Here is a 103563-nt window from a genome sequence, read left to right on the forward strand (position 1 = left end):
GAATAAGGTTCGGTCGCTCAGTGAGTAGCTTGAAAAGCCCAGAAAACTGGTCTCAGTGCCCAGTGCAGTGACACCGCTGAGCAGCCCAGGTGGGGACGTTCCTTCCTGGGGAACGAAGACCTACCAACCCGAGAGCCTGGGGTCCAGGCAGGGGCTCTTGGTCCTGCAGCATAATGGTGACAAGAGCCACTGCCACACCTACTCATGTCCCCAGACTGTGCTGGCCACGGACAGACCCCACCATATGGCGCTTGCTGATTCAAATCAGAAACGCCACCTGTGAGACAGAAGTCGCACCTGCCCAAGAGCCCCCTGCTGGCCATCCGGCAGCTGGACCACGCAGCTGCTTCTGGGTCAATGGGACACGGAGTGAGTGAACTCAGGGCCTGAGCCGCTTGCTGGAAAAATGAAACTTTTCATCCAAAGGCACACGTGTGGCACTCATAATGGGGGACAAGGTGTCCCGTAAGTCCACGAGCAGCACAGGCAGAGAAGACAAATCAGAGTCCAGAATACGTGCTTTCCAGTGAAGGAAGCTGGCTTCCTCCATGATGGAAGAGGGTCATCAAGGGTCCGGCTGGCCATCCCCAGGAACGAGCCACAGGGGAGTCTCGACACCCGCCTCTGCCATCACAGGTCACTCGGGCACAGCAGTGGAGCACTCCAGGCTGGCCTTGGTGACAGGAAATCCATGTGGCTGTGTTCACCTACAGTCCCCATCCCCGCAACCGGGGGCCCAGCAAGCAAGCATGACGGTAGCTGGTGAAACGGTGCAGACAGGGCACAACAGGCCATCCTGTCCACCTGAGCCTGGTAGCTCCTCCTGCACGGGCACCGGTAAGGAGCACACACATGCAACAAAGAGCTCCACGCTCTGTGCACATTTGTGGGGACACATCTTCCCTTGGTCACCATACCTCCTTGTCACCAGTCTTTGAATCCTGTCTTTCCAAAGTCTGGGCCATCTCCTCAAACTATTTGTCCCAGCCATATACCCGTGCCACTCACAATTTGTCAACAGTGGCACTAATGACATCTGGGGCCAGATAATTCTTTTGTAGGGGACCATCCTGGTGCATGGTGAGACTGAGCAGCTTCCCTGACCAACCTCTACCCACCAGGTGCCAGCAGTGTTCTCCACGGAGATGTGACAGCCAAAAATGTCTCCAGACATTGCCAAATGTCCCCAAGTAGGGAGGAGGTTTGTACCTATGAAGAATCACCAGTGTAGGTTCATTCTTCTGGCTGCCTTTTCATCCAGAAAAGGGAACTTTCGTTCTGCGAAGGCTGGGGTGACACCATCTTCCAAGGACACTCCAGAGCGTGGATGAAATGCTCTCAGCTGGAACCAGCACATCCCAAGGAGCCAGGGAGCCATCTGAAAGCAGGCCTCCTCAGCCATCTGGTCACAGGAACGTCCCCTGAGGTGTAGATTGAGGGAGAGGAGACCACGAGCAGGAGGACGGGTGACAGCATGGGAGCCACCTGCTGACACCCAGACTGTCATGCACCGCCCCCTCTAGATGACAGATTGCAGCTGTCTGTGCGCGATTTCACAGGTGGGCGGGTCATGATGGGTGGCTCAGGATCAGTCAGCTGCTGTCCCCTGGGCAGCTGTTCGGCCCCTGCAAGACCAGCAGTATGCCAGAAGCTCTTTCTTAGAAAGGAGACTAGTCACACGCAGAGGCGGCCATGGCGTGGCTTTCTCCCAGAGCCTACAGCTCTGAACTCTGGTTCTCCCACTGGGACTGTCTTCAGCCCGGCCGTTGGCTACCACACCTGAGCACCACTGGCTCTGTTAGGGCATGAGACTCAGGGGGTCCCGCTCACAACTGGAGGCCTTCCCGGTTCCCTGGGGAGCGCACCGGGGTAATGCACCCCAATAGCGAGCGAATAGGTTGCCTTCCAAATGCGAAAAGTCTCAGTGAGCACCATGCCTCTTTGAGGTACCAGGATGTACCTTTCCCTTTGTTGGGATGTCCTGGGAGGCTCCATAGACTCCCCAGCGACTTCACCAACCTGGTTGGACCCTGGATACCTGTGGGTTTTGCACCCACATCTGTGTCATCCTGAGGCCAGCACAATCAGCATGATTGGGTGGATGCTGTGGCCCAGTGAGGTGTTCTCTGCTGGGGGGGTCTCTGCCAGTGCTGTCACGGCAGAGAGCAGGAACATGGCAGACCCTGAGGCAGGGGAGGCAGCTGCTGGCACTCCAAGACACGAGCAAACCATCTCCGGTGGCCCGTGCACGCTGGCACAGATGCAAAGCCACCTGTCAGCACCCAGTAAAGATGCTTCATCTAGAAGGGCCACCGTTTATTAAGTTTACTATGACCCGCGGCTTCTCTCCAGCATGCATCTGTCCTCTGTGCAGGGCAAACAGGCCAGGGACACTGGATGTGTCAGGAACCTTGGACCTCTCCAGCTGTTGACAGCCCCACTAATCTCTGCTGTTCCCCAGGATTTAGTTAATTACCTCTGACTTGCTATCCTGGTGGGAGGGGACATTCCAAGGCTTTTCACTTTCATTCTCCATCCTACCAAAATAGCCTTCAGACCAAGGCAGGAGAACGGACTGGGGACTCTGCCCATGGCCGAGTGGAACTCTTCCAATGATGCGTCAGAAATGAAGAAGTGACCACAAGATGAGGCCACAGGCCCAGCTGCCCCATGGACACCCACACTTCAGACAAAACGCTTTTATCATTTGACCGCCACAAACCCCCACTTTGAGGGATCACAGTGGTATTTTTAAGTCCCAGAAATTAGTGACAACTCAGAGCCAGTGCCAAGTACCCTGAATTATCGAAGTATTCCTATCCCCGACGGGTTATGTGGGAATAGACATTTGTCAGGTAAGTTTTCTGATCCCAGGCTCCATCACCTGCGGGAACCGGGGTCAGAGGCAGGGTCGTTCTCAGGGGGACCTGGGTCACACTGAGCCAAGGAGGCTCCGTACCTGTGAACTGGCTGAGGTCTGCCAATTCCATGAATGGCTGGGACTCTATAGCGTGGCTACTTAAGGGAGCAATTTTGCCTTCAAACCTGAAGGTTTTGGGTTTTTTTTTTAAATAGAATTAATTTCATGTTTCCCCGAAAGTAAGACCTTGCCAGACCATCAGCTCTAATGTGTCTTTTGGAGCAAAAATTAATATAAGACCCAGTATTATATTATATTATATTATATTATATTATATTATATTATATTATATTATATTATATTGTATTATATCATATCCGGTCTTATATTACATTAAAATAAGGCCGGGTCTTATATTAATTTTTGCTCCAAAAGATGCATTAAAGCTGATGGTCCGGCTAGGTCTTATTTTCAGGGAAACCCAGTTGTATGGAGGTGTCTTTTATGTGCAGCAAAAGCACAGATAAAAAACATACAGTTGGGTGAGTCCGGACAAACATACTCCCCAGTCAGCCACCACAGGCTCCAGAGGGTTTTGCATTCATGAGAAAGGAGACATCTTGGTGTTGGACCAAGAAGGAGGGTGGGAGGCTGGTGCCCGAGGGGAAGCAGCTTGCTGTGGCCCCTCTGTCACTCATGCCTGATGGCTGTGCCTCGAGGCCTGCTGTGCTCCCTTCCCCATCTGGGACCTTCTCTAATCTGTGATGAAACTGACCCCGGTTTAGTCACTGTGTCCCCTCCCGGCCTCTGGTGACACAGGCCAACAGCCCTGTGACCACAGGTGTCAGGTCTAGAGGAGGCCCTGCATTCCCCACGTAAAGAATACTAATGCCCTCGAGACTGTGTCTGGAGATGTGCTTGTATGTGTGGCTCAACTGCTTATAAAAAAGGCTTTGCTGCTTTCGCAGGATTTGAGTCTTGTTCTTAATTAGGGTCTGTAAGCTGCATTTAAGTTGTAAGTAAAAAACCCTTATGATGATAAGAAAATTCGGGGAGCAATTTTCCCCCCTTAGATTCAGTCTTGGAGGGCTTTTAACCACTTTTTGTTTTCGATATTTTAAGCCAGTCAAGAAAGACTGCTAAGGGTCCTGGCAGTGTGAATTACACTGATTGAATTGGGGTGCTGATGTTTCCTTTGGTACTAATTCTATATCTATTGATGAATATTTTTTAAAATTCTGCAATAGTAAATGTATTCATTCTACACTTAATCCAGTTGGAGACCGTGTGTGATTTCTGTGTTTGCCTTCTGGAATGGATCAAAGCTAAACCGCCTGCTCCCGATGGATGGCAGGGCGGGGCGGCGTCGGAGCCAAGGTCAGCCAACTGCTGCCCCCTGGTGGCCAGGGCCGCCACGCCGGGTCTGAGGGCGGCTGGGAGGGCACTCTCCCTTTAGGCGCTCCTCTTCTTAGATGTCAGAAGTCCCAGAAAATCCAGGGTTTTCACGTTTTGTTCCTTTAATACAGACAGGAAAAAACTCTCAGTAAAATGGACTTGAGCAAACCAACGACGTACTTGTTTCAAATCTAACGTTTTGGCAGGTTGCTTCTGCAGCTCTAGATTTTCCTGCAGTTAGTGATTGTGATCTGAAATCTGGAGGCCAACAGTAATTAAGTCAGAAGGTTGGGCTTTACCCTGTGTTCATTATAAAAGAAAGCCCAGCTACTTTGCCACCAACAAGCAGTTTGGGGAAACACCCAATGCACACAATCCCCGCTGAAAAATAGAAATGAGTAATGATACCAAACACATGAACTTCCAAAACAAGTTTTTCTTTAGAAATAATCAATTCCATTAGTTAGATTTTTTCTTTTTTTTTTTTTTTTTTGGTACTATGTTTTTAAAAATTCTTTTGTGGGTGCCTCAGCATTGCCCCCATCAGAGTATTTCTACCCAAGAGAAGCGAAATAGGTGTAAATGAGAAGCTCTGGAGGGTGCTTTAAAAGCGTTTTTAATGGCCCCAGGGTTAGGGCCCATTTGAATAGTTTTTTGAAGACACCTCTGCACACACACACACACACACCAAAAAAATCCAGTGTCCTTTCCCACTTGGTTAACGCTCATGGTTATTTCCTGCCATGGATGTCGTGACTCTGAGGACCTTGTGTCAGGTGCTTTGTGGGGCACCCCCTGCTGTCAGTGTGCTGCGGCCATCAGCCCTCCAGAGGAATGGACCTGAAGGGTGGATAATGAATGACAGCTAGTGAGGATAGGGTTGGTGGGCCCCATCAGAAAGCTTCAGCGTAATAGTTACAGGGCTCCTTTGTCTTTCATTTCTGTTAGGGACTGGATGTGTGTGTAGCCCCAAATTCATATGTTGAGATCCTACCCCCAAATGTGATGGTCTTAGGAGGAGGGGCCTAAGGCAGGTGAGTAGGTCAGGAGGGCGGAGCCTCATGATGGGATGAGTAACCTTATGAGGCCAGACAGCCCCCTCTCTCTTCCTCCCTCTCCCCCCACCCTTCTCTCTTTCTCTCTCTCTCTCTCTCTCTCTCTCTCTCTCTCTCTCTCTCTCTTCCCCCCTCCCCCTCCCCTTAGCTATCTGTCTCTCTTTCTCTCTCTCACCCCGTAGACTGGGTTTGAAATTCTGGGGTTGAGAGTAAGGGCTGGAGCTAAGAAATAAAGTTTTCTTTTGATAAATTTCTGGGCCCTGGGGTGACAGCTAGAGGTCATCTAACCATTGAGGAGAAAGTCTTGGAGGCCAGACTGGGGCTCAAAGGGAGCTCTGCTTGGTCCAGGTGACAAGGTGTGGCTTCGAGCTGGGCATGTGCCCATCAGTCCTTCCACTCCTGTGGGGAGGCGGGCCATATTCTGTGGCGGTCGGTGCCCTTGCCAATGGGGAGGCGCGTGCGGGATCATTGTGCCTTCATAGTTTGGGTGTAATTTGGGTATAAGAAGCATGAGCATATTACTTTGTGGTCATAGGCTAGTGACCTGTGAGCCATATCCACATCAAATTTTATATAAAAACAGATTGCTTTCCTTCCCAGCACCCAATAAATATTTACAAACATTGATTACATATTGGGCTGCACAGAAAACCTCAACAAACACCAAAAAGCAGAAAGTGCATTGAGGGCCTAAAACCTCAGTGCAATAAATGTACAAGTGAATAACTAGAGTTTAATTTTTAAAACGCTCCATGTGTAAACCAAACCTCAATTAAAAAAAAAAAAAAAAGCTAACCTCTTGAAACTTCAAAACACTCTCCTAAATAAATTTTGAGTCACAGAGGAAACCAAAACTGCAGTGACACAGACAGGAATGATGAGAAAACCACGCAGCAAAATGTTGGGGACATAGGCACAGCCCGCTTTCATTAGTAAGCAGGAAGGAATGACTATATACAAGATGAGTCGTCAGCATGAGAAGTTAGAAACAGAAAAATAAGACGTGAGGACTGCATTTTAAAAGACACACATAGACACATAAGGATAAAAGCAAAAGTAAATAAAATAGAAGAGAAAAAAATAGGGCGGCCGGATGGCTCAGTTGGTTAGAGCGTGAGCTCTTAATAACAAGGTTGCCTGTGTGATTCCCACATGATCCAGTGAGAAGCAACGGCGTGAGCTTGGAGCTGAGCCACAGGTGGGCGGCCGGTTGGCTCAGTGGTTAGAGCACGGTGCTCCTAACTCCAAGGTTGCCGATCTGCGTTCCAAGTCCCACGTGGGCCAGTGAGCTTCACCCTCCACACCTAGATTGAAAACAACGACTTGACATGGAGCTGAGCTGCACCCCCCCCCCCCCCCCGCCCCATGACTAGATTGAAAAACAATGACTTGACATCCTGGAAAAACACACTATTCCCCAATATTGCCCAATAATCATAAAAAATTTTAAAAAGAGAGAAAATATCAAGCCTTGATAAATAACTATAGGCGACTCATCATCCTGCAGACATTGGGTCCCCCTCCCAGATGTTGACATCCCAGCTGGCCTCTCTGAGCCTGGGCTCTCCCTCCATCTGCTGTGGACCAGCTGGGGTTGTAAGAGTTTGCGTGTAAATTAGACCCTGTGGATTGGGCCACACAGCTGAGTTGCCAAGGGCACTGGTGCTGGAGGAGTCCACCATGCGCCATGCTGTGTGCAAGTCCCTGGTACCAATCTGGCCTTCCATCTAACTTACCTGCTGAGTCATTTTGGATGACCGGGATTGGGTCATTGTCTCATTATGGATCTTGGTCTCCTAATCCCAGCCCTTTCCAGTGTGAGGGCACAGAATGGTCCAACACACGGTGGTTCTGTGGGCCCTTGCAGCCAGCACCACCTGGGAGAGCCAGGCCCAGACGGCCTGGACAGAGAAAGGTTTCTGGGTCTTTAAAAACAGCGCCCCCTACCGAGCCCGTGGGGGAATGCAGATGCATGAGCAAAACAAATGGCACTGTGAAGCCACCGAGTTTTGGGGTGGTTTGTACACAGCCACAGTGTGCGTTAAGGTGCATTAAGGATGAAACCAAAGTCCAGCAAGTCTTATTTGCTGGACGGGGATGTGACTGCCCTAGGGTGATATGTTCCGCCTCAAGTAAAAGGGTTGTTCAGATAATGATTGCATACCTCTGGGTGTTGTCAGGATACAGATAGTGTGTGTAAGGTAGCTGGGAAAGTGCCCTGCACAGGCAGTAAACTGCCGCAAAACTGTCATCGCCACCAACGCCTCTCAGAACAGGTATTCAGCTCCGATCCAGGCTTTCTGTGGCCAACGACCAGTCCCTACGCTGATGTCCCTTGCTTAGTCTTTCATTCATGCACCTTTTTTACTTTTTTTTTTTTTTTTTTTTTTTTAAATTAAAGGTCCTTCTCTGCAAACTGGTCTCCAGCCAGCTTCCAAGTTTGAAAACAGGCTCCGGGTATATTTGGGGTGGTGGTGGGGCACTGCAGAGGCGCGTGCTGGGACAGTTTAGCAGAGCGGTGGTGGGGGTGACACCGCTGTGGGCCCTGGGCGCGGGGCGCGGCGTCTCCGAGTCGGCCCGCAGGCTCCGCCCTCCCTGGCAGGTCACCACGACCTTGAGCCACTGCTCTCTCTGACTTGCACTTTCCGCTGTCTCCGCGGGGGCGGTTCCCGGTTCCCGGGACAGTGAAGGGGCAGCAGGGTCAGTGCCGGCCACCCCTTCCTGCTGCCTGCATCTGCCACTGGAGGGCGACCGCGTGCGTGCGTGTGTGCGCCGCGGGGTTCAGGGCCCCACCCCCTGTACCCCACTTCTGGGTTCCTCCACAAAGATGGGGGAGAGGGGGCGAGGTGTCTTGGTCCTACGTGCTTCTCCCATTGGTGAAAAACATCGAAGTTCTGCTAAAAGTGGAATTGTGTGCAGATGAAATTCCCCAGGCATGGGGGCCAGGCTGGACCCCGGACCTGCCCTCCAGGAGCCCGCAGTGCATCGGGAGGCAGGGCGGCACAGAAAGGATTCCGAGGGGAAGCCACACGTGCAGGGAGGGTCCAGGCTGGGGCCCCCACGATGAGAAAGGCCCCTCCACCTGGTCATCGTGACAGGGTGAGAGAGGGGCTAGAGAATCAGGCTGGACTTGACAGAGGACCCCTTTGCTCACAGAGCACTGCCAGAACCACTAACTGTGAGGACCCAGAAGTGTCATTTCCCCGGTCTGGATAGGAGGAGAACCAGATGTGGTGGGTTCTAGAAGTCTCTATCACGAAAGGGCCTGAGCCCCCAGGTCGGGCTGTGCCTACAGTCTGCTTTGGCAGGAGGCTGGCCTGTTGGCCAAGGCCATGCCCCAGGCATGGTCAGCTACACAAGGGCATAGCCCTTGAGTGGCTTGTTAGAAGTCCCGTTAGGCGGTTTTGTGTAAAGGACCTAGGAGTAGCTCAATCCACCCTCAGACAAACCTCCCCCCCTCCCGCTGGGGAGGTTAGAAATTCCTGCACTCAGGAGGCAAGCGGAGAATTTAGCGTGGGAGTAGACTACAGGGGCTTGCAGCCATCTCCCCAACTTCTCCTTCACTCCTACCTTCACAGAGTGGGCACGTGACCCACGGTTGGCCACATCTGTGCTTCCCAGGGCATGCATCAGTCCAGAGCTGGGCACATAACCCAAGGGGGGTGGGGGCAGTCTGAGGGGACTCAAGAACTTCGTCGAGCTCTCTGCTCCAGAACCTCTAAACTTGGAGCTGTTGGTGGTCAGCTTGCCACCATGTGGGGGAGCTGGCCTGAGAAAGAAGTCAAAAGGGTTTGGCGAGAACAGAATTATGGGGCGGCGTGGGGGGAGAGGGAGAGCGATTTACTATGGATGCAGCTTTGAGACCCTGATCCAACTCTGCCTGAAGCCAGCCACCCAGTCTCAGAGCCAACACATTTTTTCCTCTTTCTCTTTCAGCTAAGTCTGAACTGTATCTTCGAGCAATTACAAATGAAAAACTCCTGAGTGATGCAATTACTAAATGGCTTTTGACTGCAAACCCCAACCCAGAATTCTTTGAAGCTGGGTCTTAGCACCAGGATCCCTCCTTCTGCTGAGGCTACGATTTGAAGGGCCCCTTCTCCCTGAGGCCAACCTGTTGGTGGCAAAAGTAAGGCCTTGGTGTGGGAGCGGGAAAGATGGGCTGTGTCTGCCCCTGGCTGTCCCTCCTGTGCCCATCTTCCCCTTCCCCTTGAATCTTACGTCCTGAGGTTCCAAAGGTCAGGAGGGGACAGAAATGAAGTGGCCCCAGGACTGCTAGAGAGCCCCATCCCCTGTAAGGTGGGCACAGGGGGCAGCTGAGTGAGCCTCCTCTGTCCCTCACAGACAGCCCCTGGTGACCACTGCACAGTCAGGGTGCTGGCGGGGCATGGTGTGGGAACAGAGACCTTCTCGTGTGAGCTTCACTGGAGGGGATTTCCTAGAAGGTCATGTGAGATCACAGCCCACCCACGCGAGGGTTTGCGGGGCCCCGGGAGCTCTCACAGCTTTTCTGTCTAGGGTCCCTTCAGGCCCCACAGGACCTCTGGCTTTCCTGTCCCCTGTCTGTTCTCTGCTGCTTGGTGGACTGTCCTGGCTGCCTCCCGGCCTGCAGCCTCAGCCCCCAACCCCTGCAGATGTCAGGGTGAAAGGCCCAGGGTGCAGGATGTAGGGTTCCTGGATAAAATTCAGGACGCCCATGAAACATTTGGACCATGCTTACAGGAAAAACTTCATCGTTTCTTTTAAATTCAAAGGTAATGGGGCGTCCTGTATTTTCATTTGCTAAACCTGGCATCGCTAGTGGTAGGAAGCCCTGGCAGGGAGGAGGGCAAAGGTGAAAAGGGGGGGTCCCAGGGCTTGCCTCTTGCCAACTGTGGGGACAGAGTCCCAGAGAGCAGTTTCCAGGCTCTCGTCCTCACGTGGAAAGGTGCTGGCTCGGTTATTAGATGGCCATCAGCTGTAATGAGATGGCCGTCTGCTGTGGCTAGTTGGCCATCAGCTGTTACCAGTTAGCCATTACCCACTAATATAACTGCCATGGCTATGCTGGCAAGGGGCTTGGTTGGTTGGCAGAGAAGTGAGGATGGCAGATTGCAGATCGTGTGGATCCTACTTCCTGTGTCTCGCCTGGCCTCCAGGGAGACTGGGGTGCAGGAAGACCCCTCATTGGTGGATGTTTGCTTTTGTGCCTCAACCAGCTGCCAGCGAGAATATAGTGGTATGACTCCCCTACCTATGGCTCCGTGGGTGTTCCTTTTTGGCATCGCCATGTCCTGCGTTCTTGTGCGGGGAGCGGGAGCTGAGACCCTACATGATACCAACTCTTTCCTGGGGTGCACCCCAGCCTGTCCCCTGCCCCACGTATACTCAGGCTCTCAGCATAACTTAGCCATCCCTCCCTTCTCACTGGGGAACTGGAGGTGGTTGCAAGGGCACTCAGAGGTGGAGAAGAGGTACACAGCTGCCTCACAACATTCCCCGTGCCCGGCCCCTCTGACCAGGACCCCAAGGTGCTGTCCCATGCCAGGCAGTGCTGCAGGCAATGATCTGTGAAACTGCTGGGCTGTATCTCTGACCTGGTCCAGTGACTCTTTCCACAGAAGAATGAGTCACTTCCACCCCTCTCACCCTTGCCCACTCTCCATATGAGGGCCTAGGGGAAAACCAGTCCCGCACAGATGGCCCTGGGAACCAGGGCTGGTGACCCCCTCATCTGGCTAAGCTGGGCGGGGCAGCCTGCACTTTGCACCCCCCCCAGGCTCCTCCCCCCCCCGCCCCCCCCCCCCCCCCCGTGGTTGTGTAACCCACCCAGAGGCCGATGGCAGGGGCTTGGAGCTACAGTAGCTGCAGCCTGGGCTGGCAGGGCGGCTGCTGGATATTTAGTTCCATCACTGCTCTAAGTACCCTGCAGGATAGTAACTATGAGAAAGAGCACCTCATCCTTTCCCATGTGGGTAACATTGTCACCTGGCGTGACACACAGGGGCCCCATGCGCCAAGCCTCTGGGGTCCCACACCCCCTGCCCAGGGCTGGGGATGAGCTAACACTGCCCCACCGTCAGCTCCTCCCACACACGTGTGCCTCGGGAGGGGGTGGAGCCAGCGTGCCTGGTGAGTTAGATGGAAGCACCTCTGCCCTGCATGCCTCCTTCCACACCAGGTGTCGAGATAAACCCCATCCTTCGAGCAGTACTGGAGCTGGGGGTGCACCCATTATTATCACCATCACCCACAGGTAGAGGAAGTGCGCTCGCACACGGGCTGGGGCGTGTGTCGCCACCTGGACGGCATGGCCTGGAGTTCCTCCTCCCTGAATCCCCCACAAAACACTTCCCCCCCTAAGAAATCGCATAGCTCAGGGGTAATTCTCATGGGACGCTTCCTCCCTCCAGGGCCAACTCCCTGTCCTTGGCTGGGGGGGCGGGAGGGAGCGGTGCAGTGACCCCTCCCCCAACTCTCCTGGGATTTCTAGGCTCCCACAAACATGAAGGCTTCCTGTTCAGGGTTTGCCAAACCTCAGACTGTGACTCATTCGTGCGGACATGCTCAGTGGGCAGCGATCAGTAGAACATGGGAGTATCACATGCAGACTGTGTCACAGATATACATACATGTAGGTATGCATGTCTAATGCATGCACACATACATACAGAAATCTGAGTGTATTACATTGTGGGTGGGGTGAGCGCCTCACACAGGATGAATATTTTCGGTGAAAATTGTGTCTGTGATAGATACATGTAGGTACCTGTGAATACACATGTATGTATATACCCACATGCGTGCCTATATACATGTATGTGTGTGTGCAGCTGCCATGTAAATCGTTCATCTCCTGTGAGTCACAGCCACAGAAGTTTGAGCAAGTCTCTTATATTCTGTTTACCCAAAGAGAAAGAAAACTAAGAAGCCAAAGGTCCCTTGGCTTCTCGGGAAACAGGCTCCCAAAGTGCAGCTGGAGACTGTCCCTCGCCTGCTGCAGGCACTGGAGGGCGTGTGGACATGGCCTGTGGACGTCCAGGAAGGAGCCTGGACTTGGGGGGCGGAGAACCTGGCAAGGTCCCCAGCTTCTCTGACCCTTCACGTCCTCGACCTGTCTTACATGTCCCCTGATGCTGTTTTGAGATTAAGCCTGACATCACATGTGAAGGGTCCCTAGTGTGGCCCTAAAGAGACCTTCTGCCTTCTCATGGTCTCAATCAGAGGTTTTTAACCTGCAGAGAAAACCCAAGTCGCCCCCAGTCACAAAGGCCCCTTAGAAGCAGCCCCACCCGCTAGACTCCAACTCACAAAGGAACAAAACATAGACAAAGACTTAAAAGAAACAACAACACACACACTGAGCGGCCCCGTCCCTCGGTGGCGTGCGTAAGATATACACAGGAAGGAAGTGGCCGGTGATTCGAAGAGGCAGCACTGCGAGGTCTCCAGGAAAGGACTGTTTTCCAGCTAGTCCGCCCTGACTGTGGTTTTGAACAAGATTTCAGATGGAGCGTTGGCCAGACTCCCCCACCCGACCCCCGCCAGCGCTGGTAGTGTCTGCTGTCTAGACACAACAGGGAGGGTGGCCCCTCGCAGGAAAGCACCCAGCAGGCCACTGCTCCTTGGTGCCATTCTGGCTGGATCTAGCAAATGCTGCTACCGCTGGTCCTGGTTGTGAGCTGTGGCCGAGCTGTGGTCCAGGGCAGGGGGCGGGGGCAGCCGCCCAGTCTGTAGGCTGAGGGAAGAAGCAGACCTCAGAGGCCTGGCTGGCTCTCTGGGTTCCAGCTACTGACTCACCAGCAAACCTGTTTCTGATTTCTGCTCAGGAGCAGCTGCAGCCCCTGTGGGTCCTGGGTAGCTCTGCGCGTGTCACTCCCCAACTCAGAAGTCCCTTCTGCACTCCTGCCACCCCTGGGGGCTTACCCACAGGACCCAGCCCCTGCCAGCAGCCTCCCTGCTTTCCATCTCTTTCTGCCCCCGAGTCCAGGTTCCACGGTGACAAGGCCCCCGCCCATTTGAATGTCCTGCTAATGCTGACAGCATGGTGCTGAGGTGGCTGAGATTTCCAGGCAAGGCGGCTCATGCTCCTTGATCAAAACAAACACATTGCTCTTGAGAATGTCACGACAGCCATGCGTTGAGGGGCAGACCAGCAAGGCTGGCCTTGGACAATTGGCCCAGCGCTGGGGCCAGGTGGGTCCCAGTGGGCTGACCCCAGGGGATCGTGCTTCCATGACAATCAGAAGGGCAGGACCTGGGCTGTGCAGCTGTCTGAGGCCCTCTGGACGTCGCCCTTTGGTGTCACACAGATCCCTGGTCCACTAGCTCTCCACTGCCCAGCACTTTGCCACCATCTCCTCTCACCTCAGGCCAAGAGAGGCAGCAGAGAGAAATCCTGAGATCCCCGCCTCCCACCTCTGCGCCCACAGCCTTCTTTCCTGTCTCCAGAGTGGGCAGTCCTACCCAGCGTGCAGCCCACCCTCCACTGGGGCACGCCCACACCATCCTCTCCAGGGCACCGCCCCCGGTGCCCCCTGCACCATCAAATTTTCATGCCTACCCGATCACTGCCATTAGCGGACCATGCTGGCATTACTCCCACATTGAAACCAACCCTGTCTGCCTCCCCTTCCACCCAGGATGGAGTAGCAGGGGCCACACACCCCACCCCAACCACTGAAGCTAGGTGAACAGCAGGACACCAGGCAAGGACAGACTGTGGCTCCTGGGAGGTAAGACATGGGTGGGGTAAGCCGCCAACAGCCCCTCACTGCCTGAGGGGACTAGGAAAGACTCCCCAAGTTCAGCACAACCCTGGGAGTCCAGGGTTTTCAGGACAGAGGACCAAATAGGAGACGACTGCCAAGGGCGAGCCCTGGCCGTCTGTACCCCGAGGGAATACAGAATGGTGCCTGGTGCTCACTGGAGCTCCCACCGGCCACCCCGGAATGTCTGCATTCCCTGGCTGTCGGGTAGAGGGCTCAGTGGTCAGCCCAGACTCTGAGGCCTGCCTGAGCACAGCTCCAAACCTCCCTGACAAGTCATAAAAGCAAGACCCCCAAAGATCAAAGGACTTCGACGTCACTTAATTGCCTCTTAGAAACCAGCTCAAGAATATTTATAAGAACACACAAAAAAATCAAGCATCAGCGTGGTAACATTCACAATACCTGGCAGCCAGTTAAAACGGCCTTGAGGACAAAGCAGCCTGGAAGCAAACCCCCCGGTGAGGAGAACTGGGTCTGGTCCAGCCGACTAGACCAGCACAGCGGCCTGGTGTGGGTCAGAGGCCGCGTCTGCCCGGGAAGCAGTGATGAGACAGCTTCCGGAGGGGCTTCTTCTGCCAGCGCCCGCCCGAGGTCCCCATAGGCCCAGGAAAACCAGGGGCCGGGGGTGGGGAAGAGGTCATTAAGTACACAAAAGAAGTAGGGGGAAAAAAAGTCTCAACTTTACATCCTTCTCCAGGAACCATACTTTCTCCGCAAAACAGACGGGTTTCCATACCTGCTCTCGCTTCTTTCCTCCTGTGTCTCTATTTTTTTATTGGGGAATATACATCCAGGAAAATGTTTACAATATAAATATCCAGCTTAGCAAGCTATTGTAAAGCTGACCCCTGGGTGGCCACCACTCAGATGCATCCCACTCACACGCCCCCCCACACCCTTGGCCCCTCCTAGGACATTCCCAGAGGGCACTTCGTGACACTGCCTTATAGTTTGTAACGTAGTTTGTCACCGCCTTAAATGGTAAGGGTGGGATCTGTACGTCTGTGTAACGAATACCAATGGAATCTTAATTTTTCCTCCTTCAGCGTGTGAATGTGGACCATTTTAACAGCTGATTTTGTAATATGGAGTCATCTGAGCGTTCCTGGGATAGGACGTGTTTTCACTGTAGTACAAACTTAGCTCTACAGTTTGGGGACACCTTATTTTTCTTTTCCTTGATGTTATTTTCTCGTGACCAGAGTACATCTCAAGTTATGCGTCCTCAGATGAAGTCCATGGGAGGTTAACTTTCAGAATCCTTTTTCTTCTATTAAAAAAAAAATATATATATATATATATATATATATATTTTTTTTTTTTTTTTTTTTTTTTTTTTTTTCTGCATTGTAGAGTCAAGGTCGTTTACCCTCCAGACTGAAGGAAGTCTCCTATTTCCCCCTAGCTTACCATCGCCAGGCCAGGGGTCTTCTTCCTCTGCCAGGGACCTGGGCCCTTCCGTCTCCAGGCAGCCTCCAGGGTTTTCTCCTGCTCTATCTAAATCCTCATGGCAGAGTGCCCAGGGGTTGATCCTTTCTCTATCGCCTTATTAAGTAACTCAGAGGCTTTTCTAATTTTAAAGCTTTCCCTCCATTTTCAGCTCTGGGATGTGTGCCCCCATCCCTACTTTATTTCCCACTGTAGTTGACAGAATAACAGCGCCCCCTGCAACCTCCCTCCAACCAAAGATGTCGATATGCTAATCTCTGGAACCTATGAATATGTTCTATTGCGTGGAAAAGGGGACTTTGCTGGTATGATTAGGTTACGGATTTTAAGATGGGGAGATTTTCCTGGATTATCCGTGTGGCCCAGTGTCATCACAACGGTCCTCATAGGAGGGAGACAACAGGGTCAAAACCAGTGGAGAGGAAGAGAGTGCAATGCCATGATGGGAACAGGGATCGTGGTCAGACGGAGAGACTTGAAGATGCCACACGCTGGCCTTGAAGGTGGAGGAAGGAGCCACGAGCTAAGGAATGTGGGCACCTCCAGACGCTGGAAAAGGCCAGGACACAGATTCTGCCCTGGTGCCTGCAGAAGGAAGCAGCCTGGCCGACAACTTGGTTAGGATTTCTGACCTCCAGACCGTCAGATAACACATGGGGGTTGGAAGTTGCTAAGGTTGTTACAACAGCAATAGGGAACAATACACTTACCCTCCATGTTTTCTCCTGTTCATTCTTGTTGGACACCCTGGACTGATGCTACTATACATCTCTTAACTTTCCTCTCATGTTTTTTTGTCATTTTGCCCGACAGTCTGGGAAGTTTCTTTGACTATATTTTCCAACCCTTCTCTCTCTCTTTTTTTTTTTGACAGTCATATTTTAATCTCCATGAATGTTTTCTGGTTCCCTGACTTTTCCTGTCTCTAGCTTCCCGGTCTTGTTTTGTGAACAGAGAACGTCCCTGCACGTCTCTGAGACATGAATCAGGATTCTTTGGTTCTCCTCGTGGCCTTTGTTGTGACTTCCCAGGACAGCTGTTGCTTTTGTTTATCTGGGTCCTGCTGTCTTGTGCCGACTGTTTCCCTTGGTTGCCTGTTTACACGTACAAATGAAAGAGAAGACCGACTCCTGCAGACAGCTGGCAAGGGCTCCCTCTGTGGTTCCCGGTCTGTTTACTCAGCAGGCCTTGCCCTTTCCTGGGAAGCCTGGCTTCAGCTCTCTCTCCATAAGGGTGACTCACAGTAACTGGCAGTCTTCATGAGCGGGTGCCCGGCCTCCCCACCCCACAGAAAGACCCAAGCAATGAGGGCTTTACTCGGGTGGGTACCAAGCCTCTCCCCAAGGTCACTTCCAAGTGCAAACGCAGCACTGCTAGAGTCATGGTGGGGCCTGGGGCGGGGGAGAGGTAAGCAGAGCCCTCACTCTGCTGTTCTGTGGACAACCCCACCCCCACCCCCAGCCCAATAACGGCCCTGACCTTCTCCTGTTCTCAGCTTCAGACTCAGGTGCTCAGGAGGCTGGCACCTCCACCCAAGCTGCCTCCCGCACATGTACTGGGCTGCAGTCTCCTCTGCCGTGGTCCATAAATCAATGTGATCACGCCTGTTTTTTATTTTCTGGAAGCCCACGAAAGTCACTGCTCCACTGATACCTGCCTATGCCCCATCCTCTTCTCAGGTCTGCCTGGGGTTGTGCCATTTTGCCATTTCCAGGGGGTTTGGAGAGAGATGGAAATAAAAGGGGTGCCCAAAAGCAGTTCACTCAGCGTGGGAGGTAAGAAGTCCAGGGTCACTGCAGAGACTGGAGCACATGGGGTGCAAACGCCACCTGTCCTGTGTTTGCTGTGTGTGGCTTTTATTCCCAAGATCATCTCTTGGCCCAGCATGGCAGCTCCAGCTCCGGTCATCACGTCTACATTCTGGCCAACAGAAGAGAAAGGGAGAAAGGGCTTCCTGCTCTTTTTAAAACTATCTTCCTGGAATGGAAGTCATTCCTGATGCTGCCACTCAAACCCTGAGCTGGTCCAGACAGCCACAAATCAAGCTCAAAACCAAGGGTTTCATTATCGTTACGGGGGAGCGTGTATGGTGGGTCCCGCTGAGGGAGCCCAGGCCATGACCCCTTCCTGATTTCACTCCCGGCAGTGGCCCACATGTCACAGGCCCTCGGGAAGAGAGCCAGCTGACTGTCTGCGGCTCAGGGCACTCTGCTCACCTTTCATCACCCCTCTCGCTATGGTCTGAGTGCCTGTGTCCCAATCCTGACATCCAACGTAATGGTGTAGGCGGTGACGCCTTCGGGAGCCACTCAGGTCCTCATGGGGGATCCACGCTCCCACCATGTGAGGACACCAGGCCAGGTCTGCCACCCAGAAGACGGCGCTCACCAGGACCCACCCTGGCTGGCACCCTACACTCAGACTTCCAGCCTCCAGAAGGGTGAGCAATAAATGTGTGCTGTTCACAGCGCACCCAGTCTGTGGAGACACCCCTCCCGAGCCCTCCAGGCCAGTGCCACGTTTTCTCTGCCTGGAGACAGGAATCACAGGGCCAGAATTAATGTTCCATTACTTGCTAGACACCCAGTTTCATCGTAGCCTTTGGTTTTAAATGCGTTGCCCAGGCCAAAGCGAAAAGGCACAGAAGGCACCAAGGGACCCCATACGTCTGTCCTCACACTTCATGCGCTGGGAAGACCATCGGGTTGAACTGCGGAGCTTGGCAGCGAAAGTCAGTGGAAAAGAAGTTGTTTGCTTCTTTTGGCACAGGGCTTCCCTGGTGTAGCATGGGCCTGCTGTTGTCCACAGTCCCTGCTGTGTCCCGAGGGACCTGTGCCCTGCACTTGGGTCCTGCTGGGACAAGTACAGTGGCCCGGCCACGTTGAAAGATGAAACAATTCATGAGGACCCTCGCCCGCCCCAGGGCAAACACTGCCCACACTTTCGCATCTTGTGTTAGGATAAGGCTCTATTTACTGCCGTAAAGCCAACGGTCTCCACATCCCGGTGGGGGTGGGGGGTAGGGTGGGAGGGGAGGCGTGCTGCTGCCGCCATAGAGAGACTTCCAGACTAATGAGCTGGAGAAACTGGTATTTGTTTGGGCATGGGGACATTGTGCCTGCCTTCCCGCACCAGCCTGGCCCTCTCTGCAGGGAGACAGTACGGTGGCCGTCGGGAAAATGGCACTGCCCGTGTCTGGTGCCTCCTGACTCAGACAGAAGGTGAACACTAGCGCCTGCTGCAGACAGAGACGTTTGGGCTCAGTCCCCGTCACTTCCACATGAAGCACGCATCCCTGCCTCGTGGGAACTGCCGTCCAGGGCCTTTGGTGTCTGGGGCCACCTGGGGGCCTGGGCCTGAAGTCCCAGCACAACGTCAGTCCACGTGAATAAGGGGCCCAGGCGCTGCTTTTGCCCTCCTCCCCTATAAGCAGTGCTCCTGTGGGGGGCTCCCCACTAGACGGCCCTCCTCACCTACACCTGCAGGTTCCAGACCTGGCAAAGGCTGTCTCCCCATCGGGGGGCTCCTACAGGGAGGCCAAGCGCCTGCCCCCCAGAGCAGTGGCAGATGCAGGAGTGAGATGCGCGTCTCCGGCTCGGAGGTCAGAGGTTGCGTCCTGGACACACTGTGTACCCCAGGTGGCAGACATTAGTCCCATCACCCACATTCCAGTGCACTTCCCAAAGTCAGCGGCAGCCATCCCCAGGTCTGACGGGCCTCCTGCAGAGAAGTGAGGCGAAGGTCCTTCTCCCGGGCCCAGGCAGGATGCCACTCTGGCCAGGGGTGTTATCTGACTTCTCTCTGAGGCTAGGTCACAAACGATGAGACCGTGTCTGCCTGGATTTCTGGAGACAGTCACCGTTGAAACACCGCCACCATGCTGTCAGGGAAACCAAAGCAGCGAGACAGCCTGGAAGATTCCCAAAACAGTCCCAGCCAGCAGGTGAAGAGGTGACCCTTCAGATAACCCAAGCCTCGGGTCCTCTCAGGTTTAAGGAGCTCTATGCCAGGGAGGAGGGACAAAGACCAAACGCATTTCTTACTGCACCAGAGGGCCAGTTGCTCCTCTGCCAGAAGCCCCAGGCCACGCTCTGCACACCTCCACCTCCTCCAGCACCCCCACCCCACCCCTCCCTCGGGCTGTTCTGCCCACACACCAGCCCTCCCTCTCAGGACCCTGCATTTGCCCCTCTCTCTGCCTGGAAACTCGCCCAGGTAGGTAGCTGCAAGGCTCGTTAACTCACTTTTTTTCAGGTCCTTATTGAAATGTCACCTACTCAAGGCGTCCTTCTGACCAACCCATTTATAACCCTGGACCACCCCCTCACCCAGAGTTCCTTGCCCCTCATTCTTGTTTTCCACTTATCATGATCACCACGGATACCCAACACAGGCGCTCACTGCCCCTCCCCTGTGAAAACGCGGCCTGAAAGGGAAGGCAGGGCTTTGTCTGCATCTGTTCCCCTGCACCACCCCCACGGTTTCGGGGGTACCTGACTGTGGGGATGCCCCTTTCCATCGAGGCATGCTGGCAGAGTGGGAGGAGAGTGAGGAAGGCATGAGAGGGCAGAACCCAGCACCTGGCAGGCCATAGGGAACCACTTGCTCGTCCTCTGTGGGCGCGTGAGGCACTGAAGGAACTGAGTCACCCTCCCCCCGGGCAGTGACTGAGGAGCCCCAGCTTGAACGGCAGATGCAGACTTCGAAAGGGGCCCCCACAGCTGTGAAGGGTGATCCAGCAAAGGGGCCTGGGAGAGGATGAGACAGTAAGGTGCAGGCCCAGTGTGGCAGGAGACTGGAGCCCAGGGACAGGCTCTGAGTTCTCCCTGCCTGGCAGACCCTGCAGGACATGAGTGAGACAGGACAGGCTTGGGGTCCAAATGTGCACAGAGCTCCTGGGCTGCAGGCCCCTGCCTCGCCGTGGCTGCTGTCCCTCGGCCCTGCAGCGACCTCATGCTGGCTCACCCACCAGCTCTCAGCCCACGCTCAGCCCGAGGATGGTGGTCAGCGAGGTTTTCAGCAACCTGGTACCCTATCTGGGAATGGAGGGGGCAGGCCTGGGCCTGGACCTGGAGCAGTGGGCGCCAAAGCACCTGTGTGGGTTGGATGGCTCCAGGAGCCAACGGCATTATCTGTTGGTTTGGCACTGCCGACCCTGGAAAACGCGGGGAAGCAGATACCCTGCCAGGTAAGCTGGGGCCCCTTCTCTTTCCAGAGGGAACTCAACACTCTTCCAAGAGGGGTTTGGGTAAGGCGGCATATCACGCTTGGCTCCACCTCTCCGAGGGTGGCCTGTGCCATCCTCTCCCTGAGAGCAGTTTGAGGGGGTGGAGCTTGGGCTCTGCCAGGGACACAGGACACAAGGGCAGTGGTGAGGCTGAGCCTCCCCCGGCACAGACTCCAGAGAAAACCTAGCTGAGGACCAGCCCTGCCCATCTGGGTGGATCAAAGAGAGCCTGGGGGGCGAGGGGTTGGTTGGTAGGTTGATTGGCAGCAGGGCGGGGCCCGAGCAGCCCCACACCACCGCCTGCCCCCCACCCTGGGTGCCTGGGCAGGCCCACCCATCCTGCTTCTTGAGTCAAAGGTCTCGGCCTCCTGCCTCATCTCTCCAAGGCCTAGGGCCCTACCCCTAAGTCAGCCCCCGCTGATAAGGGGCACCACATGTGGCACTGTGGCCCAGGGCAAAGGTGACTCTGAGGGGCCTGGTGCTCACCCCTGGGGGTGGGGGAGGCTCCCTCCTGAAGGGGGGGCCCAGGAGCCAGAAGGACCACGCTCCAGGGGGCATTCAGGCAGCACCTTTGGGGAAAGGGGGACATCAGCCTTGAGCATGTCCCCAGGAGAGACACTGGACAGGAGCCTGGCTGGCTGCAGGTGCTGGGGTTGGTGGTGTCCATCAGACCACCTGGAGCCATGGCACACAAATGCCAGCAGCTGGCTTTGCTCTGGGATTTTCTCCCCCATCCCCTGGTAGCATCTGTCAGTGCAGCCCATGTCTGGTCTGCTCCGTCCCTGTGCAGCCTGTCCCCTGATACTTGTTCACTTGGGGAGATGGCCCTGCCTTTGAGGACTGGGCTCCCTGAGGACAAAAATGGGAGTATGTGCAAGTTCAGTGACCGGAAGTGACCTCACAGGGTGGTCCGGGCAGCTCTCGGTGGGTGGTCACGCGCCAGGCCTCTAACTTCCTCCGTGAGAGGTTTCAAGCCGGCCCTGCCCATGGTTCTCCTGCCTCCAGGGCAACACACCTTTGAAACGTTGAAACGCAGAGTGATCCCCCTTTCCAGGCCCCTCAAAGGTGTAACCACCCTTCAGGAGCACACTCTCCCCACCTGGCTTTCTCCCGCCTTCAGGTAACCTTCCTTACCTTCCCTCCTTAATTCCAAATGGATAAAATAAGCTGCAAACTGTCATTCCCTAGAGCATTTGACATCTTGCTTCCTGGCATGTCGTCCGTTTGGCTCAAACAAATTCTTATAAAAATTCTCTACAGGTTTGGAAGTTCTGACGTGGCCACCCCACAGCTGGGAGCAGCGGGGGAGGAGGGAGTGAGGAGAGTATCACCAGCTCCTGCCCCGCCCCAGCCGGTGTGCTTTGTAGGAAGCCTGTCCAGGCAAAGACCTTATCCCAGAGATCTAGCAAATTACTAGGCAGCCGTCTGAGTGGGGCCCAAGCACAGACGTGAGCAGAAGGCACCTTATTAGGCTAATTACGGGCTCCTGGGCCATGATACCGTGTGCCACGTAAGATAAACTCCGGGCTGGCGCGAGAGCAGCTCCAAGGACTGTTTACCCTGGGAGGGGTGCCTGCCACTGAGGCACTGGGGGGCAGGGCGGGGGGATGGAAGAGTGAGGGGGAAGGGGACCCCAGAAATAGTAGAGGAGTCTGCACACCCTTCCTCGTCTGTAAAGTTCACCCCTCCACACACCTGATTCGCCAGGAATGGCTGGCCACTGTTTGGCCGACAATGATGCTTCTAGCAAAACTGGCTTCGCCCTGCACACAGATTAGCTCCTTTTGTTCTCCCAACAAACCCATCTTTTTTTCACAAGTAGGAAAACTGAGGCCCAGGGATGGTAAGGGGACTTGCTAGCAGCCGTCAGAGCTGGAAACCAAGAAGCAGCCCTAGCCCTAAAGGGAAACCAGACTCAGGAAATTCCCAGAACAACAAGCTCATGGCAAGCGGTGCCCGGGAGGGCTGGTCCCCCCACAGGATCCTTGGTGGCTGGGCCTCCCAGCTGGCAGCCATTGCAACCTGTCCCGTCACAGGAAAGGGAAGGGCGCCCTGCCCCAGGGCAGGTGGGTGGGCGAGGCTGGCTGCTCCCCAGCTCAGGGCTGTGATGATGCCCTGTGGCTGGCTGCCCAGACCCCACCAGGCACACCCCTGCCCCACCTGACAGAGTCTCCGCCTCTCTCTCCGCCCCGGGGGGGCCGCCCTCACCACCCTGCCCCACACCCATCAGTGTATCAATCTCAAGCTATAGGGAAATGACCCTTGGGGCTGTCCACACCGGCAATGTCAAAGGAAACACAAGGACTAGAGGAAGGATGGTGCCCACTGAGCTTGTGGGGACAGGGAGGGACGACCTGTCATCCCCTGTCACCTGGTCCCCCTCTTCTATGAGCAGCCAGTCACCTCACAGCCCTGGCTGGCTCTGTCTCTGGAGCCTGGCCCCTCCTTAACTGTCTGTGTGTCCCCATGGGCTGGAGAGCTTGGGGGACAGGGACGGGGATGGGTGGGGACTCTGCCACACCTCCAGGGAGGCCCTGCCCGCTGAGACGCTGAGATAAGGAACAACGCAGGACAAGAAAAAGAGCCTTCCTTCAGGGGCCACCAGGAGTCGCTCAGAAACTCCGCGTCCCTCCCCAAGGCCCTGTGTCTCGGGCACCACCACCCAAGGCCTTGGGTTCTTTAAGGAAAGGAGGAGGCACGTCCAGGCCTAAGTTGGACCTACCGGCTTCACGGCCTTGACGTTCTCCTTTGGGTCTTTCCCTCTTCGTTAAATGAACAGAATAAAGGGGCACAGCCTTGCCTGACAGCACACGTCCTCGGAGTGGTGCCAGGGTGGCTGCAGAGCACTTGGGAACTGGTGCAAATACCAGGCCGTCCGGGACTTCCTGGGTCAGAGACTGCTGGTGGGGCCAGCACTGTTTTTAACCAGCCCTCCAGGGGTCAGGGCAGCCATCGTGTGAGACCTCCCGGCTCAGAGCTTCCCTGTCCCACCCGGGACATGACTGTCCCCACGGAGTCCCTCCAGCAGCTCCAAGGCTTCTCCAACGGAAGAAGCCGGCTCCAGGGCTCCTCTCACCTCCTTTTGTCTAAAACCACACCCGGGCTGATGCCTGGGACCCCTGACCTGTCTGAATGTCCTCTCACCAACAGTGGGAGAGAGCATGTGGGACACTTGGAGGTCAGATCCCCTCCTCGCCTCACAGCTGGAAACCCCTGTCCCATGGATGTCACCTTCCAGCTGGGTCACAGAGCTGTTTCAGTGTCTTGTCTCCTTTCCTCAAAGGCAGCACCAAGCACCTGAGCAGAGACAAATTAGGGCATTCTGTCACCTCGGCCTGCCTAAGAGAGAAGGAACTGAAAGGTCATGCAGAGATGGGGTGGCTTTCACAGCGGAGTGCCCAGAACTATACTCCAGGAAGCCAGCATACTTTGCCTGGGTTCCCTGACTGTGCCCCAACAGCCCCAGTTCACAGGGTCAGGGCCAAGGGGATGTGTTTTCATGGCTCTCTCCGGTCCTTTGCCCAATGGGGGTCAGTGTGCTCACCCAGAACTAGTCTGTGAATTGGAGCTGAGTTACATGGGGTGCAAAAGCCTGCAGCGGCTGCCTTACCCTGCTTCCCACAAACCAGAGCTCTCCAAGTCTGTCCAAGACAAGAGCTGCGTCTGTCACTCACTCACCCTCTCTGTCTCCCCCGGCGCCAAACCCGCGTCAGAAAGACCTGCGGTCAGATAGCATCAGATGGATGATATACGAATTATAGCTCAACCAAGCTGTTACAGGAAAAGAAAGTGTATGCAGAGAAATCTCACTTCCACCCCTTTTTGCAAAAATAAGCAATGTATATAATTTTTTAAAAATTTTTATTGGGGAATATTGGGGAACAGTGTGTTTCTCCAGGGCCCATCAGCTCCAAGTCGTTGTCCTTCAGTCTAGTTATGGAGGGTGCAGCTCAGCTCCAAGTCCAGTCGCCATTTTCAATCTTGAACCGGCAATCTTGTTGTTAAGAGCTTGCACTCTAACCAACAGAGCCATCCGGCTGCTCCTCCGGAAGCTCAGCGGCAGCTTGTTGTCTTCAATCTAGCTCACTGGCCCATGTGGGAATCAAACCGGCAACCTTGTTGTTCAGAGCTTGCGCTCTAACCAACTGAGCCATTTGGCCACCCTACATATAATTATTTTAAATGTCCCCTACTTTCTTACACATCCAGTGGCATCTTATCTGTACTATGTGGCACCCTAACAGTGCGCCCTATGGCTAACAGTTTCCATCTGTCTCCTTTTTCATGAGTGCACAGTACTTCCTGGTGGGAACCTGCCCGTTGCTTCATCTCCGTTCAGGTGATTCGCTGGGGGCATTCCTGGATCCGAGGGCACAGAGCAGGTTTGGCCAATGTGCACACTGCCCTCCGTGGCAGGCAGCCGTTGTGCTCTCTCTCCAGCCAGGGGGCTGGTCCTTGATTGTTTGCAGGCGCCTCCGTCTTCTCATCTATAAACCGGCTGCTGTGGGAACCCAGCGAGTCCACACAGGTCAAGGGCGCAGAACAGTGTCTGGGACATAATGAACACGACTTAAGTGGGAGCTCATTATCATCACCCTCACCTTCACGGCTGAGCAAGCCAAGGTCTGGCTGGCAAGCTCTGCCCACTGCCTGGCACAGGCGTGGCTGTGGCTTCACCCAGAGCACAACAGTGTTCAGCCCAGTGAAGGGGGCAGACGAGCAAGAGCAGAAGTGGGTGGGGCCTCAGGTGGAGGAACAGAGTGTGCAGGGTGGGGGTGCTGTCGAGACAGCCGAGGAGGTCAGTGCATCCTACATCAGAGGTGATTTGGGGAGGTGCCGAGGGTCGTGGGGTGGCGTGCTCTTTAGACAGGTTTCAGGGAGGGCCTGTCTCCTGAGGAGCCTTTGCGCAGAGGCCAGCACAGAGCAGGGAGCAGACCTGGACCTCTGGGTCAGAAAGGGTGAAGGCCCCAGGCAGGCACCCCGCTATGTGCCAGATGCGCAGGGAGATGCGTGCGTTCCAGCAGGGTGGGCGCTGGCAGGAAGGGAGGGGTGAGGCAGAGTTCTGGGAGAGCAGCAGGTGCCAGGTCAGGTAGGGTCTAGTGCCATGGGGAACAGGAAGGGAGGCCACCTATGAGTTCTCATCGGAAAAGGACCCAACCATCTACCTCTGGATTTGAAATGCTCCTGAGGGGCTGGGCTGGGAATAGGTTGTATGTAGCCTGTCAGGGGGGGCTGCTGTGTTAGTCCAGGCAAGACAGGGTGGGGCCAGACCCAGATGGCAGCAGTGGAGACGCTGCCAAGCCTGCAGAGAATGGTCTGCTTTGATGGTGGGGCCACTGGAATTTTTAATCTATTCATCTCCATGTGGCTGGGTGTACATCCTTGTCAGTGACAGGCCTACACCTGCTGCAGAGACCTTCCGGAAACTTCTAGGGTGTCTGGGGTGGGGGAGGTAGTGAGAGGAGCAATCGAGGAAATGAGTGCGGGTCCCCAGATGGGGCTCCTGGTCCACTCCCCACCTGACGTATGTTTAGGACCTGTGCAAAGCCTATACTTAAAATAGCATGAGCAGACTCTTCACTGAATTTCCAAAACGTCACCTGGCCCAGCCACTCTGCTTTGTGGCCCTTCTATGGGTCCTCCCCGATATCCCCAGGGCTTCTCTGGACACTGTGGTTCCAAGGGCTCCCGGACATTCAGGAAGGAGCCCGTGGGATAAAGCGGAGCAGAGGGGCCCTGAGGACAGGTATGAGGGCACGGAAGTGGCAGTGCTGCTGGGACACCCCCAGGCCTCTGCAGGGAGCTGGACGCCCACCTGAGCAGGTGGGGGACAGAGAACACGTGGTCATGGACCAGAGAAACCTGGGGGGTTGTGGTTACAAGGATACTGGTGGGGGAGCTGGGGCCACTGTCCTGCTGGACGGAGCGTGCAGGGCCTCGCGCACGGCTCTGGGCTCAGCCCTCGCTCAGTCACATGACCTGCTGCACCTCAGCGCCCCTTCCATCAATGAGGATGGCGTCTCCCTCCCTCTCTCTGGGGCTCATCATCAGTAGTAACTGAGCTCATGTGAATCAAAGCACCTTAAAGTTACAAAATGCAAAGAAGAATGCAACAGTGACCACCATAATTACCCGAGACCATGGAAACCCCGTCTCTATCAGGTAAGGGGTGTGTGTTCGCATGCGCGCGCGTCCCAGGGGGGAGCGAATATATTCTCAGCACCAGAGGGCTGAAAGGCATTTGGTGGTGAGAAATGCAAACCAGCAGCAGCCAGGAGTCCCTGGGCCCCAGCTGAGCACGGAGGCCCACTGGGCATCCTGCCAGGCCAAGGGCAACGCCAGAGGTCGGTCCGCTCTGGTCTGGGAAGTGGGTGAGGGAGGGGCCCTCCCAGGGACAAGGGAGGCAGGGGGAGGGGACGTCTGGTGTGGGACGGCCCAGGTGCGTGGTGGCAAGTTGAGACAGAACGCGGTGGAGCGATGATGGAAGCAGAGCTAGGTGGGAGTTACACAGTGACAGTGAGGTCTGGTTTAGAGGAAGGGGCTGGAAGGCCCCATGCCTCCCCCGGCCCTATTGTCACTCGTGCTGTTTCACCAGTCAGCCCTTACAGGAATCCTGAGCCTTCCAGGTCTCCACAGAAAACCCCTCACTGGGAGCAGTTCATGAATTCCAGGAATTTACTGGAGCCCTGGGGAGCGCGGGAGGGGCCTCCCGGCCCAGCCTGGCTGCTCTTCCTTCCCTCCCATGCCTTCTCTCAGCCCCTCCCCGTGCCTGTCCTTAGAAGCCCCTGACAGCCTGGACAGTGCACTACCCCAGAGCCCCACCGCACAACCCCACCCATAGGCCCACCATTTGCAGCCCAACCACACACAGCCTTTCACAGCCCCACCCACAGCCCTGCCCACAGCCTCCTACAACCCCACCTCATTTTCCCACCTCCCCTCTCCCACGGCCCCGCCCACAGTCCCACCCACCACGGCCCAGCCCACAGCTCCACCCTGCAGTCCCCCACAGCCTGACCCCACAGCCCTCTCTACCTGGTAGAGAAAGCTGATGAGGTTGAGAATAGTGCATCTTTTCCAGTTTCAGCAGCCTAGAAAGGGTCAGGGCAGGGCGCTTCCAGATGAGGGAGCCGTGGGCACCACCTTGGTAGGGATGCCAGGAAAGGCACGAAGAGGACACCAGGTGTGGTCTGGTTAAAGAAGCCCGTTCTGGTCAGAGAGAAGACGGGAAGACGAGAGGACAGGTAAACATGAGGATAATCTAGGACAGAAAATGGGAAAGAAAAGCTGAGAGATACACAAGATACAATAAGTCTACCTTCAACTAATATGAAACAAAAAAGGAGAGAACATGGAGGGAAGAAAATCAGCAACAAAATATTAGAGGAGAACATTTCCAGTCCTAAAGAGACACGGGGTCTTCAGATGAGATACAACAGGGAGTTGGAATAACAGGGAGTAAGAAAAGGGTGGAAGCTTTCAAGAGGGTAAAAGGAAACTGTTGGCTGGGAGGAGTGAGAATGGCAGTGGCGTCAGACTTCCCATGGGTAGCAATGGGTGTAAGAAGACACATGGGAAGCAGTTTTGAACCTAGTTTTCTATACTTGGCCAAATTATCTGTCAAGTATGGGACAGAATAAAGATATTTTCACACCTTCAAAGACTCAGAATTATATGCCTCCCACGCATCCTTTCTTGGACAGTTATTTGAGGATGTATTCCAACAAAGTGAGAGAGAAAACTAAGAGAAAGACATGGCATTTGGACTATAGAGTGACCCTCTTGGGTGCAGTAAAGGGTGTGACAGGGAGCTAGATGGGGTAGGGAGCCGGGAGAGGGTTGGGAGGAGGTCTTGGGAACAAAATGGAGGTAAAATCGAGGTTATGGCAAAGGCACCTTATTAGTTTGTCAGCAAGAAAGAAGAAAGGCAATTAAAAACTACAGAGAAAAAAATGTAATAAAATTAAGTTTCAAATATACAGCAAACTCCAATGAGATATGATTTTAAGCTACAGATGGAGTGTAAAATGTGTTCACCCAATTTGCCCTTGATACTAAGACTATCTTCTTGGAGTTGCCCTGTCAGGGGTGGGGGGTTGGGGGGGTGACTGTCTCCTCACGGAGAAGGAAATGTCCTCTAGCCCAGGGCCCCGCAGTGCAGTCAGTGACATGTAACGCCAGACAATCTCAGAGCCCAGGTGGTGCAGAGGCCATGAGAACCCACCTTTACTACAGATAGAGTTTGCAGATGTAAAGCTTCAGAGGGAATCCACAGGAGAGTCCGGACATTCCCTGTAAGGTAAACGCAGGTTGGAGAGCTGGGCTGAATTACCCATATTTCATATCAGGAAGCCAGTAGAGGTCTAACAGTTAAGTGCGCGAACTCATCCTAGAAAAAGTGCTCCACACCTCATGGCTGAATATCACTACAGTCACTTTCAAAGTACACCCCTTGGGAAGCTATGCACCGACGCCAGCGCCTAGCCCACCCTTCAAAGCAATTTTGGAACTCTTTTTCTGGAATGGCCATCAGAGCTGTCATCGTATTACCCTTGATGTCCTGAATGTCATCAAAATGTCTTCCTCTCAATATTTCCTTTATCTTCGGGTAAAGGAAGAAGTCATTGGGGGCCAGATCAGGTGAGTAGGGAGGGTGTTCCAATACAGTTATTTGTTTCCTGGCTAAAAACTCCCTCACAGACAGTGCCGTGTGAGCTGGTGCATTGTCGTGATGCAAGAGCCATGAAATGTTGGCAAAAAGTTCAGGTCGTCTAACTTTTTCACGCAGCCTTTTCAGCACTTCCAAATAGTCAACTTGGTTAACTGTTTGTCCAGTTGGTACAAATTCATAATGAACAATCCTTCTGATATCAAAAAAGGTTAGCAACATCTTTGCAACAAGTTTGTGAATTTAATTGTCAGACCTTTTTGTATATTTTGCCTAACGCTCATAAATCACAAAACAGGAGGATGGACAAGCATTTAATTGAAGCTTCAGGGAATAACCAACAAGATATTTAAAAACAGAAACAATGCAAAAGGGCTAGCCCCAGGCGGTGGTGGTGGTAGTGGTGGTGGTAGGGGGGACAGAGACATTTTACCACTAGGTTTTTGGGTATTATTTAGTTTTTTAACCTTGTTTGTATATATTACTTAGACTTTCAAATTCGTGAATGTTAGAAATGAAACCAACGACTGAATTAATTCCGAAGTCCTTGGACACTCTGAGTCTACATAAAAGCAGAGTGAGCCTGCCTCCAGGTACCACCTTCCGTCTGTCTGTGGGGTCACAGCTGTGAAGGCTTCTCCCTTTCAGAGGCTGGACCCACACCCTCCTCCCTCTGGCCAGAGCAGCTCTATTTTTATGTCTTGTCCTTGCATGGCTTATGTCCCAGCCAGCGCTGGGCTCCAGGTGCCAGGCTTCCTGGCAGTGTCCCTATTTCGGGGGCAGGGTTCTGCCTAGTGCAGCCAACTCAGCACGCTTCAGGAAGCCCATCATCACAGGGACAGCCTGCAGGCCTACCCAGATGGGTCCGGTGACACGCAGGAACCACATCTGTGGAGTATAAAATTGTCGGACATTTCTCACGTGATGTAACAACAAGAAAGAGAAAACAAACACCACAGCTCCCACCACCTAGCGAAGCCCCAGGGCCCTTCTGAGCCACCTTGCCCTGACGACCCCATGTGGTGGGTACTCTTGATCTGTGGGTATGTCACAACTCTGCAGTTTTCCAGCATGTTCTACGGCAGCGCTTCCATTTGGCAGCTCCCTTTCTTTGTGCAGCTCCCCTTCTCTGTTTCTAAATGATGCACGCAATTTGTGCTTCGTGCCTTTGCACTAATGTGCAGGCAGCCACGGGGCGTGTCCCTCCTGGTGTGGGGGCAGGGTGGGGGCCTTTGGAGGTTTGCTCTCCCCGAGGGCACAGCCTTGGGTGCCGTGGGCATCTCCTGGGGCAGCGTGGGTGCTCCCCATCTTACCTTTGGCTACCTCTTAGCCTCACGAAAGTGCCATCCTGGTTTTTAACTACAAAACTTACACCTGGGTCGTTTTGGGAATTTAGGATAGAAACAGATATTGTAAATAAAAAGCATCCGTGCTTTCCACTACTTAAAAGATAACTGCCTTGCCTTGTGTCTTTTGTCAGGATTTGTTCTATGCATGTAAATATATAGCACAATTGTATAGCTATTGAGAGAACTGGCTTAATGAAATGATTACACTCCGCATGCTGTTTTACCACCTGGAGAAGCTGGATGTTACGTAGATCGTTTAACTCATCCCCTACTCCTATTTATGCTACTTTAAATATTTTGGTACTTTAACAGATAACTTTCTTGTAATTTGTTTATTATTTAAGATTTGCTGCATTCACAAGCATGTATGTAATGGAAGTGCGAGTTTTGACCCCCCCACCCCAGCACGAGCCAGTCCCCACACACTGTACATGCCTCTCTAGCCCCTGTGCCCCCCACAGTAGAGGCGCCCCCTCCTTGGGGGCGGAGGTGTCCTTCCATTGCAGTCAAATTCATGCATTTGTAGCTGGTCTTCCCAGAGTGAGAGGTTCCTATAAGGAATGACCTTGACCATGGTGGGGAGAGGCTCCCTCTGTGCTCTGGGTGTCCAGCCATGGCTCTCACTTAACCCTCCAGAGGTGTTTACAGAAAGAGCCGGACACGAACAAGAGATGAGACGCGGGGAGCAGCTTACGTCCTCGGAGCAGGCAGCCACTCACTGTTTTTCAAAAGCAAGAATGGATCAATAAGCAGCCCTCGGGTGGCTGGTGGCAGCAGGGGCCAGGGGAAGCCTGTTGGTTATGCAAACATACTGATATTTATAGTTGCTACTCACCCAGCTCTCCTGGGGATGAGGTTGGGAATGGAAGATAGCGTGTGGGGGGCGGGGGAGCCAGGCAGGCGGGCCCCCAGCACAGCTTCCCCACGAAAGCCTACTCACTGCCTATTTTCTTCCTCCTGAGCTACTGGGTGGCCTCTCGAGGTTTCAGAAGACCCCTGGTTTCTGAGATGGCTCTCTGATGCCAGACCAGCTTCCTCAGCAGGAACCCACAACTTCTTTGAAACCCTGGGGTTTCAGTGACGTCACAGGTGATGACTATTTTAAATTCTTGCTTCTCCTGTCAATATTTTGAAAGCATCTGGGCTCCTCCTCACACATAACTATTTATGGAAGTGGTTCCAGCTTGCTGGGCTGCTGTCTGGGGAGTTCCAACGGTAAGGAACCAAGTCCCAGAAGGTGAACAGTGGCTGTCCCCGGGAACTACTCCAGCCAAGCCTGGGCTCCCAACGTCTGGGCACCAAAGCGACTTGTGTGCGAACATGTGCCTGTTTCTGTGATGATTGAGTACAGGCTGCACAGCCCTCCTCATCTATGGCACAGAAAACACGCTTTGATCTGCAAACGCCTGCCCGTGTACATGTAGCTTCCTAAGAGTCACCTCTGATCAGTGCCATGCCTATTGTCGTGGTCATTATTTTACATTTCTTCGTGGTTCTCATACACCCTCAAACAAGGGGTGACAATGTAAGCATCACGTGAGTGCTGGACACAGCCCTGGGTCTGGGGGCACCTTCCTTCTGTGCTGCAGCGGGCATCACCCACTCCGTCCCACTAGCCACAGGCTTTCCACTGCTTGCGGCAGACAAGCCCGGCTTTGGGGAGCAGCCAGGAGACTTAAATGGGCTCTGGTGTCAAGACATGCCATCCTGCTCCCCAGATCCCTGGGACCCCAGGCCTGTCCCCAGTGCTGGGCTGACCCTTGCAGCAGAGCAGTTTGGGGACTTCAGGGGCTGCTAACAGGGCATGTTCTGGATTGGGGGGGCAGGTATCTGGCTGAGAGACAGGATGGTCTGGCTGATTCAGAACCTCCACACTCCACTGGGGCTGAGGGGTGCTGCCTGGGAATGAAAGTTCAGGTGTTTACAGGGAATTTTAGGGACAAGCGCTGTGCCCTGCTGGGGACCCACAGCCTCACCAAAGGTCTCCTCAGTGCTCCGGAAGATGGACTTGTGAGGCTGAGCTTTTTTAGGGGAATAGGGCTGAGGTGAGAGGTGGGAATAGGCTGACAGGCCAGGGGTGTGAGACTACTCACTCTCTGCAAAGTTCCAGGCAGGGTTCTGCCCCTGGGCCAATTACACACAACTACGCGATGGGCCATTTCTGCCTGTCCTCTCCCAGAGCCTGTCCAAGGCGTGCCCTGCAAAGGAATCAGCTCTGGCAAATACAATAATGAATCATAAATTTTATTTCAAAATGTAAACGTCACTAAACATGCATGCACGTTAAAACAATAAAATTTACAATTTAGTTAATTTTTTTTTCTTTTTGCATAGGACATCATTACAATATAGAATCTATGCCATACAAAATACATACAAAGTTTTACCCGAGCAAGCCAAGGCCAGAGGGGACTGTACAACTGTGATACTGCACTGTAGTGATCCAGGGAAGATGAAATGTGCCCTTTGGAAGCATGACACGGTGCTGGTTTAAAAAAAAATAATGAAATAAAATAAAAACCCAGTTCCTACAGAAAAGGAAAACGTGTGCTCGATGGAAATGGTCTTGGACCCTTGGATTCTGCCTTGGGAGTTTGGCTAAAGATTCCAGAGACGCTCCATCAATGGCTTTGGATGGGGAAGGGTTCATTTGTGTGGGACTGGGGGCGGCTTCAACCCCAATGCATGCACCCCACACAGCAATTCCCTGGCACGCGGGAGCCACAGCAAGCCCCACGCCCTACAATGCATAGCTGCTCAGGACGGCACTTGGCACAGGGGGACTCCAGGGCGAGGCCAGGTAAGTCTCCCACCCACACCCAGAGACAGGCACCCTGACCCAGGAATGGATGCCACACCCCCCAGGTGTCCGAGATGCGCTGGGAGGTGGCCCCCTCCCTCCATATGGGGGCAGGCTGGGGACAGATCCGGCCAGCCAAGCAGTGCCAAGTGTGAGGGCCAGCCTTCACCCAGACCTGTGGTTGCCCTGCAGGCATTCGGCTTGCATCCTTGGCTTGCAAATGAGCATGTGCTGTCCACATGTCAGTAGAACACCCCCAAGCCCTGGGACCAAGCTGCTGCGTGGCGGCCCACTCCTGCTCCCCAGGCTTTCTGTCCCCCCCCCCCCCCCAGGTGTGATGTGTGGGCAGGGACACCACTTCTGTCCCATCCTGTTCTTTACATGAAAGTAGTTAAGGGCTTAAAGCTGCATGAGAAGGGCAGAGGCTGGGCAGGGCCAGGGGGCCACAATGCAAGTCTGCAGAGAGTCAACAGGAGCTGAGTATGGCCCCTCCTCTCAGGGGTCCAGGGCTCACAACTGCTGCAAAGCCTACTCTTCTCAAGGAGCAGTGGCTGGGGGAAGGGCCTCTCCCTAAACCATGTTCAGGCATTTATCAGTGGTAAGCTGGATTGAGGATCCAAATTCTAGTACAGAATTCTCTGGAATGTGTCCCGGACAAACGTTGGAGAGCTAGCCTCCGAATCAGGAAGCCAGTCACAGGACGTAGCTCTTCCCAAGGAGACCCTGAATTCAGCAAGCGTCAGCCCACAACCTTGGCACTCGCTTTGGAACCCGTGGTCACCGGAGTCGTACATGGACCCTTTGGACAGCAAAAGATGTGGGTGACCTACAAAGCATTTCAAGCTGGCTGTGATGTACAGACACCTCTGCCCCTTTAAACCTTCAAGCACTGTCTTTGAGTGACTTTTTAAGTGGGTCTAAAAAAAAAATCAGTAATACCTGTCAGAAGTCACAATCAGGTAGCCGTGTAAACACAGCCAAACCAGGAGTTGCGAAACAAGGGGATGTATTGCTCAGATCACGTCTTCCTGTGAGGTGGCACTCCTGCTTGCTGAGCTCCAGACTGGAGTGCCTGGGGGGTGCTATGGCCCTGGGCAGTCGACCTTAGCACCTGCTTCTGGCAAGAAAGAAGGCCCGGTCTTCTGGAGACACTGGGCTGGGCAGCAAAAGGCTTGAGCAGAGACCCCCGCTCTGCCACACCTCACTTGGGACCACAGGAAGCCACCAGGCCTCTGCATGTCCCAACAAGCAGGCTGGGGGCCACCTGTGGCCCGAGGTCTGTCCCCACCTCTGAGTTACCTTTCCTTGGTCTGAGCTGTGTCCCAGAGCCTGGTGAGGTCTGCAGACCCCTGATGATTGCCTCTGGCGGTTGCACCATAGCAAATCCTGCACCCGCCCAGACATATGGCCTCAGAGTAAAGGACGGGCCTGCACCTCAGGTGCAGTGGATGGGGGTGTGGCAGGAGGTAGGGCGGGTACCCCCAGAACACGTTCCCCCATGGCACCCCACCGGACAGGACCCTGGGCCTTGTGGAAGGGCTTGTCCCTCTGTCCTTCCAGACAGCTATAGAATTCGGTAGGCATACAGGGAGCCAACAGCTGTTCCCCTAACACGGCTAACACAAAGGGGGGTTCCCACGTGGGACATGAGCTGCACACCAGCCCCCACAAATGGTCGAGCCCAGGGTGACTTTGAGGCCTTTTTGGATGGGACTCTCCCTCTACTCGGGCAACCTTTGTTTTGAGGTCTCTGCTCCCTTAAGAGTGAAGGTTTGAATTTTCACTCTTATTTCTAGGAGTCCTATGGGTTCCTCAATCACACTGAAACCAGCAAGCGTGGCCATAAGCCAGAAAAAGGAAAGACCCTGAAATGAACCCAGGCTGGGAAGACATTTTACATCTTAGAGGACAACACAGGCTGTTTCAGGGGGGTCCTCCCCGCGGGGGCCTCAGTGAGGGCGGCTTTCCGGGCCCACCCCCCTCTTTCACGCACACTGCACGTTCCGTGATGAGATCCGAGTAACGGCCCATGTGAACCTGGTCAGAGAGTCACGGATGTTCCCACCCTTCGAGAGAGACCGATTTTAGTCCCAGATGGTCAGGGCAGTCCAATGGACGGACCCCAGGCCCAGTGCTCAGGGGTGCTGGGCGGGAACTCCCTCCAAGTGCCGAAGTCACAAGAGCAGGTCCCCAAGACTCAGAAGGACCCACCCTGCCAGTAGACCAGACTGCGTCGGGAATGAAGACACTCCTTTGCCAAAAATAGCCAACGCCTGCATATTTCTGTTTTAAGGCAATGTTAGCCTTCCATCTATCAGACGGAACAGCCCTGGGTCATTGAGAGGAAAAATTAAATTAAGTGCTCTCTTTGGAAACAGCAAAAGCCCGGTTTCCCCCACCCCCACCCCCACCCGCCTCAAAAACAAACCAGCTCTTCTCTCATTCCAAGACAACTGGGTTTAGAATCCTTTCCCCTTCTATGTGCAGACAGACTGGCTTAGCAACCCTCCGTCCCAACGCAGCCACCGCAGGCGCGCCACAAGGAGACACGGGGCTCCTCCAGGGGACGGTGCTGTGTGACCGTCCCTGCCTTCCGGGACCCCCGGTTGGTAAGCGCACCAAAGGACTTTGGAATAAAATTCCTGAACCTGGAATGTGAGTTCCTGAGACATGACGTATTCATAGTGTGGCTTTCTCCGCCTCACGCAGAAACAACTTTGGGAGGGCCTCACACTGGCACTGGGCACCCCAGCAGTGGGGTGCTCTTCTGTCCAGGCCCCCAGGGCACAGTCCACTCTCTCCGGATCCAACGCATGCAGGGCCATCACACAGCCCAAGCGGAGCCCAGCGGCTGGGGTGGCCAGCTCTGCACCCTTACCAGAGCGAGGACCACCCACAGCAAGACCACCACTGCGGCACAACTTGTTACCTATCCTGCTACTGAGAAGCCACCACCAAGCAGGGGCCAATCCCAGCAGACACAGTAGTTAGATACGGGCACCCAGGTGTTGCACACGGCAGGGTGCCACCCTCGTAGCCACTACGAAGAGAGGGCGCCCGTCCACTCAGGAGCTGGCCTGAAGCAGTGACCAGAGGCTGTGATGTAAGCACCAGCCAGGTCTGGGTCACTGGGGGTGAGGGCTGCACCCCACGCTGTGAGAGGGTGGGGTGGGAGCAGGGTGGCCACACCAAGGCACTCTGGGCCCAGGAAGCCCATGGACGGCCCTCTTGAGTCCCATGAGCCATTCCTCCTCATCAAAATGGGCAGGTCTCTGTAGATACCCAAGTCCGCCCCAACACACGCACATGTATGTACACACACACACACACACACACACACACACACACAGAGTCCTGGGGGCTTATATTTACAGGCACCAACTCTCTGGGGAAGGGAAGGGAAAGGAAGGGACGGGAAGGGCGGTGCCTGGGCAGCAGTGCCAGGAGACACCCCTGTTGTCTGCAGAGGAGGAGCGGGCCGGAGCCGCCTGACTGACCCGCCAGGGCTTGGACCCCATGCCCGCTCTCGGCTCCTCCTCTCCAGCAGAAGCTTCGGGCAGGGTGTGGGCTGGGGAAGGGACGCAGAGCTGGAGGTGCGCTCGCTCTCAGCTGGGGGCACAGTGGCTCTGAGAAAAGCATTCCTCACAACTTTCCATCTGGTGCTTGCTCTGGGGAGACAGACCGCGCGTTCTCCTGACAGCATGTCCCATAACACCCGCGTCACCACTCCTGGAAAGTTCCACGTCACAATGTTCCAGTCTCCTGCTACGGATCAGTCTTTGCGAGGGACAGCCACATGCCCCGCCACATATACACAGCCTCTGGCAAGGTGGCCCAACAATTTCACCCACCGGTTCAAACAAAGGAGTCCCGACAGCAGGTAGCAGGGCCGGTGGGAGAGAACAGGGAACTGGACGCACCGACACTTTGGGACATCTCTGCAGAAGACCAGAGCTCCCACGCTCTGCTCCAGACGGAGAACGCGGTGTATTAGTGGCAGGTCCCCGGTGCCTTCTGCAGAGACACAGTAGCAGGCGACCCTGTAGGGCATGTACCTGGGGGTATGGGGATGAGGGCCAGGGAGTGTGACCCGGGCACTGCTTCATCGATGGTGCAATGGTCTCCCAACCCGGCTGCACCGCTGCTTCCGGTGCCCCAGACAGAGGCCAGACAGGCTCCTGGTGGCAGGGACAGCGAGATGGTCCTCCGGAGGGCTTGCTCCTTTGCCCGGCGCGACTTAAGGCATCCCCTCTGACCCGTCTGTGTCCTGACCCCAGCCGGCCACTGGAGCAGGGGCCGGAGGCTGGGCGGGTGGCAGCAAAGACGTGCAGGCCCCCAGAAGACAAGTGTCAGTGACCATGTCCACTGCCAACTGACCAACGGACTGGCCTGCAAGCCGGAAGCGGAAGTCTACCTGCACTGCTTCCCCTGCTTGTCCCCAGCGTGTTCCCAAACCCAACAGAAAGCTCCAGAGTGCAAATCTATATACAGAGTAAGGCGGCAGGAAGCGTGTCCTCACTGACCTCCTGGACCATGTCCATCCCTGAGAAAGGGGGTGACACCGCTGAACCTCACCGTCCTGGGTGTGTCTATTGTGCAATTTGTGGATGGTGTTTTTTGAATTTTTTTGTTATTTTTTTACAAATTGAGTTTGACACCTGAGGTGAAGAAATTGGGGGTTTTTGTTGTGGACATCACAAAGTTCTCTCTCTTCTTTCCTGTTAGGAAAGGAACAGATGCGGGGTCAGAAAAGGTGAGAGCATCTGCTCATGGCTGTAGTGGGACGATGGGGTGCCCGCGCCTGGGGCGCACAGGACAGGGAGGGGCGCGGAGGGCGGGGCTGTGCTGCTGCGCAGGCGCATGGCCGGCGGGCGCTCAGGGCGAGCTGGCGGGGCTGATGGTGGGGCTGCTGGCGTCGGAGCGGCTGTAGTCGCTGAGCGAGCCGGTTCGCGAGCCCCCGCCACGCCGCTGCAGCATGCCGGGGTGGAAGTTGGCATGGCGCCGGGCATGCTTGGTCAGGTGGTCGCTGCGCATGAAGCGCTTGTCGCAGATGGGACAGCTGAACTTCTTCTCGCCGGTGTGCGTGCGGTAGTGTCGCGCCAGCTCGTCCGAGCGCGCGAACTTCTTGCTGCAGTCCTGCCAGCTGCAGGCGAAGGGCCTCTCACCTGTGGGCGACACGGGCACAGGGTCAGTCGCGGTGCAGCCCACCGCCTCCCCACCCCCGTGGGCCGGCTGGCCACCCACGCGACCCCAGGACAGGCCCCAAGACCCAGGCCTGCTCCCCCGAAGCCCGGCCCCCCACAACCCTCGTGGCGCTCTCTCCATCCCAGCCCCATCACCGCCGGTGTGTGACACATCTGTGAGCACAGTGTGCAAGCCAGTGCCCTCCAGCCACACCCAGGACGGACGCAGGCATCCCCCGATAAAACAGCAGCATCTCAGGTGCTGCAGCGGCAGGGCCTGAGCCTCCCCCGCCCATGGACACCTAAGTACAGGGCAGAGCATGCCATCCAACAACCGTGCAGGGCCAGCTGTCCGCAGCCTGTGGGGAGCACAGACAAGCCGTATGGCTCTAAGACTGGGAGCCAGGGGAAAAGGGTGGGGGCCCAAGGACAGCTCCCACGCCTGGCAGAAGCCAGCTGCCCCACGCTGGCCCCGTGGGAGCTGCACTCCAGAAACCATCACCCCTGCAGGGCCTGGAGACAAAGCCGACGCACCCTGCTGTCATTCTGACCCTTTGCAGTCCCCTGATCAGTAACATAAGGGGGTCAGATCCAGCAATTTCCAGGGCCTGAGAGTCTGTGAACAAGAGGTCTGGTTCACCTCCACAGGCTCCAGCTAGAGTCTGCAGCTCCTTCCCACAGAGAAATCCCAACGTGGCCAAGTGGTGACTGCCAGCAGAGCAGGCTCCTGCAGACCCAAGCATGGTGACAGACAAGGGCAGGTGACCGCCCAGAACACCCAGTGAGAGGGAGGTGACAAAGGGCAGCTCTGGTCAGGACCCCGCCCCCTCCCTCCCATCCTTGGTCAGAGCAAGGGACAGGCCTGCATTTACCCCGGCTAACTCTGAACCACACGAAACCACACCAAGTGCTCAGGGAGAACCAGGAGGGGCTCTGACACCCCAGAACACTGCCGTCCTGGCACTGGGGATGGCCACGCAACCACCCTTCCTGCCCTGCCTCCTCCCTCCCACCCCGGTCCAGACAGCCAGTCCTTGAAGCTGGCCCACCTGTCCCAGAGGAAATCCACACCACCCACCTCAAATGAGCCCATCAACCTTAAATATAAACAGACACCCAAGGATAGCCAGATGGCGAAGGAAAACCAGCGGCATGAAAGGGAAGGGCCAAGAGCCACAAAACCACCGACTCCAGAGGAAAAAGAAGGAAGCCAGGAAACAGAAGAGAATGTTAACCGAAAAATTCTAATTAGCATTCTCAGAGAAATTTCAGACAAAATTTTATGCATAAAGCAAACAGGATACCATAAAAAGGAAGTTCATAGAACAAAAAATAGTGTTCGGAAATGGAGAATATCATTGCTCTAACAAAAATTCCATAGAAAAGCTGGAAATACACTCAAGGAAATATCCCAGAAAAACAGAACAGAAAAACAGCTCTAGAAAATATGTGAATGTCACAGTGTTGTCTTCTGATGGTGCTGAAGTGGAGGGCTGTGTGTATTTGCTGTTCTTACTGATTTTATGTTTTGGGGGGAAGGGAGCGTGGGGACTCAAAATCAAATAGGTGAGCAAACCCTTGTTTCCCAAACCTATCTGACAGTTAGAAACAGCAGGAGCTACAAGTTCAGAGTCATTGGGAATCAATCAATCCTGGGGGTGCAACTAACAGAAGGCACCAAGTAATGGAGCAGGAAAAATGGAGGAGAGGAAATTACCAAAGAAACAACAAAACAGTATCTGGCAGAGTGAAAACAGAAGAAGGAGACAGCAGACTAACAGAGGTGGGCAGGGTAATGAGTCAAGGCTCCTGCTTTGAGAATTTCTGCAATGTCAGATCACTCACTGGGTAAAAAGAGATCATAAAACTTCACAGAGACGGGAAAAACCATGGGGGAACAAGGCTGGGACAGATCCCAAACTTCTCCTAAGTCACACTGGATGCTAGATGACAAAGGAACAGCACCTTCTCAGTTCACGTCACACTCCAGCAAAAATGAGAAAAAACTGAGAAGGCAGGGAAGTAAGTGAACAATGAAGAGGCGTCTCAGGGCAAGAAGGAGGCAGAGATGGGGGTGGGGGAGGGGTGGGGATAAGGGCGAGGTGGGGGGCACTGGAGCAGAGGGCAGGGCTCCAAGAAGAAAGTGAGTCCCATGGACAAGAAAGTATGATCAGGAGGTGAATAAATGTCAGGACACAGGGAAGATACATAGCGTTCTTTGGGGAAAAGGAAAAAAAAAAAGGCAATGAGAAACTCCAGGAAAAACAGAAGACATGCAAGCAAACTGTGGTCTCTATTGAAGCAAACTACAGTGCCATGATTTCCAGAATCAGAGGAGAGCTCTGAGCCCAGCTCTGTTCTAGGGGCTTTTCGTATGTTATTTGTTCCTCACAAGGACCCCATAAGGAGGGAGCAGGGCATGGAATGTCAGCAGAGGCCCTGGCACTGGGAAGGAATCGTAACACAGCCCTGGTCACGTGAGCCCTACCACTCGGCAGCGTTTAGAATCGATCTTACAGACAAAGCTCATGGGCCCAGAAGACAACATGGATCTAAGCGGAAGGTAGGAACACACATGTGCAGTCAGAAGAAATCTCTAAAGAGGTTCAAGAATAATCAACAAAAGAATTCAAATAATAATATATCCATCAATTCAGGAGGAGGTCGAGGAAAGAGGTAGGAATGAGGTAAATCCTTGAATTTCACGGCAGGAAGGTGATAGATAAAAATCTAAATTTGATAAATCAAGAAACAGCAGTAAAATCATATCGTCTGTTCATGGCAGTAACCATGGAGATGACCAACATCAGGAGTGCTGACCTCTGGGGGGTGAAGCTGGATGGAGAAGAGGATTTTGTTGTTGTTGTTATAAGCTCTTTTGTCTTATGTCTTTTAAAAAATCATATGCATCTACTTCTTTGCTAACAATACAAAGAGATGTTTAAATGTAATTCTTGAAATATCTAGCCTGCCATTCCCAAGCCAGAGTTGACTAAGTAGTTAATTGGTCTGGGGGGGAATCCCGTCCACAAAAACGAGTGAGAAATGCGGCAGGCCAGCCTAAGGGGATTCACAGCGCGCTCGGCCATTAGATGAAAGGCCCAGCATTAAAAAGAACAGTTTCATTTTGTGCTAGGTGCTGAGTTCAAATGTTTGGGGTGCCAGGTCTGACAGACGAGGCTCAGACTGTGTCCCCACGTGGGTAACAGTGGCCTCAGACAAGCACCTCAGTGCCCGCAGTGGGGTAAAACAGTGCCCCCCCCAAACCTCTGAACGTGTCCTTATTTGGCAAACGGGTCTTCACAGATATAATTAAGGTAAGGCACTTGAGAGGAGACCACAAGTGTCCTCAGAGAGAAGGGGAAAGGACAGGGAAGACAGAAGCATGTGACGACAGAGTGATGTATGTACAAGCCCAGGAACCCTAAGGATCGCAGGTGACCAAAAACCAGGAAAGACACGGAAGGGATTCCCTCTCAGAACCTTCTAAAGGACCTAACTGCCGGCACCGATTGCAAACTTCTGCTCTCCCAATAGTGAGAGGCCATTTCTGTTGTTTGAAGCCACCCAGTTTGTGGTCATTTGTTATGACAGCCACAGGAAACGAATACCCTGCCCAGCGTCACAGTGGGGTCCAGACGGGGTTGCACACACTGCCTGGCACACGCCACATGCTTCTCAAGAAACGTTAGCTAGTGATGCTCCTGTCTGTTATTCTGGTCAACTAGGTCTCCTGATTCGGGGCTGCGGCGGGGAGAGTGGCAACAACCCAGATTCAGACTCCCCCTTGCTTCCTAATAAGCCTAGGCCCTCACTGGGGGCTCCTGCTTGCACCTCTGGGAGGCACGGGAGGTGGGTGCTGGGTGATGACGGGCTGCAGAGAAGCACAAAACCCACAGGGTGGGGTGTGGCGCCAGGCAGCCTGGAGTGGGAAGTGGGAAAGCCCGGTGTCACCCGTGGTCAGCACAGAGCTCTCGGCCACGCATGCAGCCATCAGCAGCTCACACTTGTTGAACACAAACCTGATGCCTGGCCCTGGGGACACAGCTATGACACAGACAGACAGGGCCATCCCTGCTCCATTCCCTCCACCTCTGTCAGCCCGTCCCAGGAGGGGAGGGCCAATACACTGGCCCCCAGACGGACGGAGAAAACATGTACAAGTTATGATTCATCTGGCCTCTGAGTGGTGACGCTCATGTGGCGCCAGGAGAATGGAGAACAGGTGGGGAAGGTGGCCTGGGCAGGGGGACAGCACTCGCCAGCCTGTAGTGAGGACCCCAAGGAGCTTGTTTGTGGGGCTCATGTGCACTGATGTTCAAACTGAAAAAAACGGAAAGGCAAGCACACTACTCCCGTAGCTGTTGGAGGATGAGCTCAGACACAGCACGCAGCCTGGGGGACTTCCCAGTGCATTCTTCTGAGAGAAGGACAAACGACTCCTGCCCGGGGAAGGGCCTCAGGTACCTGCAGCCGTCCTGGCCTCACTCTGAAAACCATGCCCCCAGGACTGACGCGAGGGCGGTGTGGCTGGGCTGCGAGGGGAGCACGGGGTGTGTACCCGGCGTGGGCTGGGGGCCAGCTGCACTGAACTGAACTGCTTCCAATTCGCACCTGCCGCCACCTGGGCATGTGACAAGGAGACAGCAGCAGTGTCACATGGCTGCCACAGGAGAGAGCTCGGTCTCACTCAGAAGTGACACTGGCCCTCTGGGAAGGGAAACCTGACCCCCAATTCCAGAACCCTGATGGGAGCTCAGTAGCCTAGGCCTGGGATACCCCAACTTTTGTAAGAAGGGCAGACAGAGGCTGCGTTTGGGGGGAAGGGTGCTGTGACAGGGAGGCAGGGTGAGCAGAAGGGGGCTGGGGGCACAGGGAGGGGGTGAGGGAACCTAGGGGAGGCCCAGGGTCACTGTGGCTGGCTTGGGGACCCAGGGGCAGGGGGAAGGGAGAGCCCCGCAGGGGTGAGGTGGGGGTGTGGCAGGTGCCTGGCAGCAGAAGTGAGGGCTGAGTGGCAGGGCAAGGCGGGCACATGCTGGGGGGTGGGGTGGGGCACAGTGCCAGGGTGGTTGGGGGAGAAGGGGCGTGCAGTGCATGGGGGAGGGGGGAGGGGGAGGAGGTCAGAGCCTGCAGTGTGGGGGTAGCTAGGGCCCTGGTAGCGGTGGGTGAGGGCACAGGGCGGGGTTACATAAATGTCCCTGGCGCCACTGCCTGGCGGCCGAGAGAGATTGCCTCATCTTATCAGGGAACAGTGAGTCCCACAGCTCTCTTGCCCAAGCCGCAGGCAGGGCCGGACACGGCGTTCCCTCCAGGACGGGGCTGCGAGCTCAGGGGCTCTCCGCCACCCAGCGCCCACCGGGCCCTGCACCTGTCCCCCACCCACAGCCACACGTGCAGGTGTAGTGGGTGGACCGCGTGCGCAGGTTCCAGCTCAATCCTGAGCGTGGGGGCCCCTCCCGCCCTCAGTCCAAAGGGCGGGCTGCCGGTTATCTCAGTCGCTCCATCCAGCCCCACCAGGCCGGCTGCCCCCACTTGAGTGGGTCCCTCCTGGCTGCCACGGTGCACAACAACCACCTTCGTGGCTCCTGCATGTTAGCTGCTTGTGGGCAGTCTCGGGGGTCGTTTCTGCTGTCTCCCCAGCAGCTGCCCCTGAGCCCAGGCCAGAACTGTCTGCAGGCTGGGTGCTTCCCCACCTCCTGCTGGGGTTTCTCAGCCCAGCTGGCTGCAGTGGCCAGGGCTCTGGGCAACCTGGCTGAGCTCCCCTCTGTGGAAGGGAGAAGGGGGGTGCATCTCTGCCCAGGGGGCCTCAAGAGAAAAGAGCAGATGGGTCCATCAACTTAATAGGGCTGGGTGCCCAGGATCCCATGACCAGACTCAGCGAGTACAAAGAACCCACAAGGGTGTGTGGCTGGTGCTGGTGAGTGACAGGGCTAACCAGAGGCAGAGGGCAGCACAGGGAAAGGCCTGCACAGCTTCTCCCAGGCTGCCCGGCCCCCGCGCCCACGCCCTGGGCACTCACCACCAGCCATGGCCACCGATCCCTGCCCCAACCCCAGGACTGCCCGTGCTCCACTCTAGGGGGTCCCGCTCACCCCTCCCTCTGGGGCAGCTCCCCTGCAGCCTGCAGTAGAAAGGCCTGTCCTCTGGCGGGGAGGGGACTTCCCTACTTTCTCTAAGAGGCCATGTGACTGCTCTACCAGTGGTTTAGAGACCCCCAGGGGGCTGCATGCAGCTGCCCTGAGGCCCGGGGGGGGGGGGGGGGGGGGAGATGCCAGGTAGCGGGGCCCCCTCTTGCCGCAGGACTTGGCTTTCTGCAAGGAAACAGCACCTGCCGACCCCCTGCCTCCCCACTCAGGCCGATGCCTCAGAGGTGGTCCTCTCCTCTCTCCCAGTTACTGTGACGGTTAATAGGAGAACACATGTGCTCACGTGAGATGCTGTTACCACCACTGGGGCCCCTGGGCAGTGCGTGCGCAGGGACCCTGGCCGGTGGCAGACCATCACGCTGGGCACCACAGGGCGCGTCCAAGCCCCACACCAGGCGGTGCTCACCTGGGCCCAGGCCCGGCCCCATCACGCCGCTGCGGTGGGGGCACGAGCGGCGCTGATCACACGCTCCTTGACACTCTTGCACAAGCCAGAGCTGGCAGGACATGAAGGGAGGCGGCGCCCGGCTGGAGGCTGCTACACACGGCCTGGGGGCACCGCGTAAACAAGAAAATCCACCTTCCTCCCACGTTTGTGCCTCTGGCTTTCTACTATGGGCGGAAGCCTATTTTCAAAGGAGGCATTTTTGTTGTTGCTTTGCTTTGTTTTGGAATAAGACAACTTGATCCTAAAATTCATCCAGAAAAATACATAGAAACAGCCAGGAAAACTCTGAAAAAGAAGAATGATGTGGGGGGGACTGGACCACCAAATACTCAGTACGTTGTCTCCGAAGCTGACGACTGCCCTTGGGGGCAGAGCAGAGATGTCAGAACCAGACCCACAGACAGTGGGAACCGCGGCAAATGTGAAAATGAAACCACAGAGTCCTGGAAGAAAACATGAGACATCGTCAAGTTCTTCCTGTGAATCAAAGTCGGAAGCCATAAACAAACAGACGGATGCATTTGCTGACAAAAGTATAAAATACTTCTCCATGGACGGAGTCACCAGAAGCCACAGCAAAAGATAAATGAGGAAAAATATTTGCAGCTCATGTTACAAAGGGTTGATCGCCAATGTAGAAAGCGCTCACAGAAATTAAAAGGAAAAACGAACACCTAACAGAAAAATAGACCAAGGCTGTAATGGACAGATCCCAAAAGGAAATCAAAGGACTCTCCAACATCTGAAAAGATGTCTAGCAGAAGACAAATGCAAACCCAACCCCAGGACATCCTCCTTTTTCCCTGTCAGGGTGGTTAGGCTCCTGCAACAGGCACTTTGGAGGCTGCTGGTGGTGGTGGGGGGTGTCGGGAGAACTTTCACTGGAAAAATACTTAAACTGCTTGGATTTTGAAACACACGTTACTTACCTATTCAAACACGAAATAAAAACAAACAGCTACAGCAAACTAGGAAATACTAGTCACCAAAAATGCAAAGTCAAAAGCAGGCAGTAAAGGGAACGAAGCTGAGTTCCTGGCCAGGCACATCAGGCCAGAGCGCCCTGCGATCCTGCCCCACAGCTCCCCTTAAATGACTCTCCTTAATGGAGGCAGGGCCAGTGGGCTTCCCAGCTGTAGGAGAAACTCAAAAATAGCAATCGAGACCAATCTACCTTTCTAGGAGGTGTTCCCAGGGCAGGAAGCCTGGGCTCAGAAGCCCCCAATCGGTTTGCTGGAGGGCACTTCCTGACAAACAGGTTGACAGACCCTGCCCAATTTAAGACAATGGTAAAAATGTGAGCAGCAGATGACCCAGGGGTGTAGTTTTGTGTCCAAGGCCCCTTCAGGCTCCTGAATATCACGCTCCTGTCCTAAAAGATGGAACAGGACGGGCCCTGGCTGCAGGCCCTTCCTCCCCTCCCCTGGCAACTTGGCAAGTTCGTCCAGCCCTCAGCTGGGGTGGCACCAGTCACCAGCTCCTCGACAAGGACGAGCCCTCAGCCAACGTGGGCCGCCCACACCATCCCCTCCCCAAAGAAACAAGTCCTCAAGGTCGGCCAGGGGCCCCGGGAGCAGAGCAAAGGGACTCCCTTCCTGCTGCCACCTGCCAGGTGTACAGCCAGCCCTCTGCACCCCAGGCCCTCCTCCCCCGCACACGGGGCTCTGTGGGCAACCAAGGGAGAGGCCCCTCTCTGCCGAGCCTTTGGCAGCCACTCTGTCCCACTTCCCTTTCCTGTGTCCCCCGCCCCCCCTTCACTTCCTCACTTCTGTCCCCTCCCTTCTGCCTTCTTGGTGGGCCCTGCCAGCAGGGAGGGGACCCAGCCCTGGGGACGAGCCCCAGCACACATCCAAGCCTCACAGGTATACAGCTTTGAATCTGCCATGCGCCCGCTCACGTGACTCCACCAACCCTGAGAGACAGAGACGGGATTGAAGTCAAAGTGACCTCACCAAGGTCACACGCCCAGAATGCCTAGGCTGGAGTCTAGATGCCACCTGGAAGGAAGACATTGTCACAGCCCCTCCCCACTGTGGAGTAAGAACTGCTGTTAATGACTCGGCCATTAACGTGCCAGATGGTGGGAGCAGAAGAGGAACCATCCAGGCTGAGGGCCCATCTCACAGACCAGGGCACTGAGGCCCAGCACATTCCCCCCTTCTTGACACACATACCATAAGGTCCCCCACCTTGGTACCCTGGGGCCTCCAGCTCCCCAGGAAGAGCCAGTAGCTCTCAACCCGGTCAGGCTGCATTAGTCCCATCTGCTCCAGGGGCCTCTGCAGGCAGTCACCAGTGCCAGTGGCCACACCTGATTCAGTGGAAGGCACTTTTCCGAGGCCCTGCCTTTGAGAAGGGCTGAGCGCCCTGAGGCAGCGCTCGGACAGTGGAGCTAAGAGGTGGTCCCCAGGACCAGCACCCAGCCAGGCCGGCTCCAGGGGCACCTAGCAGGCTGGAGAACCTAGCAGCCCATCTCTCTCAGGACAGAACGTCATGAGGTTGCAAACGGAACACAGCAAAACAATCTCCTTTTCGCAGTTGGCCTCATAAATAAATAAATCAGAATTAAAATGTGTAAGTCATTTTATTATAGTCCTAAGAAGCCTTTGGCTTTGAAGGGAGATGATGCAAATAAAAAAAAAGTCAGTCACTGACCAGGCTTCTCTAGACAGTGGAAGCGCTCAGATGAGCGGCTCCAGACACCTGGCTTTTGCCTTGGCCACGGAGCCATTTGTGCCCGGTGCATTCTGGGAAAACTGTTCTGTCTCAAAGCACTGCCTGTAGAGAACAGGCTGCTGCGGCCGTGAGCTGGAGGCTCGCCCCTCAGTGAACCTGACTTCTGTCCGGGTGCATCCCAGCTACACACCAGCTCGGCACCCTGCCCTTCGCCAGTGAAGAAAGCCACACTGCTGTGGGGAGCGATGGCGCTACAGGGGCCTCGGGGCTCAGGGGACAGGCCAGCCCCTGGCTTCACCCAGCCCCTCCCTCCCCCTCCACCTGCCCGTTGCCCTTCTCCGGCCTCTAAGGTAGCTGACCCTGGGGGCACCAGCCAGGAAGAAAAAGCAGGTGCCATTCTGCATGCCCCCCAACCCCCATCAGAAGCCCCAGGGTTGAATGTCATCTTCCCTGACAACTCTGTCGCCCTGTACCCTGCCTCCTTCCCGCAGGACCCCAAGTGGGGTGTGGGAGACTCGCAGCTCTATGGTGTTGCCCCCCACCCCCACCCCAAGGTCACTAGAACCAGGCTCATGTGATGGGGGGAGCGGGTGGCCAAGCGGAGGGTGTGCGTGGAGGCGGCCCAGCTGTCTCTCTCTAACGTCCTCTAAAGCGCAGACGGGGACCCACTTCTCAGCAGCCCATTCACAGGAGCCCACCAAGAAAACACTGCTGGGGGCTGAGCCCCACTGTCCCCATGGGAAAGGCACGTGTTGTGCAACCAGGGCCGCAGGACGGAAACACAGCCATGACCTTGGGAGACGGGATCATGAGAGTATCCTCTCAGCATTCCTACACTTTTTAACCAAACAGCTTTTTATGGTGCAAAAGAATGCAGTGCACTATCTCACAGAGTTGTGTGTGCACATATATATATCCAGACTTCACAAAATTCTATTACAATATAATAATAGTCTCACCCAAACTCCAGCTTCCTCACTGGGCCTGCTTCCACAGAACCCAGTACTTCTGGCCTCTGATGAGAAAATAGCGCTCATTTACACGCGTGGGTGCACGTGCCTGCAAAGGTCAACAGGCCCACATGCCAGGAATTTCATGAAGCTGTTTTCCCTACTTTTGCTAAGGGTTACAAAACACATTTGAAAATTTCCGTTCCCAAGGTCCCTTTTGAAACAGCAATAATAAAATACCAGTGGTTTCTGCCAGCTCCCCCAGACAAGGGCTCTGGAGTCCCCATACATCCCTCCTTTCTCCTGAAGGGACCCACAGTGAGAGTCTATGGGCTCCCACTGCCAAAGCTTCCAGGTCCTGGACTTCTACATACCGTGTTTCCCCGAAAATAAGACTGGGTCTTATATTAAGTTTTGCTCCAAAAAATGCATTAGGGCTTATGTTCAGGGGATGTCATCCTGAAAAACATGCTAGGGCTTATTTTCCTGTTAGGTCTTACTTTCGGGGAAACACGGTGCTAGGGGCCTGCTACCTCCAGGCGGTCAATGCTCTGAGTGGCCTCACGAGAGCTGAGCCCACAGAACAGACGTTTCTGTTTCTTTCCCCTCTATTCTGATGGTCACATTACCAACTGCCTCCAACGGGACGCCAGGAGCATTTTCCCTGAGTCGAGTGGCATGACCACCTCAAGCCCCTGTCCTTCTTACCTTTGCAGTCAAGAAGGGACCAGTCCTCTGCTCCAGGAGCCAGCAAGCCGTCAACAGTCCCATTCGGGAACCTGTGCTCTTCTGCACACGCGGCCATGAGGGCTGCTGGCAGCCCGGGAGCACATTTCCGTCAGCATTTTCAGAGATGGCCTCAAACACCAAGGCAAGGCAAGGCATGAGTTCACCATCCACAAAGATCCTGGTTGATTTTGGTTAAAATGTTCTTTTGAGGTTGATCAAAAGTGAAGACAACTCACATCCAAAATATATAAAGAACTCTGAAAGCTCAGCAATAAACACCCAATTTTATAATGAATGAAGGATCTAAATGCCACCAAAGATGGACAGATGTCAGAACACCATGTGAAAGACGCCCAGTATCGTTTGCTGGTAAGGAAATGCAAAGTGAAGCGATGAGACGGTACTAGAGACTTACGAGAATGGCTAAAATCCGAAAAACCTGACAATACTAAGTGTCGATGGAGCCCTTGGAACTCTCGTTCACCGCTGGTGAGAGCGCAACCCGGTACAGTCATTTTACGACAGTTTGGGATTTCCTTAGAAAGTGAAACACAGACTCACATACGGCCCAGCAATCCCAGCCCTACACATTCACCAAATGAACCAGAAGGCCGGCCACAAATGTTTATAGCAGCCTCACTCGTAATCAGCAGAAACCAGAAGCAAGCACTTTCTACAGGTGAACGGAGAAACAAACTGCGGCGTGCACATCCACAACAGAACACAATTTGATAACAAAATGGAAGGCACTATTGCTTCACACACACACACACACACACACACACACACACACACACACACACATCGATGAATCTTAAATGCACTTTGCTAAGTCAAAGAAGCTAGACCCAAAAGTCTGTGTACTGTATGACTGTTCGTGTGACATTCTGCCAAAGGCGAAACTGTAAAGGACAGAAAATGCATCCGGGGTGGCAGGAACTGGGGCATCGGGGAGTCACACAGGGATTTTTGGGGTGACGGAGCCACTGTGCCTGGTACTGGGGTTATAGATACTAAATCGTCTGCGTTGGTCAAAACCTATACAACTGCACGTCGGGAGTGCACGCTGATGTGTGCACATTTTTAACGTGTAAAGGAGCTTGGGGGATCCCAGGCTGGAATGCAGACTGTGACAAATGTACGACACGGCATCTGGCAGGGGGCGGGAAACGGAGCTGACCTAAGTAACTTGGGAAAACGGTGTTTTAACTGGCAACTATAAGACTACAGACCAAAGCAACTGTTCAGTTTCCCAGGAGAGTGTGGGTAAACAATTCCCAAACTGTTCCACATGTGTGCTGAGGAAGAACAAACCAGTGAAAGCATGGAGGGTGGTGGGAGCCATTGTGACAGTAAGCAGGGGTGAGGGGGGGGTTACAGATCTGAATGAGTCCTTCCTGCGGGGCTGCCCCGTGTCTGAGACGTCGTGTGAACTCACGCTTAGTTCAGTGTGCACACACAGGGAAAGGTATGGGCTGGGACACAGGTACGCTCCCTGGCTGTGTCCCTGGGAGGCGCCAGAAGCTGCAACAACCCAGCAGCACACTCAGCAACCGGATCTTGGTTTCTAAATACCATTTTCCAATAAAAGGAATAGGCATGCTTGGAAGACTGGCTCATTATAAGATGAACCTGAAGCATCTTGTAATGCAAGAAAATAAGGAAGTGCACAAAAAAACAAAATGACGGGGGGGTGTCAAAGGGACACAGGAGTAAACCTGACAGAGTTCCAGGCCAAGTCTGGAACAGTTGAGCAACAAATAAGTATCAGTGGTAAGTCACGGGGATATCATTCTCCCACTGATATGATGTGATGAGAAGGGCTCCTCACCTCTGGTATTTTTCCCAAAAAGTCACATACCCAGTCTAATTACAAAAAAAACACCAGACAAATGCAAATTTAGGGACATTCTACAAAATACCTGGCCACGACCCTTCAAAACTACCCATCAAGGTCATGCAAAGCAAAAAGTATCTTAGAAACTGTCACAGCCAAAGAGAGCCTAAGGAGACATGACGACTATAGTTCAGATAATAAATTATGGAAAACCCATTTCATTTACATTTTGTGACCACTACAGCAGTAACCATGTAGCTTACTGCTGAGTAATAAGTCAATACTTCTTGTAAGGGCAAACAGCTAACACACCCTCTCTTGCTGGGAAAACAGTAAATGCTGGAGAAAGTTAAGTGATTTCTGACCCTCCTCAGATGCTTTGGGAGCACCTGCTCATGCAGTGGTCACCTTTGCCAACTAGACATTTCCCTGATCAATGACTGCCCTCCTGGAGGACAAGTGCACGGGAGCCCCCTGGCGACGACGGCAGTGACAGCTAAGTGCCCATTATCCACACCTTCTTTTCCCAGAGAACACGTCTGCAGTTTGCAGCAGCAACGCACCAGGTAACAAGGCTCTCTTCCCGACTCCCTTGCAGCTAGGATTGGCTTTGGGACCTGATTCTGGCCAATGAGCTCTGGATAAGCCACTGGATGCATTTTCGCAATGAAGAGGGGCCATGGGCCATATTCTGCCCTTAGCCCTTGCCCTTCCTCCTGCCTGGAGTATGTTCCAATTCCAAAGCTGTAGGAGCAGCAGGAGTCATGTGATCATGGGGTGGAAAGCATGGCTACATTCAGATGCCAACGAAGACTAAACAGAAGGAGAATGCACCTTGGTCTCTGGTGGCACCCTGGAGCTGCTACACCAGCCCTGGACTATCCACGTTGGGACCTGAAACCGGAAAAGAAACCTATACCCGCCAGCCTTAGATTTCGACCCTCTCCTTTCTCTGCACCTGTCTTTTCACAAGCTGCCTCCGGTTGCTTCGAGAACATGGCTCCACGTAACTTTGGCTGGAATTCCTGGATCACATCACTGGACCAGAACAAAAGGGCACTGGCAGACTGGGGGCTGGACAATGCAGCCCATGACAGCGGCGGAAGCCTGCGATGGGACGGGATGCTCCTGCTGACAAGGGGATGTCCTCATCTTATCCTCTCATTGCTCCCAGACCTCCCTGTGCTGGACCTAAAGCCAAGAGGGACTCTGGACACACATGGCGACTCATCACCTTACCGTCCTCAGATCCCTCTAAAATTAAAGGGAATTTTAAAGGACAAAGGAAAAGGGATAATAATAGTAATTTGGAAGCTGGGAATTAGAAAGACGGCAGAGAGAGCCAAGAAGCGCTCACCGGTGCCTGCACAGCATGCCCCCGATGGCAGTAGGCGTGCAGGGGCTGACGGAAGGGCACCTGAGTTAGTTACAACAGCAGCAGACACGCCCGTCTCCTCCCCACCTCACAGAGACGGCCTGCCTTTCTCATACCTGCCCAGGACAAGTTTACTGTCTGAGCAGGTCAGTGGAAATGGGGACCTTGGGCCAGGCACCCAGACACGGCTCAGGGCACCCTCCTTCCTGCTCCCCTGGCTGCTCTCTCCCCGCCCAGCTCTCTGAGTGCAGCAGCCAGGGTGACACCCCCTGGCAGGGACCCCAGCCCCAGGCAGCATCCCAGACCCCAAGGATCCTCAGACATCTGACAAGAGCCTGGGATGTGGGCGGGCAGCAAGTGGAAAGAGGCAACCAGAGTGCAGAGGCCACGTGACACGGGAGAAGGAAGCTTCCAGGGCTGTCCGTCATCTCAGCCGCAAGACCCGGCAGGAACAGGACACTCCTAGAAAAGGATCCAGAAACCTGCATCTGAACGGGAAGGCACACAACCCTAAAATCTCCATCTCAGGGTTGAAGGGAACCTTGAGAATGTCTCACAGAAAACAGAGCAAGAAGATGAGCAAATGGATGACGGGGGGAAGGTAAGAAAATGGAAGGATCGGGCCAATAGTTCCAACTGCAGAAAAACTGAGGACCTGGAAGAGGAGCCATTTCCCAGAGCACGTGCAAGAAGAGGCCCCAGGAGCCCTGGGCATTCACGGCTGCACCCCAAGGCCGCTGCAGGGCCAGGTGCCTCCAAACTCTGGGATAGAGACCCCAGCCCAGAAGTCCCAAAGAGCGTGTGGGCTGCACATGACCAGGGGTCAGGACAGCTCCCCTCTGAGCAGCAACACAAGCGTGGCCTTCCAAACCCCAAAGCCTGAGCCTCGACACCCATCCAACAGGAATCAAGTGTCAGACCAGGGGCAAGACACTCCCAGACACGTAAGGCTCATCGAACATGGCCCCCTGGCCCCCTTCTAGGTGCCACTAAAAGCTGAGGCACAGGTACAACAAAATGGGGCCCAGACAGCCAGAGGGGTCTCAGGACAACAGTGACCACCAGTCGGGGGGTGGGGGGCAGTTTGAGGGGGACCATCAGGGGTGGAGAGGAGGCCCCAGATCACTGACACTGTACAGGCCATGCCAAGTAGAGAGCCACATGGCTGGGGGACCCGGGGACAAGTCAGTCACAACAGTGCAAAGAAAACCAAGTGAAAAAGGCAACTATTAACGCTACGGAAAAGAAGAAACGTGCAACACCTGGGTCACCCTCAACTAGCATTTACTCAGTCCCAATCATCTCTGAATCCTGAATGCTGAGCGAACCCCAAATACCTTAATATCATAGTCGGGGGGGGGGGGGCGTGACGGGGAACTCACTTATCATCTGCCATCGCGGGAAGTCAACAGGTAACGGCCGACAACCGAAGCACAGGAATGGCCACCAGGGGCATGCAGCTGACACAGCAGGGGACCAGCGGAACAGCCAGCCGAGGACGCGGCCAGTGGCTGCCCCTGGGAGATGAGGGCGAGCCAGTCACCTGCTCCTCACAGTGACTCGGGTAGGACGGTTTGGGCCTTAGGCGACATGGCTAATAAAATGTTTAAGTAATTTACAAAATGGGACAGGCATGACATTCTTGGCAGCCAAGGCTTTCTTCTGAGAGTCGCTTTCCTTTCCTCGTCCCCCTCTGCAGAAGCCGTGGGAGGGTGCGGCTGCGTCGGCATCCCAGGCGTGTGGAGGCAGCAGCGTCTTCTCTTCCCTGTCCCCACCCCACCGTGCCCCCTGTGCCAGAGCACAGGAGCGCGTACGATTGCTTTTGTCGTCGTCGCTTTTGATTTTATAAATATCTGTGTCCAGAACATTCCACACTGACAGAATGGTTGTTTCCTGGGTACCCTCTGCCTGCAACCATCCGATGTGAGGTCACGGGACAGTGAGATGGGACCATTTCTCAATTCTAAGGCGTCATCTGTGGTGACCTCAGGCTTTGGCTTTTCTTTATTTCACATTTAATTAGTATAATTCTAGCATTGGGCTTTCATTTAAAAATGTGAGTGCTGAAATATTTATGGATAAAATGATACGGTATCAGGATTTCCTCAAACACCGTCCAGGGCAGCGAGGGGGAGGGGATGCGGGGGTGGGGAGGTGATGGTTGGGCGGGGGTTCGTCACGTGCTCCTCTCAACCCAGGCATCTGTCTGTCTTCCCCAACAAAGGTCTCGCTGTACAGACGAGGGTGTAACGAGCGCCTCAGGCCCAGCCCCGAGGCCACTGGTGGCTGGGCTTCATCCCTCTCTGGCCCCCCAGGTTGGGGTTCGCTGGGCTGCTCCTCTGCCCATCCTCCCATAGGCAGGGTACCGCCTGCAGCCTGGGCCCAGCACCCTGGACGCGCCAACCCAGTTCGTCCACGCAGGCCTTGAGCTGGCCTCCACAGCTGGGCGGGACGGGGCTTGGCCAGGGACCTCCAGCCTGCCACTGTCTCCTGGGCCTCCCTGCGGCCAAGCGCCACGTCCAACCCCAGACTGCGCTTGTCCGCTTGGTCCTGGAGTCTGGGAGCTCTCAGGAGTGCCTGATTCCCAGGGGTCTGTGAGCCAGGCAGGGCCGCGGGGGTTCATCCCAGATGCAGCCTGGTTTCTGTCTGAAAGTAGAAACAGACTCAAAGAGAGTTCCTCTTCTCTTGTGCACGTCAGGCCCTGTGGGAGCAGGGTCCTTCAGTGAGAGGGGCTGGTGGGAGGAGGGGTCCCGTCTGTCCCCTGCGCCTGGCCTGCCCAGCCCGCAGCAGGGAGCTGCCCCCTCCTCTGACAGATCATTGTGGGAACTCTGGCCACAAACACCGCAGCCCCCCTTCCAGGCGGCTATTCTGGGTCTGTGTCTCCCTTTGGGGGGGCGGATAAGGAGCTAAAATTAGCAAACGGCGAACAATTGAGGCCAGGAATCGGAGGTCAGCTGAGGATAACGGTTTGTTTTCTGCGGCTCTGAGGTGGTTTGAGCAATAAAGGGAATTGAAAATGAAAACAAATCTGGAAAGCAGCCCAAACCGGGCAGGACCAGGGAGCCGGAGGTGGGCAGGCCAGATGGCAGGGCCTGTGCCAGCCTGAGACCCTCCCAAGGCTGCCCCTGCCCGGGGACTTCCTGCTACTTCTCTAGGGCACGAAGAGCGGTCCAGCTTGGGTTACAGAGGGCTCCCCGGGCCCTAGCCTGGCCTCCACTCCCTTTCCTGGGCGGGCTGGCGTCGGCAGCTGGAAAGCCCCGGTCACTGTGCTTCGCAACCAGCGCTACAGGCCGCTGCTCTGGTTCCACAGACACTCTTTAAGAGGATCAAGTAAAGCTGCCTCAGTGACAGCCCAGCAAATCAGGCCCAAGGACAGACAGTCTGTGACACGCTAGGTGACACAGCCAGCACACAGCAGAGCCTCCCCCGCCGGCTCCCTGCGCAGCGCCCCTGCCACCACCCTTGGGAGCTCCTCCTCCTCCAGAAGGCCCACCCACATGCTCAGAGGAGGTGCCCCCAGAGCCCCCAGCTGGCAGCAGAGGCCCTGACCACAGCAAGGCATGACTGGGAGGCAAGGCCCAGGGCTCCAGGTCCGAGGGACGAGGGAGGGAGGCAGGGAGGAGTCTGACTCTTGACCAGCCTGAAGGGGGCCGGCTGCACCAGGGAGGCCGGCCCAGCCTGTCACTGTGCTATGGTCACAGAGCTGCCTCCTCTAAGGACCCCAAGGAGCCGCCTGGGGGGTCCCGCTGCCCAGTGGTCTTGGGACTCTATCTTAATGTCCACAGCCTGGGCCCTGGACACAAAGTCCTCCCTCACTCCAAGGGCACCAGCGTGGCCGTGTCACACGTAGGGCTAGGACAGCCGTTTACTAAAGCACACGGGGCGGGGGGGCCTGCAAATGCAGACACCCCAGCCCTGAGGACGGGCTCCCGCTTGTTCCCAGGACAGAGCAGGTACCCAGAGGCGCTTCCACGGGGCCACCCAGCGCCAGGAGCCGAGCCACACCGAGCCATCTCACCAGCGGCTGGAGCGGCTGCGCCCAGCCCCCACGGGACCAGGCAGGACGCGCATGGCCTCTCTCACTCATGGGACCCGAGGGACATTCTACGGTGGGGGTTGTCCTCAGCTGCACTGACACCTCCAGCCGGCCCTCTGGCCACCAGGGCTGTGCATCCAAAGCAGGACTGAGGATGGCGGGGACCAGGGCAGCTGCAGGGACAGAATCGGAGTCCACAGCTGCCTTTAAATGTCCTCGTCCTTCAGGGGTACAGAGGCGTCCCTGCGGACACCAGAGCTGAGAACAGGAATGGAAACCCCTGGGTGTGGCCTGAGCCCGGATGATGGGAAAAGCTCCCACAGCCGCCTTCCCAAGGCTGGGCACTGATGTAACAGAAACTCACGCCCTGGGCAAGTTGATTCTGGCCCCCACACCCTCCAGCCTGGAGGGCCCAGAGGTGGGGTACACAATAGGAGAGTCTGGGGGTCCTGGGGTAAAGAGCTGGCCTGGGGCCTTTGTTATATAAATTCTACCCAAGAGCAACCTGGGTTCACTAGAGTAACCCCCTCCCTGCCAGCCTGAGGCCTGGGTGTCCTGCGCTGGGGGTGCCGGCTGAAGGCCCGCTGCCCCTGAACCACACGTCCTTCCAGGCATGCTGTGATCCCCTTGGGCTGGGCCCACCGCGGTGGCCGTCACTCAGTCACAGGCTGTTGCAGAAGAGCAAGTCCCTGGAGGTGACACGACAGCTGCCCGACCCACACGGCCTGGTTAGGACACCAGTGAGGAACGTGTCAGGATGCCCTGGGCGGCCATGACAGGCCCGGTCGCAAAGCCACTCAGCTCCTTGGAGACATGAGCACGACCACATATCAAAAGGGGGACACACAGAACAATAAATGACTAGTGTGGGACGAGCCCAAGGTTCACATTAAAACACACATAGGTAGAATGTCGTCATACTGACCACCACACCCCCACAGAAAGGCCACTGAAAGTGGGTCCCTACCCATTCAAAGCTGCTTAGCCCACGAAGCAGCCTGGGCAGCGGGCGCTGGCCTGGGTTCTGTGCCCTGGTCTGTACCCAGACCAAAGCCACCGGGGCATCTTGTGAAGTCAGGCCAGAGGCCACCTGACACGCCAAACCGCTTTCTCTAAACTGTGACCCCCAGGGTGTGAGGTAAAACGGCACAGTGGAGGCGTGGGCACACCGGCCCCAGGGAGCCTGGCTGGAGGGGAGAACTAAGTCCCCGGCTGGGGCCCCGAGACAGGTCCGGGACCAGGCACTCGACCCCTGCCCCCATGACCAGCCACATGCACCACAGGACAGGGCTGCTACTCCCACTGCAGCCGAACAGGACCCACGCTTCACACGTGGGCCAGGCCAGTGGGCGGGACAGCTGCTGTCAGTCCATCCCTGGCTCAGGAAAAAGTGCCCACGCCAGGAGCCACACAGCTGGGTCACTGAAGCATGGGCGACATTCCCACGGGGCCCGGGGTTCCCACGGAGGTTTATAGTTGCAGATATGACCCTACAGTAAAGCGACAGAGAGCACCTGTGAGTAGGGGGAGCAGGCTGCACCCACGTCTGCACTCTGGTTCTGAAGAGGACGCAAGGCCTCCACCAAGGGCCCTGGCGAGGAGAAAACTGATGGCAGCGGCTGGGGCTGCGTCCTGCACCCAAGCACCGTCCCAGCCTCGGGCTCATGAAAACACAGCTGTCAGTGCCCCGAACAGGGGCTGTGTGTCTGCAGTCCCGCCGGCCGTGCCGTGGGCACCAGGAGGGCATCCCAAGCTGTGTGTCAGAGACTCGGGGCTCACTGAAGCTGAGAACAGAGCCGCGGTAGAGCAGGTGCCATTTAATCTCCTCTTTGAGCTTTTTCATGTTTGTAGTTATTGTATCGTTTCCCAGAAACACGTGTGTGCACACACATGCCACATATGGCATCTTTCCTCCCAGAAAACACTAAGGCTGGGCTGACACAGCCAGACCCTGGGTTCTGCTGTCACTTAAGCGTAGAACCAAATCAACAGGAGGAGCAGCGGGGCCCGCGTGCTTCTGCTGCGCCCTATTTTCTAGACTGGACCTCTCCAGGGCTCATCCTGCCGGGGGTGAGTGGCACGCTCCCCTCCCACCAAGCATTTCCACTTTCCTCCACCAGCAGGAAGACCTGGGGCCTGGGCCTTGTCGTCAGAAACTGACAACAGGTGCCCAGAAAGAGAAGAAGTAGCCGCCATGGGGGAGGCAGGTGCTGGGGGGTGGCCAGGCCGGAAACCCTCAGGCAGGCGACACAAACACCTTTCCTCATCACGTGACCCCAGGGCTACGCTGTCCCGAGTGTCCTACCAAAGATGCCACAGGGGCCCACACACAGCCATGGGAGGCAGGATGGGCGCCTTCAGGCCCAGCCACCCTGACACCCACTTCTTCTTCTTCCCTTGCTTTCCCAAGTGACGCGCCCTGTCTGTCCTCACCCCTCCCTCGGTGCCCAGCCCCCGATCCAGACCCCGCCATAGGCCTTCTCTTCCCACCACGTCAGGAGCAGCGTGACCCCCTGGATCCCCACATGCAGCCTCCATCTCATCGCCATGGCAACGCCCCTTCCCGTCCCCAGACCTGCCTCCTGAGGGTCCCCTCCGACTTGCTACCCAGCCTGTGTCACATCCCTGCACCTTGACTGGGGCAGCTCCTCTGCTCCCCCTCCACAGCCCACCCCCTGCCCTTGGTGAACCTGGCTCACAGCTTTGCAAAGACCCCCTTCCCCTCCCCCTCCCACAAGCACCAAGCAGGGCACTTCCCCAACCACCGGTCAGTGCCCCAGTCTCAGCACAGAAGCCAGTTGCCCTGGTCTCCCAGGTGGTGCCAGTTTGGCCACAAAAGCCTTGGTGCTGCTGGCAGAGCGCTGGGGGGGGGGGGGGGTCGCCTGCTGATGCTGAGAAGACGTCCAACCCCTGACTCCTTGCCCAACCACCCTAGTTTCTCCAGCCTTCGAATACTACAGGGCTGGGTGCCCTGTCACAAACCTGAGCCACCACCGCCCCCACTGAAGGCCAGCGGGTGAGGACCTGACAGCCCCACCCGGAGCCCGTCCTGTGTTGGGCCCCCCCAGGCTGCACCTCCCTGACCTCAGCAGCCTGGCTGCTGACCCCCAACTCTGATGCACTGGGGGTGCAGAGCAGTGGGTGAGGGGTGAGCCCCAACTACCGAGTGTCTAGAAACTGAAAGGTTCTGAGGCCCAGGTGCTGTTTTCATTTCTTCCTCCAGTTGAAGTTGATGCCTTTGAAAAGAAGGCACGGAAGTGAACTACTGTGACATGGCGGGTGTCCCGTCACCCTACTGTAGGGGCTGGGTGCTGGGGCCGGCAGCTGGCAGCCCCCAGGCTCTGAGACACCAGGGGTGCAGGCGGGAACTGAGAGGACGAAGAGGTGGCCTTTGGAGTCAGTCCTCTCCACGGCGGGTCAGCGTGAGGGGGACCAAAGCAGCAGGGAAGGCGGTGGGCAGCTGCAGAGGGGACAGGTGCCGTGGGAGCTTAGCCCTGAGCTCCGCGGGGGGAGAGCGGCTGCGAGTCCAGGAAAAGGAAGAGGGTGCTTTCTGGAACTACACATGGCTGATCTTCCCAGAAACAAGAGCCAAGACCACTGAACTCTGCTCTGTGGGAACAGGCCTGCGCGCCCATTGGGACAGGCTGGGTGTGAGGGGCGCTGGGCAGTGGGGGCGTTTGCCAGGCCTGGGGCCTGGCAGGCACACACGAGCGCCACCTGAGGTCTGGGGACACCGTGAGGACAGGCTGCCCTCTGACCCCTCCCTCCAGAGCCAGGATCAGAGCACATTTACTCCCCACCTGCAGCTGCATGAGGCAGTAGAGACAAAGAGCTGGGGAGAGCTGGGGTGCAGCAGGAGCCCCCAGGGGGTCTGCCCATTGTAAATGGGTGGTGCACACATGTTTTCATGAGGCTAAAAGCATGTGAAGACTTTGCACCAGGATGGCTGAGAGATGCCCCCGGCCAGAACTGAGTACAGACCCAGCACTGGTGTGCTCAATCCTGTGACGGAGGTGGCCCCCAGCCACGGGGACGGTGCATTGGCACAGCTGCCCCGGGCCATGGGAGACCCAGCACAGCATCACAGGGCCAACAGCCCTGGGCCTCGCCCACCGGCCACCTGAAGATATGAAGGTGCCACTAATCACTGGGAAACGGAACAGGGCAGCTACAGGGGCAGCTCGCCTCTCTGGCTTGCATGAGTCAGTATTCTCTCCTTTCCCAAGTGTCCCCTGGCCACGTGCCACTAGGCTCACGGTGGACCCTCAGGCCCAGGTCGGCCCCCACCCCCAGCACTTTCTGAGAAGGCACCCAAAGGAGGGGGCACCCACATGCCTGGAGCGGGTGAAGGGGGGGTCGGGGTGAGACACCCAGGCCTCCCAGGCCCAGAGCAGCACCCGGGTCACACGCTGGCCGCACAGGCCACCCAGAGGCAAAGGCACTGGCCAGAGCACCGAGCAGGCCCGCTTGGCCAGCACCCCCGTCCCCCCGGAAGCCCTGCCAGCTGGATGCACGGACGGGTCTGAGCTACGGCGCATTTGCAGTGGGTTCTGGCCTGAAAACACAAGTGAAAGCAGCGATGAGGACACCTGAGCAGTCTGCAGACAGCCCCTGCCCGCTCCCAGCAAGCGAGCGAGCAAGCGGCTGCAGGGTGCTGTGGGGCCAGACCTGGGGGCCCAGCTGCACAGGCGTGGGGAGCAGGGCGTGAGACCTGCTCTACAGCGGGAGTGACAGGCTCTGGACAGCACAGCACCAGGGGCTGACTCAGGGTAGCCCAAGTGCTGGTGGGTGTTTGCCCAAAGGGGTCTGAGCCTGCCCAGGCTGTGACCAGCTTCCACGGGCTGGGTGTCTCACAAACAACAGGCTTTGTTTCTCCCGGTCCTGAAGGCTGTGAGTCCGAGACCAGGGCACCAGCATGGCCGGGTCTGGTGCAGGCTCCTGCTTCATGGCCGAGCCTTCTCGCTTCTCCTCACATGGAGGAAGGGGGAGGACGCTCTCTGGCACCTCTTTCCTAAGCGCGCTAATCCCACCACCAGGAGGGCTTGCAACCTGGTCACCTCCCAAACGCCTCACACGGAGCAGCAGGACGTCAGCACATCCATCTGGGGACTAATCATTCAGACCATAGTAGGGAGCGTCCCCCAGGGCCAACGCCATCCCACAGGCCAGCCATCTGTGCTGCAACTAATATTTACTGGTCAGGAAACGGCCTCGTGCTCTGCTCGGTGGCCGTCTCCCTGGGAGGAGAGGACCAAACCTCCTTTACGCAAAAGCGCACCCAGAGGAAAAGTGGGGGCGGAGAGGGAGGTGGCAAGGTATTTCCCTGAAGGAGACACATTACAGTGAAAGCAAGACAATGACGGGAGGGGGGAATCCCAGAGCAAGACGGAGGGCACACGCTCACGCCTTCTTCCCCAGCTGATTTGAAAATGAAGAGACACCAATTCTGTGCCCAGTGGTCTACGGTGTCCTTGTGCCGGCTGCCTCCAGCCTTTGCAAGGCTCTATCTCCCACAGTGGAAATACCCCAAACCAGGGAGCGCGCCCAGGACCCGGGGCCAGCCAGCTAAGCAGAAAACTTTCCCAGGCCATTTCCTGTGGTTGGAAATCGTCCCCTAATACAAGGAAACCCAGCTTGTGTTACTGTGGCCCAACGAACAGTGCTGCTGGCACAGGTGGGCACGTGGCCCCGCCAGGGTCCATAGGACCCAGGTCACCTGCTGGTCACTTGCTGGCAGAAGCATCTTCCCGCTCTGGTCCCCAGAGGCCAGCCACCCCATGGGCTCCTGCTTTCTCCACACAGGTGAACACCCAGAAGGTGACCCCCCACTGCTTGTGAGGAGGCTGGGGGGTGACTGAAGGACATCCCAATGTGGCCGCCACCCGCCCGGCTGGGTTGAGTGGACGGGCGCAGCAGCACAGCTGAGCCAGGGAGCCTGTGCTCAGGCGCCTCTCACACCATGTCGCTTGGAGCAGAAAAGGGAGGAGACCGGCCCAAGCAGCACAAGCCTTGGCGGCCTCCTCTGTGCGACAGGGGCCAGTCCGAGGGAGGACGTGGACACCTCACGGGGCTGTACAGTCACAAACGTCCTCTAGAACAACCAGACGCCAGGGGACAGAGAGGCGGCCAGCCAGCGCCAGGTGTTGTCTCAGAACATATGCCCACAGCTCTTCACCCAAAACCTCCATCTCAGCCCACACAGGAAACATGCTGGTACAAAACACACTAACACGGAGAGGGACAGCAAGTGGGAATGGGGTACGGTCTGCCGGAGAGCTGACCAGCCAGCTCAGGGCACCACCACACTCCTGTCTGCAGAGCTGCTGCCCCAGAAAAGAGAAGACAAGGGGGCAATCCAGATGGCCCGAAGCTCAAGGAGGCGATCACTTGTGCAAACAAGATGTGGGACGCGTGCTAAAACCACAGAAGCCCCGGGAAATTATAAAAATTGCCAGTGGGAGTCGTGAGTGGGGTTCCCGGCTGCCCCCGGCCAAGATGCTATAATAACAGAGGCGCGTGAGGGTCGGCTGAGCAAGGTGCCCTGCAAACAGGGTTTCTGTTGGTGTCAGGTGAAGAGGGCCCGGCAGGAAAGCCATCGTGGCACCTGGGCCTCCCTGAGGGGTAGGCACCCTCCTCCCAGACCGCAGCCTTCTGGAAGTCCCACCCAGAGCACACCTGGACTCAGCAAGTCCTTCCATTTGGGGGTGTCACCCGGCAGAACTGGCACAGCCACTTGTCACCCTGGGATGGCCGAAGACTAGTGACACCAGAGGAGAGGAGGGGGAGGCACTACCCCTGTGGCCACCTCAGGGAGGTGGGTACTTCCAGAACGGTCCCGGGGTCCAGGTCTTTCAGCTGCTTCTCCTCTTTAAAGAGACAGGCCAGGTATAGCTAGCTGGCTCGTCCCTGGAGGCTCTGGCTGGTAACAAATGAGACTCACCTGAGACGCCCCCCCCACCCAGTCTGAGCCCAGCCACAGGCAGTGGTCTCCATAGCAACAAGCCTCTGGAACCTCACGCCACCAGGCCTTCCTCCAGCTGGTCCTCCCCACAGGTCCCGGGCATTTCAGACTCAACTTGGGCAGAGCCTGGGACACAGCTGGAGCCACACTGCCCAGGAGGCTCACCTCACAGACTGCCTGCCACAGGGGCTCTGGGCGGGCCCTGGGCCACAAGGGACACCTGCTTCAAAACAGTTCTAAGGAGTCAGTTTCTTTTCAAAGAAGAAGGCAGCAAAAGTGTCTGTTCACTGGGTGCCTGTGAGCGGTATTACAGTGGGTGACATTCTGCTGTCAGGTTAAACACACACTGCACACACACACCTCATACACATTTACACAAAGATCGCACACCATACATACACATCACACAGGTGCACTCACACATACGCATACACCACATACAACACGTGTGCACACATACGCATACACATATCACGTGCGCACACACACACCCCTCACACTGGGGGCCTTGCTCTCTCCTCTCTCAGAGGTCAGCACACCCCGACCTGCTGCACAGATGAGAAGCCAGAGCTCAATCTGCCTCCACTCAGAGGCGGGTCCTCCTCACCCCCTTTTGTTTCTGTTTAATGACAACGCATAATCTGACACAAAGGCCTTCTGTGATGACAACCACACACGGAGAGGCCCCTGCAGGTCACCAAAGCACAACACCGTGGAGTCGTGGAGTCGAGCTCCCCCGTGGCAGGACGAGAGACGCAAGTCCAAAGCCCAAGCTCTCAGGACTGCACAGGGCACGCAGGCACCAGGCAGCTGACAGGCTCCCCGACGGCGTCAGTGCTCGGGACTTCCCCTACTCTTCACCCCCATTTCAATACCTTTGAGTTTTTCCCCCAACACTATGCGAAAATATCCTTCCCCAAAAACATCCAATCCTGCATACGCCCTTGAAAGGGGTCCCTTCTGAAGGGAGACAGGACGGCAAGGAGGTGGCTTGGAGCCGACATCGCAGGCGGCCCAGTGCTTGCTGGGAAAGCTGGGAAAGCTGGGAGGCGTGGGGGACACCAGGGACTCACCCTAAAATACATGCAGCGGATCTGGGCCGTCCCTTCAGTGCTGGGGTGGCGGGCCTGCCCCTGGGGCCATCCCATGAGCCCTGCTGTCCATGCAGGTGCACGCGTGGTAGTGGCAGGGACGCCAGTGGAGGGAGGGCCACAGGCAGCCCTGGCCCCTGCCTGTGTTGAGGGATGGGACCCGAGTGGCCCCGCACACACACCAGGACCCTGATACAGGCCTGGCTGTGACTCTGCAGAGAGAATGAAAGGACAGCCACCTGCCAGGGTCACCGGGTCAGCTCCATGGATGACAAAAGGGCTTCACGTCAGCTTTCTCACATATGCACCTGCTCTTCCTGGTTGGGGGCAGGTGACTCTGAACCAGGTAATTTATAGGTGGACCGAGCAGGGAAGCCCAGGGATGCCTCACCTGAAGGGCAAGTGCTGTGTGAGAACCTACAGGATAAACACACACACACGTGCACACATGTATATACACAGATGCACACGTGTACACACACTGCACACATGCATACACACACGCAGCAAAGTGGCTGGCGGGGCCCCCACCTGGCCAGGCCCCTCAGGTGTCCCCGAGGTGGCTGGCAGGACGGCAGGGGCAGGCAGGAGGCCGAGGGCACCTCCAGCCCACGTTACCTACGTGTGCAGTTACAGTTTAACAGCACACACCAAAGCGTCACCTTGCACCAAGGTCTACAGTTAGTTCACAGCGTGGCCTCCCAGGGAAATCTGGTATCAGATGGGGAGAGCAGCGCTGCCTGGAATCAGAAAGATTTACGGGTCTGTCAGACGACTTTTGGGATCCCAACACCCTGAGACGAGAGAAGCATCTGCCCGCAGTTTTCCATGGATCTTCACCTCAAAGCCAAGCTGACCCTGGCATGGTGTTGACATCAGCGCTCGGGACCTGGCCGCTGGCCAGTGCTGCCGCCTGGTGCCAGCCGTCGGCGGGGGGGCCCGGTGCAGCCCCTGCCCTGCCTCGCCAGGGCCTCGCCACACTTGAAGAGAAAAAGTCAATGAATCACTGCGAGAAACGTTCTTCCTACAGAGACTATAAATGTTTATTAAGAAATTACAGGAACTGGGTCAGGCATTTTGGTATCTTAGTCACTCCAGCTAATTTAAAAAACAAACAAAAAAATGAAAACAGAGCCTCATCCTAGAAACTTGAGACAACAGAACTTCTCTCGCCACAAGCACTTTGAGCTCCAGTTCAGGCGGTTGCCAAGGCGACCCAGTGTTTACCTCTCCTCTGCTTGTAGGAGGATGCTGAGTGACCAGGAACAGCCAGCAGCCTGCCTCCCCCCACACCCGCAGGCCAGCCCCAGGCTGCCAGGGCGTCCCCGGAGGAAGCCAGCGCCACCCCCACCGGGCTCCCAGGCTGAGGCAGGGCTACAGCACAAAGGAGAGGTGTGGTCACTGCCCTCTGCACCCCCACAGCCCTGCTCCCCAGCACGCCCCCCCCCCAGCTAGTCCTGAGGGCTGGAAACCCCTGAAGACAGGATGAAAACCGTGCTTAGATCCCGGGGTGCAAGGAAGAGGACGGTGGGAGGAAGAGGAAATAGGGAGAAGGGGGAGGGAGAGGAAGGAGGGGAGGTGAGAAGAGGGCAGAGGAAGAAGAGGAGAGGAGGAGGCGGTGGGGAAGGGGAGAAAAGGAGAGGACATGGGAGGAGGGGAAGGAGGAGAAGTGAGGGGGAGGAAGGAGAGGCGGGGAGAGGAGGAGCAGGGGGAGGAAGCAGGGGAGGAGGAAGGGGGAGGGGAGGAGGAGGGAGAAGAAGGGGGAGGAGCAAGAGGGGGAGGGGGAGGAGAAGTGAGGATGCACCAGGCTGAACTCTTAGCTGGCAGCCAAGACCTCAGCCCTGACCAGGCAGTCACCCAGCCCCCGCCGCCCCACACCACACTGCTGGACCAGGTCCAGGGCAGAACGGCCAGACAAGTGCCCCGCTGGGGACCAGGAACATGCACCCTGGAGTGTGGCTGCAGGGGTCTCCGCTCCTCCCTGACGGCCAGTCCAGCCTGCACAGGAACTGCTCCTTTCCTCTGTCTGGCAGGCCATCGGCCTCCACGCCGCCCACGGGGTCGTGCAGAAGCAAACGTCCCTGCCACAGCCTGGCCACCTGGCCAGATGCCTCGTGACTGGCTGCCTGCCAAACGAACAATCGTCCTGAGCTTTGGCAGGCGGCTAACCACGTGCACGTGCACAGACACACGCACACACGTATACAGGCACGCACACCTCACACACTTAGCCATGACATACACACATGCTCACGCTTCTACCAGCACACACATGTACACATTTATTTGGGCACACGCACGCACATGCTTACACATGACAATACACGGACACATAAATCTCCGTCCTCTGAGGCTGCCGGTGCTGAACATGCAACAGGACGTTCCTGGAAGGGGTGTGCATGCTCGGCTCAGAGTTCTGGGAGAGGAGCAAGATCAGGGGACGGCTGCCGTCTTTCAAAGGCTGAAGTCAGGGAACTTAAGAATGACGCATGTGTCCGAGGAGAACGTACCCTAAAAAGCCCAGCCCGTTCGTTATTAGGGAAGCGCAGCTTCAGATCAGAACCCGAGAACCCAAGGCTGAATTTCCAGGCCAGACCCCAAGGCCTGACACTCACTGTGCTCCCCACACAGCAGTGGGACACCTGTGACGGGGCACAGGGCATACACAGCTAACACTGCTCGCGGGCAAGATGGCGGCCTGCGAAGCCCCTCAGACCCTCCCAGAGAATCCCCTGCTGCCCAAGGCCAGCGACAGCCATTTTAGAAAACAGGATTTGCCACGCAAACAGACAAAAAGGGGCACTCTGGAAAAGTCCTAAAATGCTGGCATGCAGGGCTGCAAGGAGCCAGTGTCCCATGGGATCCTCTCGTGCTGCCCTGAGGGGCCTCCCCGCCCACCACGCCACCCATGGCAACGGATGAACAAGCACAGGGAAACCCTCCCACAGTGGGGGCCGCCACAGGAAGTGGGCGAGACCTTGGTGACGGGGCCACAGCACATCCACAGGGGCCGTGTGGGTGGCGTCTACACAGTCTCAGCCCCTGCTCACCCTGCCACGGGGCATTGGCATGCCGGGTGGGAGGGGACTTGGGCTGGGGACCAGGAAGCCACCATGGCCGGCTGGGGGAATGAGGACAGTGGGCAGTGAGTCAGGGAAGCAGATGGCTGGAGCACAGAGCCTGCTAAGTAACCAGACTTTCCGTCACTTGTTACGCAGCTCAAATTAGCATCAGTGGCAACTCTGTAATTAATTCGCATGTATCATCCCTCCTTCGTGATAGGGTTTGTTATTGCTAGGATGCCGGGGTGCACCCATGGTGCCAACCCCCAGCTCCCAGACCCTCCCTCCGATCCCAGACATGGTTTCCAGCATGTCGCCCAGCCAACGGCCCAGGAAAAACATCCCTCTGTGCCAAGGACAGGCCCGGGCCCCTGGGCCTCGGCTCCTCCCCTCCACAAGGGCGGAGCTGAGGTTCAAGCTCGCCTTTTCTGTTTCCTCTTTCCCAATACCTCCTTGCAAAACCGTCTATTTTCCATCAGCCATGAACTTTAACTTCTCCCACTAGCCCCAAGCCCAGCTCTTTATCCTTTTTTTTAAACTGAGCGTTTATATAACAAAAGAGTTAGAGACAAGTGAAAAGGCTGGAGGAGAATGGCCTCAGGTCCACTGAATCCAACGGCGTGAGGAAACCCCTTCCTCGACCCTGGACCACCAGCCAGGCTGCCCAGCCATCATCCTGCTGACCCACCCCCTCCAGGTCTGGTCAGTGGCCCCGGGTGGGGGTCAGGAAGCCCCCTAAGCTCCTCTGAGCCCACTTCGCCCCTCCCAGGCCCAAGCTCCCTTCTGCCTGGCCCATGTTTACAGGTGACAGTCACCTCCTCCTGAGACAGGAACCCAGCACAGGCACTGAGACACACACTCTCTGGTGAGTGATTTTTAATTCAGGCGCCATTTCTTGCTAAGCTCTTCCACGATGTACCCCAGGCTCCAGGGCCAAGGAGACAGGCCTGTGCCCCGTGCTCAGAACCGTGGGTCACCACCCATGCAGGCAGGCCTGTGCCCCGTGCTCAGAACCGTGGGTCACCGCCCATGCAGGCAGGCCACGCCCCGGTGGCACAGCATAGGCACTTAGTCTGAGGCATCAGGCCGCAGCGTGTTTTCAAACAGGTCACCTTGGGACAGACTGGCCAATGGCCATGGAGTGTGGCCAAGTTCCTGGTTAGCAAGTGTTTTCTGTGTGATGAACTTCAAAACGGAGAACAATAAACAGACCCCCCCCCCCAACACAGACACGCCCCAAAATGAAAACCTGTGGAAGTGTGCCCTCTGTTCTACTTAACAGAGTGATGTTAGTGAAAGACTGCCCCCCCGCCATGCACACAACACTCAGCAGCAAATGGGGATGACCTTGACCCCAGCCTGGGTCAGGAGGGGACCCAGAGCCCAGGTACTGACAGGAGCGAGGGGATGACAGGCAGGGGAGCAGACTCTCCCCAAGGCCTAGTGTCAGCCCAGGAACCCCGAGCCTCCAAGAAGCCTGACGTGCACACAGCGGATCCACAATTGCTGGGGGCAGGGGGCCAGGGGGACCCTAAGGCCTAAAAGTGAACAAGTGACTGAGAAACCCAGGGGCCACATAACCACACTGCAAGCTGGCGTCTCAGTTCAGTCACAACAATCAACAAGATGCTACATTTATGTGTGTGCACGTTTGTGTGTGTGCATGCGTGTGCAAGTGTGTGTGTAACCAAATGGCAGAGCTTTGGGTTGGGTGAGGACTTCTGTGTCCCACACTAAGTGCCTAGTGACAAATTCCCAAACAACAGCATGGAAAGTTAACGTTCGCGTCTGTCACACTGACCCAGAGCAGTGGCCAAGGCATCCAGAGCTCAGTGCCCCCACTCTGGGGGTCGCGCCGTTCCCCCCCACCCAGTCCCACCACAGCAGCTGCTTCCGAACTGCCAAGCCAGAGAGCACCCTCAGAAGTTTATTCCCATCTCGACAGAAAGTTGACTTCTCAAGAGAATAATCCCGTTTGATGCTGTGAAAGGGAAGAAAACTACACTTAGTTGTGTGTGCTTAGGTCAACATGTCTTTTTTCTGGAAAGCATGTAGAGACCCACCAGGACCTTAAGGGTGTCAGTGGCTGATGCCCCCGCCCAGGCCTGGGAGCCTGGTCACCTGTGGCCACAGGGCCAGGGGCTGGGTGGCCTGACGAAGAACACGCCCAGAAGCACCTCTGAGCTGGCCATCCGTAAAGAGTCTCATCTCAAGGAGAATTAGGGGGTCTGGTCTGTTTGCGGAAGGGAACACCTCAGACTCAGCCGAGCTGTCCTCTGACTTTAAAAACACTCCCAGCTGCAGGGCGCGGACCGCCCAGCACTCATGTAGTCGACACAGGTGAAAGAGGAAGCAGAAATGGGCCAGGTGGACCGGACGGAAGTTGAACATCTACAGAACAGACGCCGCATGTGCCAGGCACAGCACCTGGCTCTCCAAAAAGCCAGTCCTGGAGCGTCACCCACAAGTGACTTACTGTCCGGTGGCGAGCATCTCTTTATAGTGCAGACACCTGGCAGACACCAGGCTGAACCACGTGACCCAGCAACAGTACAACCTGACATCACGTGTCCCAGCTGTGCTGTGTGCAAGCGCCCAATACCAACTGTCGTATTTCTGACCCAAAGCTGTTTAAACTCAATCGAATCATGAAAAAACAATCAGACCAATCCAGATTGTGCGGTGTCCTACAAGACAACCAGCCGGGATCTCCAAAATGCCAATGTAACAAAGACGGAGGGACTATTCTAGATGAAAGGAAACTAAAGAGACAGGATAACTGAATGCAATGTATAATTAACTGGATCCTATGTGGGACATTTTGGGGCTCATCAGGGAAACCAAATATATACTGTTTTAGATAATAATATTTAAAGAGAGAGGAGAGGCAGGGAAGGGAAAAAACAATATTTAGAGAGAAAGAAGGAAGGAGGGAAGGATAAAAGTGTGTGATAAAGTATTAACTGACAAATCTAGGAGGAAAGCATGAGTGTTCACTATACCACTCCCTTAACATCTCAGCTGTGATAAAATCTGTGAGGAAGCAGTGTACTGGGGACACGCAGGCTTCTAAAACCTGGAGGTCCTGCTCACCTGTCAATGACACGAGCGGCCGTAGGGCAGTCAGCATATCCCAACTCAGAAGCATGGCTGCCCCAGCACAAACCCCAGTTCCCACCTCATCTGCTGTGCGACCTTGGGCATATTTCTTAACCCACCTGAGCCTCACTGTCCTTAATTGAAAACTAGCAATTAGAAGTGGTGTCTATTTCATAGAGTTCTTGTGAAGACAAAACTCTTCCTATAAACTATACAAACAGAACAATGCCTGGCCCCGGGCACGCAATGTGAAAGTATTAGATACGACTGTAAGAGCTGAGTGTTTGATTCTAGGAGTTTTTATTTTAAAAACTATTTTAACTGCCTTCTTAAAGCATAAATTGGACATATTTGAATAGTGCCCTGCTACCTCAAGTTCACTGTTAGGAAGTGAGTTGTAACAAAAAGCAAGCCTTGGGGCAACTGGGGATGAAACATGGCCCCCAAAAGGGCTGCAGAGAAGGCACCGGGTGTGGTGGCGGGGCGCAGGTAAGCCAACAAAAGCTGGCAGGAGAGCAGGTCAGGAGGCGTGAGAGAGTGGTTTTGTCGGTGGTATTTTAAATGTTCTCATACGATGCTCTCACACATGCAAAAGGAGAACTGGGAGAAGTTTAAAAAAAAAAAAAAGGTAGGGGAGCAACACAGCAGGAACCTCAGCAGTGGGGAGACCAAGAAGGTCCACTTCCTTTAAAAACATACTGTGTCTTTTAAGGCACTTAAATGCTACACTACTGTCAACACCGCCCGGTCTCAATCCTACAGAAACGACAGCTGCTCTGCACTGCGACAAAGGATCCAGTGGCTTTTAAGACAAGGGCAAGGTGGCTGTCCTTCCAGCAGGTGACAGGCCAAACGGTTATGGATGGTACAGTTGCACGAGCACCTTGGAGCGCGCACGGGGCAGCAGGAAGAACGGAGACACCGCGTTACGCAAACGCATAGGACTGCAGCCAGAGGTAACGCGTCTGCCAGGGTCCTGCACAGGTGTTTTCTAAATGCCTGTGTGCAGACATGCTCGCTAACCCACTGAAGGGTCTAGAAAGTCACACCCACACAGGATAAAAGTGGTTAGCTGGGGGAGGGGAAGCCTTCATGCTCTGTCTCCACATTTCTGCAGTTTGAAGAGTTTCACAAGGAGGCCCACGGGCAGCCTGGGGCTGTGTGGGAGCAGGGGTGGGGGCTGCTGGCCTACACGTGCCCCAGACACAGTGCAGGCCCTTGGCCAGCCTGGCTTTGCCCTGGGAGGAGGTCCCGGCCCTCCCCCTGCACTCTGACAGCTGTCTTCCCAAGGCCACTGAGCCAGGAGCACCTGCTAGGGGTCCTTCCAGCACTGTGCCTGGAAATGTCCAGTTTGTGTTGGGGGCGGGGGCCTAAATACCCTGCCCCAGTAGGGCCAGTAGGTAAACATAAATGTCAGACTAATCAGCCCAAACTCTCACGGGAAACGGCTGACAGAATGCAATCTTACTGTTTCCCGCCCCCACCCACCCCAACAGGGCAGCTGACCAGGAACAGCTCTGGGGGTCTGCAGGGGAGGGGCCGTGCATGGCACAGTGCCCACCTTTCTGGCCAGCCCCCCAGAGCTGCCAAGATGGGCAGCATGCAAGACCTGGCGCCGGAGAGAAAACAGGGCACAGAGGAGTTCTGAGAACAATTCTTTGTGGGGACAAATAGGTAGAAATGTATTCAGGGTATCTCTGCCCGGAGGCCTGACTGGCCATTCTGCTGGGGGCCCTGCAAGCCCCACCACTCTGCACTACAAGCAGGAACCTCCAGATGTGGGACCTGGGGGGGTTCAGGAGGCAGGTGTGCCCTCCCAGCAGGCCAAGGGCCTTTCCTTCCCCAAGTCCTCGCATTTTCACATCAAAGACCTTCAGCCTCCAAGAAAATCTGCTCCCCATCTTGCTACTCCCCAAAGCCAGTCTTAGCAAACTCCCCAAAGTCTGGGCTGGGAAGTTCTGATCAATCAGACAGTTACAAAGACATCTGATTCCTTGTTTTGTTTTATCACATTTGCTATAACACCAACAATTCCCTAAATGTGACAGAGTAATCAGTCCCCAGGACGACCACTGGGGGATGGCAGTAGGGTACCACACTGCCACCCAGCTGACTGGGACAGGCAGCTCTTTGCATGCGTTGGTCAGGCATGGGGGTGAGGGATCAGAGCAGCGCCAGACGCCAGCTCCCCCCAGTCAGCTGACCCTTGCACTCCCCAAAGGGTTTGCACACACACAACCTCGTTTCCTTTGGACCTTCCAGGTCAGGGGAGACATCAGCGAGCGGCAGGGAGGTCTGCAAACCTGTCCCTGATCACAGAGCTACACGGAGCAAACTGCCAACTGGCTTCTTGGCTCAAGTGGTTTGGATATTCACCTGTGCCGTGAAATTGCTATGGGAGGTGTGGGTCCTTAGTGGAGTAAAAGGCCTGGCATGACCTAAACCACCATCTATAGAGACCGTGCCCCCAACACTACTTGGGAGCCCACAAACCAAACCACACCCACCGCAGAGTCAGGGTCTGTTGCTCAGGTTCCCCGGGTAGCTTGGCCTCTCGGTCCCCCGCCCCCTGCAGCCAGCCTGCCTGGCCTCTCCCCTCCGTGGGCTGCTTCTGTCTCCAACATGAAGACCAGTTACTTATGGTCTGCACACTAGGGCTCGGGCTAGAAATGGGCTTCCATTTGTGGAGGTGGCCTCGGCAAGAGGCAGCCTCTTGGTTCCAAATCAGGTTCACTTGGGGCACCACTTAAACTGCAGCGTTCGGCTGAAAGTCAGCATTTAGTACCGGAAATCTGCATTTCCAAGGGCTCCAAAGGAACCTGTGCACTCCTGACTTGGAGGTCCGCATCTTCCCTGGAGGTGGGGCCTGGAGTTTCTGCAAACATGGAGGGCGGGGCCGGCTCCCTGCACTAATGACAGGCGTTGCACACCGCAGGCAGTGTGTTGGTTCCATCCTCTTCTGCCCACCTTGGATGTCCAGGCACCCCCAGGGAATCTGGCTCCCCAGCGCCCCTGCCCCAATCCTCTAGCCAAAGGGCCCGCTCAGGGCCGAGACAGCCTGGAAGGGGCGGGGTCGAGCCAACCCAGAAGCCATCCCGGGACCGAAGCCGGCCACGCCCACGACGGCCAGCCCCGCCTCTCGGCCAGCCCCTCTGCAATTTGCGAACCCCGCCACCCGGCGCTGCGGGGTGGGAGGCCACAATGAAACTGGCTGCTGAAAGATTTTCCAGTCATTAAGTTCCCCGCCCTGTACCGGCCTCGCCCCACGAAGGCTGTCCTCAACCCCAGCCATGTCCCAAGCGCTGTCCCCGCGCCGGTCCTCAGGGTCCACCTGGCTCGGAACCCAGCTTGGCCCCTGCCACGGCCACACCCACCCTTGCAGTGACTTTCCCAAGCTGAACCAACACTAACACCCCTACACTAACCCCACCCCCCATCTGGGTCCACACACCTTTAATTCTGACTCAGAATGCCTAGAAAAATGGTCTTCCCTTCAACTGACACCCTTCCACCTGCCACGCGGTTTGCCGCGGCTACAGCGTGGGATCAGAAATGCGGGGGCAGCCCTCCCAGGTGAGGGCTCTTCAGAGATCCCGGGTCCTGGCGCCTGCAGCCTTCCGACACGCTCAGTACCGATTTTACCAAGAGAAACCAGCCTTTCGGCTCTATGGTCTTGAAGGCTGCAGTTTTTAAGTCCGTCTTTTAATCACCTATGAACTATTTTACAAATGAGAAGACTACATCTTCCGTGACAAGGAAACGGCATAGGCATACGGGTTTTGGCGTTGCCCCAAATGTGGATGAGTGACGTGCCACTGTAGAGTTCGCGTGAGCTCAGAGAAAATATACAATTCTTTAAAGCAAATTGGGGGGTTAAGGTTGCCCACTATTAAAATGTTGTTTCCACTTTTGTGTTTAGAACAACCCACCACAGAAGAACCAACTACTAACTCCCCGTCCGCGTGATGGGAAATGCTGCCTTGGGGTCTGAGAGCGGGGGGAGGGGGTTCGGTCCGCTGCCCCCGGACTGCCTGCTCAGGCCGCCCACCCCCGTGCGCGTGCCACGTGCTTGTATCCGGCTCCCCGCAGGTGAGCGCAGAGACAGGAAGAGGGCAGCGCAGACCGACGGGCAACCGGCAGGGCACTCCTTTCAGGAGAAAGCGCGGCCTCACCAAGGAGCCCCTGGGGTCGGGCGCGCCCCCGCCGGCCGGATGGGCGGGACTCCCACAAAGAGGCACGGACAGTGAACCGGGACCACCCCCGCGTCCGCCGCCGCTGGCTCTGGTTTCGACAAATTAAACCTTAGAGCGCTGCAAAAATTACAGGAAGAGGAGAGCGAAGAATGTGCCGAGTGGCTGGAGAAAACCCTGTCCCCGCGTGAACTTCGCCCGCCGCGCGCCCGGGCCGGGCCGGCCCGCCCCTCCCGTGCGCGCGCCAGGCCGGCGGGGGAGGGGCTGGGGCTAGGGCACCCTCCCACGCGGCTCCCCGCTTCCCCCGGCGCCCGAAGCCCCGATCGGCCCCCGCGGTCCCCACCCAGCTCGCCCGCACCTGCCTGTGCCGACCCCGTTTGGGCGGGGTTCCCGCCCCCTACCCAGATGACGACATCCGCCCCCGCAGCCCCGCCCGAGCGCGCCCGGGGAGGGGGCGTGCCCGGCGGGGGCGCGGTCGCCCGGCGGGCGCCAGCTCCGAGCGCCGGGACCCGCGGCGCGCGGGGCCGACCGCAGGACCGAGTGGCGCGGGAAGGGGCGAGGCCCCGACTGTTCCCGGTCCGATCGCCCTGGCGCCCGGCCGGCGGCTCCGGGGGCGTGGCCCGGAGGCTGGCACTGACCCCCGTCCGCTCGCTCGGGGCACCCGGGCCGCCCCACTGACCTGTGTGAGTTCTCAGGTGCGCCTTGAGGTGCGAAGATTTCCCGTAAACTTTCTCGCAACCCGCGTAGTGGCACTTGTGCTTTCTCTGCGGGGACTCGAGGTCGGCACGACTTCGGCCCCGCCGGCCCCTTTGTCTGAGGCCGGGCTCGCCGCTCCCCGCGGGCCCCGGCTCCCGCTCGGGCTCCAGCCCCGCCTCAGGCTCGCTCCACGCGGGGCTAAGGGGCGCAGCAGCCGCGCCTTCGCCGCTGGGGGAGGCGGGCTCGGGGACGGCGAGCGGCGCGGGCGGCAGGCGGCAGGGGGTCCTCGCCTTCCGGGCAGCGGCGCCCTCTCTGCGCTCCGCCGGAGCGGGCGCCGGCGCTTGCTGGTTGAGGTCCGCTAGGATCCGCGCCACCACGAAGAGCGAGGCGCTGTCCTTGCCGTCGCGTCGCTCCTCGACGCGGGGCAGCGTGGCGGCGACAGCGGTGGCCGCGCCCTCGGGTCCGGGCTCCGGCCCCTCCCGCGGCCCGTGCACGACCGCGCGGCTCGACATGGACACGAGGCACTCGGCGGCGAATTGGTCCACATAGGCGGCGGCTGCCATGCTGCGGGCTCCGGCCGGCGGGCCGGCGGCACTGCTGGTCGCTGCGAGTCGTCAGCCGCGCATCCGCACCCACGGCCTCCGGAGAGCGGGCGGGGGGCGGGGGCGCGGCGCGCCCTCTCCGCGGGCTGGGCTAGGCGCGCAGCCGCCTCTGCCGTCACCCGCGCTGCTCCGCGTCTGCGAGGGGCCCGCCCGGCCAGGCACTGAAGAGTGAGTGCATGGAAGGGTGCGGACGAGTGGGGTCCCCGCGCGGCCTCAGAGACTGCCTGTCCTAAGGATGCCCAGCGGCGACGTTACGGACGACCGCGCCAAGTCGCGGCGCAGCCTCGCCGCGCACTGTGGCAGGCAGGACAGCCGCCGTGCGCGCCGCGGCTCGGTGTGGGCGGCCCGGCCCCGGGGATGGGCGGGGCCGGGGCCACATCTGGACCCGACGTCAGCCCCCAGCCACATCCTGGCGGCGCAGGTTACAGGCGGCGGCGGCCGCGGGGAGCTGCGCGCGCGAAGGGGGCGGGGATCTCGGAGCGCGCACCGGCAGGATAGAGCGGTCGCGCGCCCGCGCCTGGGAAGGGGGCGTGACCGAGGACAGAGGTGGGCGCCATTGGTCCGTGGGTGCGCAGCCGCGGGCCAATCCGGGCCTCAACAGAGGCCTACCGGCCTCGGGGCCTGCGCGCTCCAATGGGCGTGCCCCCTTGGCCGGCGGGAGGAGGGGCGGAAATTGGAGCCGGGAATCGGGCACGCTGACGCACGTCGTCCGGAGGCGGTGGGGTGGGGCGGGGCCCGCCCTCACTCGCCGCGGGGAACCCGCGGGGTATTTTCCTTCCAGACCTTTTGTACGGTGACAACCTTAAGCCCCTGCTGGAGGCGAACGCTAGGGAGGGAGTCCCATTGTCCCTCCAGCCCCTCCCGCGACGGCTGCCGGGGATGGGTGCGCTTCGGCGGGGCTCGCCTCCACTCCCTTTTCCCCTCCAGAGCCAGGTTTGCACGGCGAGGGAGGCGTGTCCGCTCCGGCTGGGCGCAGGGCTGTCGGCCGCTCCTGGGGGCGGAACAACTCCCGCCGCACCCTCCGCAGCCGGGCTCCTGGGTGGCCGCGCCCCAAGACTCAGGCCGCTGGCCCTCTCCACGAGCTTCCCCCGCTGAGCTTCGTGCCTCGGCGCGGCCCGGCCGCGAGCGGGGTCACGACTGGGGCGGGGCCGCCCCCGCGGGAGGCCGCGGGAGCTCCCCCGACTGGTCCCAGATGGTCAGGGACCTGGAGTGGGCCGGAGCCGGACTGGCCCCGGGCTGGCGGTTATCCTGGCAGCGTGGGTGTCGTGCCCACCGCCCTCCTGTGCTTGCGGGAGTGAACTACGTGCTGGGGCGGCCGGCGCGCTGTTCTGGGAACGCGGGGCCCCTTCTCCCCACCCCAGGCCTGTTGCCAACTTCACTACGCTGCCCCTCTCCCACCGCGGTCGCGGAGGCTTCAAACGCCACCAGCTGCGAAAACCCCGCCCACCGCTCCCCACCCACCCACTGTCTGGGCCTCCCAAAGGAAATGCTCGGCTGCGCCCAGCTCGCGGTCTCCCTGCCCCAGCCCCGCCAACTTGCCCTTGACTCTTTTGACAGGATTTTGACTCTCAGCGGCGCCCGCACTCCTCTTCCGCCCCCACCATTCTCCTCCAGGCCTGTGCCATCAGCGGACTGGCCGGTGCATAACTTTTGCCTCGGAACCGAGCTCAGCAAGCCCCTCGCCCGTTGCCCCTGACCCAGGGAGACTAGGCCGGGGTCTGCAGTCCTGGTTCATTTGCCTCAATGGACATTTGAATGTGTCAGCCGCCCCTGCGGGAGATCCTCGAGAATGAGGGCAACCCAGACACTCGCCCCCTGTGGACCCAAGGAGAGGGGTGGGTGGGGCGCACAGAATCAGGAACAGCCATTTCTCACCGAATTAATTTTGGAAGCTGGATTAAAAAAACAACTTCTTTTCAGGTAACCAAGGAGGAACTGAGAGGGGCATTCTGAGTTGCATGTTAGGGTGAATGTAAGCCGGAGTGGATGTTTGAGCACCCTGGCACCTGTACCTAAAATCCTAAAGTTCCCTGTCACTGATGAAACTAGTAGTGTCCTCTGGGAGGACTCCCCAGCCTGCTGCGCTGGGGTGGGTCCAAAGGGGTCAAGTGCCTCCAAGAGGGTCGCTTCTTGGCAGGGAGTAAGCATTCTCCCAGGCAGACTGTGTTGATGACATTTAAGAGATTTGTGTTCTGACCAAATAATGATTCACAACGTTCCTCCAGTTCCACCACGTGTCCCAATCAGTCATTTCATGAAAGATGGAGCTGGCCCTATGCTGCTTTACCAGCCACCCATCCCCTTCTGGTCCCTTTCCAACCAGCGGGATTCTGCTGGTTGCACATGGCTCCCCTTTCTCCATGACCCCAGCTGGGATACCCCAGCTGGCACACACTCCGGTGGACCAATTGGGAGTATGAGCAGCTCCTTTTCTAAGCATTAGGAGACAGCCATGGACAAGACACCCGCCCTGGATGAAGGGAGGCAGGCCTGGGCCAAGGGTCTTCTACACTGATACACCCCCTACCCCCATCCACAGCCAGAAACAGTCTGGCTGGTTTCTCAAGCATTTGGGGATGGCTATGGAGTTCACTAAAGGTAGCCTCAGGCCTGGCAGCCTTTATTTCAAACCCCATGTGGAAGTATCTTCTAGACAGATGCAGGCCTCTTCCCTAGAAAACCTCTCCAATTAGCCCCTGACCCATGTTTTCCTTCCTAAATAGGATTTTGACAGAGGTGGCTTATGTAGAGGTAGGAGGGCGGGTGGGAACTAAGTGCCAGATGAAAGGAACAAAATAAACAAAAGCAGGGTGGGGAAGATCAGATGAGAGCAGGTGGTTGGAGATGGGCTGGGGAGGAACAGGCTCGGCTGAAGGTGGCTGAGGCTTCTGGGGAAGGGGGTGGAGTGATAGCATGTGTTGACTTAACTTCTGGAGCCTCCAGAAACAAAAGTTTGTTGTAAGGCAGAAATTGGCAAGAACGGGGAGAGCAAGGCAGGAACTCACAGCAACATGAATTTTGAAGCTAAAATACTTAGCAGGCCTGCTGAAATGGAATCCTGAAATGGTAGCCAGCAAGGAAAGCCAGGAACAAACTGGAATTTCCAAAAGGTTCACAAATGGGTGGCATGGGTACCTCTGGCTGTGGGTGTGAATGGGGGCTAAAATAAGAAAAATTGGCTAAAATAAGAAAAATTGGCTAAAATAAGAAAAATTGGCTAAAATAAGAAAAATTGGCTAAAATAAGAATAAGAAGCACTCAGGTGCCCAGACCCCCTCCTTAATTCTGTGCATCCTTCCCCATCTTCACAAAAGACTGGATATTTATTATCCGAAGAAGGTCGAAGGGAGCCTCCTGGGTTTGGAAACACCAGGCACAGTTAAGGGCAGAGCCCCACAATAGGAACAGAGGGGTTAAATGAACATACAGATATTGGATGCCGATACCACCCCCGGCATCCAGGCAGATGCCAGGAGACTTAGAAGGGTGTTTCCTGGGCCATCAGAGCAGACCAAGAGGAACAGCTAAACATTGTGACATCTGCAGTGGCCCAGCTAATCAGGCAGACCACCCTAGAAGGAAAGGCCACAGTTAACAAGCCCCATACATGTGTACAAGGCTTCTAATCTCTCTTTCACAGGCAGCCACAGCTGACCTGGCATCTCAGGAAAGCCCGTGTTATGAAACCTAAAGCCCCAATTTTAAAATGGTGACTTGGAGGAAAAAGCCACTATGCAGAGAAAAGTACGTGTCCACATAACCATCAATAATGCCATCAGAGAAATTAAAGAAGATACGGCAACCCAGGAGGGAGGATAAAAGGAATTCAGAGAACAAATAAATAGCATTCTTGGAAATTTAAGGTAGCAAAAAAAAACCCAAAAAACAAAAAAAAACTCACGAGAGACTGGAAGATAAAGTTAAGGCCATCTCAGTGAGAGCAGAACAAAAAAGAACCCCAAAAATGGGAAATAGGGAAAAAATAAAAATGAGAGGACAATTCAGGAAGTTCACTAACCAAGTAAGAATAGGAATCCTGAAGGAGTGATCAGAGAAAACACGGGGTTGGAGTGAGTCATCAATGAGTGAATTCAAGAAAAGTCTCTCCAACGGAAGCGCATATGTTGAAAGGACCACAGAGAACCCAGCACAGTGGGGAAAATAGCCCCAGCACTGCTGCTGGAGTTCTGAGCAGTGGGGACAAAAAGTGTCCTAACCTTAGAAGCAGGTCACATAGAGACTGTGAGGAGTCAGAATGGGTGTGGGCTTCTCCACAGCGACAGGCAGAAATTAGAAGGCAAAAGGCAAAGCCTTGGGAAATCTAATGGAGAACTGTTTTCCCACCTTCACCCAGCCCAAGCATAAACCAAGTCCAGTTGAGCTTTCCTTGAACAACACGGATTAGAACTACTCTGGTCCACTTATACGCAGATTTTGTGGGTTGTTTTTTTTCCCAGTAAATACTGCAAATGTACCGGGGGTGCCAAAAAAATGTGTACAAGTGGACACTTTGGTCAACGTTGTTCAAGCAGTAGTTCGCCATCAGAAGTGTCTGGACGCTGATGGGAACCACTCTGAGGGCCTCTTGTTATTGCAGATGTCAAATGTGACTTGTAGTCATCGTTTGTTATTGGTATATATTGAGTATTACAATTTTAATACAGTTTTCCTTTCTTAAAATGTGTATACATGGTGGCTGGTTTGCGCAGTGGTTAGAGCGATGCGCTCATCACACCAAGGTCGCCGGTTTGAGTCCCACATGGGCCAGTGAGCTGCACCTTCTGCAACTCGATTGAAAAACAACTACTTGACATCCTGGAAAAACATACTGTTCCCCAATATTCCCGATCCCCCCAAAAATAAAATAACTTTTTGGGGAAAACATATGTATGCATTCTTTTGGCATCCTCTGTATTTTATCTTATGATATTTCTTAATCATATTTGTAGCTTGCTTTATCATAGGACTATAGTATATAATACATATACAAAATACCATGTTTCCCCGAAAATATGACCTAACTGGACAATCAGCTCTAATGCGTCTTTTGGAGCAAAAATTAATATAAGACCCAGTATGATATCATATCATATCATCATATCATGTCATCTTACATAAGACCCGGTCTTATATTATAGTAAAATCAGACAGGGTCTTATATTAATTTTTGCTCCAAAAGACACATTAGAACTGATTGTCCAGCTAGGTCTTATTTTCGGGGAAACAGTATGTGTTAGTCAACTATTTACGTGATCAGTAAGACTTCTGCTCAACAGCAGGCTAGTAGTAGTTCAGTTTTTAGGGAGTCAGCTATGCTCAGATTTTCGACTACTTTGGGGTCAGCGCCCTTAGCCTCCATGTTGTTCAAGGGTCAACTGTATTTTTAAATGCACGAGGTCTCAAAAACTTGACCTTCCCTGCATCCTTTCTCAGGGTAGGAAGGTACCAGAGATAATGCTTCCCCAAAACGAAGGAGTGAACCAAGCAAGAGGGAGGCAGATGACCCAGGAGACGGATTGGGCCACACAGGAGGAAGCCACGAAGCTGGCCCCCAGGCCAGGCTGGTGCAGGTCAGAAGCAGGCGGAACACTTTTTCAGGAAGTGCAGTAGAATGTAGGAGAGATGGGGCCATGTTGCAATACAAACGACCTGCAGATCTCAGTGGTTCATTTCTGGCTGTGCTACACATCCATAGCGAGGCATCTGGGGGACACCCAGGTGGACGGAGCAGCCTCTGTCCAGAACATGCTGGTCGCCATGGCAGAAAGACAGGGACAGCACAGACCCAGAGGGGTCACTCGTGTTTCCCACACATAACACACACTTTCCCCCTCCCCCGATGGGCCTGACTCACTCTCACAAGCCTTTAAATCTGGATCTAGAGGCCGGAGACAGCGAAATAAGAGATTGCAAGGATGGCAGGCAGTAAAGATGAGGGAGTTTCTGCAGCATCCAGCTCCGGGTCCAGCACCTCTGTGGGAGGCTCGACGGGTTTCTCCTGTGGTGTATGTGGTCTAGAGACCTATGTCCTAAAGATAAAATGTTTCCATCCCCAGCCCCAAAGCACAATCCTGTGCAGGGTAGTGCAAAGGAACAGAACGACACAGCAGCCCAATTCAGAAAGGGGAAGGGTGTGGGGGGGAGGGGTACCCAGCAGACAGCATCCATAGCAATCCTGAAATTCTGATGGGACAGACTGTCCCCTCTCCTGGAGTGAGAATGTTCCTTGAATAGTCCCAGTCCTGCTCCCTGGGGAGGCCTGGCCAGTCCACCATTCTCTGGGACCTACTCCACCCCTGTGGGTTCTACCTTTACCATCATCTACCTTGGCTGCATTGGGGTGGGGGGAACTGGCAACGTGCGCTCATTGGGGGCTGAACAATGTGAGGGTGATAGGAGACGGGGTCTTTGTGGGGTAATTAGGTCGTGAAAATAGAGCCCTTGTGAAGGGGGTTAGCAGCCTCATAAAGGAGACCCCAGAGAGCTCCCTGTCCCCTCCCGCCATGTGAGGACACAAGAAGACAGCCATGTATGGACCAGAAAGCTGCCCTCACCAGACACTGAAACTGCCGGTGCCTAGGTCTTGGATTTCCAGCCCCCAAACTATGAGAAATAAATGCTTGTTGTTTATAAGCCACCTAGTCTGTGATGTTTTCTTACAGCATCCTGAATGGACTCAGATACCAACAAAATCCTTCCCCCTTTTCCATAGCAGTGACCGACCACACTTCCCACACAGCTGTGTAGTTGGGCGTGACCAGGTGACTGAGTTTCTAGCATGAAAATGGGTGCAGAGGGGCTGCGGCCTGCTCCTGAGTCCAGGCTTTGAAGAGAGTGGGTCTCTGTCCTGCATGTTCTCTTTTCCCTTCTGCCAGCTGGATGCTTATGACAGCAAAGCCATAGGGAGCCACCAAACAGAAGAGCCTGGGACCCAGAAATCTAGCCAAGAGCACTCTCTCACTCTGTCCCTGTGTTGGAGCCACAATAATTCAGGGTCTGCCTGTTACGGGAGCTTAGCCTACCTAAACTGACATAAAGGCAGAAGGAGATGGAGAGGATAAAAGAAGGCACATGAAGAGAGGGCTTGGTGCCAGGCAGAGCAAGCGTTGTGCTTTGTTCTACGGTGTGTTCTCTGGGCTCGGCTTCCTGGTGGCAGCCAGGCTGTGGCGGCCCAGCTTGGCATCGTCCTCCCTCCTTCCCAGGGCAACCGCTGCTTATAAGTCCCACATCTGCTCACAAGCCATGACGTGGAGCTGGGCTGAGGGTGGCTGGGTTGATCCAGGACCGTCTAGCTCATGATATCCTGCTGCTCAGCGTCCCCCACTTACCGTAAGCTCCCGAGTCTCCCTCATACTCTCCCACTTGCTTGCACCTGTCCCCTGACTTACAATCTCATAAAGCCCCATGCGCACTAAAGGGGACTTTTGCAGCCCTCAAGTATCACCATTTCAGACCTGGATGGTTGGATCAGCTTCTGAACAAAGCTCACGTCGCAGTCACTGATGGATTGACATGTGAAAAGGAGAACAAGCCATTCTCTGCTGTATGACACGGGGGTGGGGTGGAAAACTGTTCTCATGTCCTTATCCCAGTGGTCCTCGGTGAAACACAACTCATCAGATCCTAAATGACGAAAACTGACTTCACATCTGGTGCACGTTTACACGGGGAACAATGCAAACCAAGAACGCTTCTGAGGCTGAGCCATCAAAAGACCGAAGAGACGTTTACAGGGTCTGTAACAAATGCTCGAGGAAAGCGTGTTAAAATGATGGATGGTCCCTTCCAGGCTTGAGGGAGCAGATGGCTCGCACTCCAAACAGGACGACTGACAGGGGATCCCGCCTGCCTTCGTGATGGTCTAGGAGGCTCTCTCTAGTCTGGATGAGAACGGTCCGTTCTTTGGTGCAAACTTCCCACTGTCACCCCTCGGTCCTCTGCTGTTCATTACTTAGAACCCTCTCCCTGGGGGAGGGGGGCACAGGCTCACATACTCAGCCTCGTCTTTTTGACATGACGCTGAGATTCCTGCCCAGCCCAGGACCATAACAATAAGCCCCAACTTTTGACACTTCAGAAGTCCCCTGATATCCTGTCACACACAGAAACGCCACAGCAAGGTGCCATGCCTTCCCATGTTCTAGGGAAGAACACTGAATGCCGGTCAGGCCAGGGGACCTTCCCAAGGCCACACACAGCAAAATGCAGGGCCCGGAGTCTCAGCCCAGAGTTCCTTCACCTCACAAGTGTGCCCCACCCCCAGCCTATAGGAAGCTAGGTAATTAATATGGGGATTCATCAAATCAATTAAATAAGGGCCGGGTTGGTCCACCCTGGCCTCTCATGGGAATCCTGCCTAATGAGGATTCCCATTAATGAGATTGGGAGGACGGGCATGAACAATGTAAGGTTGAGACTTCCTTTAAGTCTCAGCTGTTTACGTGTAGGACTTAGCAGAGAACCGAGGGACGGTGAGGGTTCGCTGGTAGCGTACAAAGGAAGCAGTATTCTTGTTTGTTAGTGCTGAAGGGAGTACGGGATAGTATTACTTAAGGCATCAGCAAATCACACACAGGGAGGCTGGAAACGAGCTGTCAGGTGAGCTCGTCACTATGGGCACACGGCGTCTGCTGTCACCTTCAGGGGGACCATCCATCCATCCTTCACATACTCGTTCACTCGGTTTTCTGGGCTTTGGGCTTCTGCGTAGAACGGTCGTAGACCTGATTTTATAGTTACACTGGTGGAGGTAAAATCTTTTCAAAATAAGCTGTGAGTTGGTTCTTTCTGCTGGAGCCTCTTTGAACTGGACCTTTCTGGTGTGGTACTTGGTGTTTGGTTTTGGCATTTGGTATGAAGCTTCTTTCATGTGTAAAGCGGAGAGCTGTACAACCAGGGCTATTGATATTCCAGGGGAAAAAATGAAGGTTTTCCCCCAAGGAAAAGGAAGGGAGAAGTTGAAAATGAGTTAGTGTTAATGACATTGAAGGTAACTTGAGAGCGGCCAAGAGGCTGCCACCTCCAACCAGAAGTCATTTCCTGAAAGTCCAGAAATAGTTCCCACTGGAAACCGCTGTCTAAGGCCCTTTCAGTTGTCTGTGTCGGGGCTGGTGGGTGACCATGAAGTGGGCCCTGCAGAGGGTCCTCTCCAAGGGAGAAAACGATGCCCCTGGCTCTGGGCCAGCCCTGGGGTCAGTCACTGACAGGGCTCCAGGCCACCTCCCTCGTGCCCAGTGCCTTGGGGCCTGCAGCCCCTGGGGACAGAGGTGCCCAATGAATGGGGGGGTTCTCCAGCCATATCCTGTTATCTCCTTGAAGTGTCCCCTTAAAACCTGTCCTGCCCAGGTGTTACGAGGAAGCAGTAACTCCCGGGCTGTGGTGCAGAGTCCTGGGCTGGCCAGACAACAGCCCACTATTGAACACACACTCCCGCCTACAGTAGCTTCGCTGTGTGCTGGCAACACAGAGGGTTCCAGGTGGTGCAGAAGAGCAGAGACTGCGGTGCCCCCTGAGTTTGAGGGTGTCCTGGACAGCCCTGGCAATCCAAGTGCAGCCCTGGCCGCAGTCTGTTCTCTTGTCCCTTCTGCTACCACCGGTGGGTGTCTCCTGTGGGCCAAATGTCCTGCAGAGTCCTTCTTACCACTGAGCTGTTTGATTCTGTGATGCAGGAGGATGCTTCGATTTTAGGATGAAGACGCTGGGTGGTAGAAGTGGCCCAGCTGGGGCTCTCACCCAGCCCACCTCCCCTTCTCTGCGTGGCCTCTAAGAAGCCACAGGCTTCTCGCTGTGATCCTGGAGCAGCAGAGCGGAACTGTGACCTTCTCCTGGGTAGATGCTCTGCTGACCAGGGTCCGAAAGGAGTTCCTGCGGTGAGAACTACCCACCCTCTGGGTGGTCCACCGTCACCAGCTCTCCTCCTGGGGTCTGTCCCTGGAGACTCAGAGGGTCAGAAGGTGCTGTGAGAGGAAGCCTTGAGGTAGGAAGAGCCGAGGTGCAAAACAAATGGGCAGGAGTAGACGCAATGTCTGCAGAAGAAAGGTCACCCACCAGGACTCCCAGAGGATGGCCAGGCGGTTCTCCCATCCAAGGCCCTGACTGTCATCCTTCCCCAGGCCTGGTCCTCCCAGGCCCTCCCATGGGGAGCCCCTAAAGCCCAGAGGGCTCTGCTTACCCATCCTCCCAGAGGGGCTGTGCCTGCCCCAGGCGTCTTCAGGACAGATGCTGCACTTGCAGCAGGCCTGCCACATAGCACAGACCCACCCAGCCTGCTTCAGAGGGTATCTTGTTCCCAAACAAGGAAGCAGCTCCCTTCCCCCCCCCCGCCCCCCACCCCCGCCGTGGGGCAGGTAGGGCAAGATGATCTGCTGCCCTGGGACAGCTCGGGGAGCTCCAGGGAGGATTTGGGTCCTGGGCAGTGGGTGCACGGAGAGCGGACGGCAGCAAGGGGCCACCTCTCCAGTACAGGAAACCCTGGACATCATATGTCCACAGGACCCCTGCATCCCATTGCCAAATGTCGTCCCGAGACATAGCCAGCTCCAGGGAGGCTGGGAAAGTCAGGGATTTTAGGGTGTTTTCTCCTGTCTCTGCTGCAGGGGCCCTTGAGAGACATAGCGGGGTGCAGCAAGGCTCTGAGGGGGTCACTTTCAGCACTTACATCTCACTGACCTCCACTGGAAATGCAGTCATCTTGGTGCTCAGAATAAAATTGCAAGACGGGGATAATAGATCCTGAATGATGGGTACGTGTGGGGGTTTTAAAACATGCCCCAGTTTTTGGACATTTCGCCCTAGTTCCCCTCCCTTTGAATCTGGGCCCGACTTAGTAACTCGCAGAAGACCCCATGAATAGAACGTTGGCAGAAGTAACGCTATGTGACTTCAGGAGCGACATAATCGAAAGATTAGCTGTCAGTGGGCTCTCACTGTCTGTCACTTGCTCTAGAACAGGCGCAGTCCAGCTGCCGTGTTGTGAGGATGCTCAGGCAGCCTGTGGATGAGTCCAGGAGTTTTCAACCCCACTGGAAAGCTTCAAGACCCATGCAGTAAATACCAATCATTTTTGCCTTGTTTTACTTTATCTTATTTCTCTCTCTGTGTAGCTATCTCTATTTTTTTTTCTTGAACCACTTGAAAGTAATTGCTGACACCCCTACCTATCTGCAAAAACAAGGACTCTCTCCTTGATAAGCCACGAAGCCAACAGTCCACGTAAGCCCTGTATCGTTAATTTATGAATAACATGTAACACGCACACCATATTTGAATGTTTGCAGTAGTTTCCAAATCTCTCTTCTTTATCAACCAAATTGAGACTCTGTCCCCTGAATGTCACACTCCCACCTGAAACATACCCCACCTTATGTGTTCCTATGGCACCTGCCCACCTTAGCACTGGGTGGGGGGACAGAGAGGGAGTCAGGGCAGAGGATTGTGTGCTGGGGGCATCCCTGACATAGGCAGGAGCCTGCATGGGGGCTCTCAGGGACTCAGCATGCTGGCCCTGGCAGCTGGATGCCTGCCATAGGGAGGGAGGGATGACGGAGAGAGAGAGAAGGCTGAGATGCTCAGAAAGGGGAAGGAGAAGGAGGGGCGGGGGCCTCAGGGAGATGGCTGAGAGGAGCGTTCCCTGAAGGGTTGGGTCTTTCAAACCTCAGCTCTGCTGTGTGACACTGGGCCAGCTAAGGAACCTGTCTGAGCTTGCTTCTCCATCTGAAAAGTGTGGAAAACACCTGGTGTGAGTATCAAATATTGGAATGCTCCAGCATAGGTATGGCACACACCATGTGGCAGGTGCCTGCACCATGGCAATTTTCTTCCCTCCTTCAAGTCCAGGGTCATCTTCAGCCACCAGGTGACTGGGAGGACCTCATTTCCTCAGGCCACATCAGGCCTGTCCCCAAACCCTGTTCCAGGTGAGGTCTGCGGCCTTGGCCGTGTCCATAGCACAGGCAGTGTTTGCACGGGAGCCTCGAGGCCCCTGGGTGGTGGTGCAGGGAGCAGATGCTGGCAGCTGCTACTGGTCCCACAATGTGGCTTTTGTCAGCCGGTGGCTGTGGAGCTCTGGACAACCTGTGCTGGGGAACAGTTCCCAAGGCTTGCCAGAGTGTGGCTGCCAGGCTTTAAGCAATCGCTTTTGTTATGCAAATGCAAGAGGCGGTTCCAGCGTACTCCCCTCGCACGCTAACCATTTTGTGATGCAGATGCCGGAAGCCCTCCCACGCAGGGCGGTTCCTAGTCCCCGAGCTGGCCCAGCCCATCCCCACTGTCCCCCCAACCAGGCTTCCTGAGCACCACCCTGCACTGTGCTGGCCCTGGACGTAGGTCTCCGCGACTGTCAGTTCAGCCAGGCGGCCACAGGACCAGAGGAAAGAAGCAGAGGCAGGAAGGCATCACCTCGAACTATGCAACCGGCCAAGAAGCACGAGGCCTGGCAGCTGGGAGAGGGCCCTCTGAGCAGAGGACACTCAGGCCGGGGACAGTGTCTGGGGTGGCCAGCCTCTTAGGCAGAAGGACTGCACGTGCCAAGCCCCCCAGGTGGGGTGGCCGATCCCAGGTGGAGGCCGGCTGGTGTCAGGAGGACCCATCGGGGGCTCCTGGGCCTGTGTGACCCATGGGGAGGCCCGAGCCCCGTGCCCTCCAGCCTGGACAGTGGTTTGGCAAATCCCCAAATTTCTCTGAGCCTCGATTTCCTTGTCTGTAAAATGCAGATAGGAATAGCCTCTATCACAGGGTCGTGGTGAGATGGAACGAGATAATCCAGGTGAAATACTGAGTTCAGAGTCTGGCACAATGACAGGCATGGCATGGCTGACAGCAACAGACCGCAACTTGGCAAATTGTACCAAGCTTAGAAAGGCACACACTCATTTCCCAGTCATGCCACTCTAGGAGGTTATCCTCCAAATCCCCTCACGTGTACAAAGGGGCTTCTGTTTGAGATTATTCTTCGCAGATTTGTTTGTAGCAGCTGGAGACTGGACACGGCCTGGCTGTCTATTGACAGGGGTTGCTTCATGGGTTCTGGTATGTGCACTCATATAACAGAACTTGCAGCCGAAATGGGAATGAGGGTGCTCCTGTGTACCACCCTGGGGACGGACCACACAGGGGTGAGCTGGGAGGGGACAAGCACCCTGCACAGCCACGCCAGTGCTCCATTGGACCCAGGAAAGAGGGACGGAGCGCCAGGCAGGTGGCAGAGACACACACCCCTGGAGACAGAGATTGTCTCCTGCAGAAACGGACTGTCTAGGGGTGAGGTGGTGCAGACAGCAAGGATGGAACAATAACACAGCCAGTCACCATGGCAACAACTGGCAGCTGTAGTTTTCAGAAGGCGGGCAGTGCCCCAAGCACAGGAAGTGGCTGCGTGCCCCCAGCAGGGTGGCCACTGAGTGGCACCTCTGTAACCCTGGGTGTGCACATGGGCACAGCACTGGGACGCCCCAGCCTCAGTGTCCCAGCTGTAAAAGGAGGGTCTGACTTGGACACCTGAGCACCTCAGTGCCCAGCAGGAGAGGTTGGGGGTCAGGCTGGGCTCAGAGAGACTCAGGGCCTTGCAGACACAAGGCTGCAGCCCCCATGCCAGGCCCAGAGGGCAACTTCGTCCCTTTTCTGTTCACTCTTGCCCTCATTACAGACAGCTATGTGCAGCCCGGAATTTCTGTCACGAGAACGTCTTCCCGATAAATAAATAACGACTAGAGAGGAGGAAGAAGGCAGATTACATTTCCTTTGGGCAGGAGGGCCGCCCAGCCACCCTGCCCATGGGGCCCTCTGCATGAACCCCGTCTGAGTACTGCCTGGTGCTGCCTACCTGCTTTCCAAGCCCCGTGGCACCACCCTCCACTTCCAGAACTCCCAGCCTTGAGACTGGTTGCAAAGCCATCCTAGCATCCTGTCTCCCCAGGAAGGCACCACCTAGGCATGAAGCCAACTGCCCATGGGACACATAGCTGTGCTCAGCACCTCCCAGGCCTGACCCTGCTGACAGGCGCAGGTGACCTTTGACGTCTAGGTGCAGTGACCCCAGCCCAGAGGCAGCCCCTTCTCTGTCCCCATGGGCCTGGGGCACCCTGGGCTCCGTTTCCCCTGAGACTGACCTTGGGGTCAGTACAGGGGGCAGGAGCAGGCCAGGATATTGGGGTCCTCATGCAGCCGAGGGAGCTGGAGGGGCTGCTGTCTGCGCTTCCTCCCTCCCGAAGCTTCTCTAAGGGGTGCCCTCCCCACTCCGCCAATGCCTGGTTGGGGGCCAGCCCTCCTGTGGCCCCTTCAGGGCTGTCTTGCCCACATCCCACACCCCACACCCCACAACCCACGTGTCAGCCCTGTCAGGGGCCTCTGCACTGCCCCCAATCCCTTCAGGACCCCACCTGCCCACCTCACTGCCACTCACACAAGTGCTAGGGACTGGAATTAGGGGACCCTGGGCTTGGGATCCTCAGCAGCTTAGCTCTCAAACTGTTTTTCTGGGGGGCGGGCAGGGTGGGTGAGCCACACTCAGTAGCTGCTTTAAAGCACCTTTTAGAAAATCAACACAGGGGTGTTATGAATAGCATAGAAAATACATGTGACATTCTAGGTACAAGGCCATCTTGTGTAGGCGGCTTTATAAGATGCTCTCTTGGGTCTCATTTGTTCTCAGTTGTTTGGCAGGGGTTGGAGAAAAATCTGAGACCTTCCCCATGGTGTGACTTGGTGTTCCTATGACTTTCATGTTCCCAACCCCTACAGGGCCAGTTTTATCTTCTGCTGAGAGATTCGAGGGGCCAGTGGTTTTGAGAGTCAAGGCTTTGGAGGAGCTTGAGGCCAACTGCCCCATCCCCCTCACTGCCAGGCGCAGTCAGACCCTGACACAACCAGGGGGTGTTGGCCACGAGGCTCTGGGCTGTTGGCGTAACCCCATGCCGGTGATTCCTGAGGGCCTGGCTTAGGGGCTAGTGTTGCCACTGTCATGTTTGGGGTGTGACCTCTTTCTGCTGGACAACAACTCCCCAAAATCCCCCCATGAAACCAAGATTATCTGGCCCAGCATGATGACAGAAGTACTGTGAGAAATGAAGCATCTGTCATGTAGATATCAGCCTCTGTTTTAGGTTGAACCTGTTTAAGATTATGTATCTTTCATCCCAAGCACCGCCTCTCAGGGCAGTTCTGAGGGTACTTTGCCATAAACCTCTCCCGGCCTCAGTGGCTCCGTGTGAGACTCCGGGCGCTGGGCTTAGACCCTTCCCTACTCATCTGGATGCTCACAGCTCAGCATGTCCAGGCGTTCTCAGAGAATTTCCTCCATCTCTTCATCTCCTTCCCCCTCCCCAGCTCCCCTCTCGGCCCCTCTAGGTCCAAAGGGCCTTTTGAGCTTGCCTTTGCAGGGGGAGCAGTTGCTGGAGGCTCCCCTGTTTGTGTCTGACAGAGCAAGCCCTGAGACCCCACAACAGCAAAACCCAGAAACAGGTCTGCACCTTCTCAACTCTGGGTCAGACACCAAGCAGGACCCCCTCCCCCAGAGGAGGCCAGGCCACCTGGGCACATGGCCCAGACACCTCAATGTGGGTCAAGAGCCTGTCTTCCCACTTCCCCCTGCCCACTCAGTGCCCAGCACACAGCCCCCAGAGCCTGGCTGCCTCCCACTCCCACGGGAGAGCTCAGCACTCTACGTCTCCAGGATCTCTGTGCGGTAAGTGTTATGTGTGTGACTGTTTTTCTTCCCGCTGCCATCTCCACTGCACAGATGAGAACACTGGCTCAGAGAGGTGACATGGGCCTCCCCCTGGCCACTTCCCTCAGCCTCCAGGTACTAGAGCGGGCCATGCCTGCCCCGTCTGGGGAAGAGCCAAAGAAACCCTCTGCAGAAGCTCTGCCCTGGTGACTGGGCTTATGCTCGATGGGGGGCCCCAGCAAGACTGCGTGTTGCACTTTGCAGAGCTCACTGCAGGCGCCTCACCGCCCTCCTGCATTCTGTTCCCTGGTCTGGGCTGATGACAGCCCCCCAGACATCCTGTTTCTTCGCCAGGAGCCCTCTTTACTCACCCACTCTCCCCACGGTGTGCCCATTGATGGCTGTTCCCATTCATTTGTCCACCAGGCTTCCTACTTAGCTGTGAACTTTTGGGGGGGTAGGGCTGGGCATGAGGGCATCCAACGAGGGCCTGCTGACTCCCTATGCCCCCAGGCACAGAAAGACCCAGGCTGGGCGGAGGTGGATTTTCCAAACCCAAAAGCATCTCTTCACTGGCCTATCCCTAATTATGGGGTTGTTACTGTGATGGCCTCTCAGGGCTGGGGTCCCCCACCCCCCACTGGCCTGGGAAAGTCCACTTCAGGAATCAATCCCACCTAATTATCCAAATCCTTAGGAGAATCGGGCCCAGGAAGTAAAGCCTTCTTGCATTTTTGTTAAAAGCGTGAGGCAAATTTCATGTGAAAAGAAAATGGACATATGTGACAGTATCTCTTCTTCAATTAAGTTTGATACCTGACCATGGCATTTGAAAAGAAGAACCAAGACAGACATCCCCCTGCACTTCTTTCTTAAGCCTTTCAGCAAATGAAACGCCATTTTCCTGTGAGGCCTTTTTCAGGAGAGCCCTGGCCTCTGACTCCTCCCTCCCTCCGGATGGCCTAACCATGGGGACCAGCTTCAGGCCAGATAAAATCTCCTGGTGGGTTTGGAGGGCAAAGAAGTCCCTGTGGACCCCTGTGGCTACAGGGTCTCTGGCTGCAGGGTCTGAGAAGGATGCAACAGCTGGGAAGTCATGGCAGATGGGCTGTCCCTTCCTGTCTACGGAGAGGAGCCAGCACCACCAGCACCACCAGCACCATCATCTGCCTGCAAGGGAAGCACTGAGGTGGGGTCGTCCTGCCCAGGGATGCAGAGGGTGCTCCTGAGAGCCAGGCTACACACCCGGGCCTGGACACTGGCCGGGCTCCCAGACTGCCCCATGAGGGCCCGAGAGGAGCCTGCTGTGGAGAAGACATGGAGGAGGAACGGCAAGACAACACTTTCCTGCTGGGCACACACTTTATCTCCTTCCGGCCTTGCTGGGAGACTCAGTCATAAGCGAGGAAGCCAGCAGTCGACACGCTTCCTGGTCCAGAGGGGAGAGGGCCCAGGCCAAGCAGAACCCCCACCCCTACCTCAGTGCCAGCTCCTCATGTGCCGGGGCCTCCCCTGCTCACCAACGGCTCACCAACTGCTCTTTTACGAGGCCCCAGCCAGCACTGTGGTGTCAGCGTTTGAGGCCTCCGTGAACCAATTTTCTTATTTCTATTTTTTTTTAAAGGGATGAAAATAGAATTGTCAGCTTTTAATTCTATCATTTAAGGGCATAGTCATAAAACAACTTCTATCAACCATAATCATTTCATTATAAAAAGATGTTTTACATCTACAAAAAGACTTATATTAAAAAAGTAGATACATTCAGCTTTCTAAAAATTGACCAGGCTGCCCTTGTTTTCTCATTTTACCTATAACTAGGGGGCTGTGTTGGGAACCCCAGCAGCAGGCTGAGTTGGCGGCAGGCTGGTGGTGCCAGGGCGCCCTGCAGGCCCTTCCAGTGGGGGCACTGATAGCCAGGCATCTGCTGAAGGTTGTCCTCTCCCCAGGGGTCCCAGGCCAGCCCAGGTGTTTCCTGGAGAGTGCCTGGCCCAGGGCCCTGGAGGGCTGGGCAGAGCACATCCCCCTCCCCAGCCTGGCATCTCTGGCCTCCAGGGCTGGCACCACCTGCCACCAGGGCTGCCCCAGACACGCGGTGTGTGCTCCAAGCCAGGGGCTGCACAAAGCTGCATTGTGGGCCTCCGCCCAGGGGCAGGCACGTGACAGCACAGGGTGGGCGGCGGCCCGGCTGGGTGTGTCACGCCGCCTCCCTCGGCATCTGACCCCTGCAGCAGCAGCAGCCAGCCAGGCAGAGTTTTGGGGGGACCATAGGGACGGAGAAAACAGAGACGTAAACAAGAGGGGGCCTCTCGTCCAGGGTGCTAGAACTGGGCTCCTTCTGGGGCCCCCTCAGCACCTAGGCCCCGCCTGCCCCTGAGTCTTGTCCTTTTGTCTCTGTCACTGGCCCCTTCTCCATGAGAGCGGCCCTGAGGCCCAGAGTGGGGCTGTGGGGTCGTCCCCGCCAAGGGTGTCCTGTGGGACAGAGCCAGGACCCGGACCTGCTCCAGCCTGGCGCTTCCACACACTCCCTTCTCTTCCCAGTCCACGAGTGGTTCTGACAAGGGGCCTCCAGCCTGAGACACACTGGGCCACAAGGAGGAAAAGCGAGTCCCCTGAACTCAGGGCTCCCGCCACTCAGAGGTGACCCCAGGACTGCAGGTTTCACACAATAAAAAAGAGCAAGAACGCTCTGCCCACGTCCACGGACTGCTTCGTGAGCCCACAGGTTGCTCCAGGCTCCCATCAACTAAAAAACAAACCAACAAAAATGACCCACACAGAGAAACACAGGGTCTCCCAGACACTGTGTGCACACGCCCACAGGGCTTTCCTGGACTCCGAACTCTGGGATGACGGGAGAATGGCTGGTGTATCGGAGTATCACGCCATTTCAAAGTACCTGCAAAGACCCCTCACGAGTCTCACCAGCATCACCCCTAGTTATGCCCTGGCAAGGCCCCATCTGGTGCAGGGGCCGCCATCGTCCTCCTGGCCCAGACCAGACCCCAGGGAGTCCCTCTAGAGGCCTCCCACCCCTTGTTCCCAGCATCTCGCTGTCACACACTGCCTGGAGGCCAGTGCCACCCTCAGAGCCCACAAAAGGAGCCCTGTTCCCGAGTCCTCCTTCAGCTGTGCCCCTCCCCACGGGCGAGGCGTCTGCAGGACCAGGGGACATGTCCACCCAGACCCTGCACCTCTTCAGGGCCACTTGGAAGTTCCCTGCTAAGCAGACCCACCTGCTTCCTGGGCCTTTGTGGCCCTCCCCCAGGTCTCTTCTCTGTAGGTGTGCACACCTGTGGGCTCAGGGTTTCCAGTGAAGGGAGCGGTGGGCAGGTGGCAAGGTGAGGGGTAGTGAGAGCAAAGAGAGCAGGCAGGGCCCAGGAGGGCTGCTTCCCTAGGGGGACATGGCATGGGAATCAGGGTGCTCCATTTGAGCCTGACCTTCCAAGTGGTTGTGACGACGTGTGTGTGTCAAGGTGAGTGGGTAGAAGGCATTTCACCAACAGTGTGTCTGGCCTGACCCGTCACTTGCCCACATTAGGACAGAGAGCAGGTGGGGTTTCCTTGATGCTCTGCCCTGCTGGCCTGAAGGAGGCCTTGGGCCAGTAGCTTTCAGATCTGTCCCCTGCATTGGCACTGCTGCCTGGGGGGGGCGGGCAAAGGGGTATGTGGCGGCACACTTCACCCCCTTGCACTCTTGCTAACACAGAGGTCAGACCGCTCCTTCCAAGGCTGTGAAGGCTGAGGAAGAGCGGCTGCAACGTGGAACCTCCGGGCCTAACTCCTGCCCCTGAACCCCCACGTGCTCCAGGCACCCTAACTTCTCTTGGTAGTCATCTCCCCAGGCCCTTGCACCCCCCTCTATTACAGAAGTGACCTCCCTCTTTGTCCCCACCACTCCCTTCTGCCCACCTCTGAGAGCCCAATGGACGGCTTGCCCACTGCCACTACCCCTTTCCTGCTGTTCGAGAACTACTTTGATTCAGGCCCCCACTCCTCCCCCTGATAACTGCCCATTCTTCCCTCATTGCTTTTTCTGGGGGGGCTGGTGACCTGCCCTGCCAGTCATACCTGCTGGGGGTCCCTGGTTCCTTCCTGATGAAACAGACCCATAGGAAGACATGGTCTAGCGTGTTCCGCTAGACTTTGCCACATCAGGAGGTCACATCTTTTACCAGCTGAGGGTGAAGCCACAACCTGTGGAGGCCCCAGACTGGCATAAGCCACTGCTGCTGTCCTTCCCCAGCTTGAGCCTGGGTCTTAGTTACTTGTAGCCGAGAGCACCCTGCTTGCAGCCCTGCTCCCTGAAAAGTGTCCTCAGTACCCCCCATCAGCCCCCCTTGTGGCCCTCAGCCCCCCACAATGTGTCCCTGAAGGGTACAGGTCACCTCTCACCATGGCTGCGCCCTGCCCTCCCCACCTCACCCCTACACACAGGCTGCAGTTCAGACGCGTCCAGGGGGATCCGATGGAGTTTGCTGAAACAAAGCGTTTCTTGTGAAACGTCCACGGGTGAACCTGCCCTCTTTGTTGTGCGGTGCCTGTAAGGTCCACATGGTGTCAGATATCTGAACGAGGAAATTTTTTTCTCCCCAGAGATTAATTAACAGTTTCTATTACAGGCCTACGGTCTCTTATGCACAGTGACAACGTCTAAATATTTCTGAAAACGAAGACTTTTTCCATAAGTTAGTGGCAAACACCTTTGGTGGCAAAACCTGACCCGGTCAGATATCAGGATAGTTAGTCTTAGCGTGAGTATGTACACACTTCACCACAGAAACCTGAATGCACTCGGCCAGGGGGTGCCGCTTGGACCCTGTTAGGCTGTTACTTAAAATACAATATGTGCACATTACTACTGGTCTAAAATCCAAATGCTCTGAATTCAGGAAAACATCCTCCCCCAAATGTTTCTGAAAGGGGTCGTGGGCCTGTGGGCGATAGCAAGAGCTTTGTAATACACGTTACTCTCCTTTTTTGTTGTTGCCCTGGCTGCCAAGAAGGTCAAATTTAAATAATTAAACTCATTCACAACAGCTAGCCTTCGTCTAAAGTGTCTTAGTACAATTAGCCTGTCTTTTCATCACTTGCCTTTAAAAAATTGATCTGTGCAATAGAGCTTTCTTGACTTAGAGCCTTTTATTTTAACCCTCTTCACATTATACTTTTTTAAGCGAAATGAGTTCACTCTGTGTAAGTTTCTTGCAAATGAGTGACTCCAGAGGGTTCTATAGGCCATTGGGACAGATAGATGGTCCAGAAGAGTCCCTGTCTGCCCTCCTGCTTCCTAGTGGGTAGGGATGGGGGTGGGGCCGACGTTCTTCTGGGTTGATTCTCTCTGTGCCTCACCACACGCCCAGGTGGAACAAGAGAACCACCCCTGCCCTCCCCAGGGACCTCCATCCGTGGTGGTGGTGGTGGTGGTGGTGGTGGTGGTGGTGGTGGTGGTGGTGGTCGATTAAATTCATCCACTCTTGACACACACAGATGTGCATTGTTGACAAGCTCCTCCCTAATTTTTCCATCACCCCCTTCTTGCTAGAGAACCTCAAGAATAATGTTTGCACAAGTCAATTTTCATGTAAAACTATTTGTGTGAATATATAGATAATAGAATACACATGCTGATTCACTACAATGAGGAGGGTGATGATTGCTAAATGATGGGGAGATTGGGTGATTTTTTGTTGTTGTTACTTGCCATTATATTCTAATTTTTTAATGGCGAGTAAGTATTACTTTTGTAAAACAATCAGGAATACAAGTTTGTTTTTAGTCCCTTATGCACACTATTAGCAGTTTCTTGGGGTGTGGAAGCTATTTTTCTAACCCAAAGTGTCACTGGATCTTCATAAGACACTTTCACGTGGACATGCCAGAAATTTATCTTAGAATGCAATTCAACCATGTAAAAGTTACTGCAATGAAATTTCTGAGGCAGTCTCTTTTGGTTTAAAAAATTTTTAAAGCTGGTTAGAGCGTTGTCTACAGGATGTCAAAGCAGCCAGATAATTCAATAATTCTCATGGAAATAAGCAGACTTTCACTTCTACAAACGACAGGGCAATTGGCAGCACACTAGTCCTCCTGCTGTAAACAAGTCGAAAACCGGAAGAAAAAAAAAAACATGGGAAATGACTATTTGTAGACATTGGACAATAGGCGGTGCAGGAATGCGATCCCTCAGAGAAGCTAAAGAAATAACGTGAGCTTTGTAACCCACCTGGCTTCTTGCCTGCAGGCGTTTACTGGACCCTCGGGCAGGGAAGGGAGCCCATCAGAGAACAGCACTCTCTTTGAGCGGAGGACACAAAGATTGGTTTGGGGAGTCTGAAGAAGCTGGACTTTGTGGGGTAAGAACTGAACAGGAGGGTTTCAGGTAAAAAAAAAAAAAAAAAAAAAAAAAGGAGGGGTTCCAGAAATCTTTATAGGGTCCCAATGAGTCTTTGGATGAACACCCATGTATCCTTGCATAAGGAAAGACACCTTGCGTAAGTATTGCAGTTACCAGAACTTACACAGGGTTGGGACGCACACCAGTTCTGACCAGCCAGAGTGGGAAGTCCTCACTGAACACCCCAATATTTCAATAGAGACCCCAGAGAGGCCCCATATTGAGAATAAGGCTGAAATGACCCTAGATAAAGGCTTAACGAAGCTTAAAAACAAATCTTGAAAGGTACAAGTTGATGCATGAAAGAATTAAGTTCTTGTCAGAACAAAATGCAACACTCGGGAAAGGGAGACACTTGACAACCTAATGTTCTCAAGTCCGGATTCAATAAGTTATTGGACACACAAAAAGGTGGGGAAACATAACCCATGATGATCAAAAGGAAAATAAGTCAATAGTTATAAACCAAGAAATAAAAGAGATGGGATGGCCGGATGGCTCAGTTGGTTAGAGTGAGAGCTCTTAACAACAAGGTTGCCGGTTCAATTCCCACATGGGATGGTGGGCTGCGCCCCCTGCAACTAAAGATTGAAAACGGCGATTGGACTTGGAGCTGGGCTGCGCCCTCCACAACCAGATTGAAGGACAACGACTTGGAGCTGATGGGCCCTGGAGAAACACACTGTTCCCCAATATTCCCCAATAAAAAATTCTAAAAAAAGAGATGATAGAATTAACATTCATTATAAATATATTCAAGAATTTAAAGAAAAATGAAAACACAATGAGGGGACATATTGAAACCGTACAAAGACAGAAACAAATGGAAACTCGAGAGCGGGAAAAATACAGTATCTGAAAGACAAATTTGCTGGGTGAAGTTTCCTGATCTGAGCCAGATGGAATAAACACATTTCACTCTGTCTTTCCATTGATTGGAACTACAATTCCTGAAGAGCAATCTGGGGACTCGGAAAAGCAAATGGTCGGCAGATGGAGGCACAAGGCCAGAATCTGAAGTACCACCAAATTGGTGGTAGGTTGCCCTCTTACTTTTCCTTCATTATGGCCCAGCCTGGACTCAAAGGCACCCCGAAACCTGGAATGGCACAATGGGTATAGACAAAAAGAGCCCAAAAGGAAAATAAAAAATCAAAAAGAAAGAATCCAAGAGAAACCCTCTCTGTTTGGTCTGAGGAGCAAGGAAGGGAGCTCGTAAGGGTCAGAGAGTGAGAACACTTGCTCACTTTGCTGTTCTCTCTCTCCCCAGCCTCAAGCCATCCACAGCAGGGACGTTGGTCGAGGCTGTTAGGAGGGTGCCTGAAGCTGTAATGGTGTAGAAACCTCTCTGATCAGAAAGCTGTGGTAGGTATCAAGAGCGTGGAACAAAGTCCCACTGCTTTTTCTCTCCCTGGGCCCTCCCATAGATTGGCCCTGGATGCTGTTGCCATTGTGGGAAGTGTGCAGAAGAGTGGGAAACGAAAGCCCTGGCTTCCTGCCCACCAGGTGAGGCAAGGAGCCTCCAGGGGGCTGGAGACGATGGAGAGAAAGGAGCTCAAGAGAGCAATCCCCAAAAGTCATGTATGAGTTCCTAGCCTCAGCTGCATACACATGGATTGTCTCTAAACAACACGCCGCAGGCTTTGAGAATTGAGCTCAAAGGCAGACCATCACCCAGACCCCAGATGGGCTCGTGGAGGGTGTGCCTGTAGGCAGAGCAGATCTAAACAGCATCGTGAAGGCTTTGAACACTGAATTGGCTTTGGAACCACAGCCCACCGAAGGTACTATGTCAGGACTTGCTGCCTGAACCTAACCGGGCCCGTGGCCGGTTAAAACAAAAACATCAACATTCTCTTTAGGATTTCAACAAAACAGAGTCTCATAACATAATGTTCAACATGTCCAAGCTGTCAGGCAAAATGCCTTGTCTTTGAAGAACCAGAAAAATCTCAACCTGCAAGAAAAAGACAATCAAAAGACACCAACCCTGAAAAGACACCGATGCTGGATTTATCGAAGAATTGAAGCAACTACTACTATAACTGGCTTCAATAAGCAAAAGGAAGCGCCACTGAGATGAAAGGCAAGATGGAAATTTTCCAGCAAAGAAAGAGAAGATATAAACGAGAACCAAATGAAAATTTTAGAACTGAAAGCTACAATAAGTAAAATTAAATCTTCCTCACTGGATGGGCTCAATATTAGGATGTATTACAGAGGAAAAAGTCAGTAAACATAAAGATAGGCCAATAGAAACAATCTGGTGTGAAATTCTTTCTACATGTTGCTACATGTGATTTGGTTAGTATTTTATTAAGAGTTTTTGCATCTATATTCTTAAGGGATGTTTGTCTCTATTTTCTTTTTCTCGTGATGTCTTTGGTTTTGGAATCAGAGTAATCTTGACCTTGTAGAATGTGTTGGGAAGTGTTCCCACCAGTTCTATTTTTTGGGGCAAGTTTCTGAAGGGTCGCTATTCATTTTCTTTAAATGTTGGTAGAATTCACCAGTGAAGTCATGTGGTCCTGGGATGGTCTTTGTGGACAGTTTTTTGACTACTAATTCAGTCTCTTCACTTGTTATAGGTTTCTATGTTTTTCTTGCGTCAGTTTCAGTAGTTTATGTCTTTTTAGAAACTTGTCTATTTCACCTAGATTATCAAATTCATTGGTATGAAATTGTTCATAGCATTTCCTTATTAGCCTTTCTGTTTCCATAGGGTCGGTAGGAATGTCTCCTACTTCATTCCTGATTTACTCATTTGAGTCCTCTTTTTTTTTGGTCAGCCTGTCTAAAAGTGGGTTGCTTTTTTGATCTTTTCAAAGAACCAACTTGTGGTTTTCTATATTGTTTTTCTATTTTCTATTTCATTTATATCAGCTCTAATCTTTATTATTTCTTCCTCTGATTTGTGTTTAATTTTCTCTAATTTTTCTAATTTCTTAAGGTAGATGTGTAGTTTTTTTACTTGAGATCTTTCTTTGTTTTAAATATAGATATTTATAAATATTAATTTTCCTCTAAGCTCTGATGTCATTGTATTCACAGGTTTTGGTATAATTTGCTTTCATTTGATTCATCTCAGAGTATTTTCTATTATCCTTTGTGATTTCTTTTTGGACCCTTCGGTTATTTAGGAGTGTTTTGTTTTGTTTCCATATATCTGTGAATTTATCAAATTTATTTCCAAATGATTTTTGACTAAGATGCTGTCATGCAGGGTGTCATGAGGGGTCTGTGGTCCTGCTCCCCACATAAGAACACAGGACATGGTGAGGCCAAAAAGGAACACCCACAGAGCCACAGATAGGGGAGTCACACCACTATAGTCTCGCTGGCGGCTGGGTTGGAGACACAGGAAGCAGGAGCCACATGATCTGCAACCTGCCGTCCGCTTCTCTGCCAACCAACCAACCCCACTTGCTAACTGCAATCCACCGTGCTAATTGCAATCCGCTCTTGCTAGCCCAGCCACCATCTTCTTGCTAGCCCCCATTTGCTGCTAGCGTAGCTATGGCAGTTATATTAGTGGCCAATGCCTCACTGGTTACAGCTGACGGCCAGCTAGCCACAGCTGATGGCCATCCAATCACAGTTGACGGCCATTTATTACCTGAGCCAGCACCTTTCCACGTGAGGCCGAGAGCCTGGAAACTGCACTCCTGGCTCTGTCCCCACAGATGCAAAGGCAATTCAATGAAGAAAGGACCGTCTTTTCAACAAATGGTGATGTAATAATTGCACATTCATACGCACAAAAATAAACCTGAACCTAACCCTTACATGTCATAAAAATTTATTCAAAATTGATTATAGATCTAAATGTCAGCTGTAAAACTGTAAGCTTTCTAGATGGAAACAGAAAATCTCCATGACCTGTGGTTTAGCTAGAGAGTTCTTGGACTTGACATCAAAAGCATAATCCATTAAAAAATATATATAAATTGGAGTTCACCAAAATTGAAATTTTTTACTTTACATAAGGCATTTTATTTTGTCCCTTCCAAACTATCCGCAGAAGAAACAGCAATGAACTTGAAGACCAGGTACCAGAGCTGTGCAAAGTAAAGCATGGAGAGAAACAATGTCTGAAGAAAACGGACATACACTGACCTGTGAGACAATATCAAGGGGTGAAACTTATCTCTAACTGGACTGAATTGTGTTCCCACAAAACTCATATGTTGAAGCCCTAATCTCCCAGTGTGACTGTATCTTTAGGAGGCAACGAAGGTTAAATGAGGTCATAGGGGTGGGGCCCTAATCTAATAGGACTGGTGTCCTTTCAAGAAGAGAGAGACCTAGAGCTGGCTCGCTCTCTCTTTGTTGCACAGAGAGCAGTCTAGGTGAGGACACAGTAAGAGGGCACTATTTGCAAGCCTGGCGGAGAGACTTTGCCAAAAACCAAATGCTATTGGACCTTGATCTTGGACTTTCCAGAATAAATTTCTGTTGTAAATAAGCCCGCCAGTCTATGGTATTTGTTACAGCAGCCTGAGCCAACTAAGATACCATTTTAAATGCATATGCACATACCAAGGGAGCTTGAAAATGCACAAGGCAAAAAAACTAATAGAACTGCAAAGAGAAACAGACAAACCCATTATTACAGTGGGAGAGTTCAGCACACCATATGCGAAAAGTCAGTAAGGACGCAGGAGGCCTCAACCACACTATCCACCCATGGGACCTACTGGGCATTTAATCCCACAACTGCAGGAGGCACCTTATTTTCATGGGCACGTGAGGCATTCACCAAAACAGACCATATGCTGAATCATTGTGGGGACAGAGCCCCAGAGTTCAGTTTCCAGGCTCTCGGCCTCATGTGGAAAGGTGCTGGCTTGGGTAGTAGATGGCCGTCAGCT

At 55.1% G+C, this 103563-nt stretch overlaps 1 protein-coding gene and 1 long non-coding RNA gene across 2 annotated transcripts; both read right to left on the reverse strand.

Moving 5' to 3' along the window:
• Positions 1–24578: 24578 nt before the first annotated feature.
• LOC109459043 (uncharacterized) lies at positions 24579–28954 on the reverse strand. Its single transcript, XR_002139327.3, has 2 exons — positions 27772–28954; positions 24579–25285 (listed from the first exon to the last, which is right to left on the reverse strand). It is a non-coding gene; the product is annotated as an uncharacterized LOC109459043 (long non-coding RNA).
• Positions 28955–32976: 4022 nt separating this feature from the next.
• On the reverse strand, positions 32977–77096 carry KLF13 (KLF transcription factor 13). Its single transcript, XM_019753212.3, has 2 exons — positions 76016–77096; positions 32977–38718 (listed from the first exon to the last, which is right to left on the reverse strand). Exons 1-2 carry the CDS (start codon positions 76593–76595, stop codon positions 38429–38431), a joined length of 870 nt encoding a protein of 289 aa, XP_019608771.1. The 5' UTR covers positions 76596–77096; the 3' UTR covers positions 32977–38428.
• Positions 77097–103563: the final 26467 nt, after the last annotated feature.

Source organism: Rhinolophus sinicus, chromosome 13, assembly GCF_057876585.1.
Source record: "Rhinolophus sinicus isolate RSI-liver-muscle chromosome 13, RSI-T2T, whole genome shotgun sequence".
Taxonomy (NCBI): Eukaryota; Metazoa; Chordata; class Mammalia; order Chiroptera; family Rhinolophidae; genus Rhinolophus; species Rhinolophus sinicus.

Excerpts from the sequence above, each read along its gene's own strand:
- KLF13 (XM_019753212.3), bottom strand. The coding sequence starts at position 76,595 with ATGGCAGCCGCCGCCTATGTGGACCAATTCGCCGCCGAGTGCCTCGTG. Across the intron at positions 38,719-76,015 it reads GCACCTGAGAACTCACACAG|GTGAGAGGCCCTTCGCCTGC; the intron begins GTCAGTGGGGCG and ends TGTCGCCCACAG.